The sequence below is a fragment of the Protopterus annectens genome, chromosome 3.part0 (assembly GCF_019279795.1).
Source record: "Protopterus annectens isolate FY-2018-M chromosome 3.part0, PAN1.0, whole genome shotgun sequence".
Taxonomy (NCBI): domain Eukaryota; kingdom Metazoa; phylum Chordata; order Ceratodontiformes; family Protopteridae; genus Protopterus; species Protopterus annectens.
This window is the reverse complement of record NC_056731.1, coordinates 1,249,954,936-1,250,076,831: the sequence shown is the minus strand read 5'-3', so window position 1 is coordinate 1,250,076,831 and position 121,896 is coordinate 1,249,954,936. Positions and strand designations below refer to the sequence as shown.

Sequence of the window (121,896 nt, the reverse complement as noted above, 5' to 3'; positions counted from 1 at the left end):
TCTGTGTCATACGTGGTACAACAAGCATATAATGGGGGCAATAAAAGCAAACAAAATTGGCATTTAACTTGGCATATTTCCAAACATCTGTTAGGGCTGAGCAATGGGGAAGAGGCATACAACAATAGTTTCTTGATTGCTTGAAAAGTCTTATAACGCCTGTGTTGTATTGTACACTGTAAAATAAATACACTCCACAGCTCTCCTCTGCATAATATAACTGCATTGTTTCTTGAATAAAAAAGATTATTGTGAGTGCAGCAGTAAGCAGAGGAAGTGAATCCCATTTTACCATTTAAACAGAGTGAGTGTTTCACGTAAATGTTTGCAAACATCACTGGGAGGACTGTTTATTGGGGAAGCAGAATACAGCAGCATGGTTTTGATTGTCCTAGAAGAAAGGTATGTATCATAGAACCAATACAACATAAAAATGCTTTTCTCTTTGCAAAGTAATTTATATAGATGGCGAAAGGAAATATTTTAGTTAATATTATGGCAGGATATTGCTTTGTACTTTTTTGATCATGAAACAACATACAGTATTTGAAAATGATCATGAATCAGCAGCAGTCAGCATTGTACTGAGGAATATAAAAAGATGGGCAGAGATATTAGTGTGGAAGAATACAGGTTCATTTCACTTTGCAAGATGTACCTCCTCATTAATATTAAGGGTAATATTTTATTATCTGCAACATGTGAAGATGTATTAATATGTATACCAGTTTGCTTTCATATATACTTATATTTTATTTTGCTATGGCTAGCCCTGCAAAAGCATCCTTTTTACTGACAACAGATTTGCAAGGCAACATAAAAATAAATTGAATAATTGGTAGGATACATGGCAGAGAGAGAGAAAGAGAAACAGACAGACAGAAAAAGAAAAAAAGCAGAGAGAAGGTATGGAAAAATAACTCCATTAAGGAAAGCTGTAAACATGTAAAGATCGTCAAGGAGTTTTGGGAATGCAGGAGACAGTACATCAAAAAGAGAAACTTCTGAATGATGTAACATTAACAAAAGTAGCCATATTATTTGAAAATATATTTGGTATGGTCTGAATAATGTTAGATGGACCCACAGTTATTGGAGAGGCAAGATTAAACAAATAGATTGGAAGAATAATACATAGCTGATATAACTTTTCTTTAACTCTGTTTCATATAGATTAAGTCATCTGTCTTTGTCGATATTTATTGTTTCATGCTTAGCTTGGAACAGTATACAGAAAAGTAGAATGGGTTATCTACACTAGACCGGTACATTAATTTAACACATAAATATGCATGTTCGTAATTTTCTGTATTTCAGATTATAATATTACTAAAGATGCATTGTTCAACACAGTGCAGATAGTATTGTATATTATTTATGACAAAGTATTTTTAAAAATGCTCTTCGAAAACTGCTGTGACATAAAGGATATAATATAGGATTGATAAGAGAGTTCAGCCAAACACACCATGTTGTGATATATGCCCAGTAAAAGCCATTAACATCTGGCCTTATTGAATTAACAATTGTAAACAAAATATATGGAGCCCAACAAGCACTGAAAATGCATACAAGTATTGCAAGGGACTTTGCAATTTTTTTGTCCTTTGAAAGTCTATGTGCAACATTATGTGGGACAGATTTCTGTTCGTTTAATGTCAAAATGTTTTTTTTTTGCCCCAGTCCATTACTTTGGTTTCCTTTGACCGTAACTGACCTCTCTGCATTATTTGAGAAAACTGCTGATTCTTGTGACACTGATAAAGTACAGGGCAATTTTTTTCTTAGTAAAGATTTAGACATTTTTTTCGGGAATAGAAATGCTGCTAATGTCCCACTTTTGGATGTCATTTGCTTTTTCTGGCTCAGTGGGATTTGAAAATTTTGGCTTCGTTTTCTGATGTTAACATAGATGCTTATATTGAAAAAACTTATACTACAAAATGGTATTGTAAAATTACATGTGAAAAAACATATTAAAAAGTACCAACTACTGTCAAATTCAGCATAACATTGTCCTTCAGGTACATTCTTTTCATCAGTTATAAAGTTCCAGAAAATCAGTGCTGGACCATACACAAGGAATGCAAGTGCCCATAGAACAATAATTTTTCCAATGCCTTTGTTCATCTTTTCTTGCTCAGTTCGATAAGCAACCTGTAGTAAAAGAAAAATAAGAAACCCTGTGTCTTAAAAGTGAAAATTTAGAATTTCATTTGTATGTTAATAAAGCAAATATGACCAAGGAAGTCAAATAAGAAGTAAAGCAAGGCATTCTGAAGAGGAAATTGGGATGAAACTCTACAAAATCTATGAGGCCAAAATGCTAGTTATCAAATAAATGACACCACATGACAAAAGAAAACATGATAAACAATTCTGAAGAAAACAGTGACTAGCGTACAACAACTTAAAACACCTATTTACTAAAGAAATCTGTTTATCACTTATGCGATCACCAGCAATGCCCATTTAATGAAAACAGTAAAATATATTTATACCAGGAAAGCATCAGAAAGTTCATTCTATGTAAATATCACAATCTGTTTTTTAAGTGTGTGTTTCTCATTCTTCACGTTTAGGGCAGAAACCTTTATTTGCTGTTTATTTACTAAAGGAATCAAATGCAATCTAGATATCTCTAGCTTATGGACACTAATGATAATACCAAAATTAGAGATTTATTTAAATGAGTCAACTAAGGCATCTGGATGCTAAAATGGTATGCTGCTACTGTAATGCCAAAAGTAAGATTTTTATCACTCCTTCTACATCAGACTGCTGATTCTTTTGTCACTGTATGAGACTGTGGGCTCCTAAACCAAGCACTATAGAGTGATACACTTGTAAGATACTGCAAGCAAGATCCACTATAATGGAAAGTTCTTTATCAACTGTACTTTCTTTTTGTCTGTTTTATAATGTTTGGGGTTTCTGTTGCAGTTACATGGAAATGTGAGGGATATATATTAACACCAAGATGGTGGTATCTCAAAGTCTTTCCTCTATTTCAAAATAAAACAGTCTTGATGTTATCGTATTTCTCTGTAAATAAGACCTAACCAGAGAATAAGGCCTAGCATGGTTTTCCAGGGTGGTCATGATATAATCCCTACCACAAAAATAGGCACCAGTTAAGATCCTCAACAACACATGACAGATGTGTTGAATTATTGACACCTGTTGACTGAGGGTATCATACTCTGCTCACCATTTTTGGACCATTCGGACACCCAACTTCTTCTCTTTGCAGAAAGTCATCAGATTCTTTCCCCGGGAGTCCACCACAATTTTTACTGTAACCCTAATCCTCACTCACACTTGACATTTGAGATCCTTGGCCCATAAACAGTGGCAAGTGTACTTTGATTGGTCAAAGTACAGACAACACATGTAAAATGTGCGCACTTGATAACAAATGGGTGTGGTTGTGTCTTAACTGTCACCATTTTTGTTGCCACTCCTGTCTTGTAAGTCTTTAATTAACCCCCTCAGATAAGATAAGTGCAAATAGAAAGAGCTATTCCATCGAGTACAAGAAAGGAATTGTGGAAGACTCCCAGGGAAAGAAACTGATGGCTTTCTGCAAAGAGAAGAAGTTGGATCTCTGAATGGTCTGCAAATGGTGAGCAGAGTATGATAACCTTAGTCAACAGGTGGACGAGGGAAATGCTATGAAGTGCAAGTGTGGATCAGGTCAGCAACCATTATTTTTTGAGCTGGAAGGCATCATCTTTGAATGGATTGCTAACAGGAGAGCAAAGGCTTTGGTTGTGTGCAGGGCTGATATTCAAGCATTTGCCCTTGCAATGGCACCACAGTTAGAAATATATATTGGCTGGATGGCTTCCTTCAGTGATTTGAACTGTCTCTAAGAAGATCACCAATACTGTTCAAGCTGGAAGATACTGAAGTTATTAAACATGCACTTGCATTCAAATCTTTTGTTGATGGCATCGACTTTTCTAAATACCAACTCTCCAGCATGATAGCTATGGATGAAACTGTAGTGTTTATGGGCCAAGGATCTCAAACAACAATTGATCAGAGTGGTGCCTCATTAATCTACATTCCCTCCACTGGTTACAAAGTGCACGTTACCTGTATTTTGGCAGTTCGTCTAGATGGAAAGAAAACCCCACCTCATTGTAAAGGGCAAGAAAGATAAGATTGAACCTGTTTTAGGAATTTACATTCTTGAAACCAAAAAAAGCCTGGTGCACACAAGCAGTTTTAAGGAAGTGGGTTGATGTAATGCTGCCACTTGGTTTGCGAGGTGGCAAAAGAGGTCTGCTAGTGTAGGATTCAACCAGCACTCACCGCGCCAAAGACATGAAGAACTTCCTTGCACAGAGAAGAATAGATCAAATAATGATTCCCACAGGAATGACTACATATCTCCAGACTCTTGATATTGCAATAAACAAGCCATTCAAGGACCATTTGTGCATGGAACTCAATGACTACAGTGAAAATAGAATGGAGAGAAATCAGTGTGGAAACTTTGTTAAGCCTAGCCTGCAAGAGGTCATGACTTGGGTGAAGAATTCATGGGATAAAATCACTGACAGCTGTGTTGCCAATGCACTACAAGCAGGCTACATGGTCAAGCAGTGCTCATTTAAGGAGAGCTCTATTGCTGGGCATGACAGACTGGGGCCAATGGTTCTTCAGGAAATGGAGTTGCAAAAAATTCAGGCCAGAATTCGGGGGATGAAGACTTATGACAATGTTCCAGCAGAAGATGACATGACTGTATTTGAATAACTTTTCCATTATCGGGGCAACAGAATGGATTGCTTCTGCTTTCAGCTGCTAGCAAGCTCTTGCCAGTTTTTTTACTTTATTGTATTAAGGTAACGTTTCATTATCGAGGGCTAATTACAAAGTAAGGCCACTACTTCCCAGATTTCATTTTTATGACATTCCATCATTCTTCTCTTATGGCTTGGGTAAGGAATAAAGAAAGCATCACCACTCAAAAAGTGGCAGTTATTCACCTGTTTTATTGCCCTCCTCCAATACACATATATTGATATTTTTCTGCACTTTCTATTAAGCATGAAATATTGCACTGTGAAAGCCAATGTGTAGATATTCTGAAGTTGAAATGTTTGTTGCACTGTTTATGTAGAATTCTCACACAACTGTTGACACGTTACCTAGAACCGTTGGCCAATAACGGAAAAGTACCAAATAAATGTCAATTCGTGTACATGAATCAATGTCAATTTTCGTACATGAATAAATGTTGATTTGTGTACATGAATCAATGTCAATTTTCGTACATGAATAAATGTTGATTTGTGTACATGAATAAATGTCGAATTTTGTACAATAATAAATTAATAAATGTAGATTGTTGCACAGGCGGGGGTAAATAAGGCACCCCTGATAATAAGCCCTAATGCGTATTTCGGTGGGAGAAAAAGTAGAAGACCCGGTCTTATTTTCAGGGAAATACGGTAGCATATGTTATGTCACAAACAAGAGAGTGACACAGCAGCCCAGACTGAATGTTGAAGCATGTCAAAGCTTCCCAGCAAAAACATACTTTAAATGTGTAACTATGTGGTTTAGAACTTGATATATGAAAAAATTCTTGTAATTTGAATGAATTTTGATTTGAATATATTTAGAGCAATGAGACTACCATAGCAGCAATCTGTATGTAACAACAACAGCAGACTTTCCCTACAGGAAACTGCATACATGATGTCATCATTACTGTTTTTGGCACAGTTGTGTTTCCATCACATAATCATGTTACCAAAGTACTTTGTCCATAACACACTATGTGAGTAATAGTTATTCTAACATATCATGGAAATGAACATTCCCTGCCATCCTGTATATAAATCAGCATACATGTGTGCTACTGTTGGACCTATGGCTGAGGCAATGTTTTCAAGTGATATGTATACTTCTGCAATTAACATAGCTTAGTAAGAATATGTTTGTCCATTTCTATCAGAGCTAGGGATCAATGACGGTTTGATGCCTCTAATGATGTTATGTCTAAAATGGCAGCATACCAGCCCATTTCATCTTCACATTATTAAGAATTCTGCAAATCTGGGATGTATATTTTTCATTAGAATAAAAAGGAGTCATGCAATTTTATGAAAATCACTTATTTTGTCTCCTGATGGATCATAGTTGACAGTGAAAGTCATCTTTTCAGGAAAGGCACTGCACCCATTTGTCAGACATGCATTGTCACGAAAAGTAATTATATTTAAATGGGAGATGCACTAAAACAGATATAAAATGTGTTTTTGCCTGACCAGAGATTCATCCATCCAGAAATCCAGCTCGTACTTCTTCCATTAACATATCTCATCTTTCTAAGACCAATCTATATTAGTCACAATCTAAGCAAGCAGAAGTTTTAATTTATTACATAAAACCTGAGGTACATGTTCAATGAGAGACACTTTGAAGGATCTGTGGATCTTCATCATGGGATAAGTTTTACTGGGTATTACAAAACAGGTCTATATCACATAGTCGAAGTTTTATAACTTCGAACATGAATGTTCGAACCATTCTGTTCGAAGTTACAAAACTTTGACTAGTGATTAAAAAAAAAGTAAAAACAAAATAAATTGTTGTAAGCAAGAGGGCATGTGCCCCTGCACCCCCCACACCCCCCGCTACTTAAATATACCAACTCCAAGATCACACTACATTGAAATGAATGGAAATCCCCCTTATGGAGATTTCCATTTAAACGCTTGAACTTGTACAAGTTCGAACTTATGATCTCGACCATAGTGGGTTCGAACTTGTACAAGTTCGACTATATGATAGGAACCCTTACAAAACATGTGTTGGGGTGAAAGCTCAAAATGCTTTACGTGGAGTAAGTTATATTTGCCATGATAAATAGGCTTTTATCATAGGACTGTACACAGAAAATAATTCAGTTTGTTTCAGAATAACATTCCCAAAATTATTTTTGTTGACTTATGCATATTATTCATTAAGCATATATTCATATATCCATTTGAATATTACTCCCTAACTTGTTTAACTAATGCTACCTTGCCCACACTCCAGCATGATGTATTTCTTCATCATATTGAGACTTAGTGTTGGAAATATATGTCATTTCTTGCTGCCAGCGATTATTACACTAAGCTTTGATGATTTTTTAAATAGAGAATTGTATTGCAAAGGATGTTTGGAACAGACAAGTTTGTCACAGGACATCTTTAGTGGGGAGTGGAGGGTGTAGTTGGGTGGTTAAGGAATGGTGAGGTAGAAAGGATAGTTAGAAAGGGATGATTTATAAGGAGAGTAGGCAGAGGCTCCGGAAGCTGTTGAAGACTGGGGGGGGGGGGGCTGAGAGGGGCACTTGGTGATCTAAAAAGGGCAACTTTTTTAAAACTAATTACTACCACAACATAGGTTTACTTGGAGGAAATTTTAAGCTTAGCCAATTTCCCTTTTGGTGCTTGAATTAACATTTCCTGATTGGTTTTACCTATCCCCTGGTTGTTAATTGTATATTAGCCTTAGTGAGAATAAATGTGATCATACTATAGATAATGTGAGGGTGCCCATGTAAGGCATGCAGCATTTAGGAATTGCCTCTATCCAATAGTGGCATGAGGGGCAATCCTGGAGTACATTTTCTATTACCCATCCTTTAATCTAAGTTGCATTTGAATATGGACAGGGATGAGCTTTGTTTTAATTGAATGGATAGTCTGTTCTTGAACAGTGGTAGCCTCTGTGATATATATCCATCTCTCCACAACATTCAGTTTAGATACCGGGACTGAGTATTTCCGATGCCATTTGACTTGCTGATTTTCAGTAGGTCCATCTGTATTAGGTCAGAGGATGCCTTGTATGCCAGACATGTCACTTCTAAGCACTCTGTAGGATACTGAGTATAGTGCTAAATATTTGAGGTGGTTCATGCAATACCTATTGTTTAGGACTTGTATCCTTTTAGTAAGGTATCTCTGTGGGTATTCCAATTGTTTCATGGGTCTGGACAGATACATGCCAAAGTGGACATTATACAAAATGATTGATCTAATGAGGGCTTTGTAAAGGGGGGCAATAACATCTCTAGATCTAGTCACAATCAATTTGTTTATAAGCTGTGCAATATAGAAAGACTTTCTTATGACTCTGGGCACATATTGGCCAAAAGTTAGCACTGTGCACACAAGTTTCCAAATGCCAAACAACTGGGTCAGTTCTCGGGGGGGGGGGCATTGTCAATATGGCAGTTCCCTGGAATAGATGACTTCCCAAAGGATATGATAATGTATTTCTTGGAGTTTAGTTTCAATTCATGATTCTGGCACCAGTTGTTGTTTGGGACAAACCTTCCTGCATGATGGTTAAGTCATTTGGGGATTTAATAACTGCTCCTAGCCTGCAGACATCTCAAATTTAGTTGGTCAAAACCCTTTGGTATTTCCTTTTACTTGTGAGATGTATATGTCAAACAGATAAAGTCTCAGCACTGAACCCTGGGGGACTCCATTGGTGACTGGTCTCTTCCCCTATTTTGATCTCCTGCATCCCGTGAGCAAGCATAAATGTATGCATTCTTTGATTCACGTTCCTGATTGTATTAACCTGTTTGCATTAAATTATATTCCTTGTATAATATACCACTTGTTAGAATGTGTTTTAAATTTCTAGTTTGGAACAGTCTTCTAGTAAGCAATGAAACTTAATGCATGAACCAATAATGACAAAACTACCCATTTCAGAAAATTTCAACAATAAAAGGCCACTCAAACTTCTGTCATTATAATCCACCAATATCAGTGTGTTATTCACCAATATTAGTAAATATGCAAAATCTTTGCAGACGTAAATAATCTAAATAATTCCACATTAAAGGGGTCTGTAACTAATGAAGAGGTTGCTGCTAGCAAACAATTTTAGATTTCATTGTTTCATCTACAAATAAAGTGCCTGTTGCCCTTGAAGAATCAATTGCCTATGCAACATTAAAAAAATGATAAGCTAGTAATTTTGCAATGGGGAATGGATGGCAAACTGACAACAGAAACATAGTTACTAGGTAACTCCTCCAAAGGAGGACATTCATAGGACTGCAGCATCCACTCCCTTTAAAGTTTAACACAGTATAGTATCAGCGATTGATCTGCATACTGTGGGAGTAGAACCCACAGCCTTCTGCATCAAAAGCAAGTATACCACCTTTTGTGTTACTAACAGTAGCACTAATCTTCGCTTCCCCTGAAGCTCTCAGCTCCTTGTAAAATCCACTTGACACTCAACTAAATCTCTTAACTTTGTAGCACAAGAAATCTGGAAAAAGCCAACATTTATTTGGGGGGGGGGGGTCAAAGGCCCACAACCAGGGGCACATTTTGAATATTGTTTGTATAATCTTAGCAAGATGATAAAAAAGTGTTATGTGTTACCATGTATTTCCTGAAAGATGGGAAGACTGAAACTTAAAGGGCTATCATTCCTTAGTGAATTCAGTTCTCATTGATTTGCCAGAAAACCACAAATTTTAAGAGTAACAGACCAAAAGTATGAGCCAAATATTCTGTGAAAATCTGGGGAGTTGAGAGCTATGGACTCAACTCCCTGAATCACAAGTGGTGGTATGGGTGGAGAATTCAGGCTCTTGTTTGAGCCTGAGTAATACTAACCACCAGGTATACCTAACTGGGGCATTTTACACATACACACACACACACACACACACACACACACACACACACACACACACACACACACAAGCACCATAACTCCTGCAAATAAAAGAACAAAACTCTCCTTACTGGCATGACTCTGACTCTGGCAGCACCAACAGAACAGTGGCAGAATAACTCCTGTAACACAGAGCAACAAGAGAACAAGAACAGTTAGTTTAGTAAGTTTAACTTCCACAAGCAAATCCATGTTAGTGTGAAAACTCCACTTCAGTAATTTGCCCCAACAGGTGTTGCAGCTGTAAAAGTGTGTGTGTGTGTGTGGGGGGCACCCCCCCCCCCCTGGTTCTATGGTTCTGGCATTCATAAGAGTAGACATGAAAGGGTTAACTAATGGAAGTATGAAGGGATGAAGTAAGGTATGGAAAGGGGGAGCATCTCTGGGGCTTTTGAGGTGGAAAGTGATCTACTGGGAGTCACATTTTGGTGTGATTTTGTTGGTGCAGGATCTGGTCTGAGATGACCTGATGTAGCTTGCAGTAAGGTAGGACATAGGTGGTTGTCAAGCAAGGAGAGGTATGTAGAGCTTTCCAATGTTAGTTTTTTTTTGTTTTATTTTCTTCTTTCCATATAAGTGTGTTAGTATAATCATTAATCAGGCTGGGGAAAAGGTTAGGGATAATTTAGTCAACTGTGGACTTTTATTTTTAATTTTTCCCTGTAACTCATTGCACTGGGGTGAAACAGTGGCATGTTTGTGAAATTAACATGAGGAGGCCCTTCCATCGCTTTAGCTGCATGGCGTTTTAGCCTTACTACATTGGTGCCACTGAGTGAAGTGACTGGTCTGAAAGGGTTGAGTTTCGATATGCAGTTAGCTTAGTGAGTTGTCTGCTGTAATGAGTTGTCGAGTGGTGTTTGTGTTTTCATGGGACAGCCCTGGGCTTGTGGGGGGAGAAGTTGTGTTAGTTTGGGCACATTGTCTGGTGTGGTGTGCATTTTTCCTGTGCATGGTCGGATGTTTGTGAGAGATGGGTTCAGGGCGTGCCCGAAGTTCACTCGTGGTTGTTTGTTGAAGTAGCTTCTGGTCTTTTCCCAGATTCTGGAGCAGTTGAACAGATTGCTTCCAGATTCATTGGTATGTTCACTCAGTGGTAAAATGTGCATTTATTCTGGTGGAAAAGTTTGACTCACCCTGGCTAGTTGTCAGCGTGGTGGTGTTGAACAGCTTACTTGCAGTCTCATTGGGAGGTTCACCTTGTGGTGAAGTGTGTATCTTCTCCTGTAAAACAGTTTGGCTCGCCATGGCTGGCTATCAGGATGGTGGTGATGCTGGCCATTCTGTGTATGCACAGTGGTGGGTGGTGTGCAGGAAAGGGAAAGGAAAAAAAAATATATAAATAAAATTTTAGAAAAAGTAATTGGGGACTATAATATGGAAGAGGTGGGTCAGATTGATGGCGTGGTGATACAATAGGGCATGTGGGTGGCCGTCTGGTTTGGTGGCTGGGTTGTGCACAGTGGGCAGGGGGGAGAGCAATGGTGGAGTTACTTTCATGGGCCTGGAGATCTGCTGGTAATGGCCGTTGCCGCGCATGAGTGGTTGACGGGTTGCTCGTGTTGCAGGCAGCTATATATATATATATATATATATATATATATATATATATATATATATATATATATATATATATATATATATATATATATATATATATATATATATATATATATATATATATTGTGTGTAAAAAAATGAGCATAGCAGTTTTCCTTATTCTCTCCTCCTGGGGTGCAGTCCATCACTGTAGCTTTGGTGGGGAGCTTGGGGGGGGTGAAGATCAGAGCATTGAGTTCATGGAGGTTCGTGGGGAAGGGCCCAGCTTTCAGGGTTTGTTTAAAAGAAAAAAAAAAGAGGGTGGTCGGAGCTTGTCAGCACAGCAGGATAGCAGTGGTGATGTTTGCAGGCATTTGGGAAAACCTGTGGCAGCCATATGGGGCATGCACGGTCTCAGATGCATGGATCTGGGTGACCCTAGCATATATAGATGAGTGCTCTTGGCAGATGTTGTGTCTTGGAGAACTTTGCCCTTGAGCTCTGACTCAGGGGTATAAAGGGTCGCCTTTGATTTTAAGTCTAAATCATTGAATGATTCCACGTGGTGGCAAATTACGAGAGTCATTGAAGGTGTTTATGGAATAGAGAAGGTCCGGATGGAATGTATTACTTTTTGGTGCTTTTCAGCAGTCCTGAGAGCAAGGCTGTGAGCAGTGCAGCTGACACCAAAAAACATATTATCAAAAAAAAGGAAAAAAGTAATAACAAAAAACTATTCAGAGCTGAGAGTTGGGGGGGATGGCAACCTATCAGACCTGGGGTGCCCTAGTAGGTGACTACCCTATGCCATGATTCAGGGGCCTGGGTTTGAGCATTGGAAGGGGTGATTACTTCTGAGATGCAAGGATGCCATTTCTACTCAACTACCTGAGCTGTTTTTCTCATGAAAGGGGCCCCTGTGGCCTGTTGGGTGAATTTAAGTGAGTTATAGTTGGTAAAGGCTTGGGTTCAATAAATAAAATGGTGTTTAGCTAGCAGGAGAAAATTTTTTTTTTTTTTTTGAGCACAGGTCATTTGCTTATAGTGTCCTTCATCTCATTTCAAGTGTCCAGGGGAAACATGGTGGATGTCCAGGCATTGCTGTAGAGGTTGGTGAGCATTGTGGTTCAGGTGGAGGATTTTTTCTAGGAGATTCCAAATAGTGACACCATGACAGCAGGAACACAGGGCCCCAGCACACATAAGAGACAGCAGACATCAAAGGGTAAACAGAAGGCGAGAGGCAAGAGAGCACATCAGGCACAGTCTGCTGAGGGGATGAGGTTTCGACATTGGACTCAACACTTGCTGCACCGGCAGGTAATGATATTCCACTTCCTGTTGGGGGGATGATGGAGCAGGGATAGCAGAGGGAGAAGGCCATAGATTGGGTGACAGGGTTAGCAGAATGTCTACATCTGCAGAAGAGCCCAGTGGTGACAGTGGGGGACTACAGACCTTAGTGGGACAAGATTATGGTCTTGGGGAGCAGTTTTTTTGGCAGGGAAAGTCCAGCCATGGGTAGTAGTTTGTCATCACCAGGGGAAGAGACCGACCCTTGCTTAGAGTAGGTGGGGTCAGATTTCAGGACATAGCTGGGAGATTGGATGGCTATGTAGGTATTGGGGAAAGAGGATGCGAAAGTCTTTTTAATGTCTTACATATCAATTACAGTGAAAGAAAATCTTTGGAAGGGCGAGTATATTGATCTATTTGAGCTGATCAATGCGGAGGGAGTCCAGCGCTTGCTAGAGGCTGACATGGCAAATGGGAAAGACCTGTTGGCAGCCTTAGCTGCTCTTGTTCGGAAGCGAGTGGGAAAATTGCAGCAGAGAATGTGGGAGAATTGGGTGTTGGGATTTGATTATTAAATGGCGGTATGGTTAGAGAGGGATAAAACCATGGCCCTGCTGCTATTGGTGTATTTTTTGATGGTATGGAAGGTGCAAAGATTGCTGGCTGGGAATGCATGGCTGTAGTATGATCAGAAATTTTGCAAGAGGAAAGCAGTCGGTCAGTCTATGTGTTGGGAGGAAAGACACCCTGATATATGGCTGTCTACTATGATGGACAGCTTTGGAGTGGGCAGAGGAAGTAAGGTCAGAGAAGGGGGGTGTCAGAGTATGTTGGGCTTTCAATGCCGGGAGATGTTCATAGGTTCATAGGTGTGTACTAGGCTAATGGACCTAGACCTTTACAAGCCTAGCCCCAAAATAATTGCCCAGGCACCGTGCCACCTGATGTTAGTTCAGAGTGCCCATATCCAGTAATGCAACTGGAATGATCTCTGGAGTGAACTTTCGGTTACCCATCCACTCATCAAGATTTCTCTTGAAGAGGGCCAGTGAGGTGCTCTACTTGACATGAATGGGAAGTTACTCCAGAGTATGGGCAGTCTCTGGGAGATGAACCTGCCCCTCCAGCATGTTCTGTTAATTGTGGTAATGATGTTGTGATCTCTGGAGTGTGTGGCATGGAGAGATTGGGATTTCTTTAGGTGTAGCATTTCAAGTAGGGCTGGGTTCTTGGAGAGCATGCAGATTCTCCTAAGCTTGTTGGAAGTACATGGGCGTGCACCCAGCAGTTCAGTGCATTAGGCAGGAGAGGCAATTGGCAGGGCATGCCACATCTTTTGCAGGGTAGGTCTCATCCTTTGCAGGTCAGAGGGGATTGGGTGGAGCGTCTGCGGGGTTGCAAGGAGTTCATGGCAGGAGTATGTTTCGAGGTCGGGGGGGCCTTTTTATTGGGAGGGAGGGGGTGGCTTGGGGACACATTCATTTATTATGATACATGTCCTTTGGGACATGCTGTTGCAATATCCTCAGCTGGCAGGAGCATGGGAATTATTGAGGGTTTTTTGAAGGGGTTTACAATTAATTCAAGCTTGGTTGGGGATGGTAGGGTGAGAAAAAGTTTGAGGTCAGTGTCGGGGAGGGAAGATATTTTGGAGGCTTTGATTAAGAAAGAGCAGCAGCTGGGTAAACTACTGGGCCCATTTGATAGCCCCTATTTACCCATTTTAAGGTGTGGCCCTTGGGGTTGGTTCTCACAAAGAAACCAGGTAAATTTCATTTGATTCACCATTTATCTTACCCTGAAGGGAAGTCTGTCAATTATTTCATCCCAGTGGAGGAGGTTAAGGTGAGTTACATGTCTTTGGATGACATGGTCTGTATCATCTTGGGTTTTGAGGATCCATGGCTGGTGAAAGTGGACATTGAGTTTGCCTTTCAACTTTTGCTGATTCATGAGGAGGGTTGGCCATTGCTGGGCATGGTGGTTGGAGATAAGTTTTATGCTGACACCAATATGCCAATGGGATGCAGTAAGCTTGCTCCACTTTCTAAATGTTTAGCACTGCTTTACATTGGATATGGCAACAGCAAGTGAAGGAACAGTCAGCGGTACATTATCTGGATTATTTTTTGCTAGTGGGTGAAGGGAAACAGGGACTGGTGCTGATAATGCAGGAGTTTTTGAGGATGTGCGAGGAGTTGGGGGTCACATTGGCAAATCACAAGTTAGAGGGCATGGCTAAGGTGTTAGATTTCTTGGGGTTGAATGTGGATGTGAGACTTGAATCGTTTTGCCAACTGGGAGAGAAAGTAGCTAAGTTAAAGGAGAAGATAGTTTGGATGAAGGCTAGGGATAAGGTGCAGGTAATGAATGCCATGGAACTTGTTGGGGTTGTCAAATTTTGCCTGTCAGGCAGTGCATCTAGGACATACATTTTGTAGGTCGGTGACATTCCTTTTGAAAGGGGGCAAGAGTAAGCATCACTTGGTGAGAGTTAGCAAATTAATACAGGAGGATTTAAAATGGTGGATACAGTTTTTGCAGCAATTTAATGGTGTCACTTTTTGGCAGTCAGATTGGGTAGGTCAAGGGGATTTACAGCTGTTCACAGATGCCGTGAGGAACCTGGGTGTGGTGGCATTTTTTGCATGGCAGTGGTTTGCAGTGCCAAGGCCTTCTGAATGGTCAGAGGAGTGGAAAGGGGATGTTGCCTTTCTGGAACTGATGTGTGGCAGAAATGTTTGAGGGGTAGGAGGGTTCTCTTTAATTCTGACAATATTGCAGTTGTACGAGTTCTACAAGCTAAGACAGCTAAATCTGTACATTTACTGATGTTATTGTGTAAATTAGTTCTTCAGAGATTGTTGATTAATTTTTATTTTACAGGGGTACATGTGCCGGTGGTGAGGAATGAAATTGCTGACAGCTTGTCTCATTTTCAGTTTTTCAGGTTCTGGCAGGTGGCTCTGATGGCAGCAGGGGACCCCATGGTGGTGCCAGATGAGGTGTGACAGACTGGGCAGCAGTGATTGGCGGGTTGGTTCTGCAGTATTGTGCGGTGTCCACCAGGAAGGTTTACGGTAGGACTTTGCATGATTTTAACAGGTTTGTTAGGCAGCTACTAAAGGCCAAATGTGTGTGGTCAGACGTGTTGCTGTTGGGGTATTTAGCAGGAGCTAGGGTGCAGGGCAAAGTGGTGAGATTAGTGATAGTGAACTTGGCATTAATTGTTGTGTTTGCTCGGATGGCAAGACTGGTGGATTTTACTAAATCCTGGACAGTCAAGCAAGTGTTAAAAGATGGGGCAGGGGAGAAGGCATGAACAGGGATAGGCACTGGCCAGTGACAAGGGGACTTTTAAAAGTGTTGTTATGTGGTTTGAGTAGGATATTTGGTGATTTAGTGGTGGTTAGTGCATATTAGGCTAAGGTCATCTAAGACTGATCAAGCTGGGAAAGGGGCAACAGTAGTTTTGGGAGAAGACAGGTGGGAGCAGACGTGTCTGGAGGTATGGGGGAGGAAATTGTAGGTGGTTCAGAAAGGTAGACCACCGGATTTAGTTTTTAGGTCAGTAGATGGTAGGGCATTAATGGGGAGACAGTTGATTTTAGTCATGAGAAGGGCCTTTTGTAGTATGGACTTGATGGTGAACAATTTTCTACTCATTCCTTTTGGATGGGTAGGGCCTCAGATCTGGCGAAACGGGGCAGTTCGATTGAAGTCATTAAAAGGGTGGGGCGGTGGTCTTCCAATGCCTTTTTGGCATATATTAGATAGGGAAGGGTGCATGCTATTCTATTTTTTTTTTTCCTTAGGTAAAAGGATTTTCATCATAGGCCACTTGTACTTGTGTTGGGTGGCAAGGAGGGCTGCGGTTAGAAGTAACGGTGCTGACTTGGGGTTATATCGGTTTGGTTGGAAAGTTACATGGCATGGCATTAGAGGGCTTAAGTGGAACCAGCTGTTTCAGGTATTTACAATGATGCAGTCTCAACTGGGCCTTCCTCAAACTTTATTGGTACACCTAGCAGGTAATGATTTGGGTGTGACACCAAAGTGCCACTTAGTGTATCAGATAAGGGAGAATTTTGTAGCTTTAAAAAGCTATATCCATCGTTATGTTTGGTATGGTAAGAACTTTTTGCTGGTTTGATTTGGGGGGACACTAGGAACTTTTCTACAGTTGAGAGGGCATGGAAGTTTGTAAATTTTAGGTTGTCAAAGCAGTTGGGGAGGATGGGGGTAAGTACAATACAGCATAACTAGTTCACTGATAGAGACCCTATGTGGTTTAGGGCAGACAGGGTTCATCTTAGTGATTTTGGTCTTGACTTCTTTAATTTAAATCTTGGATTGTTTTTGGAGGGGTTGGTCAGTGACTGGTGGGAGTGAGGGGGAACAGCCTGATTAGGCTGGTGGGTGGAGAAGAGGGATAGGCTTGCCCCTCTTCTGTTCCCCCTCTGGTGTATAATTGGAGAAAGGAATTTAGGAGCGGTGGAAGCGAGTGTGTGGATGCTGCTTGGATTTGGTGGCTTTGTTCGAAAGGAGGTGATGGGATGAAGGTGAACGGCTGAATGCTGCCTTGAAGTATGATGATAAGTTAGCAGATGGAGGATGCTGCTTATTCCCAAAGGTGAGTGGGGGTAAGCTGCCCTTATGAATGGTCATTTAATGTTTTATCATTGTTCAGTGAAAGAAAGTTATGTTTAATAAAGTTTGATGCATTTATTTTCTATGTTCAAACAATAAAGGTCGTCAAAGGTCTTTGGGTGTCTGGTGTTTTTTTTAAAGTAAACATGACACTGTAAATGCATAGCAACATGCAGGAATTTTCTAAAGGTTTATTTCAATGTGTGCAAAAAACAAAAAAAAAAAGGGAAAGAAGGATTCTAAATCACAGAATACCATAATCTGTTATGTAGAAATTTGAAAAAGAGTGGCAAGGCATGGCTTCCAAATTCAATATGTGATAATAGTATTGGATGGATATAAGTAGCAATAAAATCTTTTAACATAATTTGATGAAAACAAGTAAAAGATTTCTGTCACAATACATTGCAGGTTTATATACCTTTTGAACTTAAACTAACATAAGATATTGTCAAAATATTAAATAATTTACTTACAGCTTTAGTGACAGAGAGGTATCGATCATAACTGATAAGGACAATGTTAAAAACTGAAGCTGCACAGGCAGTATAATCCATTACCAGCCAAAATGTGCAAAGTTCTTTTCCAAGTAACCAAATTCCAGATATTGCATATGGTATATATAATGGAATGGAAATTGCACCTAGAAAAAAATCATAAATGATTTACTACATGTTGTTTCCATTAAAGAAAGTAAGTTCTAGGAATGTATGGTAATACTTAAGCACTCAATTGCTAAAACATTGTAAAAATAGTTCTGAAAAAGAAACAAAGTGTTCAGAGATATTATGCTGTTATCATTACTGTATGTTGTTTTCTGAACTTGTACTTTCCATGAAACTGATCCAAATGAGACATTTGATTTCTTTGCCTGCTAGATCTAACAATCAAAAAATTTGTAATGGTTCATTTTGATTTTAATGAATTTACTTGCTATCCTCAGCTGCAACATATGTAGAATTGTGTAACATTCATTAGATACCAGAGAACATAATATTGAAGAGTATTCAATGGGATTAAATTTTCCTAGGATTTTTGGTCTTAAACATCCTTCCAAAAATGAACACTTTGGTACTAGCCATAGGGAGAATATATTCAGTTATGGAGCACTGTAGTTTAACAGACACACTAGGGCCCAATTAAAAAAGCACTCTTTAGGCTACTTACCATGCCATTAATTTATGCATTTTTATTGTGAGTTAGGGTGTAAAATGTCAGTAAGGTAAACATGGCTGACTGGAGAAACCCCATTATGAAATATGCAGCATATTGCACAGCAGGATGGGAGTAATAGAGAAATGATAGCCCACCTAGGGCTGTTGTGAGATGTCATGGCACAGGATTTGGATTTTTATTTAGCATTCAGGTTCAACCATGGGTCTAGTCAATGATTTAAAACACTGGATGCATATGGAAGTTCAGCTCCATAGCAGGCCATTTCACCTTCTAAGCAAAAGAAAGATATATAACAAAAAGAAAGAAAGAAAGAAAGAAAGAAAGAAAGAAAGAAAGAAAGAAAGAAAGAAAGAAAGAAAGAAAGAAAGAAAGGAAGAAAAATAAAGATGTAATAACATAGATATGATGGCACATTATTAAGGATACAATATAATAATGCATATTTCCTGAGGTATAGTGAACATACACAGCTGCTGTTAAATGAGAACCATTCATTCACTGGTGGGTAATGAGAGAATAATCCCAACCCATGAAGAGGTATTTCTGATAGAGACACTGGCAACATAGGAATGTAATCATTATATCTAACTGGGATGATCCTGAATGACAGTACCTTGGATGTCTTGAATGCCAGGTAATACCACCAATGTGGAAGAAACTGAAAGATCTCACTGGCCAAAGTCAGACAGACGAGAATTGGAAAAAATATTCAGAAATATATCCTAAATCTCTGGGTTATATTCAAGGTAACAGTGCTTGGTTAAGGTGTCTACCAAGGAATGAGTGGCCATAGCACTAATGTTTACAAAACGTCCTGCAAGAAATGGAGCAAACAGTTCTCTAGTGAATTGAGTGTTGGCCTCAGCATATGCTACTGGTTGGTTTGAAAAAAAAAACAAGACATTTATAAATAAGACAGGCTAGGACCAGTGTGGTTCTTTGAAGAAGTGGGAGTCATTTAAGTTTGACTACAGCTATGCTCTGATCCTCTGTTCTGGGGCAAGAGTAATGTGTTTAACATACTGTTATTAGTTGCTTATAGGAAGATGCATCTGGTTTGTTAGTGGAAGACAATAACAGTAAAATGCATTCTAGTTTAGCCAGGAGTTTTCATTATTTAGTCACTGACCTCTCTTTTGGTGCAGGAGAATAAGATAATTTCTTTATCCCTAAACAGTTATGAGGTAACCTTTAAGCTTTGTTATTTCTGCATGTATCAGAAAATTAGTTTTAGTGAAGTTATAGTACTAAGTACCTGAATTGTTTAATGGTTTCAAGTGGATTTTGGTTGCTGAAATTGTGTTCCATTTTGGAGGAGAAATGGACAGTTCTGAAGATTTTGGCTTTAATTTTTTGAGTTAAGAATGGTCTTTTGTTAGTTAATAAAGATGAGAGTTTGTTAGGATTTTTTCAAGCTGTCACCACCTTTTCTGCATACAATATGATTGGAGTTTGTAGAAGATCTATTTTAAGGTTATTGATAAATATCAATAAGAGAATTGGTGAAAGGATGCAGCCCTAACATGCCTCTTCATACAGGTGCAGTTGGAAATTTGGATTTACTGTTTATATTGCAAAGTGCTGATATGTAAGAAGTGTTTGAAACTAGCGAGAACTTGGTTTCTAATACCTGATTAATGAGTTTAGGAATACTGGATGATCTACTTAGACAGCGGGTTTGGTCATGTAAATATAAACAGAGCCTATTGTCATTCGTCAGGGTATAGAGGGTGGTCATGCTGCTTCTCTATGACAAGAAAACAAGATGATGAGATGATAGTTATTTACATTTTTATAAATATTTGCAGAGTTGGAGTAGCTCAATTTCTGAAATATTTTCTATAGTGTGGGCGAAAAGGAGCAGGTTGTATTACTTCAGGAATATGTTTAATCATTGCTTGCTTCCAGAGCTCTGGCATGATAGTGTGACTTAGACTTGAGTTATAGAGGAATTTTAATTTATTTTTATTTTAATAGTAGTGGAAAGTGCTTTTTGCAAAGAGAATATAAACCAAGTGAGCAAGCCATGTTAACCTATCAGAGGATCTGCAGGTATGTACCTGATGGGTTTGCCAGTATATTTAATTTTTATAGCTTTGAAATAAAATATAGGTGTAAGAAAAAAGGGGTTCCCTACAGAGAGAGCACATGGCAGTCGGGAGAATTCTGTAAAAAGGTCTGTGGAATAAATATTTCTTGAAGTGGATGGGATAGCATTTTAAATTAATGGACTTTTATAGGGGGTTCAGTCTATAACTAACTGATTATCCATCACAATTTTTACTGGTTCATTAGCTATGCATTTTGCATAGTTTTCTACTACTTAGTTTGTATCCTGTTTTCAAGTTTCTAAGCAAGATAAACCTGTTTTTGTTTTTGGCTGATGGTTCATATCCATTAATGTCATGTGAGACATTAAAGTTTGTGCAAATACTGGTTTTGTCTAGCTGTGCAAAGATATGAGACTTTAGGGCATATAGGAGTTGAAGGAATATGTCAGTAAGAGTATTGGTAGAAAGAGTGGGATCATTTGTATTACAGAGGAATGAAGCAGCTGCTATGAAAACAGGAATTTATAGACGGAATTAATGCATCTTGGGTTTGGTAATGGAATGTGATCAATTTAAGAGGAAATCTGAAATTACAAGAAGGAATGAGATGATGCAATGGTCACTGAGGGAGGGACAATTGAAGACTTGAAGAGTTTAAAGACGTCACTAGGGTTATTACTAGGAGTATTAGTGATTACAATATCTAGAAGTCAATAATTGCTAGACTTTAAATTAGTCCTGGTTGTCTTTTGTATTTGCTCAATAGAGCCTAGTTTGGTTAAAACGTCTTATGATGGTTTTGTGTAGCCTGAGGACATTAATGTTAAGTCTTAAAGAATGATAATATTATCTAAGGGCTTCATTTGAAGCTTTGATCAGAAAGATTTTGGATTTTTTTGCAACTGCCAGGTGGGTGTATGGCTTCTAGTACAAGAACAGCAGTAAACGTATTGGTTAAATCAGATGTGCGAGAAGTCAGGATTAGAGTCATTATTAGATATATCTTGTCCTGCTACGGTGTCAGATAGCTTGTCCTTTAAAAAGACTGGATTTCTCCTTCCTTATTTTCTTTTTGTAGTGCATGCATGAAAGGTATATGCATATTCTAGGAAGTGGAAATAAAGGTTACAGTGTTTCTTTGAACCCATAAGTCAGTTATAGCCATGCTAGCTTGGTTACAGGCTGAGATAAATGAGTTAGGTTACTCCAACATACTGTTTTCTTGCTTTCAACATTAAAAAAGGGTAATAGTAATGTGGTATGGGAGGTTATGAGGGCTTAGGTTTGGTAAAGTAAGGTATGTGCAAGAGTTGTCAGGCCTGCACTGATTTCAAGATAACTAAGGATTAGCATTTATGAATAAGAGTGTTGAGTTTTGTGGTAAAATTTAAAAATCTGATATTGACTGCAACTGGCATAACTCTCAACTGTCCAGATTTTCAAAGAATGTCAAAACTTTTAGTTTCATATGTTTGGTCTATTCCTCATAAAATTTGTGGTTTTCTGAAAAAAGAATGAGTATTTAATTTCCTAAATATTGACCATCATTTGAGTTTTGTACTTCATATTTTCAGACATGACCTTCATTTGAGTTTTGTACTTCATATTTTCAGACATGACCTTCATTTGAGTTTTGTACTTCATATTTTCAGACGTTGCAGACTAACACAAATCCTGTTATTCTAGCAACTTTCTAAGTTTTTAGAGCAGGCCTTTGTTCCACAATTAGTTTAGGTTTTACCCAGATATATTGCACTTAGAGACTGAGATATAAGCCATTGTGTATATTTACTTGGTTGAATTAAATGGAAGCAATGGTGGCTTGTATTTAAAGACGAGTGAAATTAGGTGGAATTAGTTGATAGGGATGATGTATATTGACTAAAAGATGGAATAATTAAAGCGATTGTGGTAATTGGTTTTGGGAGATGAGTAGAATAGGTGTGGTGAGGTTAATTTGTGAAAGATTTTTATGATACATATTTATAAGAGAAGATAAGAGATTGTTGGCATTTTTCTCAAGCTGTCACCACCTTAACTGCATATAATATGATTGGAATTTGCAGAAGTTCTGTTTTTTTGTGATATAAGCAGGAGGTAAATTTGCTGAATAAATGGCAAGTGAATTTCATTTCTTGTGACTGGCAGGGTGTGGATACTATAATGCACAATGTGTAGATATGGGGTGAATTTGCAAGTACAACCTTGCTGTGATTTTAGGATAAGAGTAAAGACAGAAATTGGCAGATACATGTGAAGTAAGCACAAGATATACACTGGGAATCAATAGTGTAAGAATTTGAAAAAAGGAGTAACAGAGGTGGGTAGAAGGAATGTCTCATGTATGGAAGAGGAGGAAGATGTAGTTAAATTGTTACTGAGTATAAGCATATAGTGAGGTGGAGAGAGGAGGTGAAGTAGAGGAAATGATTGCATAAAATATGAGATAGAGAGGATCTGTAAATTACTGAAAAATCTCATTTGACAGTAACACGGTAGTCAGAGGTAGAAAGGCATTGTGTGTAGTAAAGAAACATAATGGGAGGATTTAATAAAGCCTACATTATCATTTTTGACCCTGTTTTGACCTTGTTTTAATCCATCTAGGTTTGACCAACTCTGTACATTTGTATAGGTGTTTATACAGGCCATTTGTGTACAGCTCTGTGTAGCAGTCATTGATGACAGTGGTAGTGCTCTTGAGGGGGTGCCAGGGATGTTCGGTAAGTCAAACGAGACTGAATTCTGATCTGACCTGACCAGGTAGGAAAACACACAGGGGTTAGTGCAGATATTCCCTGTGTTTGTAAGTACTAAGTCTAGGGGTGCAGACTATCTGTTAGAGAGCATTTGCATTAAAAAAGTCCAGAAACAATAGGGCGGGTGTGTTAGTGCTCATATAAGACTCCCAATCAATGGAAGGATAGTTCAAATCACACATGACCAAGGTGTTTGGCTGTATAGTGAGTGACTCAAGTAGGCCCAAGTAGGCAGAGTGGTTCTTGTGGTTTATGGTGGGTGACCTATAGCTAACAATGATATGGAAGGGGGTTTTAACTACAGTTTGTTGGACTTGGAGTAGGGCTATGGAGTCATACAGTCTGACCAGTCTTGAGGTGAACTTGTCTTTAATGAAGATGTGTACACCTCTGGCTTTGTTTCGTTCATGTTTGTTTTGATGTCTGAATGTGTGGAAGGAATTGTATCTTTGCATGGCTGGGGTGCTCTCAGAAGCCTTGAACCTTGTGTCTGTGACTGAACAGACATCCCCATCTTCCAAGATAAGGAGTGCTTCTAGTGAGTGCAATTCCTGATTTACACTTCTTGCATTAAGCAGCACAACCTTCAGTTAGTCTCTAGTGGATTTTTCTTACGTCAGGAATTTAGCCGTTCTGACATTGCCTAAAAAGGCCACTATAGGGGATGCAATTACCTTTGCTAGTAACTGAAAGCCAAGCGGTGACAGATGAAGACCATCTCTGGCAAAGCAGTGTGGTCTGTTGACCATATCTTCCCAGGCTGACAGATGGATCCCCCTAGATTGACAACAGAAGATAAGCCAATTGTTGAAGTCACTCATGTTTTGTTTATATTAGACATCATCCTGGATGAAGATGGGATGCTGCTTAGAGCTAGGGACATACATTACTGGGACAGATAATCTGAGAGCTCAGTCATGTCTCTCTTCATATAGTACAGTGAGGTATGTCTCCAGTCATTCAGTGTAACATGGATTATGACAGAGTCATAACTGTACTTGTTCAGAGGCTTGAGTGCGTGCATGATCTGATGGATCCTGGCACCTGACAGAGAGCTGACCGTGACCTTCTCCTAGCCCAACTTGGTGAGGGGGATGTCTGTGTGTCTCACTATGGAGTCACCAATGATCAGGACATTTGGTATTGAGGTGTTTTGCCTTAGGGGCTTATTGGCTGAGATACTATTGTGTGTATTATTATGTGTAGTGGATTCTGTTGGGTCTGCAGTGTGTGCAGTAGGTTTGTGCTTGGGAGGGCTCTAATCTTTAGGTCAGTTTCTAGTGAGTACCTCTGCATATGTGGGTTTATGTGTTTTGAGCTTGTTATGTACAAGAAGTGTTTGTGTGCTGACAACATGTTTGATATATGGTTTGCTGTGGTTTACTATCATATCGTCACATTGACATTGTGCGAGTGTTCCGATTTCCAAATTAAAATATCAGAAATCACAAGAATGAACAAACTAAATGTAGATTGCAGCATTTCAGTAAAGTCATCATCTCAGAAATGTCAACTTTACTGAAAATACTACACTTCCAGTCAACAATAACAACATGCTTTTGCAGGGAGGCAATACCCCCTGCACCCCCCCCCCTGAGACTTCTATATATAAACTCTGAGATTGCACTACAGTGGGGGAAATGGTACATTTACAAGCCCCACTATAGTGTGAAATACATTCAAAATGCTGAAATGCACAACAATGAATGCACACTAGCATTCGCTGTTGTGCATTTCAACCTTTTTTTTTTCGTTATTTCAAATTGTCGAATTGGGTGATCGGACATACAGAATTCAAATGAAGTCCAATTGCCCTATTGATTGTAAACCGTTTGTTGTATATAAGAGAATTGATTCAGTTCTCACATGTTGTATTAGTTTGTTTTAGCAGTAACTGGTTGTCAGTATACATGAGGCAATTGCTACATTGCCTCAGGATACCCATGTCAAACAGACTGCCTGGAGAAATGGTGGGAAGCTATCTATCCATTATGTAAGGTATATACTGTTGTAACTAGTGGAGAGTGGGCTAGATGGACCAGGTTATTCTATAATACTAACAAGAAGTGTCTATTCTGTGGAGGGCTAGGGATAGAAAAATCTGTCAGTGATTCACAATGCACAACTCAGTTGCTTGCAGGGCAGCAGTCAAAGCCCTGAGCAGCTCCAGTAAACTGAGTGCAATTCCAGCCAAACATGACACTGGAATACAAGTGAAGTTAAATAATTTTAAAAAGTAAACAAAGGGAAAGGCCAAGAGTGAGCCTTATTCCAGCAATCCCCAATGCAGATATGTCATTGGCTACACACATCTGCTACAAGGGTGCAGGGGAACTTCTTAATGTAAGAGGGCTGTTTTTATTGCTCAAATGATACCAAAAATTCTAGCTTCAGCAAGTCTGAATCTAGCCTATGCTATAAAATGCAAAAGTACTAGAAATTCAAAGTGCAGAAAAATTGTGATCACAACGGCAAAAAAAAAAAAAAAGTTTAAATAAAGCAGCATTTCAGTAGAGTACTCCAACAACAGTGTAGACAACAACACTCTGTAGTGAGAAATAAGTGATCTGGAACCCATGTGCTTAAAAGAGAACTAAGGCACTTTCAGTATAACAGACACAATAAGCTTTCAACCAGCAATTCCCAGCTTGGATGGATGTAGGCAACCCTCTCCTACCACAAGAGTCTACACCACAGACTTTCCTAATGTAAAATAACTGGTTTGGAGGCCAAGACCATCAAGCATAACAGACACTTAAAACAATATGTGCAATAAGCAATCAATAAACAATTCCCAGCTCAGAAAGGCAGAGGCTACTGTCTCTTCCCACAAGAGTGTTAATTACAAAACTTCTTAATGCAAGGAAACTGGCTTGAAAGGCTTATAATAACAGTTACAATTTATTGTGATACCAGACAGATAACAGTGATATGTCTTTTAATCTACTCACATACAGCATGTCATGGTTAGTAGGCCCTGTATTATCTTGATAAGAAAGCTCTGTGGTCTGTCCAGCTGCTGCATGTGTCTGGTGAGGTTCATGCAAAACAGAGCATTATACTGTATTACTGTTTTGATGAGTTTGACTATAGTGTCGTCATACAATCCTGAGATCTGAATGTGATGATGTGTCTTATGATGTGTGCCATACATATGTAATGAAAGTAATGAGACACATTGCAATTCCTGACTTCACAATCCTTACAAAATAATACTCTAGAAAGTATTTACATGATGATGCTATTCACTGCATAATTTGGCAATGCAAATATATGTGACAGGTACAATTATCAGTTCAACAACACAAATTCAGATATACTAGGCACTAATGTAGTTAAGCACCCTGTACATAAACACAAAGCTTTTGTATCCTTGAAATCAAATGAGAGAAAACAGTGATATGGCACAGTTATCATCACTTGCACAGGATGTTGTGTGTGTGCGTGGGGAGGGGGGGCAGGAGGCCTAGGCTGACAAAAATGGTCAATGAGTGTGTGTGAAGAAGAAAGGGAAGCAAGCAGGCTGTGCAAGTTTGTGTGTGTGTGTGTGTGTGTGTGTGTGTGTGTGTGTGTGTGTGTGTGTGTGTGTGTGTGTGTGTGTGTGTGTGTGTGTGTATGTGTGTGTGTGTGCCTGTAGGGGTCCTCCACATGTGAAAGTGTTGTGTGAGAGTCTGCATGAACACAGCAAAGCTCAGTGCTAACTCTACATCTTAGTATGTCAAACAGGTGTGAGCCATGCATGGTAGAAGTGGTAGAGGTGTTAGTTCATTGTTATCACCACTGACCACAAGAACTGGCTCTGCCAGGTGATGCATTGACACCTCCATGTCCAAGCTCAGCTGCATTGCTGCTACCTGAGCAGGACTGATGTCTGGTGGACATGCTTTCTTCATGGGAGCACCCAGGACTACATCCCAGTGGCCTGCTACATCTGGCTCTGAACAACACAGTCACTGATGGACCAGCAGAAGTACTGCCACTACAGGAGCATGATCAGGTATGGCTACACTGGCTACCATCAGATATTGTGGCTGACCTACACCCACAATAATGTTGTTCCCCTCCTAGCAGATGTTCTGTCACAGACACTGCTCATTTCATGACAAACACCCCTCAGTCCATCATAGATACCCTTCATTCCAAAGTGTCATTCATCCAATCCAGTGAAATGACAACATGGTGGAGGCAGTCATGCATGTCAGACTGACCATTTGGCTGGAGCACCTTTCTAAACATACCTGTGCCTCCTTAATGGTCCTAAACATATATTGAGTGACACGGGAAAAGAAACTTGCACCAGGTGGAGGAGGGACAGTAGGCCTCCTCTGAGCACCCTTCACAACCCTCCTGATTGGCAGCTCACCAACACTTTGGCTACAGCTAGACTCAACAGACAGTTCAACAGCAGTAGCCACACTTTCTGCTTCAATGTCCTCAACCTCCACCTGTCCTATATCTGTGGGCTTAGTGGACTGGGTAGATGTAGGCCTACTGACTGTGTCTGGGACAAAAGAAGGGGGTGGCTGGATGTCAAACTCTGTGCCAGATTCAACCTCCACCCCCCGACTGTGCCTCAGTTTTGCCACCACCATCACCATCATATGTGTCTGATTAGACACTGACATCAGGTGGCACACAGCCCACACTTCCACTGTAATGATGACCTGTGACTAAATGGGAGAAACACAGGCATGCACTATTACTTGCATTACTATGGTGCAATATATGCTAAACAATTAACAGTGCTGCCACTATTATAGACAGTACAGCAATACACACAACAGGCCTAAAATGACACATTATGATATTTCTATAAATTGATCTGCAGTAATGAAATAAATTTATTTGGCTTACCATCTGCAGGAAGCTTACAATGCTGGATTCCTGATGCTACTGAAATAAGTTAAGCAAGAAGTAAGGGCAACATCATCACATTTAACAGTAAGGGAGGCTCTCAATAAAAACCAGCTGAAGCATCAGGGACATCCAAAGCATAAACGCAAGCAAACTCCACCCCCCCAACACAATCCAAATAACACATAGTCCACAAACTCAGTGTGCCACTCAACCGCAGCCCATAAGGCATAACAACGTACCCAACGCTCTAGTCATAGGTGACTCTATAGTCAGGCACACTGATGTTCCACTCACTAGACTAAACAAGGAGAAAGTTACTGTCAGCTGTCTGTCAGGTGCCTGGATCTGCCACATAATGCATGCACTCAGGTCACTCCACAATAATTAGAAATATGACACTGTCATTGTACATGTTGGTGTGAATGACCTGAGACGTACCTCCCTGGACTATATGAAAAGAGACATGGAGGAGCTCTCCAATCTTGTATCCCAAGCAGGTATGACCCTAAAAAACACAAAAATTGGCAAATGCAGCTAATCTTGTAAACTGTGATCACAGTTTACAAGATTAGCTGCATTTGCCAATTTTTGTGTTTTTTATTTGTTACTGTTTGGTATTCTGGTTTATAGGTATGACCCTAACCCTGAGTAGCATCCTGCCATCACCCAGAATGATACCACAGTACAAGGACAAAATGATTGACTTCAACAATTGGCTAAGCTTCTGGTGTCATTCTAAGGGGATCCAGTATTTGTCTGCCTGGGACGACATGATCGACAGACCACGATACTTTGCCAGAGATGGCCTGCACCTGTCGCCCTTAGGATTCTGGATACTGGTTAAGGCTCTTGCCACCCCTATAGTGCCTTTTTTAGGCAAGGTTCAAATGACAAATTCACCACCGTAACAGGTACAAACAAGCAAAATCTGAGGGTAATGCTACTCAATGCTAGAAGTCTAAACCTCAAAATGCAGTCACTCGAGGCACTGCTTAAAATGGAGAACATTGACATCTGTGCAGTGACAGAGACTTGGTTCAAAGCTCCAGAGAGCACCCCTGCATTACCAGGCTACAATTCATACCATACCTTTCGGCCACCTAACCCAGAACAAAGCACTAAAGGTGGAGGCGTGTCCATATTCATTAAGGGTATCCACACCTCCAGGCTAGTTGCACAGCATAATGCATCTGAGATTATCCAAGTGCAACTAACTCTGGGCAAGACCGCAATCCAAATTGTAGCTTGCTACAGACCCCCCCACCATGCCCCAGGATTCCCACTCCTCATTTCTTGATACACTGGAAAGTATTAGGGTACAACCCAACACCCTAATAATGGGTGATTTCAACTACCCCACCATTATCTGGGAAAACTACTCATGTACCAACTCTTTTGCTCAATGTTTTCTAGAATTCATAAATACCAACGCCTTGGATCAACTTATTCACACCCCCACCAGGGGCAGCAATATCCTAGACCTGGTCATTACCAACATGGGAAACCGGTGTTCCACATCACAGGTCAATTCCTCATTGGTCAGATCCAACCACAAGCTAATCAGCCTAAACATCCACATCCCACCCCCACCCCCAATTAGGGAAACCATCATAAAAAACTTCTCCAAAGCCAACTTCACACTTCTTAAGACAGAAGTGGTAAACTTCATGACACCCATGCAGACGGACAATAGAGATATGACTGCTGAATCCTACACAAATGCACTTTATAAGCACTTACACAAGTGCATGGGTCATGCTATTCCTAATAGAACCAAGATGGTATCTTCCAAAAAAAGGAAGCCAATCTGGTGGTCCTCTGCCATAAACAAACTCTACAACAGAAGAAGAAAACTGTTGCAAAAAAGAGTAAAATCTCATGACTGGAGGAACTCCCTGATCAACCTCAGTAAGAAGCTGAAATCCATCATAAAATCCTCCACAGCTAGTTATGAAAACAAAATTGCCACTGACTCTAAAGACAACCACAAAGCATTCTTTAGCTATGTCAAGAATCTCAATGGGAACACTCAGATCTGCTCTGAGTTACAGCACAATGGCACTAAATATACAGAACCAACTGATATTGCCAACATCCTAGCAGATAGGTTCAGTGTTAACTTTACCCCCCTCTCACCCCCTAGAGGGCCCATCTCTATACCGGAAGAATGCAAAGTTCCTATAATCACGGCTTCACAGGTAAAAAACACACTCTCCAAAGCCAAGAACACAGCATCCATGGGACCTGACAATATCCCAGGCTGCATTCTACATGAACTACATACTGAACTGGCACCCTACCGAAGTACCATGTTCAATCATAGCCTCACCTCGAGCTTTGTACCCACTGAATGGCACACCATGATGGTTATCCAACTCCACAAAGGGAGAGCCATGACGGACCCCGGGAACTACTGCCCCATTAGCCTGACAAGCATGGTCTGCAAGGCCATGGAACGTATCATCATGGAACTCATAAACAAAGACATTGGTAATCTCCAAACTCTGGACTCTACCCAGTTTGGATTTGTAAAAGGCAGATCATGTCTCCTAAACCTGATTGACTTTGAAGCAGTCACCAAAGCCATAGATGAGGATAAAATGGTTCACACAGCTTATCTAGATCTCGCCAAGGCTTTCAACACCATACCCCACTCTGGAATTATAGATAAGCTCACTAAACTAGGCATAAATCCCTATGTCACAAGATGGGTTGCCAACTGGCTCGTGGACAGAATCCACACTGTGAAAGTAGCGGATTCCAAATCCGACTTCAGACCAGTGACAAGTGGAGTACCACAGGGTTCAGTCCTGGTTCCTCTCCTGTTTGGTTTCTACTCTCTGAAGAGCAGGCTAACACAGAAGGTCTTTGGCTAACAAAGTTTGCAGATGATTGCAAACTAGGAGCCATAATTGAAACTCCTAACAATGTGGGCAAACTACAAAAGGGCCTCACTGAGACAGATACCTGGTGTGAAAGCCATGGCCTGAAGCTCAATGCCAAAAAGTGTATTGTCATCCCCTTTGGTAAAAACTCTGTACCCATGAACTACCGCATAGCTGGTAGTCTACTTAATGCCAGAAAATGTGATAAGAGACCTTGGGATACAGGTGGACAGTAGTTTCTCCTTTGATAATCACATCGCCACAGTGGTCAAGAATCCTTCTATGTGGCTCATCTCATAACAAAAGGATTCTCATACAGAAAAAAAGAGGTCATCATTCCCCTCTACTCATCACTCATTAGACCCATTATAGAGTACAACGCCCCTTTTGGTATGTACCTCACAAGACATCTACAACAACTGGAAAGACCACAGAAATACCTCACAAAGAGGATTACTGTCCTCAAACAGATGCCCTATGCAGACCGTCTCAAAAAACTACAGCTTTACTCCATCGCATATCGCCTACTCAGGGGAGATCTCTGCCTAACATACAAAGCTATGTCAAGCCTAGAGCTGTTGGACATGCTCCACTTAAAGAAATCCCAATCTCTCAGAGCTACATGCTCTAGGGACCTAAACCTTGTCACCATAATAAACAGAACATGCTGGAGGGATAGATTCCTGTCCCAGAGACTTCCCATACTCTGGAACAGACTACCTATGTCAAACAGAGCTCCTTATTAGCACTCTTCAAGAAAAATCTTGATGATTGGATGGGAAATGGGAAATTCACCCCAGGGATCACTTCTGCTCGACAGGGGCACAGGAAAATAATTTTCTTGGGTGGCGAAAGCCAGGGTACATTTTTTGGCTAGGCTTATATAGGGCCTAGGGCCAATAGCCTAGTACCTACCTATGAACCTATGAACCTATAAGTCAGGGATACTACATGTACTCCTCTATATCTCCATGAAGTGTATGTTCAGCAAGAATGTGGCTGACAACTCCAAACTGAGCTTATCACTGTACCAGTCCCTCCAAAAAAAACATGTGTCATAGAACTAACTTTTATTTAATTTGTTTTACTATATGACAGTATTCAACTGGTCATATAAGAAAGCTTACCTGAAAGCTCTTCCTGGTACTGAGAAGGAGTGGCACCCATGTCAATGACATGTTGTGGTCCACTCTGCTGTGAGCTGTCCTACTGTAGAAGATTTGCCAGGAATTCCTCATTTGGGTGAGAGGTGGTTCTTCAGCAGGCCCCTTCCCCATTACTTTCTGGCCTTGGGCAACAGTAACTGCATGCTACCATACAGAGGTGATCATGTCAGTGGCCCTGTGGTTCACCTGCTCATAAGTCTGGCTGTGGCCTCCCACAGAAGTTATGTTGGCAATAATCTGCTGCCATAGTCTCAGCCACTCTGGCATATAAGGTGACCCTTCCTAGAAGAAAAGCTCCATGCTGATGGGGTGCTTCAAACAATTATAGTATTCTCGGCCTCACTGAAAGGGGGGGGTCTCCACCTCAATGACATTTTGTATCTTAAAAGGCAACAGAATGATAATACACATAAGTATTGCATAACTGCAAAGTAACTGTTACCAGATAAAACAGTTAAGGTAAGCAGTCAGTAGTTTACACATGCAAAATACTAACAACAGGCATGATGCAAAACAAGAAGAGTAGCATGAACAACATATAAGATAACCAAAAGTCCAACAGTAACAACAGAAGAGCCACTGGCCACAGCAAATGAATTCCAACCATTTATTATCAACCAAAAACAGTCTTTACCAACAGGTTTAGTGCTTTCATCCAAACACTATTAGGACTTCCTCGGAACAACATAATGATAAAATCCCAGCTATTAAATACCCATACCCTTCCTACTTAATGAACTTAATTGCACATTAATTAGTGACAGCACAATAAAACCATTTAAAGACAATAAAATACAATACAAAATTACAATACAAAATTATATGCATTAAAATTTGTACCACAAGCCCTCTAAATAAGTTGGGTATCTACCCTAAAATGCATTTCAATTTCAACAGGGCAGAAATACTCACATTATCATTTATTCCTGGAAAATTAGTTGCATCTAGACACAATTGCCACTTTAATTCACAAATGTCAAGATGCACGTCTAAAACCCTGCCTTGCATATCCTTAACCGATTTTTGCAAAACAAAAAAAAACTAAAAACATGTCCCTGATGTGCAGAAATATGTCTAGCCAAGGCATTAGTGGGTTTCCCTTTCCTAATATCTAATACATGCTCATACACCCTATCTTTGAAATGCCTACTAGTCTTTCCTACATAGAATGCCAGGCAGTGCTCACATTTAGCCATATAGGCCACATTTTGACTTAAACAATTAAAATGCCCATAAAATTGCACTCTAATCCCATTAATACATAACCTACTACAGTTTCCATAATGTGTTTACATATTGCAAATCTTCCACATTTGAAATTATCTATTCACCTATTGGTGCCATGGGGTCCCATCCAACTACTCATCTCCAAAATGTCTTTAAAGGATCTATCCTTCCTAAAGACAAATTTTGGGGCTCTTCCTAATTTGTGTTCAACATCCCTATCCAACTGCAACAGCCCCCATTTGTTTTGAATGACCTGGGTAACCCATTGCACATCCTGATTAAATGTAGTAATGAACATCAAACTACTTTCCATCTCCTTTCCATTATTATTCAGTCCCCCTATACCTTTGCACATTCCTATCCATTATTGTTGTTTCAGTTTCTGTTAAAATGAGTCTATAAAAACCTTCATTCCTTTTTCTTATAATTTCTTCTTTAACTAAAGTACACAAGGGTTCAGGATAACCTTTCTTTGTGAATGAACCTATTATATAGTCAGTGCTTTATTGATCTGGTTTCTGCGCAGAGGTGAAGAATGTAAATGTAGTTTCTGTTAACCTGTGAAGAATGATGTAATGTAACCCAGGGAAGTGTGAAGAATGCTGTAATGTGAAACAGGAATGTGATTTTAAAAACAGAGAGAATCAGACAGCATTAAGCATTTTTGTCTTGACCATCCAACTCACCAGCACTGTCTCTATATGTAAGTTTATCTTAGGCTTGTGTTTTCTCTTAGAAATAACTAGAAACTTGAAAGAATAGACTAAGTGTTTTTTCTGTGATGTCAGAACTGTACTACTGAATTATTTTAAGTATTTCTGTGTGATCTCAGAACTCTTGACTAGCACTGTGTAGTAAAATGTATTGTCTTGTGTTTTGACTATTTGTTATTACATATTTTTAAACCCTTCCAACTGTGGCTGTTTTTGTAGAGATGATTTAAGCTCATTAGAGTACTTGCATGGCTTTGGTAAAATTGTACAAAGCCACTTCAATAGCTTTAGCCCTGGGCTATACTACCAATTGGATAATAATATTGCACAGTAATAATTGGACACCCTTTTAAGGGCCTTTGAGTATCTGATAATTATTAGTGGGTGGTAGCAGCTGGTACTACCATATAGTCTGGGATAAAGGGGCACAGCTGGAGAACCTGTGCCAGCCTTCCCCAGGAGTGTTTATGTGGTTGTATAAACTCTTCTCAAAGTGTGTGTGTGTGTGTGTGTGTGTGTGTGTGTGTGTGTGTGTGTGTGTGTGTGTGTGTGTGAGTGTGTGTGTGTGTGTGTGTGTGTGTGTGTGTGTGTGTGTGTGTGTGTGTGTGTGTGTGTGTGTGTGTGTGTGTATGTGTCAGCTACTTGGGTAGGGGCACAAAGCACAGGATGGACAGAGAGGGTGCTGGAGGTTTTAGCTTGCCCACTAGGCTGAGATCTGGACGCTATAGCTGTGCCAGTGTGGAGTCTTATTGGGGACCTGGAGAGCAAGGGAGTGACCATCCCTGAACTGACTGTGATCTCTTTGTGCTGTTAAGGGAAATTGCACTTTAGTGTGTGTATTTGTTATCCTTTCCTCCTGTATGAGATGCCCCTCACTGGTGTTAGTGGTGAGGATTGAGCCTCCTTGATTGCTGGGCCAGGGCATGGGCATCACATATTAATTGTTTCTCAGTGGTGGGATAGCCACACAACATATTAATTGATTGACAAACACTACTTGGCTTGTAGTGGTGTGGGTAGAGTGAATTCCTGTAGCTTGTGTACAGTGAGCTCTAAAGGTGTTTTGTACTCTAAATCAGCCATGCAGTGAATACACAGAGTTCAGACCACAAATGTTTTATTTCTTTTATTAGTTTAGTTAGTCAGGATGAGCAGGCAGCATGTCAGTAGAGGAGTATGGAAAGCTGTCAAGGAGCCAGCTGGCTAAGATGTGCCAGGCTAGGGGACTGGTGCTTGGAAACCTGACTAAGGCAGACCTGATTGCAGCCTTCATTACAGCTGCATCAGAAAACAGTAACCAGGAGGACAATCAGATTGGCAGTGGAGATATAATACCCTCGGAGAACGGACAGCTCAACCTTTCTGCAGAGAACTTAAAAATCTATCTCGAGCTAAAAAGACTTGAGTTGGAGGCTAGGCATTTGGAACTAGAAGCAGCTGAGAGAGTAAGGCATTTAGAGAGTGAGGACAAGGAGAAACGGTGATGTTTGCAGGCTAAGGAGAATGAAAAACTGCTACGCCTGGAAGCTGAGCATAAGTAGAGGCAGAGGCAGCATGAGAAGGAGATGATGACTCTCCACCAAAGGCATGGAGGTAATGGGGAAGGGAGTAACTAGATCCCAGAAGCACAAAAGGTCAGTAAATTTTTTCCACAGTTTAAATAGGGGGATCATTTTGATAGTTTCATTCATATGTTTGAGAGGGTATGCAAACAGTATGGTGTTGACCAAAGGCTCTGGGTACGGCTCCTGACCCCCTTACTGCATGGTAAAGCTGTAACTGTTTTGTCAAAAATGTCTGATGTTGCATGTTTTGATTATATTGCTTTATAAATCACTTGTTAGAATTGTTTAAGCTAACACCTGAAATGTATAGGAAAAAGTTTTGTGAGCATAGACACAAGGCAGATGAAAGTGTGTGTGAATATGTTGCTGAACTGAGCACTTATTTCCATAGGTGGGTGAGTGGATGTCAGGTCACCACCTTTGAATGTCTGGCAGACCTTTTGGTGAGGGAACAAGCCCTTAGCACTTTTCTTGAGGACATGAGAATCTGGTTAGCTGATAGCCAATGTGCCACTTCAGATGAGTTGGGGAAGACGGGAGACCAATACCTGGCAAGCAGGGCAGCCCTGCACAGGAAAGGGACCCCAAGTACTGCTCATGGCTCTAAAGGAACCCATGGTGGGCAGCACAGACTGCCCCAATAGAATCTGCCAGTAGCTTGGGAAGCCACTTGTCCAGGTACATGTCCAGGAGCTAGGGTTAAATGTTCTGAATGCAACCATTCGGGCCATGTGGCATATAGGTGTCCACAGATGCAAGGTGGGGAACAAAAGGTGAGGGACCCAGTAAGTGGGAAAGACAAAATGTGAATAGTAGGTTGTTTTGAGACAACAAGGGTACCAAACTACCATCCTGCAGATGTCCTGATAGGGAAGGATTTTGATAAGGCAGTACCATGTGTTTGTGCAGTTACAAGCAGTCAGGCTAAAGGACAAGCATGTGGGTCTGGTGGCCTGGGGAAGACCCAGACAGACTGCATACTTGCAGCCAGGACTGGTGAGGTGGTTACTTCAGAGAGAGCTACCCTGTAGCAGTGAGACTGAAGGTGAGCCACAGCTGCTTGGGGGTACTGATGGTCCCTTGCACACAGTGACTGCAAAGGTAGAGGTGAGCAGTAGTACCCAGGCTGACAATGAGGCATCACTGTCAGAGGATGCCAGACTTCCTGTGGAAGGGGAGCTGGGAAGGGTTACAAGGAGAGAGTTGAGACAGGCTCAGCTCTCAGACCCTACATTGCAAGGCCTGAGGCAGGTAGCTAGGGAGGCACCTGATTCTCATGGAAAGGGGGAATCTGTATACTGGGACAAAGGGTTACTGTACAGAGAGTGGACCCCTGAGGGAGGGCAAGAAGGTGAGAGAGTAAAGCAATTGGTAGTGCCTAGAGCCTACTGTCTGGCACTTCTAGCCATAGCCCATGATATTCCCTTTGCAGGTCATATGGGCATAAAACATACAAAGAGGCATATTATGCAGAACTTCTATTGCTCTGGAATTTCAAGAGATGTAACAGGGTACTGCAGGACGTGTGAGAAGTGCTAAAAGGTAGGCAAGGCAGGAGACAAGGTGAGAGCTCCTTTGATGCCTTTACCTGTGATTGAGGAGCCATTTCAGAGGGTAGCTATGGATATTGTGGGTCCTTTGAGTACCCCAGGTTCCACAGGGAAAAAGCATATCCTAGTGGTAGTGGATTATGCTACACGATACCCTGAGGCAGTGGCTTTGTCCTCCATTGAGGCACAGAAGATGGCAAATGCGTCTTTAAAGATTTTCAACAGGGTAGGTTTCCCAAAAGAAATACTGACTGACAGAGGTGCCAATTTCATGTCAGACATGCTGGCTTGTCTGTGGAAGTCCTTTGGGGTGAAGCAAATGAAGACCACCCCCTACCATCCCCAGACTAATGATCTTGTTGAGAGGTTAAACTCTACAATCAAGTCCATGTTATAGGCATTTGCAGATCAGTTTAAGAGGGAATGGAAGACATATTTGCCCATTCTGTTGTTTGCTTACAAATAGCTTCACCAGGAATCCACAGGTTTTTCACCCGTTGAGTTGTTGTATGGGTATAGGGTGACAGGACATCTAGATTTAATTTGAGATGAGTGGGAAGGTGAGTGCTAGTCTCACAAGGAGTCTGTTGTGGCATACATCCTAAATCTCTGGACAAGGCTCAGGGAACTCATGGGCTTGGCCCAGGAGAACCTGGCAGAAGCCCAACAACAGAAAAATGTGTGGTATGACAGGAATGCTCAAACTAGAGATTATGCTGTGGGGCAGCAGGTAATGGTTCTCATTCCTGTCTGACACAACAAGCTGCAAGCAGTTTGGGAGGGACCCTACAAGGTGGTAAGAAAGGTAAGTGATGTTAACTACATGGTGGAACTGCTAGGCAGAAGTAGGGGCACAAATTGTACCATTTTAACATGATGATACCTTATCATGATAGAGAGGCCCCTGTGCTGAGCATTTGCAGTGGATTGCAGGAGGAGTCTGAGGGAGATCTGGTGACTTATCTCCTCAGTCAGGCTCAGGCTAAAACCTAAGTGGAAGGGGTAGCAATGTCCCAGCAGCTATCTCCTACCCAGGTTCGAGAAATTCAAGCAATGTTGCAGGAATTTGGGGACATGTTCACTGGGAAACCAGGGTGCACCCACCTGGGGCAGCACCAGGTGGATACTGGACTACAAAGGCCTATTAGGCAGGCCCCTTATAGTGTACCTGAGGGAGTCAAACAGACTCTGAGGGAGGAGGTACATGAGATGTTGGAACTAGGGGTGATTCAAGAGTCCAACAATCCCTGGGCCTCCCCAGTGGTGCTGGTGCCAAAGAAGGATGGCAACATCAGGTTCTGTGTGAGCTACAGGAAAATAAATAGTCACACAGAGTCAGATGCTTACCGCATGCCTAGGACAGATGAGACCTTAGAGCAGCTGGGTGGGGCTAAGTATCTTACAACCATTAATCTTACCAAGGGTTACTGGGAGGTGCCTTTGACTCCAGTGCTAGAGAGATGTCAGCCTTTGTGACTCCTTTTGGCTTGTATGAGTTCACAAAGATGCCCTTTGGGATGAAGAATGCCCCAGAAACTTTCCAGAGGCTCGTAGATCATATCCTAGCAAGAGCTGGAGGGTTTGCCCTTGCTTACCTAGATTATATTGCCATCTACAGCCATTCCTGGCAAGAGCACCTTCAACATGCCAGGGAGGTGCTGGGCAGACTACAGAGGGTAGGGTTGACCATTAAGCTGAGTAAATGTCAGGTGGGTATGACAGAATTATCCTACCTAGTGCATAGAGTGGGGAGTGGTAAGATAAGGCCAGAACCTGCCAAAGTGGAATCTATTCAGGCATGGTCTACACCTGTTACTAAAAAGCAGGTGAGGGCATTTTTAGGGACAGCAGGGTACTACAGAAAATCCGTCCCCAGTTATGGTACCATAGCTGCTCCCCTCACAGACCTGGCAAGGAAGAATAGGCCAGATAAGGTAGCATGGACCCCAGCATGTGAACAAGCATTCCAAAAGCTTAAAGAAGCTTTGGGAAAAGCTCCTGTGTTAGCCAGTCCAGATTACAGCAAAGAATTTGTTGTGCAGATGGACATTTTGAACCATGGGGTGGGGGCTGTACTTAGCCAGATTGTTTCAGACGGGGAAGAGCACCCAGTGATTTATCTCAGTCATAGGCTCCAACCCTGGGAGGAATGCTATGCAGCTGTAGACAAGGAATGTCTAGCCATAGTGTTGGCACTGCAGAAACTTCAGCCTTATCTGTCTGGAAGGAAATTCACTGTTATGACAGATCACAACCCCCTAACATGGTTAAACTGAGCCAGCTAGCAAAATGCCAAGTTGCTAAGATAGAGCCTGGGGTTGCAAGCATATGATATGTCCATGCAGCACCGCAGTGGGATTAGCAATGCCAATGAAGATGGGCTGTCAAGACAGGGAATGGGGTAAGGTACACTCAGATAGACCTAACTCCCTCAAGCAGCGTTTCTCAAGGGTCACTTGAAAAACTAGCTTGAGCTCTCCAAAGGGGGGTGGATATGTGAAGATTGGGTGAAGATAGATGAAGACTGACAGGCTAGCCAGATAGAATTTTGGAGATAATTCTGTCATCTGTAAATATCAATGTAAACCACAGGCTTGTTGTCTTAAATGGTTAAAATAGTATTACATGTGGAACTGGAAAAAATGTAACAACAGTGCACTCTACTGACCAAGTAAAGCAGGTTGTGACCCTTTGATGTTAAAACTCAGAGTCAGTAAGTCTAGAGAGAGACATCCTGCCTATTGTTTTAAGGCTAGAGTTAATGGCCAGAATTTGCATGCATAAATGTCCTTTATTGCTCTGGTTTCTACCCAGAGGTGAAGAATGTAAATGTAGTTTCTGTTAGCCTGGAAACCCAGGGAAGTGTGAAGAATGATGTAATGTAACCCAGGGAAGTGTAAGAATGATGTAATGTGAACCAGGAATGTGATTTAAAAACAGAGAGAATCAGAGAGCATTGTACATCTTTGTTTTGACCATCCAACTCACCAGCACTGTCTTGCTCTGTATGTAAGTTTATCTTAGACTTGTTTTCTCTTAGAAATAACTAGAAACTTGAAAGATTAGACTAAGTATTTTTCTGTGATGTCAGAACTGTACTACTGAATTATTTTAAGTATTTCTCTGTGATCTCTGAAATCTTGACTAGCTCTGTGTAGTAAAACGTATTGTCTTGTGTTTTGACTATTTGTTATTAAATATTTTTAAACCCTTCCAACAGTGGCTGTTTTTGTAGAGATAATGTAAGCTCTTTAGAGTGCTTGCATGCCTTTGGTAAAATTGTACAAAGCTACTTCAATTGCTTTAGCCCTGGGCTATACTACCAATTGGATAATAATATTGCATAGTAATAATTGGACACTCTTTTAAGGGCCCTTGAGTAGCTGATAATTATTAGTGGGTGCTGGCAGCTGGTACTACTGTATAGTGTGGGAAAACGGGGCACAACTGGAAAACCTGTGCCAGCCTTCCCCAGGAGTGTCTGTGTGTTGTATAAACTCTTCTCAAAGTGTATGTGTGTGTGTGTGTGTGTGTGTGTGTGTGTGTGTGTGTGTGTGTGTGTGTGTGTGTGTGTGTGTGTGAGCTACTTGGGCAGGGACACAAACTACTGGTTGGACAGAGAAGGTGCTGGAGGTTTTAGCTTGCACACTAGGCTGAGATCTGGACCCTATAGCTGTGCCAGTGGTGAGTCTTATTGGGGACCTGGAGAGCAAGGGAATGACCAGCCCTGAACTGACTGTGATTTCTGTGTGCTCTTAAGGGAAATTGCACTTTACTGTGTGCATTTGTTATCCTTTCCTCCTATATGAGATGCCCCTCACTGGTGTTAGTGGTGAAGATTGAGGCTCCTTGGTTGTTGGGCCAGGGCACAGGCATCACACATGCATCTTGACAATTGTGAATTAAAGTGGTAATATCATCTGGATGCAACTAATTTACCAGGAATAAATGATAATGTGAGTATTTTTGCCTTGTTGAAATTGAAATACATTTTAGGGTAGATCTCCAAGTTATTTAAAGGGTTTGTGGTACACATTTTAATGTATATAATTTTGTATTGTAATTTTGTATTGTATTTTTATTGTGTCTTTAAATGGTTTTATTGTGATGTCACTAATTAATGTGCAATTAAGATTGTTAAGTAGGAAGGGCATGGTTATTTAATGGTTGGGATTTTAGCATTATGTTGTTCTGAGGAAGTCCTAATAGTGTTTGGATGAAAGCACTAAACCTGTTGGTAAAGACTGTTTTTGGCTGATAATAAATGCTTGGAATTCAGTCACTGTGGCCAGTGGTTCTTCTGTTGTTACTGATGAAAAACATATACTTGTATGTTCCATAGCAGTATCTCAACTGTGCTCCCTCCCAAAATAACAGTCATTCTAGTTTGTGATATAACAGTAACATTTTTGGTTCCCCTCATGCACAGAAGAACAGGCACATGAACCATTTTGCTAATAAAACACATTTAAAATGCTAAACATTTTTTCCAGAGGACCTGTTCCTGAAACATATGTATCACACAACTTTTTATTTTCATGTATTGTCAATCATTTGTACCTTTGAAATGGCTTTACAAACATGGCCATGCCATTGGTACACTTCTAACTAATGGATACAGATAGTGTAAAAGCCTTTGCTTCACATTATTCATTAATATATTCCAGCATATGCATTATGCAGGTAAAAAAGGAGAGTATACCTGCTAGAGTTTAAAATTTCTCGGTAAAGATAGCTTTGGAAATTTTTTTTTTTCCGAACATGTAACAAGAATCCTTCCCATCAGTTTGGCTAGCTACACATTTGCCTGTTTATGATGGAGTAAATAATGGATTGCATCTGTCTTAGGCTGTGTTTCAGACATGCTAATCACAGCATAAGCAGCTGAAATGCATGCTAATCAATTAATCTGGTGGAGCTCTTAAGTTATAATCAACCATTTAGACTTCATGCTGGTGGTGTACAGACACAGAAAGTCTACACAGACAGAATGTTAGGATCTTCTGCTGCTTAACTCCATTTGTATGTGCTACAGGCTGCAGACAATGCCGCTGCTACTGCCAATAGGCCTAGGCTGAGACAGAGTAGAGTTTTAAGGCCACATTTAACTTATCACAACATACATGACACGGACATTGTAGACTGCTACAGGGTGGACAGGGACTCAACTCAGAGCCACAGCCTTTACCTCTCCATGTATTAGCTGTATACTGCTTGCATCACAGTCAGCCCTGAATTAACATTGTGGCAACTGTTGCATTTACAAGGTAAGTCCTGAACATGTATTGTATTGTACAATTATATTATGATGTGTCCTTGTATTTCATCACTTGGTACAGTAAGTAACTACAAGGAGAGAGATTTATTTAACTCATATGTGTCCATTAGCAAGTAGGAGGCCTCAGGCTTCAAAGATTCAGACATTGATACCACCCCAAAGTACTTTTGATTACTGCATGGCCTCAATTTACCACCATATGTTTGCAATGGGAAATCATAACAGAGAGAAGTTAGAAAGTAATGAGACACATAGCAGTTTCCGGCTTCACCAACCTCACAAGGTCAAACAGGCTATATGCAAAACAAGGAGAGTAACAAGAGTAAAACATCCTTGTTTGTGCCATAACATTAGTGAAGCCTGGGTCCATACCCTTGCATGTGCCATGACAGGAACTCATCTTTGCCCCCCCCCCTGAAAACAGCAGTCTGTGCTTTTTGTGCCATCCAACCTGCCTTTCATTTGATACAACTGCATATCAAAGTGTTCCCAGTTATATAGATTGGCTTACACACTGCATGTCTCTGAGTACTGGTCAGATAACTGATGAATGACCAAGAAACACAGAAAGATAAGACAGAGCTATATATGTGTAAGGAATAATCATAGCAGGTTGTGTGATCACTATGTGAACTACATCCAAATATATTGCATATAATACATGCCTTGATATCAATGTGCATTCTGCTGTACTTGGTTGTGTGAGGAATTTTGTCATGTATTTGCTTGCCAATCTGTTTGCATGGCAAATATGGATAAGTCTCCCCTCCTGTTTTCTGATGGTACATTGCAGTGAGAGTTGGGATCCAGACCCATGTAGTCATATCTCATGTGTACTAACATTTTCTACCATGTGTATCATAGATCAATTTTCCTCATTTTAACTAATTATTTTTTACATTTTTTTTTGGGGGGGGGCACTGTTTGCATGATGCGCATCTTAGCAAAAACAGCTTTGGCAAGGCTGCTCTCATTTGCATGGAGAGCAGCAGTGAACAAACTAGACAAATGGACCAACCAGGTTGCAGACATGACCCAGGCAGCCACAAACATACACTGGATACATTCAGCTAATACTATTGGCCATCATGTAAACACATTTTCCTGCAGTGCACACTTTTTCTCAATGTGTTGGCACAAAGGTACTTGATCTTCAACACTTTCAAATATTGCAAAACCAGAAATTGCATATTCCCAGTAAGTGCAAAACCTGCAGTTGCTAGGACAACATCATTATACCTTAGTCTTGATCTGTGATAGGCACGGCAGGCATTTCTGGAGAGGTTTTGAGATTCTGTGCTCAAAGATTGGGTGTCCAGGAGTCCAAAGTGCTTGTTGGACTCCTAGTGAATAAACATGGACCCAGACTTTTGTAAAGGGACTATTGTGGTTTAGATTATAAGGCAGAGCAAGGAATAGACTGGCCCAGGCTCTGATAAGTGCTACTGGTATCCGCATCACTGGAGAACAATGTAGGAATCACTACAGAGACTTCAGGATGAGGAAGAGAGATACCCTTGACAGTTAGCTCAAGGAATGTAGGACTGTGGGCACCCCACATATGTGTAAGTATCACTTACAGAGACTACTTGTAAGAATTAAAAGCCGGACATAGTCAGGATTGGTATGCTTAGTGATATTCTGTTCTGTTTTTTCCACAGCCGTCACAGACCATGAACTGATTGGCATGGATGAGAGAAGTATGTGGTACACATGCATCTGCACAGTAGGCTTATATTATCATTAAAACTAAATATACATGTATTGGTTTATTATACAGTTGTATCAAATTGAGCATTTATTTCTCAACTGTAAGTATGCATGCATTAGTCTGGAGGCCAAAACAACAGCTCATTATTATAGAGTAGTCATAGGTTCTGCCTCCAAAATCCACACTTACAAACATACAATACTATTAAGTTTTCATTGATATTACAGTGTAATGTCAGAGCTCTAAAGCAGTGGCACCACTGGCTTGCTGTAAATTGTAATCAGTATAATTGTAACATGCATATATGCAATATATGCACACATTAAAGATTGCTTGCGGCAATCTGTAGTATATTGTGCATCTGTTAGGAGCTGGGTAGTCTTAGTAAAAAATATATTTTTTAGAAGTTGGTAGTCTTAAAAGCAAAGATAACAGAATAGAGTCAAATAATTATATTAATGCTTTGTATGACACATATGAAGTTACTAATGCTCTACCTGTTTTTGAATCACCCCAACCCTTTTCTCTCTTTTTTAATTAATTATGTATTTATTTTTTCCTATAGCACAATAGTAAATGGCAGCAATACAAGCAGATATATTTAAAGTATCATACACACTTGTAAAATTACTACTTTCACCTGCATTCGAACCCAGTAACATCTGCCTCCAACAACAATGCATCAACACTTGCTGCCACAGAGTCAGTTAGCTAGCAGATGTATTTAATACATTCAATAGTAACTGACACAGTTTAGCAAAGGTTTCCCTTTGTACTCCCTCATGCCTGTTCACTATATCGCTAATTTCATATCTTCCCCATTAAATTTATTAAAGATTCTTATTACTAATGAATGTTTTTATTTCCCTGTATTGTGCTGTCTTCATATCACTGTAACAATATGTCTAATGTAAATATGAATGTATTGTGAAGCTGTTTTAAGTACTCTGCCCAAATGTATCTGTAATTGTCTTTTTGTGTGGTGCTTTCTCCCTGGCCCTCTGCTGAAAAAGGGCCTTTGACCCAGTCAGACATCCACAGTCAACAAATGTAAAATAAATAAATAAATACATTTGTATGAGGCTGCGTTGTGCAATCCCCCGTAATGTTTTATGAAGCATTATTGCACAATACCCATTTACATTTATACACCAGTAGTGCGCGATAGTCGCACACCATCAATAAGCAACTCTACGACCAAATTAGTTCAATGTATTAACTACAGCTATATTTAGAACCAATACCATTTGGCCCCAAAAAGGAACTTATCATTGCACTGAATGTATTAATTCCTGCAGCCAGAGGTTCAGTTAAGTGGCAGGTGCATACAACAGCAATTCATTTTGCCATTTGCTGTTCAGTCTCTAAAATACATCTGTTACTGAACTGAGTGTGTAGCACCATCTGTTAATGCAGTGATGAATTAATTTCTGTGTTCAAATCAAGGTGAATGTAACAGTTTCAATTACTTTTACATGTAAATCCAAATTCTGAAGTGTGATAGTTGGTATGAAATCTGTAAAATATGGCTAGATGGTACTGGTTTCCAATACAACTGTATATAACAATTATTACTATTTTTGCCCTAGCTGAGCATTAGTAGTGATGCACACCATCACTCAATTACTCTTTAAAGAAAAGAAATGGGAAAAACAGAAAAGTGAACCACAGTGGGGAACAAGCAGGGAGAAGAATAAAGTGAAAGGGAAGCAGGAATGTGCAGGAAGGATGTATAAAAGGACCAGAGCTGTCCATTTATTCAAGAATAAAACATGAACATATATGCAAAATATTAGATGAATTTGGACTGCCATCTCCAGAGAAAATGGTGACCACAACACAATCTGCTATATAGGGAACTGGAATGGCTCAAGTGTGTCATGAAGACACTTGTGCAAAATGGAGAGGTATGTATAGGATGATTTTTTTTTTTTTTTTTGTGAGAGAGAGGAATGTTGGGGAAGGACTGTGGGAATTTCTGTGTGAGGTAAGTGGGGCAGGTGAGAAAGCAATTAAACACAAACAAGGCAACCATGATAAGAGACAGGGATTGTGAAGGACACAAGATGTGGGTGAATACCCTGGTTGGGGTGAGGGTGGGGACATCACTAACCTATGGATGTCAAGCTGGGTGACAGTGGGAGTCGAGTCCTCACCCACTGGACTGTCATCACTGTCACCTCACTGCGCTGATGGCTGCAGTGTCTGATGTCTACGTCTCCTTGTGTTACTTATTAATGCAATGATGGAGAGCAGTATCTCCATCTAGTATAGGAGTGCACCAACTGAGTGATACACAATCGTACACACCAACCCTGGTAGTTCATCGCAGGAGATAAACTCACCATCTCTGCCACTGCTCCCATAAGAAATCATTGGTCTATCCTGTGGGACAGAACTACCTGAGGGGCTAGGCAGTGCAGGGGCAGCAGACGGAGTGCTACCAGGTCATGCAGCAGATGTGCTGGGCACCGGTGCTGTAGCCAGTGGCGTGAGGGCAGGTGGATCCCATGGGACAGGCCTACACTGCTGTGCTGTGAGAAAAATAAAAATAAAAATAAATAAAAGAGAGACATAAAAGGGTTGGGGTGAGAGAAAAAACAGGGTGAATATTAGTAACACCATATGTGATATTGATACAATTATTTGACTCTGCTGTATTACCTTTACTTTTACCTCTACAAACTCTTCATTGCTTTTATGACTACCCAGTTCATACCAAAAGCATATTATAGTACAGTTTTCAATCACCAATCTTTGATGTGTGCATATATTGCACATATTCGTGTTCCAATTATACTAATTACATTTTACAGAAGGCCATCTGTGCCAGAATTTACATTCTAGCAATGATGAAAACTAACAGTTTTGTATATTTGGGAAGTGTTGTTTTTGAACCCACACCCGATAACTACTCTCTAATACTGTACTGTTATTTCGTCCTACAGACTACTGCAAACATACTTTCCTTTTACAGTTTAGAGGTGCGTGGTCACTGTTATTTGAGACTATAGCACCATTGCTTTGTGCTACATACTAAGGCATGCATAATTTCTTTTACAGTTAAGATATGCATGCTCAATTTGATACAGTATTAAATACCAAGTAAGTGGTCCTTAACTTTTAATGCTACTAAATCACTATACAAATTATTATTATTAATATTATTATTAGTATTATTAGTAAAATGCTATTTAGACATTACTCTTATGATGCATACATACCACATACTTCTCACATCCTTAACAAATGCACACTATGGGACGTGACATTCGAGGCTTGCTTCGTAGCAGCTTTGGAAGAAACAGAACAGAACAGATCACCATTATGAATATCAGTCTTGACAATACTCAGCTTTTTACTCCTACAATTACTCACTGAAATTGATACTTACACATCTGTGTGGTGTCCCCTCCACTAAATTCCCTGATCTGATGGACGAGGGTATCCCACTTCCTTAAAGTGGTATCTGCATTGCTCACCAGTGTGGGAGATACCTGTAGAACTGGTCAAAGCCCTGAGTCCTGGACACCCCACCTCTTTGCCTGACAGCGCTCTGCCTCACCAGCAACTGTTGACATGCCTGCCATAGCTCTAGCTCAACAAATAATGAGCATTTCCTGCCAATTACTTTTTATATGCTGAAGCTTCCTGTCTATTGCATGCCTCTCACTTACTAAGAGTACACACATTTTGGTTTTGTAATATATGAAAATGTCCCACATCGTTTAGCATCTCACAATCATGGTAGGTGAAGGTGCGTGTTGCTGGGAACCATGTCTGCCTGATGATAAGGGATGGGCAACAGTGGCAAGCACTGCAATTTTGAGATTATTTTGTATACAGGCACTTGTGTAAATGTGCTAGTCAAATCTCTACAGCTCTCCTACACTTACAACTGTTGTCACAAAAAGGTTGAGAAAACAGTTGTGTATGTTGGACTTCATTGCAATAATCTGCAATCTCACAAAAGTAAAACAAAATGTGCACACTCTGTAGTAGACCCCAGACCATCAGCAGTCCACACCTACACTTAATACCTGCTGCTAAGGGATTAGTTACATGCTGTGCCCTATCTTATCAGTTATTCAGAAGTTTTCAGTGTTAAATGTAATGCAACACTGCTTATCATGCTTGACTGATAGCCAATATTATTAATTGAATGCATCCAGTTTGTGTTTATGGCTGTCTGGGTCCTGTTTACAATCTAGATATTCCATTCATCCAGTTTGGGCATTGCTGCGCTTTGCTCAAACCAAGTGACCACAGTTAAACATGTCTATGCTAAGCAGTACATCACTCAAACACTGGCCTAAAAAAAAATAAATAAATAAATGAAAAACAAAAGGGAGACTGTCCAGATTTCTATGGAATGCCCAGATGTTTGCATCATAGTTTTGGGTTATTTCTTGCAAAATGTGTGGTTTACTAGGAAATCACTGAAGATTGAGGTCAATACATAATGGCATACATTTAGTTTTGAACTTCATATCCTTCAGAAAATTAATGCTAGCACAAATCCTGTGTTTCTACCAACTTTCTATGGTTATCAGAACAATATAGTAAATCTGTCCCTATTTTTGGTCCTTTGTTCCCCTCGTTAGATTTCTTGCACTAAAAGTATGGGTAGTATGAGCCATATTCAATCTACAGCTTTTGCGGCCAGCAACACTGGTGAGAGACACAAAACCTTGCTTACACACACATTGCATAATTAATATTCATGACATGATGCTGCATGATGAGCAGTATAGCATATGAGAAAACACTTCATGTAGGCTCGGAGTGGAACCTACACAGAGTTTATTGAATTCCACACAACATTTATCTATCTATCTATCTATCTATCTATCTATCTATCTATCTATCTATCTATCTATCTATTTATCCATCTATCTATCTATCTATCTATCTATCTATCTATCTATCTATCTATCTATCTATAGATATTCCTTTTAATGCAATTTAAATAAAGATAAATTCAAATTTTATGCAACTTAGGTAAAGATAATTTCAGCTTGTGTGATGATTGGGCAGGTTATAGGACATTTATATGTCAGTGGGTCAAGAAGGATGGAGAGACAGAGTTGGCGAGATTGTTGGCAACATACATACAAATATATACAAATATTTCAAGCACAGGCATTAATGCCCTTCCAGCCTGTCAATATACCAAAACAGTCGTTCCCATAATGTGTCCAGACTGTTTTTAAAAATATCTATACTAGTTCTTGCTTTAATGTAGTTTGGTAGTTTCTTCCATGCATCAGCTGCTCTGTCAGAGAACCAGTTAGTACACTTCTCATTCCTATAGAATCTTCTACATAGATCGATGATTCTCTACTACTTTTTGATAACCCCAAACATACCCAGAGATAGTTGTCTCTAAATGCCCTATATACCTGAATAAGGTCTCCTCTTAAATATCTATAAGAGACACTGTACAAGTTCAGATATCTCATGCTTTCTTAATAGCTTAAAGGTTCACATCCATGGATGCTCTTGGTATATTTCTGCTGTATTCTTTTGAGTTTACTCATTCTTGTTTTCTTATAAGGTTTCCATGCTCTTATTCCATACTCAAGTTTGGGTCTAATGTAATTTACAAAGATGACTTTATCATTTCTGATTTCCTAGACTTCATACATCTTCTTGTACAACCTGTGCTTTTGTAACTATCATTAACCAATTGGTTGATATGATTAGAAATACTCAAAGCTGAAGCTACCCATATACCTAGGTCCTTTAATGAATCTATAGTTTCAATCGCTGTGTACTGTATTAAATATTCACTTTTAATTTATGCCTCACAAATCACATATGTTTAGCTTTTAATGTGTTTTATCAGCATACTATTCTTCAGTGTCCAAATGCTCAATTTAGTCAAGTTGTTTTGCAGATATTCCCTATCTGTAATCAGTTTGCCCAATTTCAAGTAATTTGCATAAAGACTGTAAAAAACCTCAGATGAAAAAATAGGTCTAAAAGATACAATCTAAACAAGTAAGGGTATAGGACAGAGCTCTGTGTGACACCCTGAGTTTAACCAAGAAATTTTACCTGTCCAATTGCTGTATGTTACTTGCCATGTCCTATTTGTAAGCCATGCAGCTATCCATCTTATCAAAAGTATATCAATGCCTAGTTATTGTAATTTACTGATCAGTTATTTGTCTATAATCTTATCAAATGCTAAAGCTAAATCTATATAAATTACATCACAGCACAATTTTTCATTCATATCTCTTATTATACTGTTATAGAACATCATGATACAGGTGGTTAATGATTTATTTTCAGCATATGTGCACTGGTGTATGGTTTCAAGTCCCAAACATTCCAGTTCTAACAATAACTTATCCAATAATAAAATAGTAACCAGTGAAAAACAGCTGATAAATCCTACACACAATAATCTGCTGTGCTGGGTGGCTGGATTCCAAGAAAACTCCACAAGTGTCTCTAAAATAACACACTTTAATGAAAAATCATAGAGTCCAATTAAACGCTTTCATCTAACATTGTAGACTTCTTCAGAACCGAAGTCAACAATGTTAGAGGAAAGCGCTTAACCAGACTGTATGATTTTTCATTAAAGTGTGTTATTTTAGAGACACTTGTGGAGTTTTCTTGGACTCCAGCCACCCAATAACTTATTCAATATTACTATTTTCCAACAACATGAAAGTATACTTAAGGGTCTGTATGACTCTGGGTTTGTCCTACTCCCCTTTTCCTTAAAGACAAGTTTAATAAGCACGTCTCCAATCTTAAGGAATATCTCCATATTAATATGAGCTAGTAAATAGTAGATATAATGGCACTATAAGTTCTTGATGAAGTGTTCTCAGGTCATTAATACGTATTCCTTCTCCTCCCAGTGCTTCGTTTGGATCTTGTTTGCATTGTTCTTTTTCAAGACAATCTATTTTGATTCTAGTATCTGAAGTTACCAGGATATCACTAGAAGAATTTATCACCCACCTTGTGAGTCAGACTGTTTTGCATAAGATTTTGCAAATATATCTATAATCTGTTGTGTCTGAAAATAAATTTTAGAATCTAAACTCAGTTTATCAATGTATATATCTTTACTCCATCCACATCTTATGTAGCTATACAATGGGTTCCTATTATGTTCAGTATCTTAATATAAATGTTCTTCAATTTTTTCTTGACCTTATCTCACATTATGCTTAATTTGTTTGTCCAGCTTGTTTATTTCAATTTTCAAAGTTGTAGTTTGACCTATTTTCAATTTCTTATATTTTTGTCCCCCTGAAGTTGTATACCTGGATCCTGATGTTAAACATTTTTTTTTTACTTTTTGCTCTCAAATAATTTATTTTTCAAAACTTTCCACATTCCTTTTGCAATTTTTCCACTGAATGCATCACTCCAATTATTTTTACATATTGACTGTTTTGCTTCTGTATGATCTGTAATTAATCTTCTGTGGATTGGTTTAGATTTCAGTTTGGCAAAATTATCTAGCAACTAATTAACCTTTATAACTCCATGATCACTGCACATCAATGGTGGCAAAACTTGACATGAAGTAAACATAACTTCCTTAGGAACACAAACAATGTCTGGTATGTTCTAGTCTAGTATGTTCCTTTCCCTGGTAGTTTTTTTTTTCACAATCTGAAGCAATTGCTGTTCATGAACATATGTTGTGAATACCTTTCATACTAATGTTGTTGAATCCATATTATTCCAATCTGTTTCTCTTAAATTTAAGTCTTCAGCAATTATTATTCTTCCCTCCTGTGTATCATTTAAAAAATGTATGAATTCTTCTAGGTCAGCAGCACTCAACTTTGGTGGTCTACATGCTCCAGTAATTATTATATGTTACAGGGTTGTCTATATTGTCAAAGTTATATAAACTATAGTGTTGGCGTTATTCTTGTACATGCAATAATCACAGGTGTCATAACTATCTTTAACCCTATTACAATGCCTCCACCTGATTTTTCATTAGAATATCTGCTACAGTAAAAACATTTATACCCTGATAGAACTGGTTTCCAGTCATTGTTCTTTAACCATGCTTCACAAACAATAACAACATCAATCTTGTATGAATGCTGGACAGTTTCCAATAAAAAAAAATGTATTGTTAATGCTCCTATCATTAACAACCATCAGAGATGCATCAAATGTTGCTATCTGTGAACTGTTAAATTTTAGACCTGGCAAAAATCCTGCCTTGTGTTTGTCAAATATTGCAAAATATCTAATGCAAAAATTCTGTTCCCTGATCTTGACAAATGCACACCATCCTATCTGAACATATGTGTGTCCAAAATTAGGCCTGGATGCTGTACACATTTCCATTTTTTAAAATAGGACATTTTTTCATGTAGGTATTTACCCCCCAAAATCTTTTCATTCATGGTGACCTGACTGTCCTTTCGGGTCTACATCAGAACATCAAAGTATTAAAACTTTGAATGTTCTGATATCGAACACTATTCAGCGAACGCTAAGAATAGCGAAGCTGCAGAACAGCGAATTCTTTCCTTAGGAAAGAATTTGGTTGGCTGTTTCTGTGGCTTCGCTATTCTTAGTGCTGTGGTGGAAAGTTACAGGTTGGGTTCAGGTAAGTGTGCGATTGTTTGTACGTTAGGGTTAGGGGCAGGTTAAGTGAGTTAGGGTTAGAGTGCTGGTTAGGCATGTGTGTGATAATAACAGACTTTAGGGTTAGGGGCGGTTTAAGTGAGTTAGGGTTAGAGCGTGGGTTAGGTGAGTGTGCGATAGTGATGGAACTTTGGGTTAGGGTTTGGGTTAAGGTAAGTGGGTAGATAGCAGTGTATGTTTAGTTTAGTGTAGTGTTAGATGTAGGAATTTAAGTGTATGTGTGTGGTTGCTGTTTGTTTGATGTGCTTGTGTTGTGTGCATGTGTTTCGGAGCAGCAATTTTTTTTCCATGGGAAAAAATTTGCTGCTCTGAATGTTTGATATTTTCATGTTTAGATGTTTTGGGGCAGATGAAATAGCATTTGTTATTTTCATCTTTCAATAACGTAATATAAAAGCGTCCTTTCTATATGTGATTTGTGAAAAATATGTCCTAACACCTGTACAAGCTATACTATGTAAGAGGGCTGTAAGTTCCAACTAGCAATCTGAGGGTCCTTGCGGATGATATAATTTGTACCAACATGAATAAAAACAGATCCATACTTCCTTGCATTAAGGCATTCTAAGGCTTGCCCAACATCCTGTAGTTTTGCTCTTGGCAAGCGTAACACATTTCAATCTTCATTATCTTCTCTGCAAATGTAAATACCAGTTCCTCTAGTAACTGAATTTGCAATTACAAGAATATCTTTTCTGACTAGATCAGAAGAATCTTCAGATTCTAATTCAATAATATCTGCTCTATCAATTGTTACAAAGGAATGATCTTCATCAGGATTAGTCTTATTAATATCACTGTTTTCATTGCATATTCCATTTACAAGCATACGTTTTTAATCCAGCTGTATTTCTATATCCATAGCTTGAGCCATGATGTCATCTTCTATCTTTCTCCTCTTTTACTTACAGTAATGTTCTTCAATCCATCCGCATTCAGTTTTGATTTCTTCCTTTTCACCCAACCCTAGCCTCTTTTTTCTATCTTCTGTTTTGGAAACATGCTGCCTTTTTCTGTAGACTGAATATTTTCTGGTAGCAAAAATGTTATCATTCCCTGTAATCTGTGTGTAACATGACAAAGCAGTGTCCTTTTTAGTATGTGTTCTCTTTGCTTTACAGACATTTATCAGTTTCTTTTTTTCCTTGTTATTTGTTGTGAACTTCCTCCTTTCTTACTTTTTTATTTCCTTCTAAACACTATGAATCAGTTTTCTAAGCCATGCTAATTGCACAAGTGCAATTATCATCAGTAAGTCTAAATTTACTACCAATAATGGTAAGTAAATAATCCAATTTTTGACGATAAATGCAGATCACCAGTGTAATTAGGCATTACCTTTAAATATTTGTTTATTTGCTAAGTTTTTCTGCATAGCTGCCTAGCTTGAGCATTTTCTGGCTTGTTAAACTTGATTTCTGTATTAGTAGCTGTATTTAGAGCACAACCAAAAGCTGTTTGCTGAATTTCCTGTTTGCACTTAATTTTAAATCGTTTTTTTCTTAAAACTTGCATATTTTCTGTCCTTGACCTAGCACTCTTGTGTGGGGTCATTTACTGCACTGTTATAACTTGATATTACTTGTGAACCTCTGCTATCTCTGTAAAAACAAAACAAAAAAAAAATCTTGCTTTTTCCCACTTTTCTGAGAGTTAAAAAAGTTCAGTTACAGGCTTGCTGTTCCTGAACTGTTTGAAAGTTTCTGTGAGGCCATTTTTGCTTGGGCTGAAGGAGGGTCTCTCTGTTGATCAGTGGCAGTGACTAAAATTGAGCAGCTTCCCTGCCCCCCGTAGAGGTGGTTACTGACTTGAAACTGTAGTTTTATTGGCCACTAGGGGTCATTTCCATAACTCCTTCATCTTCCTCTCTTAAAACCTAGTTGCCTCATGGTTTGGGCGTCTTTTCAGGCTTGTTGGCTATTGGTGAAGCACCCTCCAAGAGGAAGAAACGCTGAGAGAAGAAGGGAGCCACTTTTGAGATTTTAAGTATTTTTTCTCTGTTTATTTGCTAAGTTTTTCTGCATAGCTGCCTAGCTTGAGCATTTTCTGGCTTGTTAAACTTGATTTCTGTATTAGTAGCTGTATTTAGAGCACAACCAAAAGCTGTTTGCTGAATTTCCTGTTTGCACTTAATTTTAAATCGTTTTTTTCTTAAAACTTGCATATTTTCTGTCCTTGACCTAGCACTCTTGTGTGGGGTCATTTACTGCACTGTTATAACTTGATATTACTTGTGAACCTCTGCTATCTCTGTAAAAACAAAAACAAAAAAAAATCTTGCTTTTTCCCACTTTTCTGAGAGTTAAAAGTTCAGTTACAGGCTTGCTGTTCCTGAACTGTTTGAAAGTTTCTGTGAGGCCATTTTTGCTTGGGCTGAAGGAGGGTCTCTCTGTTGATCAGTGGCAGTGACTAACATTGAGCAGCTTCCCTGCCCCCGTAGAGGTGGTTACTGACTTGAAACTGTAGTTTTATTTTCCCTTTGGGTCTATTCCTGCTTCTTTCCAGCCCCTGCTATCAAGCATGCTTTTAACGTGCTTTAGAGCGATTTAGCGCAGAGTTGCCACTAGAGCAGCATCGGGCAGCGCCGGTTAAACAAGGTTAAACTCTTTCTGGCTCCAGAAAGTCTGTTCTTCAATTTTTCCCTTAGAACTGCTCTGTTAGGAACCTAAACAGTTTACACCTACACTAAAAAGTGCAGCACTTGTTCCAAATAGCTTTTTCTTCTCAAAAATCTCAGCACTTGTCTTATAAGCATATCCCTTATCTTATAAGCATTCTCTTTGCAGGTCAAGCACTCCTATATTATACAAATCTCTCACTAGCAATACCCCCCAGGAGTGCCCACTTCCCTGCTAAGCCCACTACTTTTCTGTCTCATACCAACTCATAATTCTTTCTAGCATGTCGAAGGGTCAGATGCTGGCGTCCTCTCCTGCCCATTTGGTGAATCTGGGAATTCTGAGACAATGTTACAATTGCCTCATGTACACGGACAACCCTCTCCTCCTCCCACGTAACACTAACACTTGTGAGAGATGCAGCTATTTAGCCAGACTGGAGGCTGAGCTCTCTCAACTCAGGACTGGCAAGACCAGGCAGGAGGAGAAGGCAACTACACACACCACAATACCAGTCTCACATAACTCAACCACACCACTGAATCAAACACATAAACACACTAAGACATATTCGGAGGCTCTGAGTAAAATTTACCTAAACAGCAGAGGCCTCCAAAGCAGACACCCAAGCAACTGCAAACTCAATACACCACACAAACAACACATAAACAACAAAATCAGTGTGCAAAGCAGTCACTGCCCTTAAGGCCAAATACAACACCAAACATACTTGTCATAGGTGACTCCATAGTCAGACACACTGGCGTCCCGCTCACCAGACTGAGTAAGGAGAAGGTCACAGTAAGCTGCCTGTCGGGCGCTAGAATCCGCCACATAACACAAGCACTCAGGTCTCTCAACAGCAGGTACAAGTACGACTCAGTCATTGTCCACGCTGATGTCAACGACCTGAGACGTACTCCTTGGACTACATGAAAAGAGACATTGAGGAGCTCTCTGATTATGTAGCCCAGGCAGGTATGACCCTGACCTTGAGCAGTATCCTACCTTCACCTAGAATGATGCCACAATACAGTGATAAGATGATCAGCTTTAATAATTGGCTTAAATTCTGGTGTCATTCAAAGGGGATCCAATGTCTGTCTGCCTGGGATGACATGCTGGACAAGCCACGCTGCTTCGCAAGGGACGGCTTGCACCTGTCACCCCTAGGCTTCCGGATATTGGCAAAGGCTCTTGCCACCCCATAGTGCCTTTTTAGGCAAGGCTCAAATTCTAAACCTACCACCCTAGAACACAAAAAGTAAAAAACTAAGGGTAATGCTGCTCAATGCCAGAAGTCTCAATCTCAAGATGCACGCACTCGAGGCCCTTCTCAGTATGGAGAACATCGATGTCTGTGCTGTGACAGAAACTTGGTTCAAGGCTCATGAGAGCACCCCAGCACTAGCAGGTTTCACCTCATATCATGCGTTCCGGCCCCAAAATCCGGACAACACCAAGAAAGGAGGGGGGGGTGTCCATATTCATAAAGGACACCCACACCTCAAGGTTGGTGGCAACGCACGATGCATCGGAGACCATCCAGGTGCAATTAACCATAGGCAAGACTGCTCTGCAATTTGTAGCATGTTACAGGCCACCCTCTCAAACTCAGGAACCTCACATGGCCTTCCTGCAAACACTGGAGGGGATAAATGTATCTCCAAACACCATCATACTAGGTGACTTCAACTACCCTAATATAGACTGGGAACACTAATCAAGCCCAAACACTCTAGCCCAAAGGTTCCTGGAGTTCATAAACTCAAATGCCATGGAACAACTAGTCACCATCCCCACAAGAGGAGAAAACATACTTGATCTCATCATCACGAACATGGGATCGCAATGTTCAACACCGGAAGTATACCCCTCACTGGTGAGATCAGATCATAAACTAATCTCACTGGAGGTCCTCATCCCGCCCCCACCTGAAATAAAAAAGACCACAGTGAAAAACTTCTCAAAAGCTGACTTCACACTTCTAAAAACTAGTGTGGTCTCCTTTAAGGCCCCTGAGCCAGTGGTAAACATTACTCAAACCGCTGAATCACTTACAAATGCCTTCTACCAGCACCTACAGGACTGCATGGATCAGGCAATCCCAAACAAAACTAAGACTCTTTGTACCAAAGGCAAGCATCTAGTCTGGTGGACCCCAGCCATAAACAAGCTCTACAACAAAAGGAGGAAGCTACTACAAGATAGAGCAAAATCCTTGAAAGGTAAGACACCTTTGATCATTATAAGTAAAAAACTAAGAGCTCTCATAAAATCATCCAAGGCAAATTTTGAGAGAAAAATCGCCAAGGACTCAAAAGACAATCATAAGGCCTTCTTTAGCTATGTTAGAAACCTAGGAGGAAACTCCCAGATATGCTCAGAATTAGTTCAAAATGATGTGAAGATTACTGAACCTACACACATTGCCAACATACTGGCTGACAGGTTCAGTGCAAACTCCTCCCCTCCCCAAAAGGACATATATCTATAGCAGAGGATTTTAGGCGCCCAAACATCTCCAATGCCCAGGTGAGAACTGGTCTCTCCAAAGCAAAAACACAGCATCCATGGGACCGGATGGTGTCCCGGCTGTGTGCTCCATGAACTCAATGAGGAATTAAACCCGCAGTTAGGATAGCTGTTTAATCTTAGCCTCACCTCAGGATACGTACCCAAGGAGTGGCGCACGGCGACTGTGGTCCCACTTCACAAGGGCGGTGCCTCCACCGACCCTGGAAATTACCGTCCCATTAGCTTGACAAGCCTTATCTGCAAAGCCATGGAGAGGATCATAATGGAACTCATAAATAAAGACATAGGGAACTTGCAGACTTTGGATCCAACCCAGTTTGGCTTTGTCAAAGGCAGATCATGCCTTTTAAACTTGGTTGACTTTTTCGAGACAGTCACCAAGGCCATTGATGAGGGAAAGGCAGTCCATACTGCCTACCTTGACCTGGCAAAGGCCTTCGACACAATACCCCACTCAGGTATCATCGAAAAACTCATCAGCTTGAATGTAAACCCATACATCACAAGATGGGTTGCAAACTGGCTAAGTGACAGAACCCACAGGGTCAGAGTTGCTGGAGCCATGTCAGACTCAAAGCCTGTCACAAGTGGTGTCCCACAGGGCTCAGTCCTGGGTCCACTGTTGTTCGGCATCTACTTTTCTGAAGTACAAGCAAACACAGAAGGGTTATGGCTGACAAAGTTTGCAGATGACTGCAAACTGGGCGCCATAGTCGAAAACACATCTGACACAGATATCCTTCAGAAGGGCCTCACAGAAACGGATAACTGGTGCCAGAGCCATGGCCTAAAGTTAAATGCCAAGAAATGCATAGTCATACCCTTCGGGAAAAACAAGGTTACCCCTAGCTACCATATAGGTGGCAATCCACTGAGCACAGAAGAAGTCATCAGGGATCTGGGGACCCAGGTTGACAATAGCCTTTCATTTGACACTCATGTTGCTAAAGTAGTTAGGAAAACCTTCTACATTGCCCACCTGATCATGAAGGGATTCACATCTAGATCAAGGGAGGTCATCGTCCCCCTGTACTCATCACTCATTAGACCTATGATTGAGTACAATGCCCCATTCGGAATGTATCTGACCCGACACCTGCAGCAGCTGGAAAGGCCCCAAAAGTTCCTCACCAAAAGGATAAAGGGTCTCAAAAATATGTCTTATGCTGCCCGACTGAAAGAACTCCAGCTCTATTCAGTCTCATACCGCTTGCTCAGAGGTGACCTGTGCCTGACATATAAGGCCATGTCAAACCCTGATTTGATGAATATGCTTCACCTCAAAAATCTAGATCCCTCAGAACCACAAGGGCGGAGACTTAAACCTTGACACGGTTATTAATAGAACATGCTGGAGGGACAGATTCATCACCCAGAGACTCCCTATGCTGTGGAACAAAATCCCGGTACATGTGAGGCAGAGCACCTCGCTGGCCTTGTTCAAGAGGAATCTTGACCAATGGATGGGGGATCGCAGATATACCCCAGGGATTACTTCAGTGTCACTGCTTGACAGAGGCACAACAAAATAATAGGCATAGTTTTATTCAAACTAAAGGGGTGGCGAAAGCCAAATAACTATGGGCTAGGCTTATAAATGCCCTTGGGCAGATAGCCTAGTATGAACCTATGAACCTATGAACCTATACATAGTATTTATTACACTGTACAAGATATTTGTGCTTTAGCAAAGCATTAGTGCCATACTCAATTAAGGAATCCATATTCAGCTTCAAATGAAAAAAATTATAAAAGAAAAGAATAATCCAAATCAGTTACCACAGAATTCAAAGAGATGTTAAATCAACTTCTGTGTGAAAAAAATCACATGAACAATATACAACTAAATGCTAATGTAAGCACAGTAAAGTTGTTGCATAGTTTGTTACAAGTTCTAAAGGTCAGACAAAAGCTGGAATTTCTTTATGTCACTACCCCTCACAGTCACACCTGTTTTTAACAGTAAAGATCAATAAATCACAAACCATGATAAGATTGTTTTGATAAGCTCTCGATTGTCCTCTCTGCAGTCTGTGTGACTCTATAGCTGACTAAGTCCCTTAGGTTGCATAGAGTTTACCTGTCTAAAATGTGTCCTTTTATAACAACAAACAATAAAAACTAAAAGTAAAACAAAACAATATAAATCAAAGTAAATCTTCTCATCTACAAGCTATTCCTTCCTTCCTGTAAACTGTGAAAAAAACAATGATAAGCGATAAAACATACATTTAAATAAAATTTTCTTTCCAGACAACCAAGACAGAATTGTTTAGATAATCTCTGGATTGTCCTGTCTGCAGTCTGTATAACATTATAGCTGGCTAGGTCCCTTAGGCTGCCTACAGTTTGCCTGTTTAAAACCTATCCCTTTCTAGCAACAAATGTGACAATTAAAGGTAAAACAACAAAATGTAAATCAAAGTAAATCTTCTTGTCTACAAGTTATACCTCCCTTTCTATAAAATGTAAAAACAGTGGTAAGCAATAAAATATAAATTCAAATAAAACTTCTCTTACCAGGCAACCAAGACAGGATTGTTTAGATAAGCTCATGATACATTGCTAAAAGAAGTTAAATGTAGGTTAACTTCTTATACAAAAGGGATAAGAGAGTAAATAGTACATGCGTTGTTGTTGTATTGTGTCTTACATTGTGTTTTAGTCATTGAGCAAGTGGGTTATGTATGCTACTGCTAAGTGGAGGCTGCAGGTCTTAGGGGGAGTGAAACTGTGGTGTTAAGGAGGTATGGACAATATGCTAACTAGGTGATGAGGAGTGTAGTGGTTTGAGAATTGGTGTGGTGAAAATGAAATGGGGCATAAATACTGTGGTTGTGTGAGACTGTCAGTCTTTGCAAGTGTAGAACATAACATACCCATCTAGTTCAGTGATTCTCAAATAGCTTAAAATCAATGTGTCTACAAGTAGAATGCAAAGTGAGATACAAGACAGATTCAAAGAAAACTAAGGTGCTAAGGTAGGTAGTTACAACTCTGCATCAGATAAAATAGCCTAAAGCAGTCAGTAATGGAGCTAGGGATGCACTACATATACTACAAGTAAAAACATTATTTGTGGGTCAGTATTGTCCCTCTACTCTGTGGTAAATGCCAGTCCAAACTACTGTATTCCCTAAAACTAAGATGTATGTATTTACTTATTTGATTGTTTACTTGTTTGTTTATTTATTTATATTTTGTTGACTGGGATAGAGCACTTGTCAGACTAGAGAATTTACCTTGTGTGCAACTGTGGCTCACTTTATATGGGACAAACTTCAAAGGCATGGAAAACACGCATTTCCCTAAATATGAGTGATTTAATTGTAAACAAGAACACAGTGCAATATTTTGCTACAACACTGCATATCCTAGTAGTATTTTTACCTTTGCAGGTACTGGCAGAGTTTGGAGGTCTGCTATATCTAGCATTGTTACATAAAATATACCTGCAAGAAAGACCATTTATGGATTAATAATCTGCAACCATTATTTTCCTCAGTGCTCAATAAGCATTTAAAAATTACTTTATTTTTATAGTGGGTTTAAAATGATTTCTGAGTTTCCAAGTGCAAGCCTTACCATATGGTTCAATTAAAAAAAGAAGAAGAAAGGTTTTATTTTGTTTTAAATGTTTAAATTGTTGTAAGCTTCTATGTTTGTGACTTGTTAGATGGTTCTTTAAGAAAAGAGAAAAAGTTCCTTTTGCAGTGGGTTTGATATGTTTTTCTAAGGTCCCAAGTACATGCCCTACATTAGGAGAATAACAGAGTATAATATATTATCATTTATAGTGGGTTTAAAGTGGGTAAAATGTTTTCAGAGGATCAATGTGTATGCCTTGTTATTGGGCTCTTTATACTCAGAGAACAAAATGTTTTTTTTTTTGCTGTGATCTTTTGACTTTAAGCATATGATAAAACAGTGCTTTAAAATGCTGGTGTTTGTTTACTTGGTCATAAAGCACTGAAACATTATATTATTGCTGAAACCATGGCCACAGCTCTGTGAAATTTAGTATAATAAAGGAGAAATCACCTGAAAACTGAAAAATATTGATGTTCTTAACATATCTAATCCACCAGAATCCCTCCATGTGTTTCTTAGGACCTATAATGAATAACTGCATTTCCCTTAAAAAAATTACAAAACATAGCAGTTGAAATATGTAAATAACAGAAACACACTACACCAAAATACTGAGTAGTAACCAAAACAAAACATATTAAAACAATCAATTATTTTGACGGGGTGGGCTGCATCTTCCTAAACTTCAGTTTTATATATGCCCTTAAAAGTTGCATGAATTTGGAAAAAAGGAAAGAAATTAATTAAAAAAACAAAATGCATCTTTCTTAACTGAGGTGTGGGATCACTGTGGTTTCAGTACAATGCAAGCAACAAGGCATCATCTCATATTCATACATGTCAACAGCATAAATACTTACAAAAGAGATCCTGATTTATTTACTATGTAAGACATGGGTGTCAAGAAATTTATGTCAAAAGCTGAGCCATGTCAAGCTAGCCATATGTATTTTGATATCTATGTTATAAGCAGGTAACAGTTTTGTAGTATTGGCGAAACTAAATAATATATATTGTTTCAAGACATGGAGCTTTAGCTACTCAAGATTCTACTAGTTACCAGAAAAAGTATAGGAGTGGAGTGTTTTACAGAATAAAAGGTGTAGAAGCACAAAGTGTTTTAAACCTTTGAAAAACTATGAAATGTAGATATATCAGACAGAGGGGGCAGAATGTTATTGTATTTGCAATCTTTGCAAATTTAGTGCTAGCCTGGTGGGAGAAGAAATTCATTTTTAATTCTGTGTACAAGGGCTATTGGGTCCTTTATCAACAATTGTTGGATGACATTTGCCTCTTCTGGATAGATAGTGAGGAAAAAATTTAATGAATTCTTGAACTAAATTACTAACAGTACAGAATTTTTAAGGTTCACCTATAAAATAGGACAAGGTTCTATTGATTACCTGGATGTGAATATAGGAATTGACTATGACAGTAATAGGTTCACTTCAAAGGTGCACAGAAAATCTACCTACTGCAATTCCTTTCTAGATTTTCAGCGCTCCCATCCATTTACACAAAAAAGGAGCATTGTGAAAGGTCAATATGTCAGGGGTAGTAGAATGACATCAGAGGAGGAAGATTTTATACAAGAAGGTGAACTGTTGAAAAGTATGTTCCTTGATAGGGGATACCCTGAGAAAATTATTAGTGAAATTTTTACTGAAGTCCTAGAAAATAGAAATAATAGGTTTGCACCTATTTTAGGAACAGAGAATAGTGGGATAGGGGGCAACCAACAGGTGATTAATAGTAATGATAGGGTGGGAAATATTTTTGTAATGGGTTATAGTCAAGATGCAGGAACCAATGCTACGATTTTGAAGGAGGAGTGGGATAAGTTTAGCAAACTATCGGATTTGAATATTGAACTGAACTAACCCCTAAAATTTGTATTCAGGAAGGGTAAAAGTATTAAAAATATTTTGGAGAAGAAGGGCATACAAAAAGATCTAGAAGAGTAGGGACATATAAATGTTGTTCTTGTCCACAATGCTCTTTTATTATTAACAAATCAGATGTTTATATCCCTAGTAGAAATAGATGCATTAGTGCAAAATGTTATTCTAACTGTGACTCTAAAGGGCTAGTATATTTAGCCCTATGTGGAAAATGTGAAGGTTTTTATGCAGGAAAGACCAAAAGGTACTTAAAAAGAAGAATATATGAGCACAGTTATGACATTAAAAAGGGCAGTAACAGGAATGCCCTATATAAACATACTTTGACATGCAAAGAGGCTACTTTTGTATTTTTTGTGCTGGAGGAAATCCAGATGGATATTCATGGGGGACCATGGGAGACACAAACTAAATATCGAGAAGTGTATTGGCAGTTGGTCCTTGAGGCAAATAAATGAGCAGGGCTTAATGAGATGGTCTCCCTTGCACCTGTATTGAAATTAAGAGTAGCTAAATTATAGGGCAACCTAGCACCCTATTTATGTATCTATCTATGTATGTATTTATTTATTCATTCATTTTTGTACATAAGTATTTAAACCTAACATATCCCTCAGGAAAGTGTTTTAATGTTTTAATAAGTCAGAATTTTGACATACAGGTACTGACCACGCCATGGTTTTAGAAAGTCTGACACTTTGATTTTTGATGTTATTTATTTGTTAATGTAATGAACTTTTAGGTCACTAGATGACAGAAAAGTATTGTTTTTTTATATGCATTCTCTTTATGTTTTAGTTTAATACGTTTCAATATATATACAAATGTATATTTATATTTTAATACAGATCTTTATTAAATGTTTATGACTGTGTACAATTAGGGATTATTAGTTTTTAATAAAATAATATGTAGGGACATTTTTATAGTAATTTTAAGCTGTTTAAGCACTATATTCACAAGCAAGTTATTGGTTGTGTTAAGCAGGTTAAAAAGCTTAATGAATTGATTTATTGTCCTAATTGCTTTATTGGTGACGTGTTTTTTGTATAAAATGGGAAGGAGTTGTGGTTGTAACCATTCCGATGAAGTCTTGGATGAAAACGTACTGAGAAGCACCATCGATTTCCCATCACAGTATTAGAAATTGAAAACATTTAGAAAAATTAAAAAAGGTAAGATTATATGATCCCAAGAAAAGGCTAACAATATATTAATAAATAGAAGAAAATAGATAAACAAGTTTGGCAAGCAGTGTCTTCATAAGATCATATCAGTTTAATGGAGATTAGTGAAATAATCAATATTAACACCAGTTGTGTGGAAGTCTGATGGAGCATGCTAGTATACTAACTACACCTCCAAAGAAAATCTCTTATAGTGTCACATGCTCTCAAGTATGACCAGATAGCATAAGCTCATACATGCTTGATATATTTCTTTTGGAAACTGATTAAGTATAATGTTGCTCAACTTCTGCACATCATCATTTTTTTTTTAAGTTTTAAGAAAAAATAGCCAATGAAATTCAATGAGCTGCAGTGTGTTTACCTTAAAATGTTCCAGAAGCTGACAAATATTATGCATACATACACTCTTCATATGTATTACTTTTTCCACTTCATTGGCCATGGCAAGTCTGATGCAATAAACATTTTGTTTTTTCTTGGTAGACTTTGATTCAGTTCACTGAAAATGTTAATGTCTTATGTTTTTTCTTGAATATGTAATAGTCTGTGAACGATATCACATGATAACATTATAGAACATGGCTGACTTCAGTTTTGTGATATAGGAATCGTTCTATATGTTCCACACATCTTTCTGTGGTTCCTGATATTCGTAAGCAGATTTTCATAGAAGGTGGTGAAAATGGTTCATATATGTTCTTAAATGCATGACAGTTTGTCCTTAAAATTTGAACTCTGTGTTTTCAAGGTGTTTACATTTTACATGCTTTTAGATTATTTTCTCAGTTTAAAATACAATTATCACATGTTAGCTGGTAAATGGTATTCTCATATCTTACTAAGGGCACAGATAATTCTTGATTTCGGCAACTGCGGTATTATTTTTTTTCTTTCATGGACAGTTTTGTTTGAAGTACACCTTAGTGGCATAGTGTTGGGTTTTTAGATGAGCATTTCTAGAGATAGTTTTAGAAACTCAGTTTTCTGAAACAGCAAGTGATTTTGGCATAGAATGCTGTACAAGTCATTTGTTTACCCGCACTTCCCTGCTCAAAATAATGCACACTATTTGCCATCTGATGAGACTAGTTTTTATTTTAGCATGTAGATATATCATATCATGCATTTGAGATGATTTCTTCAAATTCTTGCTAGATTAATATACATATGTACAACTTATTACAAAACGTATTTGCGATTTTAATACATCCTCCTTGTCTCGAAAATCAACTTATGTCAATATTTTATTTATTACAAAAGTACTTTGCTTCTCAGTCAAATTAACAGTAATTCCTCCTTTCAATTGTCTACCCATTCAATGGCAGTTTATTCTTTGACAAGAATATATATAGCTTGACTATTTGAAATACTTACTCCACTACTGCCATCTAACCCACTTCCTAGTCTAACCCTACCACCAGCAGTCCATCTTTTACCAGTATTGTAACCAGTTGACTTGTGACCAGTTGACTCTTGCATATAAATTTTATCTGAACCAATAATTCTTTAGGGCTGAAGACAGAAGAATCAGATTCCTTTATTGAGATCATGGTAGCATACCCAGCGTAACTATTTCGTGGTGATATCTGCCTACCAAAAAAAGAAGAAAATACACGGAAGCATCCAATTTATCCCACTCAGTGGTGGTGCTTTCCTTCTCTTTGATAGTGCAACTTGCTTTTCCATTCAGCAAGACTTCATTTTATGTTTCACAATTTACTTTTGTATCCAGCATGACCTCATCTCATGTATCTAAAATTAATATGTTTGTTGGTGATGTCAGACCTCCCCTGCAGATCCCCTTTGGAGCTTGTACCCTCTCCAAAAATCTTTAATTTAGAAAGGTACTGTGGAATTGCTTATTTTACGCTTGGACCTTTTTTCATCTATTCTTATCTATATCATCTAGGATTTAACAGACAAGGAACAACCAATTCCTTTTGCACTGTTTTTACTATTGCTAATCACCTAATGTTAGGTGGGATCAACAGGACAACTCTTTCTGTTTTTAATCAAGCTTCAGAAGCAAAATCTATCCATCACCTAACAGCTAGTAGAAACTAATTCCTTAAGGAATTGCTTGACAGTTCAAGAATTACAAAAGGACCAGATTCTAAAACATCTCCGTAGTTTTTTTTCACATAAAATTTAGAAAACATTAAAAGAAGGCTAAACTTTGAATCTTCACCAGTTTGTATACTTTTAATTGCTAAATCAAGATGAGATGGAAATACTAATTCTGACCTTCTTACTTTTGATATATGAACAGCATGTGCACAACTATTGCTATTTGCAGATATGTATAATTTAACTCACATACATTTGTAAATAGTGAGCAAGCTGAATATACTACTTAACCAACATATACTACCCTCTACCCAAATTGTCCTTCCTTTTAATTCTATTGTCTCAGTTGGATGTCATGTCCAGTCTTCTATCAACTGGTTTGAGAAAATAAATCACAGTTTCTTTGACCTTCTCAGGGTAGATATACAAATTGTACCAGTTTGATGTTTCTGAATGATGTGAAATGTTTGGGCACTGCAAAATCTGCTGGACTACTTAAGCATTTTAATATGTCTCTTCTCCCTTTGTTGTTGTTGTGTCTTTCAGCTTTTCCCAGTTAGGGGTCACCACAGTGGAACTCCGATCTGCTAATGATTGGCAGTAGATTTTCATGAATGCCGAGGTGCCAACTCGACGTTCAACCTTCAACTAAGGCATGTCCATTTACGCATGTCTTTCAAATGCCCACCCAACTGCAGGGAGGGCATGCAGACTCCACACAGAAGGCACTCCCCACACTCTAGCCGAGAATCGAATGGGAGAACCTCTTGCTGTAAGGCAACAATGCTACCGCTGCACCACCATGGCTGTTCTCTTCTCCCTTTGTAAAGATAAAAAATAAAAGTTATTTTATTCCATTTTAATTTGATGTCAGGCCATACCTTAGGTAATTTCTGTTCTCCCATTAATGTTGTCTATCTTCTTAGTTGCTATAAAGGCAATAGTAGGAATTGCTAAAGTCATATTTCAAAATGTATTGAGTTACTCCATTGCAGATCCTAAATTTGTGCGAGACTTACACTGTAGTACTTCATACCACCCTAAATTAGAGCTTTACTCCAACCAGCTACTTCAAAATTGTACACAGTAGTCATGATGGGAAGGGAATGCCTCACTATTAGCTTAGCAAAACAGATAATACCATTGTCTCTTTTCATGCCTTCCATTATAACTCCAGATTTTTACTGATCAATTGACTGATTGATTGACTGATTCAGTCATTCATTCTATTGACAATATATACTCACTGAGGTCTCTGGAAATGTGAACATCATTGAGCATAGAATTACCTTAATATATGTACTACAGGGGAAATTTTGCCTTCCCCAAGTTTTAACAAAGTCTAAGCAAATTAAGTCCGAGAGTTCAGGGGTAAACTACCTTTAACTTGGTCTGGGGTACTTTACGCTTACATAAAACTGAGTTAAATTCTACTTTGAATTATTTTTTTTTCAAATTCAAGTCAAATCTGAATCTCTATGACTTTGAAAAATAAAATGGTAAATATTAGATTACATTAGTTAACGATCATAAGAAAGATCTATCCTAGTGACCACACTATTTTACACACACACACACACACACACACACACACACACACACACACACACACACACACACACACATATGCGCACAGTCACATTAAGGTCTTTTTGACTTTTACTTTTTGACTTCCGTTGAGCTTTTATTTCTGAAAAAACAGTTTTGCGTGTAGCTGAACTGAACTTATAAAAATATTTTAGACTGCTGTGTTTTTTTTTTTTTTTTGCATGTGTCTTTCTTAGTATTGAACTTGTGTGTTGCAAAAAAAACATTCCTTTCCCTTTAAACTTAACACAAAAAATAGCAGTTTAGTCAGTTGCTGAAAAGCATTTGAGAGGCAAATCTTTTGCCTATATACATTGAAATCTGCATTCAGTTGCAGAGGACTCAAAATGCGTGAAAGCGGCACAGTAAACCAAATCACTGGTGGAGTCATGATGAATCCGAGGTATAAGTGTTTTTTCTTAGTCTGTGCTTTTGACATTTTAAGAATATATATATCTATATATATAAATGTCTATATCTATCAATATATATATATATATATATATATATATATATATATATATATATATGTACACATATATATATGGTTTGCCATCAAAATTTTGAAGGCTCATTAAAAAAAATCATGTGTCTGAAAGTATGCTTTCAGAGTTTCATAATACTGAACGGGAATAATATGAAATCATAATAACAAAAGTAAAGATTGATTCATGATTATAAGTTCAGCATTGTGAATGGAAATTGCTGTATAGTGAGGATAGGGGAATTTACCCTTTTCCTCACTGCGGTGCAATCTCAGAGTTGGTATATATAAATTGCAGCGCATGTGGGCTACAGGAGTACTTGACCCCCTGCTATAACATAAAAGGACATACAGACTTTCAAAATCGGATGTCTGGTATGTCGAATGTCACTCATTTTGTTTCTGACATTCGACATTTGGGCTAAATTTTGTTTTGTTTTTTGGAATTTTAGTTCATTTTTTTCCCTTCCATCCATATTTATGTGCTGTGTTACACTAACTGGCACATTACTGTAGTGATGGTTGTTTTGATTAATGTTTAAGTGCCCACCAACACCTTCGTTAATTTCAAAAGCAGTTGCATAACTGTCTTGAAGTTCTTACAAAGTATTTAATTATGTGAATAGTATTTCCAGTAGTTTTGCTGTATCCAATATTGTCTATTTGAGATATATTGTAAGACTGTAACATGTGCCTAAGAGCATAACAGCTACCACATGTTTTATGTTTATTCAGTGAGACAAAACAAACACATTGGTTCATAATTCAATATGTTCTGCTTGAGAATTAAACAAATAAGTAAATAACCAGCAATAACTATGATATAAGTTCCTGAAACATGCAATGGAAGTTATGCTTTGAAGCTCTACAGACTTTTTTCAGATGTCATCTCTTGTATCAGGAGAAGAGATAATATGAATTAGATGATATATTCAATGATACATTCACCAAAACATCATCTATCAAACAACATATTAAACAGTTGCTTGACTTGTTCCTTACATTAAAGTGTTAAATAATGAATTAGTGTCAACATGACTTACCAATTGAAAAGTCACAGAGTGCAAGGTTAAAAAAAAATAAATTACTCTGTGTTCTCAGGCTTGCATCCAACACAAAGGCAACAAAAACTAAAGCATTTCCTAATACTATCATTAGTGATACAGTAGTTATCACTATAGCCAGAATCACAGCTGACACACCAGTCCACTGATGAGAAGGTATGTCAGGATACGCTGTTTCATAAAATGTTGAATTAAATCTGAAAGCAATTGCTGAAGGGCTTGAGATGTTGAAAACAGCTTCTATGTCCATTTCAAATAATCATATTTAAAGGATTTGTCATATAAAGTTCATATTGCCCACCTGAATGTTATTCTTGCAATCTGTTTCAAGTTACAGAGAAAATAATCTAAATCAAAATATATTGCATGCAAATATGCATGCATTCACTGCTGTTTATATGCATTTAGGAATGTTGTTCTTGTTCTTGTAAATAAGCCTAACAGACAAAACACATTTCTTTATATAATGTAATTGTTTTTTGCTTTGTTGCAAAGTCCTACGTCTGGAGATTAAATATAATTGTATCAGCTTGCAATTATGTACTTGTTGATTGTCTATTCATAATGAGTATGTTTGGGATAGGTATTAACTTCATTAGCACGCTGGATGACAGCCATTTACCAGTTTTGTCAAAAGTCATGCTATATGGAAAACCACAAATAACAGTTAAGAATACTATGTTGCTTATTGCATAGGAAAAACATTATTAAAGAAACTGAAGATGAAGTATATGTATTTCTATTACAGAGATTAGCAATGTAAATCATTATGCAGCCAATTCAGACATGAGTAAAAGGGTCATAGCTGATTATGGACAGCACAATATGAAGCGGCACTATGACCTCCATGATCAGACAACCTCAATCACGTATCACAGAAGTGCTGCTTTGATTTTCATTCGGTCAGATTGGATTTGCACAAAGAGTTTTCACATTACTGGCAAATAAAACTCTTATCTTTAACATTACCAACATTTTAACTGGAAGATGGTATATACTCATACCTCTCAACCTGCAGACATTAAAAATAGGTACAAAGGCCCTTGAAATGTAAGTGCATCCAGCCAAAAATCCTGACATCTAATTTGCATACTATTTGATTACCAGATAGCATATAACTCTTTCTGCTTCCAGTAGGAATGTGAGACGCTACTAAGAAACACGTTTAAAAAATAGAGTGACAAAAAGTGTTTGAAAATGTTAACCGTATCAAAGAGACCATGAAAATCTGGAAATCGTAATGGAATACTTGAAAATTTCTACTAAGCAATGTCTTTTATTTTTGCTTCTGAAAAAAAGGAAAATGTAAGAAGTGTGTCCTATTTCTTTAAATTATTGTTGCCATTACTATGTTTGAAATATAGTGTGGTTTTTGGCTCCCCACCCTAAACCAACTCCAAGATTGCCATACCTTGGAGAAAAGGGAACATTCCGAGAAATGACATCTCTGACTTAGTATATACAAGTCCAATCTTTTGGCCATTCAGTCACCACATTTCAGGACTTGCTGTAGCAGGTCTCAACATTTTAAATGGTTGACATGGTTTTCTGAGTACTAGACAGCTTCAAAAGTCATGTGTGATGAGAGGGATTCTGAAAATTGAGACATAGCTCCATAAATAGATGCTTCATGCACATATATGACTGGAGTGTGCATGAAATTAGGAAATTAAAGTAGAAGAAAGGCCTAATTGTATTACTTTGTATTATTAATTCTGTATTTATGTATCATTATGTGGAGCTTTTCTAACCAGGCCTCCACTGAAAAAGGACCTGTGTCCAGTCAGACTTTCCTGGTAAACAAATGTAAAATAAAATAAAAATAAAATAAAAAATATTCACTACTTCATAGCACATGCTTGCTACACAGGTAATGTGCAGTAAGTGCAGGTAGAATTCAAAGTGCATAACTCAAGGGATACATTAAATTAACGGAAGGGAGACAGTTATAGTACACAGCCTGGAAGTCACTATAAGACTATAAAAGACAACAGTGTTGAATTCTGTACAGCCCACCTTAGCAGGGCAATATGAATGCCAGATAATGTTCACAGAAAGTAGTGAATCATGTTATAAGGTTACAGACAAGTTGCACTGAGTTAAAACATGTGCGTGTTAACAATCGTAAATGAAAATCTATAATAAACTATAACTATCTTTCAGTTAAAATACTGAACAAAGTTGTAGTTGTAAAGGAATCATGGAGTTATTTTCTGTACCACTGAATTATACCTGTGAAACTGAATGACATCACAAACATTCAGGCATCATGAGCAGACTTTGTTTTAGCCTAAATGACTTCAGTATATGGATTACAGGCTTTCACTATATGTGGACAAATAGCAACTCAATGAGGATCAGAATCCCTTAACTGCAATTCCTGATAAAACCGGTAGAAAACACATTTTAAATGGTTTGTGCAAATGGCAAGATCCCTCTGCCTTTGCACTCCCAGTGTTGGGGAAGTCAAGCCCTCCAAAATCCCCAACCATATATATAAACTCCATGGCTGCACCTACTTGAATAAGTGGAAATCTCCACCAAAAAGGGAATAGCTGCCAGTACAATTGGCCAACAATGATTTTCTCTGGAGGAGCTTGAACTTGAATTAGCTTTGGCCTTGCTTCTGGTGTGTACACAGCTGACTGCAACTCTGGGATATATGCTGAACACTGGAGTCCATTTCCTAGGAGACTCTACATCTCTGTTTGGACTTGCAAGTCAGAGCTAGTCTGAAGTCAGTAAAATCTTTAGCTACCAATAATTGTAAGGCAAGAGAATCAGTTATATGGAGTTCCCTGTATGTCACCTAAGTTTGGAAATTTTGTATTACATTTTGCATTTGCAGAGCTACTTCCATATTTAATATTACAAAATGTGTAGCTTAATTTTATTTACTTCAAGGAAAGAGTTATATACTCATTTTTAAAAGCTTGCAGCTGATGCTTATTTATTAGCTTAGGCAAAGGTTCATGATATTCATAGTTAAGAGCATTTGTAGTATAGATACCACAATTTCCACTATTTTCAGTCTCTTTTAATGAGGGATAGAGTGGTCAGTACTGCAGTAAATTTATAGTTGCACATTCACTCATCTGTTTTGTGTTTGAAGAGGGTCAGGGAGCTGCTTTGCTTAATGTGAAAGGGAAGTCTGTTACAGAGGAGATTAATTCTTTGAGAATGTTATCTATGCCAATTTTCTGCTCTGTTTTCATTGAAGTAGGTGATTGGATTTTTCTGTGTATGTGTTAATAGTGTACAAGGTCACACAGGGCTGTATATTTGAGGACTTGTAGACAAGGCAGAGTATGAGTAAGAGATGACAGATAATATTTTGGGGTGATCAGTGTAACCCTTTGAAATCATATGCTGAATTATTTTTTTTGAGGAAACACTGTTTATTCAGGTTTGGGCAGGTGCATAGCAAACAGAGCATTACAGAACATTATATTCTCTTATGGGGTATTTAGTAAGATACACAGTGGTCAGAATAGTGTTTACTGTCTACAAAAGTGCCCCTATCCCAAATGACTGCCAATTTTTAGGGGCATGGCATTAATGTGGTATCATATGTGTATGTGTGCTCATATTTCTGAAAGGGTACATTACTACACTTTTTATTATTTAGCTTCAGACTGGGTCTTGGCACCACAGTTTTTAGTTATTAGGCTCTCTTGGAGGGTCTGGGAATCCTCAGAAAAATTGATGATAGCTTCAATTTTGCAGTCATCTGCAGGCTTTACGATCCACAGACTCTGCATACCAGCTTTACGTTCAAAGGAATAAATATCAAATCAAAGCAGCCTAGCAGTTATTTCCATGGGGCCTACCTGTGACAAGCCTTTTAGAAGACAACATGCCCTTGTGCTGATCGATTTGGTTGTGTCTTTTGGCCAGTTCGCTATCCATTGAGTTCCATAATACTTTACATCATTTAATTAGTTTGCCAATAATGATGAAATGTGGAATGATATCAAAGACCTTTACCAAGTGAAGGTAAGCAATGTACACACATTTTACTCATCCAGTGCATCAATGATTTTTTCAAAAAAAGTTTATTAAGTTCATTACACAGGATCTTCCTTTTACACCCACAAACTATTTTGCATCTATGGATTATCAGCTGCCAGTATCTAAGTTCATGAGTTCTGTAATGATGCACTCCATTACTTTACAAATAAGGCTGGTAAGACTTATTGTCAGTAGTTTACAATATCAGTGGTGGGTCCATCATTGTGGAGGTGATAACCACAACTGCACTCCAGACATCCAGCACAAAGCAAGTTTTAGGCTAAGGCTTATTACATTTATTAGAGATTTCGCAAGAATGTTCTTCACACTGCGAAGAAAGCAAATGGACACATAATCTCCTTCCATGAAGGTAAATGTTTTGATTTTCAAAATTGCCCTTAAGACTTAATCTAAGGTGATCTGTGGGTGGTTGCAGATGCAATGGCATAAATAGGGATGTTTGGAGGTAGCACAGGATAATGTTTGAGATACATTTATCTGCCTGTATATTTATCAGGTCCTCAGGGCCTGAGTATGTGTTACTGTTATGTATTTGCTCAAGTCAGTGCAGTGTTGGGAGTTGTTCCTAAGATTTCTAACATCGTTGAGACAGGCATTATGGCTAGTTGTCAGAGAGGTAGCAATTTTAAATTCAATGTTATCCTAATAGTATTTTACTTTGTGCCTAAGTTTTCTTGTTTAATACCTTAAGTTCATTTTGGAGTGTGGCATATTCAGTTAATTTCAGAGTACAAGGACCATTTTCCTTTTTATTTTTTTTATTTTAAATTTGTTAACTGGGAAAGTCCTACTGGACACAAATCCATTTTCAGTGGAGGCCTGGGGAGATAAGCTCCAAACAGCACATACATAGGATAACAGGAGATTACATGGAACATTCATTCCATGTTATGAGAGCTTTCATTACATACACACGAGGAGATGAAACATACAGTATGGAATACATTAGATTAACAGTTCATGCAAAAGTCAAACATTGAGGTATAGAGTATGAAAAGGCATCTACTCAAAAGACCTAAAAGAGGCAGCATTTCGTATTCATGAAACAGACTGTCTCAGAGTAATTGGGGTACAGAGGAGTTACCTTTTTACGGGTTAGCCTGGTGAATGGCATGAGCATAAGCAATTATTCTGAAAATGTTTTTTCAGGAGTTTTTTAAACTGAGTAGTGGAGGTGGTAGAGGTTGTATGGCTTGGTAGGGTGTTCTATGTTTTTGGCAATGGTGCTGGCAAAAAGGGATTTACCAGCATCATTTCTGTGCTTGATGACTTTTATGAGGTTTTGGTTGCTGGATCTAAGAGTTCTAGTGGGGACGTATGGTTGTATGAGTTCCTGTAGTGCAGGGGTTAGGTTGCGAAAGTAGTAGAGTTTGTGAGCAGTAGATAGTTGGTTGAGTAGTAGCATATGAGGTAGCACCAACCAGTTGACTTGTTTATGTGACAGACAGTGATGGGACCTATAAGGGGATTGAGTAGCAAATTTAATGATTTTGTTGTAACAAGATTCCATTTTATTTAGGTCGGTTTGCCAGAGATTAGTTAAGATGGGAGAGACATATAAGAGGATGGATAGGAGATGGATCCTTGCAATGGTTGCTTTGGTTTTATTAGTCATAAAGTGTTTATTCCTGTTAAGGAGTCCAAGTTTTTTGTTAACTTTCTTGATGGTTTGAGCAATATGGATGTCAAATTTAAGATTGTTGTCAATTTCAACACCTAGCAGTTTTGTGTGTGTGGTACGGCTGATTTGAGTGTTGTCTTTGGATTTGATGGAGAAGCTATCACTTAGGGGTGGTGGATTTCCTGGACCAAATATAATGTTTGTTTTTTTTGGGATTGAGAAGAAGTTTGACATTGGTGAAACATGTTTCTGTGAGGGTGAAGTAGGTCTGGGTTAAGGATTGAAGTTCATGTAGTGTGGAGGCGGCACAAATAAGGGTGGTGTCATCTGCATATTGTACTACTGACACAGAGGGTGAGGAGAAAGTGATGTGGTTAGTATATAAGGATGTCAGTAAGGAACCAAGCATAGACCCTTGAGGGACTCCTATGGTAACTGGCAATAGGGGGGAATAATTGGTCTTTCCAGAGAACTGCTTGTTGACGGCCAGATAGGTAGCTGTTAAACCAATCACTGGAGAAGGGGCTTATGTTTATCCTAGATAGAGAATTGCAAAGAATGCTATGGTTAACCATATCAAAGGTTTTTAATAAGTCTAAAAATATGGAAGAAATAAACAGACCATTGTTTCTGTGGTGGTTAGCTATATCTGTGAATGATAGGAGGGCTGCGGTGGTGCTGTGAGATGGTTTAAAGCCATGTTGTAAAGCAGAGAGAAGGTTGTTATCTTTGAGGTGTTGCATTAGTTGAGCGTGAACCACTCTTTCTAATATTTTGGACAGATGTGATAGGATTGCAATTGGACGATAATTGGTCAGCTCTAAGGAGTTTCCCCCTTTGTGTAGTGGAATTTTTTGTTATATAGTTTATTTATACTAAGGTTCCTTGATAGGGATTGATTTCTAACCTTAGCATTGTATTTGCTTCGGATAGGTGCCAATGTCTCTGTGAGGAGTTGTAACTAACGTGGGTTGAAGAGGATGAATTCCCCTTGTCCAATCTGTTAAACAGTATGCTCATCAGGTGCCAATAGTATAGGGGTGCAATACCCACATTAAATTATAAAACAACAAGGATATTGTGGCTTTATAAATGAATGGCAATACTGCTCTGCTCAGAGTAGATGACATTTTTTGGTCTTCAGCTTTGTAAAGACCTCACTGGTTTGCTATTGTTGCTTCACAACTTTGAGTTGAGGGACACCAGTTGGAGTAACTGCACAGGGTAGCAGATAATCTAGTTAGGGTTCTGTCCATTCATGGATTAAGGAGTTAAAGTATGAATAGAATTTTCCTATAAATGCTGCAGTGTTCCCTACTTGGCTTTTAAGGGGAAGATAGTTCTTAAAATGTATCAGATCATTTCAATCGACTGTGCTGCCAGGCGTTTCTGGAGTTACCTCCTACTGCACCTCTAGGGGTTACGTATTGCTTGTTCATATCTGCATTAATAATTCCAAAACCATGCTGCATATAAGGTGCCAAAATAATACATGACGGCAAACACAACTGTATTGATATTTGACCTCTATCAATGAATATTTGTTAGAACTGCAAGGTCATAACTTCATTTTTTTAAAGGCTCAAGCCACATCCACTGGGAGTCAGAGGTACACACTCAAAAGAGCACTAATGGAGGGAATGAGTTAACTATAAATGATTTGCCTTTGAAAAATCTTTAAAGGCTGTAATGTTTGCAAGCAACTTGTGTTTGCCTTCATGGTAAATACAACTAAACGTTTCTTGGATCAGACCAGTGGAGGGGCAACCGTGGCTGTAGAGAATAATGGGGCTATGTTTTTGAGAACCATACCCTGTACGTTTGAGCCCTAGCTGGAGAGTGCAGTTTGCTGTGATCAAATCTAGGAAGTGATGCACATACTTGTTTGTAGTACTTTTCTAGTTTATGGCTGAATAGTTGTGGTCCCTAAGAAGAATATTTTTGGTTCAATGGACAGGAACTTTTGTTTATTTAGGTATGCCTCATGGGATATGGCTGGCATAATGGGTGAATAATCTAGTTGGTCAGGATATGCTAAAGTCATTGCCTTGCCATGTAAATCTTGTGATAGGACTTCAAAGAAATATGGACATACCACTTCCTGTGCCACAGTCATTCCCAGAGTTGGGTCTGAATGAGTGGTAGGCACTATTTCCTGACAGGAACCATGTTTCACTGAAGATGCAGATATAAATATGTTTTGAAGCCAGTAAAGCTTGTAAGGAGTGCAACATCTTATGTAAGCTCGTAGTATTGAGCATCATTACTTATAAGTAGTCTGGAGTTTTTCTGACTTTTTTGTTAGACGGAGGAGAAATTGCCTAAAAAGTGCAAAATGGGAGTGGGATGTATTTTGACCAGTATACAAAAGCCCTGAGGAGAGAGAGATGCACGCTATCCCTAGCAAAACTGGTAGGACTGTCAATCATCTCATTCCTGATTGTCACACACTGTACCCCAGGAATGACACCAATAATTAACTCACTTGTTGAATCCAATTACCTTTCGTTTATACCATGGAATAATTTCTTGAGCTGGTAGGATGTTACCCAAGACTAGTTTTATACCTATCTCAGACCCGTGTTCAGAAATTTACATCATGTCTCTCATCATCTAATCCAAACATTATACGTCTTATGCCTTTCACTATCAGATGCACAACATCCGTGCTATATTTGCACCTGGGCTGAAGGGACTTGAGTGCTTCTGTGATATGGCAACTCCTGTCACCTGAGATGCAGCTCACCAACACCCTTCCCTTGCTCAGGCTGCTGAGTGGTTTATCTTTGTGTCTCACAATGCAGTAACTTATCACTGACACATTACCATGTGTAGTGGCTTGACACCTTATTTCAGTGTTATGGTTGGATGTTGCTATATGTGTATCTGGAGTGTAAACATGATGCTGATTTATTTGTTGACCAGCCTTTTATATCAGAGGTGTTTATGGTTAAAGGAAAGATTTCTTCAATATCACTTCATAAGATTTTTGTGGATGAGTGGCATGCTGCTTTAGGATGTGTATCAGGAATGAAAACATAATTGTTGCTGACAATATGTTTTGATGAGATCCTGGCTTCCAGATTTCTTAAGTATTTTCACTTCTCACAAGTAGATTCAGTTAGTGGTAAGTCTATGTAATTTTCAGGTAGCATAAGACAGCTAGTGCTTTGGTTCAGAGTGCCTAGTTCTTTCAAGCTGGCAGGAGATTATGAAAGTGCTGACTACAGTCCTGTGGTTTTCAGAATCTGGTATACATTAATGAACTCACTAATGAACTAATAAGGAATGAGTTATAATATTTTCCTAGTGCCTTACTATTGCCACAATCAAATACCTCAAGTTCAGGTACTATTAGTGGAGGCATAACAAATATTATGAGCATATGGATGAATCATCAATAAGGGCCTAGATGTCACAACAGGACTACTGAATGACATGAAAAAATAGTTTGTATGTCACAACAGCAAAATACAGATCCAGTGAGACAAGTAAGCAACCTGGCTCTGATGCCAAAACAGCAGAGTATAGAATTGCTGTGAAATGGATCAGCAATTAACAGAATATATGTGGTGTGAAGGGAATCAGCATTCCAGCAAGGCAGCTGCAAAAGCAGTAAGACAAATCCTGCCACAACAACAAAATAAAGAATAAGAATAAAACAAGATAACTAGCTGGCACTGATGACACAACAGCACAGCATATACAAGCAGAAAGTGAAATTACAATCTGGATCAGGTGCTTTTTCCCAGTTACTGGATTGCATTTAGAAAGTTTGGTTAAGTATGTGCACTTATGCTGATGAAGGAAGTGATTTTGAAAGCCTGTTGTTTGTATTTTGGCAAGAAATTAAACTTTTCAATATCTCGCTCATTCATTTTACTAATTATTTATAAAACACATCTGTGAAAATGAGCGCAGTTATAGTTAACAAATTCCCAGTACATATTGGAGAGCTTTCCATATTTGTGCAGTCATACAAAGTTAAAATATTTAGGGGTTTAAACAACAGTAACTTACTCCATCTTGGAGATTTATATATTATGAAACACTGGATAAAATGATAACAAAACATCAAAGAAGATTAATTATGACTTTGGCTCTGAACCATAAGGTGCAGGCAAGACATGTTTCTATTGCTATTGGTATTGCATATGGGAAAGACATTTGTATCTCTCCTGCCCAGCAATTATTTGACACAGCAAAAAAGAGGTGTAGCTATGTATATAGTATAACACAGTGCACTGCTTCAGAGAGCAAAGGCCTTTGACACAATCCCACATTCAGGCATTACCAATAAACTTAGCAAACTGAATGTAAACACCTTTGTTACATTTGTAAGATGGGATGCCAAGTGGCTAACAAACTGGTTACACACTATCAAAGTGGGTGACTCCTTATCAACCAGCAGACCTGTCACCAGTGGGGTGCCATAATGGTCAGTGATGGGAGCCCTACTGTTTGGTATATACTTCTCTGAAGATCAGGTCAAAATTAAGGGACTGTGGCTGACCAAGTTTGCAGACTACAGTAAAATGGGTGCAATTATTGAATGCTTAAATGATGTCAGTATACTTCAGGAGGGTCTTACACAGACCGATTGGTGTCTTAGTCATGGTCTCAAACTGAATGCAAAGAAATGCATCATCATTCCCTTTGGTAAAAACAATATTCCTTCACACTATAAAATTAACAACAATACCCTATGTACCTATGAAGTGGTAAGAGATCTGGGGTCACAAGAAGACTGTACCCTTAACTTTGACCACTATGTGTCTGCTGTAGTAAGGAAGGCTTTCTGCGTAGCATTCTTGATTAGCAAAAACATTGTCTCTAGAGCAAAGGAGGTTATAACCCCATCTATACTCAACACTCAGGCCCATAATTGAGTATAATACCCTTTTTGACATGTATCATGCAAAGCACCTGTAACAATTGGAGAGACCCAAGGGGTTTCTAACTAAGAAGATCAAGAGGCTTGAGCGTGTGCCTTACACAGACAGACTAAAGTCACGTCACTATACTCAATATCGTATAGACTTCTTAATGGAGACTTATGCCTGGCTTACAGAGCAATCTCAGATCCAAACCTAATGAATTTGCTGCACATCCATAAATCAAATGGGATTAGAGCTACCCATTCCAGGAACCTAAATATGACCTGCGACTTGTATAGAATGTGTTGGAGAGACAGATTTGTCTCCCAAAGACTGCTGAATCTTTGGAATAGGCTGCAAATTCATGTGAAGCAGAACACCTCTATGACACTATTCAAAAGGAACCTGGATGAGTGGATGGGGCACCATAAATTCTTACCAGGGATAGCACCCACAACCCTCCTGGACATGGGCACTTATTACTAAATACAGTCCTATGTATTGACTAGAGTATCTTTGGTATTACATTGGGATGAAGTGGCTAGGCTTGAAATGACTTCCAGGTTGATAGCCTAGTAACCTCCTATGATCCTATGATCTGAATGTGGCTGGGGATGAACTTGTAATGCCAAATCTGGAGATTTCAGACTATAAGGCCTACATGGCTTCACAGTGCAAAACATAGGAAATTGCTTTATTTACATTGATTAAAGACATATTATACAAAATGCTGTACTGAATCAGGAGTACTTTCCAGGGATTGTCAAAGAGCTTCCTTTTACACAGTATGAAGAAAGTCAATAAGGTATATCTGTTCATGACATACTTGGGAAAATGTTGGATACCTTTGTTAAAGAGAAACATATGATGAAATTAAAGGCTGTGTTGCTTTTGATATGATTTGCTCTGTCGGATACAGCAAAAAAAAAAACTAAATAAATAAAGCAAATGAATAAGAAAGCAGAGCTACATTAATGAAATATTGGGCTCAGTTAATGGAACAGAGGAACTGTATCTTGGGACATAGCTAAAGTATGACTTGGATTGGATGAAGCCGCAATTTTTTAATATTTCAGACTTATTACAAGTATTAAGAAGATGAAATGGCTGGGGAAGTGCTGCAGATACCAAAGTTGGTTAATTAGTTGATTAAAGTGGGAGACATCTATCAAAATATTGATAAGCAGAGCTTTTATTTGTCTCATAGAGTTTAAACTGATTGGAAGTGATAGCTAAAACAGAAATCGTGAAAGCTTAAGAACAGAAATAATTTGGGAAAGCTAGATTAGGATTTGCCATATCCTGAAGAATGCAGGTTAGAAATATTTCAGATTCTTGTATAAAAATGTCAACATTAATATTTTTACACACTGAATAGCCTAAATCGTATGCATCCCTGGACAGACAGTGAAGGTTAGAATTGCAAGCAAGGAGAAATTTGATAACCAAGACATTCCAGGCAAATTTAAGAGCTTAGCATCTATAAAAAGATATTCAGGTTATTTTTAGAACTTGGCAAGAAGATAGAACTAATGGAAGACTTGTTTGTTTCTCCTGGTATATATCAAGTTGCAAGGGTAAGCATGACATGAATTAACACTGCTAGGAAAGATAATGGTTGATTAAAAAAAGTAGCCACCAGAAACTGGAAAATAAGCAGAAAAAGTACATTACAGGAGATGTTAAGCATAATAGATTATCAAGATAAAACAAAATAATGGGTCTGCAGAGTGAAACAGAGACAGATGTTATACAGTGGATGTAATACCAAGAAAGATGGGACTACCATGGGGGAAACAGCTAAATACAGAAAAGAACAGTTATTGGGTAAATGTTATGGTCAGGAACAAGGCATTTCCAAACCACCGATGGTAAAAATGTTCTGGAGACTATTATGAGTATTTTTTTCTCAATTTAAGCCAGTTCAGTCAGTCAGTACTGTACTGTAGCTATCATGTTAATTTTTCCATGGGACATACAAAATTTAAGGAATTGAATGCCACTGATATTTTTGATTTGTGGTGGAATGGTCTGGAATTAAATTTCTGTTTCAGTACATGATATAATATTCAAATTATTTATTACAAGAATAAAGTGCTCCATTTCAAAATATGCAACTGGATGAATCTTTACTATATTTTCTTGACTTCTGTACTTATAGCTGACCTCAAGTCTCTTAACCACCTATTCTTCACAATATGCACCCTTTTCTCACAACCAGAAGCTCCCATGTTAACAAATGGAGTACGGTGTCCATTTAGGATGAAAAGCACTAATTCAATTTATTGATGGGGTCATTATATCAGAATTAGAGAAATAATTCTTACATGAATCCCTCCCTGACATGCATGCTGATATCAAATGGAGCTCAGTGCAGCATTACTGCATATGCTTCTACAGGCCATCCTCAGCTTTGGCTACCACTAAAATTATTTTGCCTGAGCAGGAGGACCTTGATCCTCATCTGGTGATGCAGTTCCAGGTACTGTAAGTCCTACTATTGCCACCCAGGAAAGAGATCAAGCCAATAGCTTCAAAATCTTCTTTTTTCTGACTCTGAACATTTAGTTGAATTGAGCTCACAGTTGATGTCACCTATCACTAAATGAGATGACTGAATAAACTATTTCTATAACTAGTCAACCTAGTCTGTTTTGCCTGTATGACTACCAGCTTAGTCTGTCACCCCCCCCCATGTTTTGCTGATTTGTTCTGTCATCATTTTGTGAACATCATCCCAACATTTTGGGTGTGCCACTTTTAAAAGTGATGCTGCTGCTGATTTTCCCCAGTCTTCCTGCGGAATGATATTCAAAAGTTTGCTTTAAAAGAAGCAACAGCAAAACCAATAGAACATGTGACATACGTTCTGTTGTAAACCCTGCTTAGTCAAGTAACTTTGACAGTTTTGTTCTGTCTCTGTAATGCATTTCCCATAGAATGTGAGGTTCTCATCAGACCCGCACTCTGTATTCTTTGCCTGTATCTGTGTATATCTGTAGATGGGAAGTAAGAGTTTCAAAATGTTTTTGTGCCAAAAGTGATAGACAAAACTCAGAGAGAGAGAAAATGTGATCTTTAAGATAATGTTACTGTAACTGTCATTTAATGTAAGTGTATATTTAAATAATATGGCATTTAAAACATATTTAAGTAGTGTGTGTGTGTGTGTGTGTGTGTGTGTGTGTGTGTGTGTGTGTGTGTGTGTGTGTGTGTGTGTGTGTGTGTGTGTGTTTGTGTATGTGTATGTATGTGTGCTTTGTGTATACATAGTCCCCTGGATTCAGCAAGCCCTGCATAGTATGCAGGAAATGTGCAGGAGCTCCAGGAGGCAATATGTCTGCCGTGCGATCCAGGAATAAACTGCAGAGGAGTGCACGAGCGCTCCTGCACTATTCCAGCACAGACGCAGCTCCTGTATGCAAATTATCCCATTTGCAGGTGAAAACCATGCAAATGAGGTGAATTTGCGATCCAGGAAGCTGGCAGCCGGACTGGTGTAATCTGCAGAAATGTACTCTACAAACTAAACAACAGAGCAATGACAGCTCCAAATAAAGGGTGTATATAACGTGTAAAGCATGCAAATGGCCAAATATATGGCCATTGGATTGGAAAACAGATTTCAGCTGTTTAAGTGGAGGGCAGCGGCACGCAAATGGGATCAGGCAAAAAAAAAAAAAACCTGAAATAAGCATTCTAAACAAAATCACTAGTTTGTCATTATACTCAATGGCAGGCAGAAGACACCATGGCCAGTGAATAGTGTTTTCTAAGGGGGAGGCTCAGTGTGGGACCTGTAACTATGCATCAGCAGGCAATCCTATGCAAATGCGGGGAATGATACTGAATCCCAGATTTCCACTCAATGCTAGTCAGCACCCAACAGTGTAAGTGCAGGTATAGACAATAAAATCCACGAACTTCAGGCTCCTTCTTTACTTTAAAAACTTTAATTTTAGATTTAACTTTAAAACAGCAAAGAACAAGTAAAACCACAATAAATCAAGCGCTTTCACCCAGGCTTTTTCAAGACAAGTTCTAAGCCATTTTCTTTGACCTTTTATACAGGAATGTTATGTGCAATCATGTGATCAATTAAACATTTAATTATTTAATTGTCACAGTTAGTTAACTCTTTGTTTCCAGAAAAAACACTTTTTAAAAATCTCCTAAGTGCTGATTTTGTTGAATACCTGAGTAAAGAACTACTAGCAACATACAGCTCTTAGTTTCAATAATTTCGAATTATTTCTAACATGTATTTTTAACATGTATTTTGATGCATACTTTCAATGTATTTTGAATATGTATTTCTTTGACATGCATTTTTATACGCATTTTTAACAGGTATTTGCTAAGCGTATTGATAATGGATATTTTTAATCCTTATTTATGGCATGTATTTTCAATATGTATTTTAACATGGCTGTTGAGACAGAGTTTTTAAGTATTTAAAATAGCCAATATATTTATTTATACATTTATTATATTAATTTTATTTGTATCATTACATTTTAAATGTTTTAAATATTTTTATACATTTGTTATATGAGATGAAATTTTACTGCAAAGTAAAAATTTGATGGCAGGTTTACACATTATTATACTTAAAATGCAAATATGCAAACAACTTAAAGGTTTTCTAACCATTTAACACCATAAACTAAACTATTGTTATAATGAAACTAAGAACTGTATGTTGCTAGTAGTTCTTTACTCAGGTATTCAACATAATCAGCACAGGAGATTTTTAAAAAGTGTTTTTTCTGGAAACAAAGAGTTAACTAACTGTGACAATTAAATAATTAAATGTTTAATTGATCACATGATTGCACATAACATTCCTGTATAAAAGGTCAAAGAAAATGGCTTATAACTTGTCTTGAAAAAGCCTGGGAGAGCCTGGGTGAAAGCGCTTGATTTATTGTGGTTTTACTTTTTCTTTGCTGTTTTAAAGTTAAATCTAAAATTAAAGTTTTCAAAGTAAAGAAGGAGCCTGAAGTTCGTGGATTTTATTGTCTATTACCAGTTGGTTTTCATGGTGCTTTGCACTTGAACTTTGTCTTGTAAGTGCAGGTATAGCTTGGTGCAAGCCTAGAGGTTAGCTGACATCATGGTGGGGGGGGGGGTGTCAGGCATACTGTAAGAGGAGTGGAGCCCTGTGGCTCGGGGTGTCTGAGGCTGCCTAGCACCCTTTACATTGCCTAAGTGGGTGTGCATGCTGCGCACCAGGTTTTAAAGGGAAAAAAAAGTAAACCAGGAAATAGGAGCTCTGTACACATTTGAGCACTGTGTTTTCGTGGCACGCCCCCAGGCTTAAATAGGAAGGGAAAACAGCAGTAGGAAGGTAATCTAGGAGAAAGAACATAGCTGGCAGGTGAAATATATCAGAATAAGCCAATTACACAGGCGGTAGCCCAGCCCACACCTTTCCCTCTGTTTTTTTCCCACATACTCTACACCACCAGTGTATACAAGCGAGGAAATTTTAACAAACGAAAACAACAAAATGATAGGGGCTGCAGCAGCTATCATAGATCAACATGTGGAAGAGGCTGAGGGTGGTGAGGATGACAATGCTGATGACCAACCCACAGTGAGGAGAAGGAGAAGAGTGTACAGACCCAGGGTAACCTACCAGGGGCTACATGAGCTGGATATAGTGGAGCACTATAGGTTGGACAAGAAACTCCTACAGCAAATTGTTGAGATGTGCCGGCCACGCCTGACACACAGAACTAACAGAAGGGAACCCATCTCAGTGGATACCAAGGTATGTGTAAGCCTAAGAATAATAGCCATAGGTACCTTCCAAAGGCCAACTGGAGATATCATGGGGATCTCACAGGCATCAGAATCCAGGGTACTCCACCAGTTCCTGGATGCCATGTCAGCACATGCTGATGAGCACGTATATTTCCCCAACACCCGTGAGACATTGGCCAGCAATATACGTCTCTTCCACCAAATTACAGAATACCCTGAGGTAGTGGTGCTATAGACAGCACACACACATAGGTTCATAGGTTCATAGGTAGGTACTAGGCTATCGGCCCAAGGGCCTACATAAGCCTAGCCAACAAGGTTCCCTGGCTTATGCCACCCAAGAAAGTTATTTTCTTGTGCCACTGTCGAGCAGAGACACAGAAGTGATCCCCGGGGTGTATTTCCTATTTCCCATCCACTCATCAAGATTTTTCTTGAAGAGTGCTAATGAAGGACTTTGCTTGACATAGATGGGTAGCCTGTTCCAGAGTGTGGGAAGTCTCTGGGACAGGAATCTATCCCTCCAGCATGTCCTGTTTATTGTGGTGACAAGGTTTAGGTCCCTAGAGCATGTAGCTCGGACGGATTGGGATTTCTTCAGATGTAGCATGTCCAACAACTCTGTATCAAAGCACCAACCATTGAGCGGGGTAGGGCCTACATCAACCGCAAGGGCTTCCCCTCCATCAATGGCCAGGTTGTGTGCGATGCCCAGGGCATTATAATGAATGTATATGCTGGCTGCCCTGGAAGCTATCACAATTCCAACAACTGGCATCTGACGCAGCTGTACCAGAAATTTTCAAATGGGGTCATCCCTTACGGTCACCCAGTGTGGGATTCTGGTTCCGCATTTGAGCCGTGGCTGATGACATCCATCAGAAATGCACACACACCCTAACAAGAACTCCATAATGAGGCACATACACAGACCAGAATCATAATAGAGCATGTGTTTGGGATGCTCAAGTCACAGTTCCAGTTCCTGGACACATCCAGTGGAGCCTTGCAGTACTCAGCAGCTACATGTACTCAAATTGTCATCATATGTGCCATGGTACACAATATGATCCTGCAGAAACAGCTGCACCAGAAACAGCATGGGGCAGGGTTGCACAGTGCCCCACCATTGCCAAGGCCTGCACTGACACAGATCGACTTGGAGGAGGAATAACCTGAGCCTGCCCCAGTAGGCAGAAGGAGGCGTGCCCAGTATGCTTTGGCCTTGGCAAAGAGGCAACACATAGCACATACACTGACACAGTAGGGACACATGGAATGACACCTCTCTCTGACTCTCAGATACAGTAAAAGGGATGACAAACTTGACACTACCTGTGCTCAACCATGTATAAGGGAGTGTACTATGTGCATCTGATATAGGCAGCCCTTCGGCACCATCCTCAATACTGGCACACTCACAAGGTAAGTCACTCTTAGTACCAATTACAAAATGGAGTAGTATGTGTTGTTACTTGTATCTATGGTATGGATGTGAGCATGCAAGGGAATCGGGTGGTAGAATGGGATGCCAGCAGATAGTAGACACCTATAGTGACAGTATGAGATCTGTAACAAATACTGGTTTCACCATAGTAGCCAGTACTACACATGGTGACAAAACCCACTGCAGGAAATGTGCTGGGCCACATGTGTGCCCATATGACACACACATGCCAGTCAGGGAGGATCACATAACCAACAACAGTCTCAGACAGCAAGACAGGTGTAGACAAACACAAAGGCTGTGCTAAGGCCTCTTAATGATGGCTAAGGGTAACCTCCATCCCCCTGCCTACACAGATAGACTACATCAGGTCAGGCAGTGGTATGTTAGTTCAGGAGGGTAAGAAGTCAGAAACTGATATGTAGGTCAATCAAACCTAAGACCTATAGTACACTGATATGGCTCTAGTCTGCATGATAGGTCAGAATACAGAATGAAATGGAGTCCTGACATACCAGTACAGTCATAGCAAATGTGTACAAGTGTCAAGTGTGCCCCCCTCAATCCTATGTAGAAATGTGGTAACAGTCAGGTGTGCCCTCCATTCCTATGTAGAAATGTAGTAACAGTCTGTTGTGCCCCTCAATCTGATGTAGACACGTTGTAACAGTCAGGTGTGCCCCACCTCAATCCTATGTAGAAATGTAGAAACAGTCAGGTGTGCACCCCAATCCTATGTAGAAATGTAGAAACAGTCAGCTGTGCCCCCCAATCCTATGTAGAACTGTAGAAACAGTCAGGAGTGCTCCCCCAATCCTATGTAGAAATGTAGAAACAGGTGTACCCCCCAATCCTATGTAGAAATGAAGAAACAGTCAGGTATGCTCCACCCAATCCTAAGTATAAATGTAGAAACATTCAGGTGCCCCCCCAATCCTATGTAGAACTGTAGAAACAGTCAGGTGTGCCCCCCAATCCTATGTAGAAATGTAGAAACAGTCAGGTGTGCCCTGCAATCCTATGTAGAAATGTAGAAACAGTCAGGTGTGTCCCCCCATTCCTATGTATAAATGTAGAAACAGTCAGGTGTGCCCCCAATCCTATGTAGAAATGTAGTAACAGTCTGGTGTGCCACCCCCAATCTGATGTAGACACATTGTAACAGTCAGGTGTGCCCCCCCTAGTAGCAGGATAGATTGTAGCATTTGTACAATATGCAGGTATGCGTGTGTTAGGTTGGTATGTGTTACATATTGTGTGAGAGTGGTTAGTATGTATGCATGGTGAGGTTTGACCTGGTGGCCATTGCCCTGTATTGCTGATGACAGGGCCAAGTCCTCACAACTGCAGTGCCAAACACAATGCTCCCCTGTATAACATATTCTAGCAGTAAGCCATTGTAAATATATGAAGGTAATATGTGTCACCATCTGAAAGATTGACATGGCATGACTGTTGGGCCAGCTATACAAGCAGTACACAGGGGACAATACCCCAGACAGACAGTGTATAATATGCAACTGTGAAATGGACACACCCTTGGAATTCTACATACATGTTGGCATCACATTGTCTGGCCTTGTAGTAGGAAATACCATGTCGTCTGGCCAAACATTCACAGATCACAAATGTATAGGAATGATGTATTGGGAAACAGCTGATGTCCCCGCACAAGCCAGCATAACTGGAATGCCCCATGCATATCTGTGAGTCAGATGCAAACAATGTCTATAGCACACATGCACCCAGCTCACCCAACCACCACCCACAGGTACCTCTCTGGTCTTATCCCTGCTGTTGGGAATGGGTACAATATGACCCGCATTTATGTATGGCAATAGAGAAAGAATGCATAATACAGTGCAGGTGTCCCATGCAGGTATGTCCTTAGCTGTAAGCAGCTCCCTGCCAGCATCCACACCACCTGATCAGTACTGATAGAAAGTAATGGCATGAATACCTAGCACACCTACCCTGTCACCCCAGGGGAATATACTGTATGGCAGTCTGGTACTGTAGGACTGACAGAATGCAATGGCCTGCTACAGCTGGCCTGCATCACTAACAAATGGCCTACAGTCATAGGTTCATAGGTTCATAGGTTCATACTAGGCTATCTGCCCTAGGGCATTAATAAGCCAAGTCAGAATGTGTTTGGCTTTCACCACCCATTTTAAATTAATTTTGCTATGCCCTTTTTTGAGGTTAGTATACTGTGCCTCTGTCTAACAGTGACACAGAAGTGATACCCGGGGTAAACCTACGATCTCCCATCCACTCATCAAGATTCCTCTTGAAGAGAGTCAATGAGGGACTCTGCCTAACCTGGACTGGGATTTTATTCCAGAGTGAAGGGAGCCTCTGGGTTATGAATCTGTCCCTTCAGCATGTCCTATTTATTTCAGTGCTGAGGTTTAAGTCTCTCGTGCATGTAGCTTGATGGGATTTGGATTTTCTGAGGTGCAGCATGTCCATTAATTCCGGGTTAGACATGGCTTTATACATCAGGCACAGATCGCCTCTGAACAGGCGGTATGCCACTGAGTAGAGCTGGAGTTTCTTTAACCGGGCAACATATGGCATCTGTTTGAGCCCTTTGATCCTCTTGGTGAGGTACTTTTTGGGTCTTTCCAGTTGTTGCAGTTGTCTGGTAAGGTACATCCCAAAGGGGGCATTGTACTCAATTATGGGCCTGATGAGGGATGAGTAAAGAGGCACGATGACCTCCCCTGATCTAGATGTGAATCCCTTCATGATTAGGTGGGCTATATAAAATGTTTTTCTAACCACTCTGGCCACATGGTTGTCAAATGAGAGATTGCTATCAACTTGGGTCCCCAGGTCCCTAATTACTTCTTCTGTACTTAATGGATTACCACCTATGTGGTAATTTGTGGGTACTTCGTTTTTGCCAAAGGGGTTGACTATACACTTTTTGGCGTTTAGCTTGAGGCCATGGCTCTGGCACCAGTTGTCTGATTCTATGAGGCCCTTTTGGAGGATGCTTGTGTCGGCTGGAGAGTCGATTACGGTGCCCAGTTTGCAGTCATCTGTGAACTTGGTCAGCCACAGTCCTTCCGTGTTGGCCTGTACCTCTGAGAAATATATACCGAACAAGAGAGGTCCCAGGACTGAGCCTTGTGGGATGCCACTTGTAACTGGTTCGGAGTCTGACATGGCTCCAGCAATTCTAACCATGTGGGTTCTGTCATTGAGCAAGTTTGCAACCCATCTAGTGACATAGGGGTTTATATTTAAGCTGGTGAGCTTATCTATAATGCCCGAGTGGAGTATTGTATCGAAGGCTTTTGCGAGGTCCAGGTAGGCTGTGTGGTCCACCTTCCCCTCGTCAATGGCCTTGGTGACTGTTTCAAAGAAATCAACCAGGTTTAAGAGGCAGGATTTGCCCTTAAAAAAGCCGAACTGGGTAGGATCCAGTGTCTGTAGATCCCCAATATCTTTATTTATGAGGTCCATGATGATCCTTTCCATAGCTTTGCAGACCAAGCTAGTCAAGCTTATGGGGCGATAGTTTCCAGGATCCGTTGAGGCACCACCTTTGTGGAGAGGGACCACAGTTGCTGTACGCCACTCTTTGGGTACATATCCTGTAGTAAGGCTGAGATTGAACAGTAGTTTTATGTTTGGGTTTAGCTCTTCTTGGAGTTCATGTAGGATGCAGCCCGGGACACCGTCTGGTCCCATTGATGCTGTGTTTTTTGCTTTGAAGAGGGCAGCTCTTACCTGAACATCTGAGATGTCAGGGGGGCAGCACTCTGCTGGGATAGATATTTGCCCTTTTGGTTGGGAGGGGGGGGGGTTTGTGCTGAACCTGTCAGCTAGGATGTTGGCAATGTCTGATGGTTCGGTGTATTTTTTGCATTTTGGACTAATTCTGAGCATATCTGGGAATTACCACCCAGGTTCCTAACATAACTAAAGAAAGCCTTGTGATTATTCTTAGTGTCCTGTGCAATTTTTCTCTCGAAGCTGGCCTTAGACGATTTTATGAGTGCCCGTAGTTTTTTGCTAATACTGATCAGAGATGCCTTCCCTTTTTGGAATTTTGCTCTATCATCTAGTAGCTTCTTCCTTCTATTGTATAGTTTGTTTATGGCTGGGGTCCACCAGACAGGATGTCTGCCTTTGGAGGACTGGGTCTTGGTTTTATTTGGGATCGCATGATCCATGCATTCCTGAAGGTGTTTATAGAATGCGTTTATAAAGGATTCTGCGGTCTGGCCATATTTTCCACAGGCCCGGGGGCTTTGACGGATAACACCTCGGTTTTGAGGAGTGTGAAATTTGCTTTAGAGAAGTTTTTCACTGTGGTTTTCTTGGCAGGGGGTGGTGTCGGGATGTGAATATCCAGTGAGATTAGTTTATGGTCTGATCTTACCAGTGAGGGATACACTTCTGGTCTGGAGCATAGAGTCCCCATGTTGGTGATGATCAGGTCCAGTATGTTTTCCCCTCTTGTGGGAGTGGTAACAAGTTGTTCCATAGCATTTGAGTTTATAAATTCTAGGAACCTTTGGGCTAGGGTATTGGAGCTAGAGTAATGATCCCAGTCTATGTTTGGGTAGTTGAAGTCGCCCAATATAATGGTGTTTGGAGAGAACTTCATATTTTCCAGTGTTCTTAGGAAGGCTGAGTGGGGTTCCTAGGTTATGGAGGGTGGTCTGTAGCAGGCTATAAACTGGAAGTCAGTTTTACCCACTGTTAGTTGCACATGGATAGTCTCTGATGCTTCGAGTTGTGCCACCAACCTGGAGGTGTGGGTATTTTTGCCGAATATTGATACTCCCCCTCCTTTTGCAGGTCGGTCCAAATTTTGGGGCCGAAAAGCATGGTATGAGGTATAACCTGGTAGTGCTGGGGTGCTCTTGGGAGCCTTGAACCAGGTTTCTGTTACTGCACAGATATTGATGTTCTCCATGCTAAGGAGAGTTTCGAGTGTGTGCATCTTGAGGTTTAGACTTCTGGCGTTGAGTAGTATTACTCTTAGTTTCTTATCCATTGTGATACCTATGGAGGTGGGTTTGTCTTTTGAGCCTTGCCTAAAAAAGGCACTATGGGGGTAGCAAGAGCCTTTGCCAATATCCAAAAGCCCAGGGGTGACAGGTGCAAGCCGTCTATAGCGAAGCATCGTGACTTGTCGAGCATGTCATCCCAGGCTGACAGGCATTGGATCCCCTTTGAATGACAGCAATACTTAAGCCAATTGTTGAAATTGATCATCTTGTCTTCAAATTGTGGCATCATTCTTGGTGAGGGTAAGATGCTACTCAAGGTCAGGGTCATCCTCTGCCAAAGGCCTGCGTCTTACCTGTACTGCCAATATATGTTATGTCATGGACTCCCAAATAACAACATAACACAGAACCCATATGCAAGGCCATGTGGATAAACCACAGTAACATGTCCACCATGTGCCAGACTGTCCACATATATTGGTCATATCTCTACTGTAGTCCACAGGATCATTACTGTGCTAGCAGTGGTACTGTACTATGATGTCCTTAGGATGTCTGTCAGCAGCCAATGGTGCACATGTCAAAAGCATATGTGACCTCGCACACACGTCTGTTAAGACAACCCCTGTTACAGTAGCAACAGTCTACATTTATACCTGCAATACATACATGACATCCCCTTGCACTAAGAGGTTAGGACAATTGGTGCTGAGGTAGGACTCCACTCCATGTTCTGGACATATGGTAAACAAATATGCGTATATAGATATATATATATATATATATATATATATATATTTATTTATTTGCATTTGTTTAACCAGGATAGTCCATTGGGCTTGAAGAACCCGTTTTCAATGGAGTCCTGGGGAGAAAAGCTCCACATACAGATTAAACAAAGATGAGGATATACATATACATTACATGGGTTTAAACATTGAGAAAAAGCTCCACATACAGAATACACAAAGGTGAGGATATACATATACATTTGATGGGGTTAAACATAGTACAGTTTATGTAATAAAACATGCAGAGACAGCTAAAAACACAGGTAATAAGAGTAACAATATATCTATATATTTTTTTTTTTTTGAGCAGAGTTAAAGTAGTATACAGGTAGGCCATGAGTAATGCTACCTGGCATTTAGACAGTCAGAAGAGAAAAAGTTACTAGAGTAAATAGTAGGTTATGAAGGGTGAGAGCAGGAGCATTTCCATGTGGAGGTTAGATAAGAGTGGAGTGATTTTTTAAAGGAAGGGAGGCTTGTAATGGTATGAATAGAGGGAGGAAGGGAGTTCCATAAGCGTGCTAGTGAGAAGGACAGGAGGTTTTGTCCAGGAGGGTGGAGGGGTCTATGAATTTCTATGAGGTTTTGATTGTTTGATCTTAGATGTCTTTGTGTGTGGTGCATTTTAAAGGTAGAAGAGAGTGAGGGGCAGAGGGATGGCTGGAAAATCAGTTTGTGAGCATATGTGAGTTGGGTATATGAGAGGTAGTTGGGTAGTTCTAACCATTTCAGTTTGTGGAGTGGTTCACAGTGGTGTGTTGATGATTTGTTAGAAGTGGCAAATTTGGCAATTTTATTGTAACAAGAGGATAGTTTGGTTTTGAGGTTAGTAAGAAGGGGTGCTCCATAGAGAAGGGAGGGTAAGAGAAATGTAGTTGAGAGAGTAATTTTGGTAGCCGAGCTGTGAAAACGATTATGACGGTAGAGCATGCCAAGTTTTTGCTGGGTTTTATTTATGTTTTGTAGTAGATGGGAATGGAATTTAAGCTTGTCATCAATTTGGACTCCTAATAGTTTGGTTTCTGATTCAAGCTCAAGGGGAATGTTATTTTGGCTGTAGATGGAGAATGATTTACGATCAATGTTAGTAGTTTTTGAAGGAGTAAATATCACAAGTTTGGTTTTAGCAGCATTAAGAGTTAGATGGTTGTCTTTCATCCAATTTTCAGTGGTGGAGAAGGCATCCTGGGTAAGCTTTAGTAGAGTCGCTATGGATGAGGCGGCACAGATGATTGTGGAATCATCTGCATATTGAATAATATTAGCCTGAGGGATAGCATGGTAAAAGTCATTAATGAAAATATTAAAGAGAAGGGGGCCCAGAATGGAGCCTTGTGGGACACCTGTAGGGGTATTTAGAAAGGAGGAAGTAGCTTTTTTCCACTTGACTGCTTGTTGTCTATTGGAGAGATAGCTGTTAAACCAGATGAGTGAAGTGAGGGAAAGGTTTAGATTAGATAGTTTAGTAAGAAGTAGGTTATGGGAGATAGTATCAAAGGCCTTAGAAAGATCATGAAGAGTGGTAGATACAATGAGTCCAGAATCTCTAGCTTTATTCATAGTTTCAAGGAAGGATAGGAGGGCTGTCATAGTACTATGATGGGGTCTGAATCCGTGTTAGGTAGGGGTTAGTCAATTGTTGTCCAAGAGGTGGGGAAGGAGTTGAAGGTGGATACATTTCTCCAGAACTTTAGAAATGGGAGAGAGGATGGCTATGGGACGGAAATTGGAGATGTTAGTATTATTTCCACCTTTGTGTAGAGGGATAATATAAGCTTTTTTCCAGGTTTCGGGGACAAGACCTTCTTGGATAGAGCGATTGATGAGGATACTGATAGGGAGGGCAATGGCATCAGCAGCTATACTGAGATAGTATGAGGGAATTTTGTCAGGGGCATTGGTGCATGGTTTTAATTTCTGTAGGAGTTTTCTTATGGTAGAAGTTGGAGTAGGTTTAATTGAAAAAGGGTGAGGTTGAGGTGGGGGTGAAAGAGAGAAAGGAGTATGAGGGGGAGGTTGGTTGTGAGTAGAGGGGGAAGGAGGTGAATTGTTGTGTGTAAAAGAAGAAGTAAGTTTGGAAATAGAGTCTATGAAGAAAGAATTGAATTGGGTAGCAAGATCTATGTCTTGTGAGTCTGAGCTGGGTTTTGGGTTTTCTATAGTACCAGGTTTTAAGAATTTTTGTGGGTTAGTTTTATGATTGTTTTGAAGTTGGATAAAGTAGTTTTGCCGGTCTATTGAGATAAGTTTTTTTACTAAGTTACGGATAGTTTTGTATTGATTGAGGTTTGATGTGGATTTGTTTTTCTTGTATTGTGCCCATGTTTTATCTCTGAGTCGCATGGAGGTAAGTGTATTTTTTGTTAACCAGGGGGTGGCTTTCCTTTTTATTCTTTTGGTTATTAAGGGAGCATGATTATTTAGGACGTTTAGGAAGATGGTATTAAAGTGGGTTACTGCATTTCCGAGTGGTAGGGTTTTTAAGGGCGTCCAGTTAATAGATTTAAGGTTGCTGGAAAAAGCTTCAGGGTTGAAGTTTTTATGGAATCTGGTAGTTATATAGTTGTGAGTAACTTGTAAGGGAGTTGGAAGACGTCTAGTGAAGATGGGAAGATGATCACTGAGGGAGTCAAGAAGGGTTCCACTGTCAGGGTAGTTATGGGGATGAGAGACTAGAATCCAGTCTAAGATGTTGCCACTTGAGAAGTCTTTGGATGGCCTAGTTATTGAGTTGATTAGTTGAGAGTATTTGAAAAGGTTGATGTTGAGGGGGTGTGTAGGTGACTGTATGGAGGACCAATTAATATTGGTATCTCCCATGATTATAGTTTCATTATGGATGTTACTTGATAGCCAGGAGAGGATGTTTTCAAGTACTGGGATATTATCTCCAGGGGGGATGTAGAGAGAGGCTATAAAAATAGATTTGTGTGTATTCAGCTGGAGATGAGCTAGTATTAGTTCTGTATTAGAAAACTGGGGGAATGATTTTGTTGTAAGGTGTTAGGCATAGGGAGGATGCGTAGAGTAGAGCTACTCCACCACCCTTTTTGTGGGATCTGTCTGATCTAATGATTGAGTAGTTTGGTGGTAATATCTCGGCATCCTTAATGTGGGGTTTTAGCCAGGTTTCAGAAATGGCTATGATGTCAGGTTTGTTATGGAGTACCCATGCATGAAGGTTAGGGATTTTGTTTGCTAAGCTTTGTGCATTAAGAGATGTGAATAGGACAGATTTAGAATTTGAGGAGGAGTGGTTTGGACCTCGGTTAGGGTGTATATCACCAGATAAAAGTATTGCAGTTAGAAGTTGAGTTAGGAAGAAGAGGTATTTGGGTTGTTTTGCTTGGGTGGAGTGGGTAGAAGGATTAGAGGGAGATATGAAGAATAGGGAGGGTGTGATGGTTTTATGAGGAAGGATATGTTTATAGTGAAAACATAGGTTGTTGCTGAGGGGGTAAATGTTAGGAGAGATTTGGTTATTGTAGTGAGATTTTGATGTGTGGAGATGAAAGGTGGTATGTAAGTGGGTAGAGTGGTTGAAGAGAGAAGGTTGTGTAAGAGAGTAAAAATAAGTGAGGCTTAAAAGGAGTAACAGTTGAATTGGGAGGGATGAATATTTTAGAGACATGCTGTGGTGTTGATGAGGTATGAAATTGTTTTGAGAAGGATGAGGGGAAGTTGTCATGTGAGTATGGAGAGGGGTGGGAGGGGATGGGAAGAGGAAGAGGAGGGGCTTGATAGTTTGGGAGGAAGTAGGTGTGGTTTAGTGGCTATAAAGGTAGAGGTAGTGGGGGAGGGTGGGAATTGGGGGTAGGGTAGGGGAGCGGAGTAAGCCCGCAGGGTGAACGGAGTGGGTAGAGACAAGAGAGCAAAATGTGGAGGGAGACAATCAGTAAAGAGAAAGCAAACGAACAGGTAAGTCTGATGGTGGGAGAAAGGTGGACAATATTCAGAGGTGTGAAGGAAGAGAGGCAGGATGTAAGGGAAGAGGGCACTGATGGCAGGATTCCTTGGGGAAAGAAGAAAAGGTGATAGATAAGTGTATCAGGGGACTAAGAACAGCGTGACTAGAGGTCAGGTTACAGAAAGCTTACAGAAAAGATGTAGGAAATACAGAGCAGAAGCTAGTATTTTAGAACGGTTACAAAATGGGGAATAACATTGCAGATCAGAAAGCTTTCTTTATAGAAAGTTAGTTTACATGTTGCCACCTGGTGGCCATTTATAGTATAGCAATGGTCTTGTCTGGGTGGGTATGGGGGACTAAAGTGCGAAAGAGAAGAATCAGATAATGCAAGGGGGTTAGAATATTAGAGGAAAAAGTTGAAAGCTGTGAAGGGGGGTGGGTAGGCTGCTGGCTAGCCTGCCTGTATAGTATGCTAAGACTAGTAAAATTACAATCTTGTTTAGAAGCAGTTGCTTCATATGTAACCCTTCAGAGTCAGTGTCAATACATACTGTTCAATGCCTTTTCAGAGGTCAAAGTTTTCAGGGAGATGTTAGGTGGTTTCTCTTAGTTGCCCTAATGTTCAGAGACTTCCTGAAGGGACAAAGCAGGTAGCTGTTGCAGGGATAAACTGGAACACAGTGCTGGTAATATATAGAGAGAGAAAGAGAAGATAGAAGGCTTAGAAATGCAATATTGAGTGTAGGGAAAAGAGTTGTGTAGACACAGTTTAAACTGAATGAACACATTAAACAACAGTACTTTATGATTCTAACAGACTAATATAAATCAGTCTACAACAGGAGGAAAATGTATATTACAAGCATAATTAACAATTCACAATCAGCAATTCTCTCAGAAAAAACAGTTACATATGTTAACATAAGAATTATTTACAATTTCAGGAGATGGGCAGATAGAACATAGATACCTTGATTGTTATGCCATAGTAGGGAAGTATTTTATGGTGTTTACTGGCTACTATAATGTCTTATAATGCTGAAACTACTGAGAGTATAAGAAAGGGCTCAGCTTAAACATGAAGCTATATTGTGGCGATAAAACAAACGCTCAGGTTGCAGTGGCGTTCAAAGTGAAAAGCACAGCAAAAACAATTGAGAAGCTAATAAGGAGCTGTGGTAGGTAAAGTACGCTATAAACGCCAAGGGCTCAGCTTAATCAGGAAGCTATATTGTGAGGCAGAGGGGCTGTACAATCTGTAAGATTCGTAGGACAAGAATACCAAACAAGTGACATCAAAAGCATAGGCAGAAATACATTAATATGTAATGCAAGGCGTAATGCATGTTATAAGACAAATAAAACGAAAAATTAACACAGAATTGGAGGAAATTGCTAGAAGGAAAATAGCTATTATATATTAGAGAATTATGCTAGCTAGACTTTGAAGTAAGGAATAGTAATACACAGGGGAGAGCTGTTCCAGACAGCTGTGCACTACAGTGTAGTGCTCAGTAAAGAAAAACTTGATTACTGGCTAAAGGATTACAGTCGTAATATTCTTTGAGGGCTATAAGCCTAAATAAACAATGTTAGGTAATGCTATTAGCTGTTATATAATTAACGATTACGCTAGTTAGACTTTGTTGCAAGATATAGTAAATACAGGTGAGAGCTGTTCTATACAACTGAGAGATACAATGTAGTGTTCCGTGAAACAAGACGAATACCTAGCTAAGGGATTAAAATCACAATATACATGCAGTGATATTAGTCTAAATAAACAAAGTTAATCGATGGTGTAGGAAGTACAGTATGCCTTAAGCATTGGAATAGGAGCTCGTAAAAAAGCAATTCATTAGAGACTAGATTTGGTAGAGCAGGTTGCAGGTTCTGTTGCCCATGGACCATGCTAATTATGCAGCATGGGTTATCAGGGAAGGTTCAGCCGTTCGAACAACATGGGAGTCAATATTTATCTACCAAAAACGTCCTTTAACAGCCTTTTCTTAATGTTATTAATGTTCAATGCTCATGAGATATTAACAGATACTATGAGACACAAACAACATATCAAAAAGGTGAGAGCGTAAGGAAACATAAATTCAAGATATATACTTATTGTAAGTAGACATAATTTCCTAGAAATGTGCGTTGCAGATACATGAATTTTAAAATAAATATGCATTGCAAGTAGCGATAAAACAAACGCTCAGGTTGCAGTGGCGTTCAAAGTGAAAAGCACAGTAAAACAATTGAGAGGCTAATAAGGAGCTGTGGTAGGTAAAGTACGCTTCAAACGCCAAGCAATTTCGAACGACATACGCTACAAGTAGCATGCACAAAAACGCTGAATTAGCATAAACATTTAAAAGCATAATCAGGTACATACAAAGCAGTCAAGAAGTTGTAGTGAGAAAAAACAACAATAAGCAATTATTTTACACCAAAAACATCTAGATACTCTTACCAGTTCTAGCACAGGAACAGGACGCGCAGCAGCCAGGTGGGAGGTTGAAGAAGAAAAATGGCGGAACTAGGGATAGGGGTATATTTATAAGGTAAGGAAGGGGGTAGGGGGTAAAGGGGGAGGGGTAAAAGCTAAACGAGATATGGGACTAGTAGCGCGAGAATAAGCAATGGGAGGGAGGATAGAGAGTAGCAGAGACTGTGTTGCAAGTAGAGGGTTAGTAGGATGCGATAGTAGAGAGCATCAGGGATATGACGGTGACCAGTAGGAAAATGGAAAGGAAATGCATATGAGCACAAGAACAGCTCTAGTAGATATGTGGAAGCAGAACAAGGATAGGGACTATAGTATAGAGGGGAAAGTGAGGAGGAAAGATAGCTATGAGGAGGAACAGAGTTACAGAGACAAGAGAGCAAAATGTGGAGGGAGACAATCAGTAAAGAGAGAGCAAACCAACAGGTAAGTCTGATGGTGGGAGAAAGGTGGACAATATTCAGAGGTGTGAAGGAAGAGAGGCAGGATGTAAGGGTAGAGGGCGCTGATGGCAGGATTCCTTGGGGAAAGAAGAAAAGGTGATAGATAAGTATATCAGGGGACTAAGAACAGCGTGACTAGGGGTCAGGTTACAGAAAGCTTACAGAAAAGATGTAGGAAATGCAGAGCAGAAGCAAGTATTTTAGAACGGTTACAAAATGGGGTATAACATTGCAGATCAGAAAGCTTTCTTTATAGAAAGTTAGTTTACATGTTGCCACCTGGTGGCCATTTATAGTATAGCAATGGTCTTGTCTGTGGGGGGTATGGGTTACTAAAGTGCGAAAGAGAAGAATCAGATAATGCAAGGGGGTTAGAATATTAGAGGAAAATGTTGAAAGCTGTGAAGGGGGGGGTAGGCTGCTGGCTAGCCTGCCTGAATAGTATTGTAAGACTAGTAAAATTACAATCTTGTAAGTTGTTTAGAAGCAGTTGCTTCATATGTAACCCTTCAGAGTCAGTGTCAATACATACTGTTCAATGCCTTTTCAGAGGTCAACGTTTTCAGGGAGATGTTAGGTGGTTTCTCTTAGTTGCCCTAATGTTCAGAGACTTCCTGAAAGGACAAAGAAGGTAGCTGTTGCAGGGACAAACTGGAACACAGTGCTGGTAATATAGAAAGGGAGAGAGAAGATAAAAGGCTTAGAAATGCAATATTGAGTGTAGGGAAAAGAGGTGTGTATATACAGTTTAAACTGAATGAACACCTTAAACAACAGTACTTTATGGTTCTAACAGACTAATATAAATCAGTCTACAACAGGAGGAAAATGTATATTACAAGCATAATTGACAATTCACAATCAGCAATTCTCTCAGAAAAAACAGTTACATATGTTAACATTAGAATTATTTACAATTTCAGGAGATGGGCAGATAGAACATAGATACCTTGATTGTTATGCCATAGTAGGGAAGCATTTTATGGTGTTTACTGGCTACTATAATGTCTTATAATGCTGAAACTACTGAGAGTATAAGAAAGGGCTCAACTTAAACAGGAAGCTATATTGTGGCGATAAAACAAACGCTCAGGTTGCAGTGGCGTTCAAAGTGAAAAGCACAGCAAAAACAATTGAGAAGCTAATAAGGAGCTGTGGTAGGTAAAGTACGCTTCAAACGCCAAGGGCTCAGCTTAATCAGGAAGCTATATTGTGAGGCAGAGGGGCTGTACAATCTGTAAGATTCGTAGGACAAGAATACCAAACAAGTGACATCAGAAGCATAGGCAGAAATGCATTAATATGTTTTGCAAGGCGTAATGCTTGTCATAAGACAAATAAAACGAAAAATTAACACAGAATTGGAGGAAATTGCTAGAAGGAAAATAACTATTATATATTAGAGAATTACACTAGCTAGTCTTTGAAGTAAAGAATAGTAATACACAGGGGGAGCTGTTCCAGACAGCTGTGCGCTACAGTATAGTGCTCAGTAAAGAAAAACCTGATTACTGGCTAAAGGATTACAGTCGCAATAGTCTTTGAGGGCTATAAGCCTAAATAAACAAAGTTAGGGAATGCTATTAGCTGTTATATAATTAACGATTACTCTAGTTAGACTGTGTTGCAAGGTATAATAAATACAGGTGAGAGCTGTTCTATACAACTGAACGATACAATGTAGTGTTCCGTGAAACAAGATGAATACTAGCTAAGGGATTAAAATCACAATATACATGCAGTGATATTAGTCAAAATAAACAAAGTTAATATATGGTGTAGGTAGTACAGTATGCCTTAAGCATTGGAATAGGAGCTCGTAAAAAAGCAAATCATTAGGGACTAGATTTGGTAGAGAAGGTTGCAGGTTCCGTTACACGTGGACCACGCTAATTATGCAGCATGGGTTACCAGGGAAGGCTCAGACGTTCGAACAACATGGGAGTCAATATTTATCTACCAAAAATGTCCTTTAACAGCCTTTTCTTAATGTTATTAATGTTCAATGCTCATGAGATATTAACAGATACTATGAGTCACAAACAACATATCAAAAAGGTGAGAGCGTAAGGAAACATAAATTCAAGATAGAGACTTATTGTAAATAGACATAATTTCCTAGAAATGTGCATTGCAGATACATGAATTTTAAAATAAATATGCATTGCAAGTAGCGATAAAACAAACACTCAGGTTGCAGTGGTGTTCAAAGTGAAAAGCACAGTAAAAACAATTGAGAGGCTAATAAGGAGCTGTGGTAGGTAAAGTACGCTTCAAACACCAAGCAATTTCGGACAACAGTCGCTACAAGTAGCGTGCACAAAAACGCTGAGTTAGCGTAAACATTCAAAAGCATAATCAGGTACATACAAAGCAGTCAAGAAGTTGGAGTGAGAAAAAACAACAATAAGCAATTATTTTACACCAAAAACATCTAGATACTCTTACCAGTTCTAGCACAGGAACAGGACGCACAGCAGCCAGGTGGGAGGTTGAAGAAGAAAAATGGCGGAACTAGGGATAGGGGTATATTTATAAGGTAAGGAAGGGGGTAGGGGGTAAAGGGGGAGGGGTAAAAGCTAAACGAGATATGGGACTAGTAGCGTGAGAATAAGCAATGGGAGGGAGGTTAGGGAGTAGCAGAGACTGTGTTGCAAGTAGAGGGTTAGTAGGATGAGATAGTAGAGAGCATCAGGGATATGACGGTGACCAGTAGGAAAATGGAAAGGAAATGCATATGAGCACAAGAACAGCTCTAGTAGATATGTGGAAGCAGAACAAGGATAGGGTCTATAGTATGGAGGGGAAAGTGAGGAGGAAAGATAGCTATGAGGAGGAACAGAGTTACAGAGACAAGAGAGCAAAATGTAGAGGGAGACAATCAGTAAAGAGAGAGCAAACCAACAGGTAAGTCTGATGGTGGGAGAAAGGTGGACAATATTCAGAGGTGTGAAGGAAGAGAGGCAGGATGTAAGGGTAGAGGGCACTGATGGCAGGATTCCTTGGGGAAAGAAGAAAAGGTGATACATAAGTGTATCAGGGGACTAAGAACAGCGTGACTAGGGGTCAGGTTACAGAAAGCTTACAGAAAAGATGTAGGAAATACAGAGCAGAAGCTAGTATTTTAGAACGGTTACAAAATGGGGTAGAAAATATACATATACATATAAACACTCAAATATATACCTATACACAGCAATATATGTCTGCACATATACAGAGATATAGACACATATGCACATATAGTTATGGATATCTACATATACATCAACATAAATAGGTATATCTGCACACATAGGATTTGCATACATATATATATATATATATATATATATATATATATATATATATATATATATATATGTATACATATACATATGTACCCACACACACACACACACACATATATATATATATATATATATATATATATATATATATATATATATATGTACATATATATATACCAATATATATATATATATATATATATATATATATATATATATATACACACACACACATATATATATATATATATATATATATATATATATATATATATATATATGTATACATATGTACATCATAGTACAGTACCACTGCTAGCACAGTAATATAATATTATATACACCGGTTAGACTGTGCTACTAAGAAAGGATGTGGGATAGCAGTCCTTTTCAAAAACATTCTAACTGTTAATATTGACACCATTCAACCACCCCAATTCAACAATGCTGAACTCCTCATAACCAAATTACAGATTAACTAGTACAAATGATTAAACATTGTGTGTGGATACATTCCGTCAGGCAACAACTTAAATACCCTAGAGGATATCCTATATTGGTTATTCACTACTTATCCCCAAGAAACTATAGTTCTTGGTGACTTTAACACCGACTGGCACCCCTGCTCCTCTGAACCCCTCCTCACTCCTATGAACTTATTTGAGTTTAAAGAGACTATAACCACTCCCACTAGGATGAACAAACCGACAAACATGGAAAGTATCCTGGACTAGATCCTAGTTAACAACCAACCCCAACTGTATACTGCTGTCACTCTCCCTGACAACCTTAATGACCATTTTCTAACCTATATCATAAAACCTAAGGTAGTAAACCCTCACCAGACCAAATATATAATGGTGAGAAACAGAAAAAACCTTGACACTGCAATATTTCTAAATGAAATACAAACAGTTGGCTGGTCAAAACTAAAAATCTACCATTAGAAGAGGCTCTAGCTCACTTTAACACTAAATTCCTACGTATCCTTGATTCCCATGCTCCAGCACATGCAATAAAATCTAGATCAAACACAGCACCATGGCTCACAAAAGAGACCAAATCTAAAATCAAAGCTAGAGATAGAGTCTGGGCCAGCTGGAGAACAACCAAAGTCCCACTTGACCATCTAAAATATCAACTCAGGAATGACACAAAAAAAATCTATTTTACTGGATAAAAAAAGCTTCTACCATAATCTCCTACACAAACACCAAAACATCCACCAAAAATTCTGGCCAGGCTTAAATCATCTACTTCATCCAGGACATTCTACCACCCCAACCCCTGCTAACCATACCCATAGCTCCCCAGAGACCATAGCTAGTGCTTATAATAACTTTTTCACTGAAACAATCCAATCCCTAGCAAATCACCTAACCTCCACAAACTTAAACCACGTGCCTAATTTATCCACAAATCACTCAGAATTTAGCCTCCAACAAATATCCACTAGTTTTATCAAAATTCTCCTAAAAAAAACTAAAACCTACCACCCTCACTGCTGATATCCTCCCTGCAGAGTACCTACAAATAGCTACTGATGCCATTGCATATCCCATATCTATCCTTATCAACAGAACCTTATCCGAAAATGCTATCCCCTCCGTCTGAAAAATATCCCATGTCATCCCACTTCATAAAGGTGGTAGCTCAATAGACATGTCTAACTATAGACCCATTGCCATTCTTTCCCCATTATCCAGAATAATGGAGAAATGAGTACACAAACAACTAATGCAATACCTTACACAGAATAACTTACTATCCAACTCCCAGCATGGCTTCAGGCCATACCACAGCACCTCATCAGCCCTCCTTTCCTTTACTAATGCCATAAACAATAACAGAAATGACAATAGGCTAACCTCCACCTTCTTCCTTGACTTATCAAAAGCCTTTGACATGGTCAACCATGAACTTTTCATTCTTTCTCTAAAATCCATTTCCCTCAACATGCACACTATCCAGTGGTTCCAGTCCTACCTAACTGGTAGACAACAGGCAGTACTAAAGCTGGGCAAACTCTCCAGTCAGCTACCTCTCACACTTGGTGTCCCTCAAGGCTCCATACTAGGCCCACTACTCTTCTCTATTTTTATCAATAATCTTCACACTGTTATCCCTAAAGCTACCTGTATTCAATATGCAGATGATTCCACTCTTATCTGTTCAGACACCTCCCATCCGAACTACAAATCTTAACCCAAAATACATTTAACACTATTGAGAACTGGCTCACCAACCAACACCTACTACTGAACCCCAATAAAACTAAACTTTTACTTTTCACCCTCACTAGTAGATCTGCCACACTTTCATTCTCTGTCACATCTAACAATGGCACCGATATCTTCCCAGATCAAGACACTAAACTTCTAAGGGTTATCATAGACAATAATCTTAAATTTGACCTACAGGTCAACAAAACCGTACAGATCAGCAATAAGAGGCTTGGATTATTGTATAGAAACAAGACACTCTTAACCCCACTGGCTAGGACTGAAATCGCCTGATCACACCTACTCTCTACTCTTTTATATGCCTCACCTGTACTCTCAAACCTCAATAAAATCAAACTAAGTAAGCTGTCCCATAGCTACAACCATATTGCCAGATTTGCCACTGGCTCCACCTATAGAACCCGTCACTGCCAGAACCTGAAACAACTAGAATGGCTAGTACTGCCCAGCTTAATTCAATTCAATTAACTCCTAATAGTGCACAAAGTTACCACCCTAAATATACCCCCTCTCTTATAAATATTATTAAGCCATATAGCAACCTGAGATCCCTATGGTCAGCCAACAAATTACTGGTCCAAACCCACAAAGCTAATAACTCAGCTGGTGAATCCCTGTTCACCAACTTTGTTGGCAAAACCTGTAATGCCTTGCCAAACTATATAACCCTACAATCCTCCAAAAGTCTCTTAAAACAAACCTCAAACAGTACATCAAATTGAACTGGCTATGCCCATGTACCAACCCGAATTAAGTTATAAAACAATAGCATAATCAGTAATTATCATAGCATAATCAGTAATTATCATAACATCTAACTACATCACCATGCTATGTATCCAATCGTACTTGGAATTTGTGTCTGTCCATGAGAACTGTGAGTCCCTACTAGGGAACACATCTAAACCAATGTACATAAGTTATATTACCACTTTATATATATATATATATATATATATATTCAATTGTTTTCTAACTTATTGTGTAACCTTTTGTATGTTTGACTATGTGGAGCTTTTCTCCCTGGGCCTCCGCTGAAAATGGACATGTATGCAGTCGGACTATCCCGGTAAACAAATGTAAAATAAATAAAATAAAATATATATATATATATGTATATATATATATATATATATATATATATATATATATATATATATATATATATTTATATATATATATATATATTTATAATATATATGCACTACACAGATGTGTAGACATACATATGTATGAATATATATGTTTATGTACATGTAGACATATATCAGCATATGTATATTTATATATCCATATTCCTGTCATGTGTACATATCACAGTTGTGTATACCTTCCCAGATGTATCTCACTGTATATATCTGATATGTGTATATTTAGATATAATGACATATGTGATGCAACAGTAATATCAATAACAAGTACTACACAACTGTGGAAGTCAGAGCAATTGTGCAATACTATTCAATATGTGACAGATATATTGGAAAAACAACAACTGTCTTCACAGGTGTCATGGCATAGTGGTTAACTGTTGTGACTATAGTGTACAGGGTGCTGGGTTCAAGGGCTGTGTATTTTGTTGCTGGGCAGAACAAAGGCTGTCAGATACAGAGTGGTTAAGGCAGTTGTGAGCAGCTTTAAGCACGTTTGCATGGGTTTGCACAAAGCTAAGCGGTGCTAAGCTACGGTTAAAAGTACGGGTGCTTACACCATCTAGACTTCGCTTACCAGTGTGCAAATCTGCTTTGCTGATAAATTGCAGCAATGATGACACCTGCTAAGCATGGCTCAGCCCTTGTAACCAGTGCTCACATCCCTGTCTGATAATATAGCACTGTAATGACATCTGTAATAAGTGTATGTAATGCCATGTACAATACATGCATCTATGTGCTATCATTACAGAAGCAAGGGGTGTGAGTGTCATGTGTGGGACATACAAGTATATAAGACCTGTAAAGCACTGTTATCCATGTGAATGTGTTACATACAAGGGTAGTAACCCAGGTTATGTGCTGTCACACTGGCATGTAGTGTATCATGGTGGTACTAATGTTGACAGTGCTTTCCCAGGCAAGAGTAGAGTGCTAATTGTAGTACTCACAACAAGCACACCTGCAGGCATAGCTGGACTCTGAGGTCTCACTGTCATGTTTCTGTTGTGTGAGCTGTGTCACAGTATATGTCCCCTAGTGGATAATGATCTGACATGTGGAATATAACTGTAGACTACCGTCTGTACAGCACATGTCAGTGAGGGCTTCTAACATGTAGTAATGGCATACATATTGTTGTCAAACTGTCTATCTGTCGACACATTCAACCTACTGCATAGCTACTTGTCAAGCTGATGTCTGTCAGTCACTGTACAGATGTGCAGATGGCAGGTATCCAGCTTGCATACGTACAGGCAAACTATGCTTGACTGACACTGACATGTCTGCCCAGCTGTGTTATAACTGGCACATATAGGACACAACACCCTGTACACACCACATGCCACGGTACTTCCACTGCACTGCCACAGTCAACAGAACATGCTTGGGTACAGGTCTCCATCACAGACACTAACCATGTGTTGTAAGACATGCTGAATACATGTCAACTGGATCACTTCAGTGGCCATTTGCAGCAGGCACCCAGAGGATTGGCTGATGCATGTCATGCTCACCTTGAGGATCACCACAGTGGTGTCTGTCGATAGATTGCCTGCTGGCACATACCACTGTACACAGATCCCCTACACAACCCATCTCTCCATGGACAATAGCCATGTACACAACTATGACCACCTGCAGCAATGCACCCCAATACTGACACATGTGTACCTGTGCATTACTGAGGATAGCAGTGTCTGTGTGTTAGTACACCTGTAGTTGGGAATACCATGAGGGTCTTCACAACCACCACAACACCCATCGCCATAGTAAGATGTGTCTGGTGCTGTATTGATCATTACATGTACCCTGTTATGCTCCTTTCCCTAATGGCTACATGAGCCTTGCAGTACCAGCACAACAGTGTTCTACAAATGGGTCGATAGGCATGGGATACCCATTGAGTTCTGGCAAGTGTGTGTATGTGTGCATGTCTGTATATCTGTATGGTACAGCATTCCGAGGCCACATAATCCTATTACAATATGCATTGCCACACAGTAATATGGATAGTGTTGTTACTGCCCATAGGTGAGGCATGACAATGCAACACTCTACTATGCCTGTGGCATGTGCATTAGATGCATAACCCTGAGTACCACTGTTTATATATACAATGGGTTGTATCGCAGTCATGGGAAATGTGTGATGGTGGGTATGTCAGAGTGTCATCATGAGTTCCAGTGAGTACAATATCCACTGTGGGATATGTGTGCTGTGTACACTGTCATTACACCATGGTACATCCAGTATATGTCCCATGTACCACTGTATGGGGACCACCATCACACTCAACCATACAGGTAACTGATACCACAATCCAGCTGAGTTATGCATGTGCTGTGTGCAGCCTACCTGTAACACATTGGACACACTGACAAATTAGTTAACACCAACAGGCCCAGGTGTGTGCCTGTTATGTGTCTGTTAATGTGTATATGATTGTATGTCACACTATATATTGCCCATATACAACCATTACACCCCCCATTACCATACTGTACATGTCAGGAGATGTTCTGCATGTAACATGTAACCTGGAACACACCTCATCCTAAATGCTGGGTGGTATGTGCAATGAAAGCCACACAATTCAGTAGCACTACATACCTAGGTAGGGGTCTAGTCCCAGTGTTGCCATGTAAGAGTGTGCGTGTTTGTGGGTGGATCTACATCAGGTTGCTGATTATACATATCTCAGTGGATAACCTGTCCATGTGGCACAGGCAATGACTGTTATACAAACCTGTGACATGTGTTCAACTGTCCCCCAAATATGTCACAGCCATGGTGACACCACAGTACCATACTCCTTGTGGAATATGACTGCAGACCATCCTCCTGCTGATACATGTACACCTAGGGCACAAATGGATAACATTATGGAGACCACAATCACCCAGTGTTACTACCAGCTATAATGCATCATTGCTGGACAGCTACACTCCCTGATATGTATGCATTAAACATTACTCCTGACAACATGTTACACTGCAGTACATTGGTACACTGTAGTACATTCACCATGTGTATCAGAACCATATTAACCTGTCCCTGCATCGATGTTATGGATGACAGGGATGTGGCACAGGTATCATCATATGCACAGGGTGTGTTGTTGGTTTACCAGAGACTGAGGATAGGCCATATGTTTGACACCATGTGTGTGGGTGAGGAGTGTAATTAGTTTAAATGGGTGTAGTGATGTGGTGTGTGTAGGTATGAGATTGCACTAGGTGTGTTCGTATAGTGTGTGGGTATGCATGCACACAGTTCTGGCATGTGGCTGCCCTATACAGGTGTTTTTTGGACAGCTGCAGACCATACCTGGCAGGGTGTGATGTTCACCGCTTCCAGCCATGGACTCACAGATTGTGCCTGCCAGGGCTTCCATGGGCACATCCAGGTACAGGCCATGATGTCCTACTCTCTCCTGATGATGACAGATGTCCGCTGGAACCAGGTCCCTCCTGTGACTGGCCAGGGCCATGTGCACGTGGCCTGCTGTGGTGTGGTGTGGACAGCACCACCCCGCAATGCTGGGGCTGGTACTGCCACTGCAGGAGCGTCTTGTTGTCCTAGCATATCCACGTTGACCGTCAGCTGTTGGAGTTGCTGGCCTACATCCACATGGCCATCGATGCACTCCCACCACATGTTCAAGCACAGACAAACCACTGTCAATGAGGCCAATCATCTCACCCAACCATCTATCCATGACCTCAGTATAATCACAGAGGGCATCAGACAGTTCATGGAAGTTGTCACTTGCAGAAGTGAGAGCAGCCCTCTGCAGCCTCAGGCCCTGTCTGGTGTACAGTTCCATATGTGCCTGCACCCCCATGACAGTCTTAAACATGTGCCTGGTGGTACCAGTTGTGGCACGTCTGCTAGGGGCATTATGACCAGTGGCCCTACCACAAGTACCCCAGCACATCTGTCTATGTGGTACTCTGCCAGACATCTGGCTATGTCTGCTGTGACCAGACACAGTAGGCATAGATACCACACTCTCCTGTGCACTGCCACCAACTGTCAACTGTCCCTCTGCTATGGCCACTGGTGATGGGGTATGTATAGGCACTGTAACTGTGTGCAGGGTTGGGGTGGCTAAGAGGGGGATGTCAAACGATGATGCAGTTTCGGCCCCTGACAACCCCGCATGTGCCTCAACAGTACTATCATCATCTGCGGTGTCCGTAGGGACACTAACATCAGATTGCATGCAGGTGGGCCTCTGACCCACCTTGCCACCTGTGGGGGAAAACAAGAAATGCACTTTGAGACCTGTACATCATTGCATAACAGTACACACACACACACACACACACACACACACACACACACACACACACACACACACACACACACACACACATTCCACTTTAATACCTACCTGTCCCTGATTTTGCAGACAGTCCCACATTAATTCACATAAGTTCTGCATCCTGCATCACACTTGGTAATATACACTCATTAATACCGCTCATTAATGTATCATTTCTCTAAATGCCTAGACGAGTGATCACAACACAAGACCTGTTACTCCATTACCTCCTTGACCTGAGTGGAGTAGGTTTTGCATGGCCTCACTGCTGTCATTCAGTGTTCACACTGTGTATGTCCAGAAATTGTGAGCATGGCCCCTATATGTTAGGGGCTACTATGTTCACTCCATAATGTCAAGCACTGGAGTGTCATGTGTAAGTATTGCTCAGTTCATGCCAGTTCTGCTGCTCAATTAACCTATCATGTGACAACTGTAATATATTGATACACTCCCAGGTGTTGTCTAGTAATTCCCCAATGCATCTGTAGTGCTGCATATGTGTGTTGTTGCTCAACTCTCTATTGATTGCAATATTAAGGGTATACTTGGTGTCTACTTTCCCTCCCAATGCAAGTTCCATGCTACATACCTTATTATAATATCAGCTGTCCTGTGATTACATATCAGACAAGTATTCCTGGTGTCTCATGTGTCAGTCCATGTCCATGTACTTCATGTTCCCAAAGGGAGGTACTGCCATATGAACAACCCCACAATCACAAATGTGCATAAATGGACACCCACCCAAACACGCACATACACACACACATCCTACATGCATCAACCCCCCCTCCACTCCACCAAATTGCACTTACAGACAAAATACCCCCCCACACACACACACACACACACACACACACACACACACACACACACACACACACACACACACACACACACACACACACACACACACGCACACAAACACAGTTCTCCCATTATCCATCTGTCAACATGCATTACATATGGTGCTCAATAGCATGCAGTGCAGCTATAGTCAATCCATGCTAGCAACAGTATACATCTGTGTGATGCATGGGCTGTGTTAGTAGGTGATGCCCCTTCCCCTGGAAAACACTGTACCCACATACACAGTATTGCTGTGCACCTGTTCTGCACCCTGCATGTACTTTGCACCAAACCTCACAGGTGTACAACCCTTTGCTGATTGTATATCACTGTGTCAGTTATGTCTGCTCTAATGCTCACAGCCCCTATGTTTTTCAGCGACACATACCAGGGATGTTATGGGGACAAATGTCATTTGTGAATGGCAGATGTCTGGTATGCAGATCTCAACATCAGTGGTGCATGTATGACTAATCCAATACTATTACATTGATAACCGTCAGACCGTACCATGGCTATGTGGAGTGTACACACCCATATTGATATGACTCACTTTTCCTTGATCTGCCATGGGACCACATCACCGCATATATTAACAGAACATGAGCCTGATATGTGACATATGTCCTGTACATTCACATGCAGTGTCTAAGAAATGTGTTAGGTGTGCAGATGGTGACCGCGATGCATACACTCCGTGGGTGCATATGTGTGCATGCCTTTATCATAACGGTTTGTTGCACCTGTTGTTATTTCAAACTTCACAAAGTCAGACTCAAAGGCAAACTGTTGAAAAAACCAAGTGGCACAGTGCTGACCAGATAGAAACTCCGAAACACAATATCTGCACCAACAGCAAACGAAGAGTTGAATAATTTTATTAAAAATGAGCGCTTTCGGTAGAGAGCATTCTCCCCACCTTCATCAGATAATAATTTTATTTAAAACCATCCTTTATATATACACAGCTAATTGTCAATTGATTAATTAACATATTTACTGATGAAAAATTAAACCAAAATAATTAAATCTGTTTGCTGCTGTTTGATTAAATGAAAACCTGTTATATAAATTCAACAAATTAAAAGTAGCAGCTTTAAACTAAGCTGCAACTAATTCATTAAAAACGTGAATAAATTGTACTTAAATACTCCCAGCATGGTACGCAAAATTATGTTCTGTAACTCAAGTTACAAATGTTACAAATATTTAACTGCCCAAAACCTGTTTGAACAGTAAACCTACCAACATGAGTGATTCTTAGAAATGCATATATATGTCATATTACAATTGTACAGATCAGCCTACACAAGTGTAAAATACAAAATGCATCTATGCATATTCATATGCATTACTCTATTCTTATTTTAGTTATTATTATTATTAAAAATCCCGTTGTTATAATTCCTATTAAAGTTTGTTAAACTATTGAAAATGGTGTAAAAATAAGACTTTACAGCATGTGCATTCCTCATCCCCTGTATAGATTATGTGTGACCTATATAAAAATATGTATGTATTTAAACTAAAAGTAAATGTAAATAGATGTATACAACATATTTTAAATGATGTGTCCTATCTCTTGAGGGCTTTTAATTTTAAAATACATTTGATGGACACTATCTCATTAAGCCCTGGAACGATGTAAGATGAGGTACGTACTTGCCAAAAAACCTCCTGTTCCTCCAGTACAAGTTGCCAGGGTCCTCCCCTAATAGAGGGTTGTACTTGTTGTAAAATGGTGAAATGAAAGGAGTGGTCGGAGTGTTGGCTGACATGTTTGGCCAAAGCATTGTTCATATCTCTGATACTTATGGCATGAACATGCTCATAAATTCTTTTCTTAAATGGCCTATCGGTTTTACCGATATAAAATGCAGAACACTGTCTGCATGTTGCCACATAGACCACTCCTTTAGATAGGCAGTTGAATTTACCATTAATTCTATAATCCTTCATCAGAGACACATGTCCAAACCAACGCAATCTCGTCTCTCTTGCTTTGTCTCCAAACTGTCCAACATGAGCTGACCCTCTAATATACCGATTCCTAATCCTATCCATCCTAGTCACACCGATTGCAAATCTTAACATCTTTAACTCTGCCACATCCAGCTCTGACTCCTGCATTTTTGTCAATGCCACTGTCTCCAACCCATATAACATAGCTGGTCTCACTACACTCTTGTAGACCTTCCCTTTCACTCTTACGGATACCCGTCTGTCACAAATCACTCCTGACACTCTTCTCCACCCATTCCACCCTGCCTGTACTCTCTTCTTCACCTCTCTTCCACATTCACCATTACTCTGAACTGTTGATCCCAAGTACTTAAACTCGTCCACCTTTACCAACTCTACTCCCTGCATCCTCACCATTCCTCTACCCTCCCTCTCATTTACACACATGTAGATATTTATATATATCTATATATATATATATATATATATATATATATATATATATATATATATATATATATATATATATATATATATATATATATATATATATATATATGTAGATATTTATATAGGGTCTATATTATAACATTGAATGCTTAAAAAAGAGAACGATGAATAATCGACCCCATGTAAATGAAAGCTTGCAATCTCGAAAGCTCAGAACAGCGATTCTTTTCCAAGGGAAAAAAAATCGCTGTTCCAAAAAAAAAAAAAAAAAGAGAGAAACAATACATAAAGTGGGGGGCTTTGTCCGCCACACCCCCCCTACTTACATATACCAACTCCGAGATTGCACTACAGTGCTGAAAACGGCAAAAGAACAGAAGCATCCAAGCAAATTCTTTCCCTGGGAAAGAATTTGCTTAAAAACTGCTTTGCTATGTTGCCTTTTCATTATTTTAAGTTCAACCAAGATTCGGTCATCTAATAAGAACCCATTTATATATATATTTATATATATATATATATATATATATATATATACATATATATGTATATATGTATATATATATATATATATATATATATATATATATATATATATATATATGTATATATATATATATATATATATATATATATATATATGTATAGATGTATATATATATATATATATATATATATATATATATATATATATATATGCATATATATATATATATATATATATATATATATATATATATATATATATATGTATATGTATATATCTATTTAGATATAAATATATATACACACACACATACATCTACATGTCTAAATACATTTCCTGTACTGTTGAATGCCTGTGCTGGATGATATGGTTGTAAAAACAGCAGGAGTATATATGTTTGACATGGCATAGTGGTAAATCACTTTGGCTATGGTGTGCAGGGTTCTGAGTTTGAGCCTTGCCAAGGCTGTTTATTTTGTTGCTGGGCAGAACAAGGGCCATTGGATACAGAGTGATTAAGGCACTTTTAAGCAGATGTAAGAGGGTTTGCACCAGGTTGCTCAGAGGTAAGCCCTGCTAACTTCCGGTTACAGTTTCTTATACTCAGCTTCTAAATTGCTTAACCTGTGTAGGCATTGCTTATCCCTGCGCAAACAAGCTTAAACCAACTTACTGCTGCTTAAAAGTGCTTACTCACGCTTACCTTCATGCTAATTTCTTTAAAGGAAATGAAAAAAGGTTAATAGGCACGTGGTAAAAAAGGTGCGTAAAGAGTGAAAGACAGTAGAGTAAATAGCTAGGGATGTGCAGGAAGAGTGTAGGGAAGATCCATAGCTGCCCATTTCTTCTACAGCAACAGTTGTGCATATACAGTGAATTTAGAGATAGATTTGGACACTCATACCCCTGAGTGAAGGGTGAGGGCAACAATAATATGTTATTAAGCCAATTAGACCAGATTACACATGTGCAAAATGGACAGCTATGTATGGGGTGAGATTTTTTGGGGGGAACAAATTGCCCTTTTTTTTTCAGGTAAGAGTGTGATGTTGGGGAGGGATAGTAGGTATATCTGGGGAGGTAGGTTGGGTAGGTTAACAGACAAGACAAACAAGATGCATACAGGCATGGTATATGACACATGTGGGGGGTAAACACTTTGATGAGGAGGGGTGTTGTGAATTCAGAAGCCCATGAGCCCCCTAGTGGAAACAGTGGGACTGAGGTCCCCACCCTTGGGCAGTCACCATTTCACCTTCACAGACCCGAAGGTGGCTGTGCTGGTGGCTGAGGAGGAGAGCCAGGCTGACCCTGGAGTAGCAGATCTCTGACCTCCCTTTGGAGCTCGCTACACACCACAACCCAGACCTGGCGACGGGTGACAGGTTCCTGTCCACACCCGCTCCCAGGGGGTGAGCTCCATCTCCTGAGGCGATTCCACCTGAAGTGGTGCAGGACCAACAAACAAGGAGGTCCCAGGTTGGGCCCCAGACGTTCTGGTGCCCAGTGCCATGACCAGCTGAGGCGGGAGAGGTGGGACCCACTTCTCATACGTGCTATGGTGTTTCAGTTTTATCAACATATGTGTGTTAGTAATAGTCAGCACATTCCAGGATTTGGTATAACAGCATGCACAGATATTCCCATTAACCCGAACATCAGATATGGAACAGTTGTATAGCAGACAGAACACATGCATATATTGGACCACAGTGGTAATTACAATAGCACGCAGGCACATTGATGGCAGCATGCCACCAATGTGGGAGTATTTCAACAAAGCACATGCATAGAAACAGATTTAATAATTATTGAACAATAGGGCATATGTCCCAACATTAGAGTTAAGTCAGCACATACCAACTGAGTTGTGTATTTAGTTTATTGTTGCAGGGGGGGTATATATCAATTAACAACTAGTATATTCCTGTAGTTTGCATTACTTTCCTAGTCAATACTGTTATCTGTACCTTACAAGTATTAGTACACTACCCTATTGCCTTAGTTTGGACAGTGGTATGGCTGTTGACAACTGTATACATGAACTGGTTTTACCTGCAGTATACACCTCTTAGCTGGTATACCTGTGGAGGTATTGTTTGTTAATACTAACTGTTTCTACACAGACTCCCAGATTCCAGGTTGATATTATGCACATACCTGTCCATCTCTTTTTGTACACACTCTGGGCATGTCTTGACCACATGCAAGTGAACCGAGATATATTTCAACTGTTGCCTTCTTAAACCTTTAGTGAATTATATAGTGACAGGTTTGTTTTCATTGGCATTTTCCAAACATGTACAGGCCTGACAGTCATTTATATGGCATGAAATGCTGCCTAAATGTCAGATAGATTAGCACACTGATATGCCAGGGGGACAGGGTGACAGCCGGCAGATATGGGCCAATTAACTGGTCATTCTGGATATTTCTGTTCACTTGTGGGGTATGATTCTGCATACATCTTACTACCACTCCCAGGATTCGAACCATGGCTGTGTCTGCTAAAATTAAAACACTGTCCATCACAGTTGAGTGTGCTATATAGATATTGCTGTGCACCTCTTATCTGATTTCTGTCTATAATTCTCCTGTAGTTTTACATTCTGACCTTGTAATTACAACACTCTTATACAGGATTTCCTAGACTGTTTTATTATGTAGCACAGTGTGGGTGACAGTGATAAGTAATACCTTATTATTCAGAGCAACTGCGGCACTAACAATGCCGTACAATACCAGAGTAAACAGTACCAGTACAGGATATCAATCTTTTATTTCTAGGCACAGTGTTCACATCCGTCAGACCTGTGGGAGCAATATTTGTTAGCACTACCTGAATGTTGCCACACAAATTACCAGATTCCACATTAGTATTATGTACATACGTCTCACTCTGTTACTGTACACACTCTGGTCACAGCTTGACAAACAAGGGGTGTAGATGGGACATACATGGATTATTAATCTCATAACATTTTGGGGAGTTGCTAGAGTGACAGGTTTGTTCTTATAGATGTCTGACAATCAGTTGTATTTCTTGTTTGCTGCCTAAATGTCTAGGATCATCCAACTGATTTCCCAGGGGGACAGGGTGACAGGCAGCAGATATGGGCCGATTAACTGGTCATTCTGGACATTTCTGTACACTTGTGGGGTATGATTCTGCATACAGCTTACTACCACTCCCAGGATTCGAACCAAGGCTGTGTCTGCTAAAAATTAAACACCGTCCATCACAGTTGAGTGTGCTATATAGATATTGATGTGTATTTATTATTTGATTACTGTCTATAATTTTCCTGTGGTTTTACATTCTAACCTTGTAATTACAACACTCTTATACAGGATTACCTAGACAGTTTTATTATGTAGCACAGTGTGGGTGACAGAGATGAGTAATACCTTATTATTCAGAGCAACTGCAACACTAACAATGCCATACAATACCAGAGTAAACAGTACCAGTACAGGACATCAATCTTTTATTTCTAGGCACATTGTTCGCATCTGACAGACCTGTGGGAGCAATGTTTGTTAGCACTACCTGAATGTTGCCACACAAATTACCAGATTCCACATTAGTATTATGTACATACGTCTCACTCTGTTACTGTACACACTCTGGTCACAGCTTGACAAACATGGGGTGTAGATGGGACATACATGGATTATTAATCTCATAAGATTTTGGGGAGTTGCTAGAGTGACAGGTTTGTTCTTATAGATGTCTGACAATCAGTTGCATTTCTTGTTTGCTGCCTAAATGTCTAGGATAATCCCAATGATTTCCCAGGGGGACAGGGTGACAGGCAACAGATATGGGCCGATTTACTGGACATTCTGGACATATCTGTACAGTTGTGGTGTATGATTCTGCATGCAGCCTACTACCACTCCCAGGATTTGAACCATGTCTGTGTGTGCTAAAAATATAAAAGTTCCCATCTCAGTTGAGTGTGCTATCTAGATTTTGTTGTTTGTTGTTTCACTGTTTTCTGTCTAAGTCTCTCTTACTTGTACTATATGACCTCTTGGGATTAAAACAGTCATATACAGACATTCCTACACATTTTATTTATGTAGCACAGTGTGGGTAACAGTGCTTAATACAACAGTACTATTAAGTGATTGCAAATCTACATTACCATATGATACCAGAGTAAACACATGCAGTCCAGCAGTTAGACCTTTATTGTCAGGCTATTATGCTTTTATTTACATACAACCTATATGAGATTCTTCCTGCCATATTCTCCGGTGTATGCAGTACATGCCTTAAACAATACAGGTTTCATACAGGCAATTACCTTACTACTGCTTTTAGATGTATTTCCTATGACTGTACATGCAAGAGTATTACTAACCTGCCTCTCATTGCAACCACTCCAATCTACATCCATGGGCCTCCTGGTTCATAGCCCGCTCACTTGCCACTGTGAAAGACATAAGAGTAATATTTAGCCATACCTATCCATAATATACATGAGCTGGCAATTATTAAACTTAAACATGGCTGGGACTTCCCCTGTCCTCCTAGCCTCTTAGATCCACTGATCTAAGAGATCCCCCTTTTGCCGCTGCAGGTCGGCATAGTGAAGCCTGACCTGCTCACTAGTTCTGGTTATGCCAGTGGCACTGGTGAGGTCACGGGCGAGATGGTCCCAGCCTTCTGCTTTGTATTGGGAACTCTGATACTGGCCCTACAGCAGTGTCATGTCATGGCATTTCACAAGATGTCCTGCCATGACTCTGGACTCCTGGATGCCCCAGCACTGCACCCAAAAGCACACACCCTCTCCAATTCCAGTCATATTGCCTACAAGGGGAAGCTACAACCAGTTATGAGATGTATTCCCACCTGTTGGGTTTAAATAGGGCCAGTTTACCACACTTTGCTATGATTGGATGGTTTTGAAAAGGCTAAGCTATGAGCAAACCTGCTTACCTAAGGTTGGCATTGCTTAAAGGGGTATACCATTGGGCAGATTGAGTTAGCTGGCCTACACATTGCTTACACCTACTACGCTGGGCTGTGCAATGCTTAGTGTTGCTTAATATGTAAGTTGCTTTATACTTGCATTGTGGCATTGATTTATTATTCATTACATGTTATATATGTGCTTGGTGTCCATGATTCATGTGTACGTACACTGTATGGAGTCCTTGTGTTTATTAGGTGATTTCAACACATTATTACACTGACACCTCACAGCTGGGCTTAATGCAGTACTCCAGTTCACATATTTATATAGTGTAGTTGGTTAAACAATATTAAGCTGTATATAGATTCCTTTCACATGTTCAGTTTGTATCTCCTATGGTGAGGATCTGTTTGGTGATACTTCAATCCTAAGTACTGCTATGATGGCTTAGTGGTTAACTGCTATGACTATAGTGTACAGGGTCCTTGGTTAAAGACCTGCAAAGGCTGTTTATTTTTTTTTCTGTCCAGAACAGCGGCTAATGCATACAGAGTGCTTAAGACACTTTTAAGCAATTGTAAACAAGTTTGCGTAGCTTTGCATGAAGGTAAGCAATGCTAACCTCTGGTTAAATATGCTTACAGAGAGTTAGCTTTAGTATTGCTTAACCTATGTGCGCAGTGCTTACCCCTGTGCAAATGGGCTTAAAACCACTTACTACTGATTAAATATACTTACTCCCACTTACTACTATGTAACTCTGCTTACTCTTGCTTACTAGTGCTTACACCCACTTACCACTGCACTAATTTAGACAGTAATGTCTAATGGCTCTTGGGCAGGTGGTGGATTTGACACCTGTATGGATTTATCATTCAGTACACATTTTATCTTCCATTTGTATCCCTGATTCCTATGTTCATATACTGTATGGGGCACTTCTGATTATCTGTGGACTTTACAACATTATGACAATGACACCTCACATCTGCATTTAATGCAGTACTCCACTTCACAAATCTATGTTATATCACAGGTTATGCAACAAAATAAATTGATCATACAGTGATTTGACATGGTAAATGGATTGTACTGGAGTGGGACTCCAACTGGTAATGACTGCTCTTAAGGCAAATGCTCTGCCCACTACACTATTGTTGTACTGCATTTGCATATATCTTCCGTTTTATCCTCTTGTGCCATTTAAGCTGCATTAACTGTAGATAAGCAATGGGCAAACCTGTGCACCTATGGTTAGATTTGATCTGTTTCATAAAGAAAATAATCTTCATATGTAAATTTTGTAACTATTGCTCTTGAACACTTGGGGGATATTGCTGGTGGTATGCAAGCACCTATGAGCAGTCTTGCTCATTCGTACTCCTACACTCCTGTTCTTGATTGCAGGGGCATATATATTCTGAGAGCTCTGCTCTCAGACATGCCCCCTGCACTCGTACATGTTCCATGTCCGTTTAGGAGCTTAGGCAGCGCACCTTCATTACTATGCATGGCGCGCTGCCATCATGCTCTTAAAAGGCCACTTCCATACAGGACTAAGCTAGTCCTGCACGGAAGTATAGTGAATCCGGGGGAGTGAGAATGTTCATCGATGTGTGCATGCAGGGTGTATGTGTATTGAGCTGTAAATATATGTATGCCACTGTGACATGCTTCTCAATCATTTAGCATACAAATTCTAAACAAAGACAAAAGTAACAAGGACAAAGGGTCAAAATTAGGCACAAGTTTTAAATATTGTTCTTATAAACTTCGAAAGTTAACAGAATCATTTTGCATTAGCATGGGTTTTCTGTATGATGTCTGAAACTCAAATAGCTATAATGATTTAATGACCTCAGTACTTAAAGAATTTTCAGAAATCACAAATTTTAAGAGGAACAGACTAAAAACAAAAGGCAAAAATCTGGACATTATCAAAATTCTTGAAAGTTGACAGTTCTGCACTGTTGATATTTTGTTCTATTTTTCCCGC

General features: G+C 39.6%; 1 protein-coding gene across 1 annotated transcript; it reads right to left on the bottom strand.

Moving 5' to 3' along the window:
* Positions 1-1,371: 1,371 nt before the first annotated feature.
* LOC122797041 (histamine H3 receptor-like) lies at positions 1,372-70,085 on the bottom strand. Its single transcript, XM_044065815.1, has 3 exons — positions 69,815-70,085; positions 17,685-17,851; positions 1,372-2,157 (listed from the first exon to the last, which is right to left on the bottom strand). Exons 1-3 carry the CDS (start codon positions 70,083-70,085, stop codon positions 1,372-1,374), a joined length of 1,224 nt encoding a protein of 407 aa, XP_043921750.1.
* Between the last annotated feature and the right edge of the window lie 51,811 nt (positions 70,086-121,896).

What these genes read in the sequence shown, in the direction of transcription:
- LOC122797041 (XM_044065815.1), bottom strand. Translation starts at nt 70,085, where the DNA reads ATGGACATAGAAGCTGTTTTCAACATCTCAAGCCCTTCAGCAATTGCT. An exon ending in ACTCTGTGACTTTTCAATTG is followed by an intron (nt 17,852 to 69,814) that starts GTAAGTCATGTT and finishes ATTTTTTTCTAG; the next exon opens with GTGCAATTTCCATTCCATTA. An exon ending in ACCTCTCTGTCACTAAAGCT is followed by an intron (nt 2,158 to 17,684) that starts GTAAGTAAATTA and finishes CTTTTACTACAG; the next exon opens with GTTGCTTATCGAACTGAGCA.